We start from the raw sequence: 144,179 nt of genomic DNA, 5'->3' as shown, positions 1-144,179 counted from the left end.
GTTAGAGAAACTCCTTAGAATTGAATGGTTTGATTTGATTGAGTTTCATATCATTGAGTCTATTTTTAAAGCACTATTTATATTATTTTAAAACTGCGTGCTTATTGAGTTGATTCGATTTCATAATTGAGTCCCTTGAGTTGAGTTGCATGATGTTGAGTACTGTTGATTGTATTTGTTTCCAGCTATTTTACATACACATATATTTCATGTACTGATGTCATTCAACCTAAATTATTTTATGATGCAGATACAGGTGTTAGAGATTCTCAATAAGTGCTTCGTTGAATATCACTCCATCCCAGCTTTTGGTGAGACCTCCTTACTTCCGGAGGGATCTTTCCATTTTAGTTTATTTATTTTATTTGAGTATTTCTTTTGAGGTAGCTGTGGGCTTCTCCCGGCACCTTCCTACTATGAGTTTAGAGGCTTCATAGACAGTGATTGAGACAGTAATAGGGTAGAGTTAGTATTTCCAGTTTGCATTTGTTTTGGAAAACTATTCTTATGATATGGAGTTGATTTGATTTGTTTATTTAAAACCATTCATGTATTGAGCTGTTTAATTATTGACCCACTTGAGTATCTTCTTTAAGTTATTTTAAGTCTTTCACTAAGTAATTGAATGAGTGATCAAACCAAGTGGTTCCCCTAGGCTAGCAATGGTTTTTGAGTATTGGCCACACTTAGGGTATCCTCTCGGGGCATGTCAATTATTGGGACTGAGGCCTTGGTTGAGGACTAGCTAGATTTTAGGTTAGTTTTCTACGCTCCAAGAGCAGAATAGTGTTAGTAATGTACACCTGATTATTTGGATGTTGTTGATCGAATGCATTGCATTGACACTCTATTTCACGTGTTTCATGGTACGTTCCCGATTCATGCATTAGGTTTTCACTACTGTTTTTGAAAAAGACTGATATCACTCTTTTACTCTTTAAAACTAAATTTAAGGGGTGGTATTCACTACTTGGTAAACTGAGGTTTGAGATAAATGAGGCATCGATGATGTGTTTTTTTATACTTTGAAACATTAGATGCAAGTGGGATATGCTCAGCTTTTGCTTGATTAGCCAGCACATCATCGGCTTTTTCTACATTGGTTTGGCTCTACGTATTTCCAGTATCAGAATGGAGCAAATCCTAAAGGATTGATTATATAAGTCCTAGATCGGGACAGAACAATGTATATACTTCCTGTATCCACTATGGAACCCTCTGGCCATATGACACCCTGAATAGAAAAAGGGAGTCGCATGGGTCCTACATCACTGCAAGGACAGGTATAGGTATATATACTTGGTTGGTGGCACTTGTTACAAATGAAACTATGGATCTTATTGCATAATTTGCATTCATATGCATCACCTATCACCAGTATATTGATTATTGTTTGTATCTGCCAGTCTTATGAGGAGCCGATTAGGTTATGTTTATTGCTATGTACCTTTCCGGCTTATGGGGGTCCAGTTAGAATATTGTTTGACTATATTCGTGTTTTCTCTTGCGTTGAACTTCTAGTTGGTTATGTGTGTGGCTTAGACTTGCCTTGATATTGGTACTCCCTGATTTGGTAGAGTTGGATTAATTTTTAGGCTATTTTGGTGAATAGTGGTGATTGTCATCGGTTTATCTATGGTTAGCTGGCTTTCATAGTTTGATCTTGTCGTGATTAAGTGGTTGGGCTAGCATTCCCAGGTATGTTCCCTTGTTTTGGTATCTTGCTCATTTATTCTACTCCTTTATCTCTGATTACCTGCATTATTAGTTGCATGTAATGTACTTTCCATTTTTACATATTGTTCATACATGTTTTGTATTTGGAGCCCATTCGGCCTATGCCTATTGAGTACCACTTATTATGTATTTATACTACACTTCTACACCCTGTAGATCATATTGTGAGTTCTCGATGTTCGGAGTTGTCGTTCTCTTTTTGTGGTGGATGGATTAGTCTTTATTTTGTATTCAGAGACTAACATGTATTTTATTAATGCCTTGTATCTCTTATTTTTAATAGTATCACCGACTGATACCTAGTCTTGGAATTGTTGTTTGTATAATTGACTTTATCTATGATGTGCCATAAATTTTACGACACTATTGATGCTCAAAACAAAGAATTATCTCCAGTTCCCAAGAATGTTTAAGTTGATATGATGTATTTTTGTGTAAATGTGCAGGAAAAGTAGGTTAAGGAACTGGGAGAACAAAAGTGAAAAAAAATGAAAGTTGTGGTAGTCCTCGAGACCTTATACAGATCGTAAAATTAGGTACGATCTGTGGACTTGCCTGTGAAAGGTATGCTAAAAAGATTCAAAGAAAGGTTAAGGATGGAATTACAACACCCTATATGGAATGTGTAAACTTATACAGTCCATAGTGTTTCTCGTGAAAGAAAGCGAAGGAAATAGTGAAAGAATGTATATGCCTGTTGAGCGGAAAGGCCAAAGTTAGTTATGAAACCAAGTCAATAACGACCCCTTATACGAGCCATGAACATTTATACGGATTGTGAAGATTGAGCGTGAACAAGTGCCGACTTAAGTTTTCCTTCTTTTTTATAGGATTCGTTTTATGTCTATAAATAACCCATGTTAAGGTTTTTTTAACGCATTCTGAATGTAGACTTGGAGCATTGCTAAGGATATTTTAAGGATTTTGACTTGATTAAAACTATTACTTGCTTTTTGATTCATCATTCTTCCATTACTTCAAGATTGGTTGTATAATTATCGTAAGTATCAGTCACATGAATGTTACAAAAATTCTTGATATTATTCTTGCAATCATGAGCATCTAAACACCACAACTAGGGTAGTAGGAACTATGACTAAGTAATAATGTAGGCCAAGTATAAGTGATTCTAAATTAATGTATTAGTATGCATTGTTGTTGTCTTCGGTTTAATTAATTTTTAACGAGTCTATGCACTATAACTCATTTGTATTCAATACTTTCTTGGGAGAGGGGTAGTGATAAGAAAAGGATAACAAAAACAGAAATTTGAAGTAGCAAACCCTTGTCTAAGGATTGAGCTCGAAAAGGGATAGTCTTCTGAGATCAAAAGTAAGGGTTAGTTGGTAATATATTCTGAAATTGAAAGGTGATGAGTGAAATTTATCTAATAGGAATAGAAGGCGTTTAGGTGTCATTATTTACTAATACATTATGCCTAATGAATTACAACATCATGGGAAACACAGTCCTAGCTACTTCCATATATCATTCAAAACTCTATGCTTGTTTTGCTTTGCTACTACAAACAATGTTAGGAATTACTGAATTAAACCAAAAGCCCAGTTTACTTTATGCATTTCTATTTTTGGAAATATTAACTACAACTGAACATAAGTGCTAGTAGACATATTTCCTCCGCATTCCCTATGGAATTAGAATGAGAGCCTTGAAGTAACTGGTAAAGTTGCTTCCATGTGCCAGGAGGTCACGAGGTCAAGCCTTGAAAACAGCCTCTAGCAGAAATAAAAGGTAAGGTTGCGTACAATAGACCTTTGTGGTCAGGCCCTTCCCCGGACCCCGTGCATAGCAGGAGCTTTTGTGCACCGGGCTGCCCTTTTATTCCTTATGGAATCAACCTCAACTTTGGTTGATTTTTATATTTGATAGCGATAGATTTATACTTCTTAATTGAGGTGTAAGTTTGAGCGTATCAATATCTTTTATTTGGTTATCCTATTCTTTATTTTCTATGTATTCCTCTTCCGCATGATAACCCATTATTTCTGGCTTCAGGCTATGGGTTAGGCTAATCTACTAGTGGGTTTATTAGGTGTTATCATGACCTGATATTTCGGATCATAACAAGTTGGTATCAACGCTTTAGGATAGCCGATATCGTTGGTATAAAAGAAAATGCCAAGTAGAGTCTTGTGGATTGGTGTGGAGACGCATTTATCCTATCTTCAGGAGGCTATAAGACATTCTTAAGAAATTTAATTCTTGAACCTTTATCATGTGCATTCACTTTGATTAACCTCTAAAGTTGCTTCTTTGAAATCCACTATCTCTTAGATGGATAGAAGAGGTATTCGATGGATGTGAATAGAGCATCATCATATTCTACCTGAGTTTCAGTGCTTGGTCAGGATAGAGAACTTCAGTTGGTCACATACCTTGAGATCATATGTTCTTCAGTAGCAGATAGATATTCTTGGGACATCCAAGGCTCCAATAGGGTAGTTTTCCATCTTACCTCCTCGATATTTGGTGTTAGAAGGACCAAGTAACTTCAAGGGTACAACATAGGAATGTGTGGTTCTTGGTATAGTGAGTGTTTCTCAAACCAAAGTTGGGTTGATTGGTCCCCAGCAAGGCTCTTCATCCATTTTTGAGTATGTAATAGGATTTCTCGAGTGAGCCGGGCATGCTCCCACATTCCTCCCTATGGACTGATATCTAAGTTAGGGGTTCGCTAAAGAATTGTCTTTTCCACTCCGCTTGGCATCAAAGCACTTGATAACAACTGAGTCTATGTTTCTCAAGTTGTTAGTCATGAGAGAGACATAAACAAGGAGTGAATTGAGGCATACAAAGGTAATGGTAAGAGGCCTCTCCATCAATCCATAAGTGACAACATCCCACCCTGATGTAGGCATCATCTTAATAAATATTATCTTCCTTCTTGGCCTATTAGGACTATGGTGACAGCACCGCAGATTCTAGGAGGTTCTGAGGTAGGTTATGGTGCCTATGATTGATAGGGTTCTAGTTTAGCTTCTCAGGGTCTCCATTCTCTAAATCAAGTCGCGGGGTTCATTCTAGTCCTATCAGATCATTTGCAGTGGGCTGCATTTGGTGATTTGTATTTTGAGTGTGGCAAGTTGGGACACTTTGCTAGAGATTATCATAGGGCCCTGGTGCAATCGGCTAGGGATGGTCCTAGGGTGTTAAAGATGCTTCTTAGCCTAGCAGAGGTAGTTGGTGTAGATCATCACATTCTTCACACCGGACCTTAGGCCAAATGAGTTGCTTTCCTTACGGTGAACTTAGGCACTACTCTAAGGATTGGACTAGGCATGAGTTGATCATCTATATAATTCTGGCAACTATTACACCCAAATCTCTGTACCATTGTGTCATTTTTTTAGATTTTTTAGAAACTTCATCTATGGGATGGGGTCAAAGTAATTTATGGGATATATAATTTTGTTTTTGTCTAAGATGCGGGGTTTAATTATATCATTGTAATTAGCTCGCGATGTTCATCGATGAGAGTTGGTACCCTTGGGTGATTATAGGTTGGTCGACTATGCTTATACGTTACCTACCGACTTGGTTCCCCTTGGATTGGGTGGTTGGCTTAGATTTGCGGTGGAAGGGTAGTTTGTGGGCATATAGTGTCGACTGTAGAGAAGTTTCCTTGGTAGGAAGAGGTCTCTGGAGCTGGGATTAGTGAAACCTAGTCGTTTAGGGGATGATCTTCCTTTGGAGCAGAGTGTTCAGTTTCTGAAGGTTGTGTTGTTTGGATTGCTGGTGTTAGGAGTTGGGATTAGATTTTTGGCCTTGCCCTAGGTTGAGTTCCTCGTTTTGGTTGCTTTTGTTCCTCAATGTTTAGGTAGAGAATGTCAATCTTTTAAGGTTTGTGTTGTGTGGGATTTTATGCGGGATTCAGATGGTGATGGAGATGTTCGGTATAGCTAAGGACCGATTGGACGCACTTGATGACTAGTAGATATTGGACTTGGAGCATAAGACAAGTATTCAATTTGTGAGTTGGGTTGCATCTGCCATTGTCGTGTACCTAATTCAGTGGTTTCGGTGTGGTGTTAGTGTATCTCGAATGAATTTGGTACTTTTGGACAAGTTCGGTTCAGTTGGGAGAGAACTTGAATCCCAAAGAGGAATTGGAGAATATTTTGAGTTTTGAAGTGAAATTGAGGATTTTTTCTTTAATTTCTATTGTCCGATAATGTTTTTCATGGTGTAGTTTTTTTTTTTAAAAATAATATATATATATATATATATTTGTCTTATTCTTGTGTATGATTTCCACGGGATAATTATATTTTTTCAGTTCCTTTTAAAATATTTATTGCTTTTTAGTATATTTTTGTTTATTACCTAAATATATTATATTTAGAAACTATTTACCATCTATAGCAACAGTACTATGTACTAAAAGTGAATTATATATGTAATATATATGTATTATACTTGTTTTGAAAAAAAATTACACTATGTATTAAAAATAAATTACGCATGTAATGTAAATGTATTACACTACGTAAAAATAATTTACATGCAATATAAATATATTATAAGTGTCTAAAATGTATTAGATTTGCTTTGATTAAAAAAAATCGTGATTATGTATTATAAGTCAATTATACCTGCAATATAGATGTAGTAAAATTATATAACTATAAATGATAAATATTTTTTAAATATGATATATTTAGGTAAGTTTCCCATTTTTTCAGTTGTCATTTTTAAAATTTGACAAGACTTTTTTTGTCAGTTTTTAGTTAAAAATAATTGTCAATTTCAACATACTTTAATTACTAGAATGTATTGAATATTTAACGAAATAAATTTAACAAATTTCTATGACCAGAAGTCATCACTTTTAAAAAATATATTTAAAAGACTATTATAAACTTATCAAAATATAATGGACCGATGATTTGTCATTTTTCCTTAGTTAGGTGAGATGAAATATCACAATACAATCAATTAATTTTTCTATAAGAGATTTTTTCTGGCTCAGCCGCCTGAAGATTATTTATGTGAAGAAATTTCAAAGGTTACAAATATGGTAGTGTTGTGATTCAACTTTATCTCCTCTTTCTCCCTATTATAGTAAAAACTACCTTTTGAGATAAGAATCCCTGAAAATATTATTATTTTCTAAGTTTTTAGTCTTTCCTTTCTAATAATGTTGTGGACAATAAGAAAATATCTAGGAAATAATCAATTTTAAAAAATAAATAAATTGTGTTGATATGTTTTGCATTACAATAAAATTGTTATATGATTTTCCATGTGAGAAAATAAAACAAATAAAAATGTCATTCTCCCACGTTAAAGATTGTCATCTCTCCTAACACATGAACTTTAATTTTTCAACTTGAGCTAGCTGCAATTAATGAATTCAAATTCAACATAATTAGTACATCACTCGCTATATAATATCACATGCATAGGGAGATTATGGATGGAAATATAATAAGGGCAAAGTTATCATCGAGTTAAGGTTTTCACTATCAAATCCAAGTTTGCTACATCAGTCTAGAGAGAGCTAGAACCGTCGGAACCGACGTTGAAGAATTTTTTAAGGCATAACGACTCCAAATAGAAATTCTATGAAAATCAATAGCCTAAGCCTAGGATAAGGTCAAGAATAAGCTAAAATTAACAGTAAAACTCAACACAACAAGATAGACATCGCATACAAGGTAAAAACATGCTTAGTTCCCTGAAAATATCCAAAAATAGGCTAAGGCAAGAATGTGATCATTCAAACGGGAAACAATACTAAAAAAACTCCCAAACATAGCTTAACATCATATAAATACTATCACAAGAAAAGTCTAAGGTCGGTAAGTCATATCCTACCTCGAATCCGATCACGCGTGCTCCAAAGTCCACTAAATCAGAGCTTTTCTCTTTCGATCTGCCTTGATCGATGACTCATTATCAAATTAGTGATTACAACGTCAATACAGTCGTTTTGACACCCAAATCACAACAATTGAAAATGGGCTAAAAATGAGCCAAAAATGTCATTGTGGGACCCACATAAGGAATCTCAAAATTGACTCCGCCAAGGGGTACCAACCATCTCAAGAAACTTTGCCCAAAAAAGGGGAATAATCCACGCTTTAAATCGAGCCAAAATAGATCATGCACCAAATTTCAAAAATTCACAATCAAAGAATTGAAACAAACAAAAAAGGAGGTAACTTATAGATTTAAACGCGTCAACAATCTCAATGCAATCCCCAGCAAATTCCAACAATAAACAACAATGGACCACAAAATTAAAGCTCACAAAGCTTCACAATTGAGGAACACAAAATGAAATAAGAGCTGAAAACGAACTTAACATTGCTAGCAATGACTACAAAAGCGGTCCCTTAATTGCTTAAGTTGCCACTACTAAAGCGATGCAATCCCAAGAAAGTGGCTAGTGCCTTTGGTGGTTGACCCTGCCAAAATGGTCCCTTGGCCACATAAGTGACCACATCTAAAGAGGTCCAAGGCAGCTAAGGTGGCTACACTAGCACAGGCACCAACCAAATTTGCTAAGTCATGTCCTCGATAGAATGAGAACTCACCAACTCGTTGAGAAATTAGGGCAACTCTAGTCACATATAAGATAATCGAGAACATCGTTCCTCCCTATATTATGAGACAATATAGGCAAAATATGATTTAGTACGTTTGAATGTACTAAGTATGTGAGGTATGCATGAGCAAGTAAAGAAATGTAAACAACATGCCATAAGATGTATGATGAATCATAATGAACATGAATAGAGCGTAAAAGTATTTGAAAACATATGTAATTCACGGCCAATGCATATCATAAAATTTTATCATAAACTCATAGCTTAACTTTAACTTGTGCGGAATAAAATATTTAACTGACATCTAAGACCATCCGATCTATTACATGAAATCTGATGGAACCCTCATCGAGAAGGGGAGGCTACCTTGCCAGGGCATACTCCGTCATGGTATACAACTCAACTAAAATGTGTTATATGTGGAACCACTAGATAGGACATGAAGGTAATCCTACGTGGGCAACATAGTTTGGGCTTTAGGTTGCTACTAAAATTTTCTTGGGTAACTAACTGTGTTACCAGACCGAACCCCACCTAGAATTTCTCTCGGTGCTTAATCAATATCCCAACGGAAACTCATAAAACATGATCATAACATAATAGGGAAAGATAGTAACTACCTATTAATTCATCTTTAAAACATATTAAGAATAACTCATTAACATAGTGATTCATAAGAATTCATAACTTCGGTGAGAATTGTACTTGTCACTATTTTTAACATGATTGTGTGAAAATTGTACTTATCACATCATAATATCATCTTTGATCTTAACTGTGATCATCATCATAACTTTCATCATTAAATTATAATCTCAACTTTAAATCATTAAAAACTTTACTTGAAGATCATTGAACTCATAATCAACTCATAAAATCATCCTTAACTTTCATAATCATGACTTGAAAGTAGCTTTATGCATGGGCAATCATAATTCATCTCAGAATTATGGACTTCATATGAAAACATGAATATAATGATCATTGATAACATCTAAAAATAGAATTGAATCAACTCAATGCAATTTATCAATACTAGGGTTAATAATTCAATTGAAATTGAAAGTAGCTTTGAGAAAACCTTGGAACTTCATGGATGAAAGGAACCCATATGAATCAATCCCCACATACCTTGAGTGAATTTACTTTGAATTGAAGAAGAACCTTGAAGAATTCTGGAACCCTAGCTTATAGATTGAAGGAAAAACCTTGAGAGACTTTGCCCTTGCCATAGAGAAATTTTAGGAGAATGAATTGAATAGGAGGGGAATTTGAAGAATTGAATATATATATATATATATATCTTTGAATTTGGCCATAAAAGTGTCTAGCTTAATTGAACCAAACTTTGAAAAAGACATAATTATCCCTCATTAAACTTCTAATTTTGGACCTACAAGACCCTTTCTACGGGTTGTAGAAGTATTGACGAGTCATCGAAATGACTCATCCTGCATGCATGAGAAATAGGCTAGAAATCTGCAAATTCTATGACCCATCAACTTGTCTACGAGTCGTATTATGGACTCATCCTGGAGGTCTCAAAATCTACAAATTCTAATGGTCTCTGGAGTTTGATTTCTAGTCATTCCTACGAGGCGTAACATCTTCTAAGGGCCGTCCTATCAAGTCGTAGACTTGACACTGAGGGGATTTTGAAACTTAGCCTCAGGACTCTTCCTATGAGTTGCGTCTGCGGTCTGTCGAGAATATTATTGGCCATAAACATGAGTCATAAGACCTTCCTTTGAGTTTGGTCATAATCAACTACTAGGGTCACTCCACAACTCGTTAGTAGGATTGTCTACGGGTCGTAGAATGACTCTTAAGGCTGAAGCCAGTCAAAATTTTGAGGAATTCTTTTGGATTCCAACTCTACGACTTCCGGGGTATTACAATATCTCTCTTGGTAATATTTATCCTCAAATGAGATTAACTTATCATATAATAGGGAGAACACAGAAAGAGGACTAGCAACCCAATCATAAACATGATGATACCTTAATATGCATGGAACATGAAAACTTTAACTTAACATAAAATCATGACTTTAAAATCAATTTTTTCATGAACAGGCATGCATCTGAATGACTGTTATGACCTGAACCTAGGGCCTAGACGTGACATGGCGAATGAGACACCCGAAGGTACCTCACCCAAGCCTCTTAGCATTCGTTAAGCATTTCATTAGTAATGGCATACAATAACAAGCGGAAAGTAAATAAATAAAAAGGGAATCGAGACTAAGAGGAATATCGTGGAATAATAGACCTTAGCGATTTCAAAACATTTTCCATTCATGACCCAACATACCTCTACTAATAGACTTGGCGGGGGCTAAGACATGTCCCCAGCTCACCCTCAAAATAGTATCAAGAAATGTCTTCATAAAAGTTTTAATGTTTTACAAAACACGAGCTTAGAACATAAAGGAAGTTGTTCCTGAAACAAGGGAACTCACCACAAGTAACCTTCAATCGACCCGAGCTAGCCACATGAAGGAGGTCAGAGAGAGACGTCGGTCCCTACATGGAGATATCATGTAGGCAAAAGTATGCGTTAGTACTTTGAATGTACTAAGTATGTGAGTATGCTACGAAATGAAGAACATAAGAGGAATATGAATAAGCAATGTGCATATTGAATGCATGCATTAGACATCATCATAAAAAACCTTAAAACATTCATTTTGTGGGGAAGTGACCTTAACCGATATTTAAGACCATGAGAGCTATTACATGGAATCCAACATAACCCCCTACGTTGGCACGGGGAGACTACTTGCCGGGTAGAACTCCGTCAACTTTAGCATTCTTTAACTTTAATGTTATTGGCTTATTGTGGATCCACTAGCTTAAATAGCCTACAAGGGCTCCTATGTTGGCGTATAGTTAATGCAACATGAGACTTTACTTAAGGACCCCTTAGGTCGAGTCCCCATCTACATGCTACATTCGATGCTAGGTCAATCCCACAGAATAACATTTGAATACCATAATAACATAAGCATTGTATAACTTTAGACATCAATCATCATCGGTGGAATAGCTCCTTAAAACATTTCATTTGATTCAAATATGTGAGAATTGTCCTTTCACATTGAAACCTTACTTTGACTAAGAAGCCCTTTTTATCAATCAATTATTTTATAAAGACTCCCCTTCGTAAACATTTACTCCATAACATTCATTGGAGTCAAACTTTATTTCGACTTTACTTTATTATAGGAAGCTAGGTGGGTTCATTTCAAAAAGAGACCTTCAAAGATATTTAAAGGATATTTGTATGCGTGAGAATGATATGAATGCATCCAATCAAACATCTTAAAAATAACCCACCATATGCACTTTAAAACTACCTTTCAAACCTTCATATAAGTACCTTGATAAACCATCCATTTCATGTAAAAAAGGATCACCGTAAGTCAACATAGCCAAACAAACTTTAAATATTCAAGAATCTATACATTTGAAATTATAGTATGAAAATTCATAAAATTTCTCATCACTTGAAATTAGGAGTCAATATACATATTTATCAATAGGAGTAAATAACTTAAAATATACCATAATCTATGCATTTAGAACCATTAAGTAAAATACCATAGGATTTCATTATTTAAAATTGGTATACTAAGTTGAGAAAACATTTGGGCTCCATGGGTGGAAGAACCCATGGATGAAAACCCACATACCTTGGGGACAAAAATCTCTATGAGAACTTGAGGAAGAATTGAGACTTGAATGTCTTGAATTGGAAACCCTAACCTTGCCTTGAAGCTCTTGGGAGAGTTTGAGAGGAGCGGAGTTTAGTATATTGAGTCTAATTATGAGAAATGAAAGATTTAGAAGGTTTAGGATCTTTAGAGAAGGTCAATTTAGTCCCCAAAACGACCTCACTTTGGTTTAAAACACAAGAAGAGACTAAAGTGACCTTAAAATATGGAAAACAAGCTAAAAACCCTGCTGGCACGATAGCTGGTGCACCGCACCAGTACCCAAACTACTGAGGCTAGTTTCGGGCGCTATAGTGGCGTCGGGCGCCACTGAAGCGCCAGGCCAAAAAATTCTGCAGTGATAGTTTGTCGTAAAATGGTCATAACCTTTGACTCAAAACTCGGAATGAGGTAAAAATGGTAGAGTTGGAAAGAAGACTCAAAGACCTTTAATTTGATAGGTCATGGTCCACCCAATTCATTATATGCTAGGAGATATGATTGTTTGAAGTTGACCTTATTCCGGACTCGTACAAAAACTTAGCCGATGGAAGTTCTTTGGACTTGGCTTGGTGTTAAAGGTCCCTTATGACCCCTAAACACATATAATATACTTCAAATACTTAGGAATTGATCCCAATTCATATATGAAATTAGTAGTCATCAGCTTCAAGCCTATACGGCTATGAAGAATGGTTCGGGTCTTGACATGGAAATTTTCAAGGCGTTACAATGACATAGGAGGAACTAGATACGTAAGAGTTCAATTAACTTTGAATAAGGAAAACTTACTACTTTAGGCTTCAGAAGAGGGAAAGCGGTACGGGTATTATTTCATCATATCTGCCTCCGCCTCCCTAGTAGCACTTTCTACTTGTTGATTCCTCTATAACACTTTGATGGACGCAACCTCTTTGTTCCTTAACTTCTTAACTTGCATGTCTAAGATTTCCATCGGAACTTCTTTATAGGTCAAATTCTCTTCAACACTTATTTTTTTCAATGGCACTATGGAGTTTGAATCACCCACAAACTTTCTCAACATAGATACGTGAAACACCTGGAGAACCACAGCTAACTCAAGTGGCAAATCTAACTCATAATCCACCTTACCAACATGTCTCAATATCCTATAAGGTCCAACGTACCTAGGTCTCAATTTCTTTTTCTTGCCGAAATGCATTACACCCTTCTTGGGTGAAACCTTCAAATAAACCCAATCATCCACCTCAAATTCAAGGTTTCTTTTCCTAACATCGGAATAGGACTTTTGATGACTTTGGGTCGTCTTCAACCTCTCCCTTATGAGTCTTACCTTCTCCATAGCATATATCACCAAATTGGGACCAATCAATGCCATCTCACCTACTTCAAACCATCCCACCGAGGACCTACATATTTTCCCATATAATGCTTCAAAAGGATCCATTTAGATGCTAGAGTGATAACTATTATTATAGGTAAACTCAATCAATGAAAAATATTCATCCCAACTTCCTTTAAAATTAATAACACACGCCCTCCACATATCTTCTAAAGTGTGGATCGTTCTTTCGGCTTAACCGTCGGTTTGAGGATGGAAAGTGGTACTTAACTTAACCTTCATACCGAGACCCTTTAGAAATGACTTCCAAAATTGTGAAGTGAATTGTGTACCTCAATTCGATATGATGGACAAGGGCACACCATGCAATCTTACCAACTCACGAACATATAACTTAGCATAAACTTTGACACTATAGAAAGTCTTAACCGGTACAAAATGAGCTGACTTAGTCATTCGATCTACAACAACCCAAATGGAATCATGTTGCTTCTTAGTACGAGGAAAACCCGTTACAAAGTCCATGTTCACATCTTCCTACTTCCAAGTAGGAATTTCAATGTCTTGGGCTAGACCTCTCGGCCTTTAATGATCAACTTTAACTTGTTGGCGATTTAGACACTTAGCTACAAACTCCGCTATGCCCTTTTTCATGCTATTCTACCAATACACTTCCCTCAAATTACGATACATCTTGGTAGAACGCCGATGAAATGAATATTAGAAACTATAGGCCTCACTTAATATCAACTCTCTCAACCCATCAACATTAGGTACATACAACCGACCTTGGTAACGTGGCATCCCATCTCCCCCTTAAGAGAAAGTCTCAATGGCTTTTTTGGCAACTGACTTCTGCAACTCAACTAACACCGGATCATGGTCTTGCTTAGCCTTAACATTTACTAAAAGAGATAATTCTGAACCATTATGTACAAGAACACCACCATAATTAGAATCAACCCTAAACGTGCCAATGTATGAAAAACTTTGATCAATTCTTTCATTTCTGTCTCAACATGTGCAACACTACTCATGGACAATCTACTTAGTCCATCACCAACCATATTAGCTTTGCTCAGATGGTACAATACACTCATGTCATTATCCTTCAATAATTCAAGCCATCTCCTTTGCCGAAGGTTAAAATTTTTTTGCTTAAACACATACTGTAAACTCTTATGGTTGGTGAAAATATCCCCATGGACCCCTTAAAGGTAGTGTCTCCAAATTTTCAAGGCAAACACAACCGCTGCTAGTTCAAAATCATGGGTTGGATAATTTTGTTCATGCACCTTAATTTACCTAGAAGCATAGGCTATTATCTTACCATGTTGCATTAAAACACAATCAAGACCAACCCTTAAAGTGTCACAATACACTACAAAAACATCGGACCATTTCGGTAGATTCAAAATATGAGCGGTAGTTAGGTGATCCTTCAACTCATGAAACTCTTGCACTTTGGCCTCCCTCAACTCTAATGGGAAAAAGCGATCAAGAAATATTCCCTTGAACTCATCCTAATTCACGGGATCCGCCTCTCTAGGCCTCTCACTTTTCCATTGATCAAATAAAATTTGAGTAACACCCTTCAATTGATACGTGGACAACTCCTCCCTCTCAATCGGGCTTACCCCCATGATATCCATAATTTTGTGGATCCTTATCAACTTTAGAACCCTAAAACTCTGGAGGATTCATCCTCATGAAATCACGAACTCTGGTCGCCGTCGTACCCACATTTGGGTTCACGAGAGACACCACCTCATGTTTAACTTGATCCTTAACGGCTTGACTAAGGATTTGAAAGGCTGCTCCGAATTCGACATTGGAAAGTTGATCATTCATAGGACCATTCAGAGTTTGTGTCTCCTCTTCAACCACATTCCTTCTAGTGGGGTATCTTCGTGGAGGCATATTCTAAAAATAAAAAAGAACAAGTGTTAGAAGGAAAGACTTAACCACTCTATTGCAATTTTAAGACTTTTCTAATATAGAATTATTCATTATGTTAAATACCCCAAAGCCTTTGCTTTGAGGACAATCGTATTAGCGCCCCTTTTTTTCATTCTAGTTATTGTCATGGTAAGGAATTAAGAAAATTAGAGATCTTCCTAAGATGTTTCGTAGCCTCCTATTCATGGATGTGGCGCACCTCACACCAATGAATAAGAGACTACTTAATGCGGCATGTTAGACTCCCTAGGACTCTTCTAAACCTTATGCCCTGATACCAAATTTTTCACGATACGAACTAGGACCAAGCCGCGATACGGAGATCAGAATGCGAGGGACCCCAACCATAAGTCATCTTAGTATACATCGCATACATAAGGTAAAGAAGCATATTAAAAGTAAGCGGAAGAAATCAACTCAAGGAAAGGGACTAAGGGAAAATAACTTTATCGATGTCCAATCAGACTACATCATAAGCCGTCTAAATGTGCCTCTAATATAGTCTTAGATGGAGATTAGGACAAGCTCCTAGCTCACCCTAACAATAGAAAAAAATCAAGTAAACAATGAGAATAAAAGTAATGTCCTCGATAGAATGAGGACTCACCAACTCCTTGAGAAACTAGGGCAAATCTAGCCACTAATAGGATGATCGAGAACGTCGTCCGTCCCTACATTATGAGATAATGTAGGCAAAATATATGTTAGTACATTTGAATGTACTAAGTATGCGAGGTATGCATGAGCAAGTAAAGGAACGTAAACAATATGACTTAAGATGCATGACCAATCATAATGAACATGAATAGATCTTAAAAGCATTTGAAAACATATGTAATTCACGGTCAATGCATATCACAAAAATTTATCACAAACTCATAGCTTAACTTTAACTTGTGTGGGATAAGACCTTTAACCGACATCTAAGACCATGCGAGCTATAACAAAAAATCTATTGGAACCCTCATTGAGAAGGGGGAGGATACCTTGATAGGGCATACTCCATCATGGTACTCAACTCAACTATGCTATATGTGGATCCACTTGCTAGGTCATGAAGGCAATCCTACGTGGGCAATGTAGTTTGGGACTTTAGGTTGCTACTAGTATTTCCTTGGATATCTAATTGTGTTACCAAATTGAATCTTACATAGAAGTCCTCTCGGTGCTTAGTCAATATCCCAACGAAAACTCATAAGACATGATCATAACATAATAGGGAAGGATAGTAACTGCCTATCAATCTATCTTTAAAACATATTATGAATAACTCATTAACTTAGTGATTCATAAGAATCCATAACTTCAGTGAGAATTGTACTTATAACCATCTTTAATATGATTGTGTGAGAATTGTACTTATCACACCATAATAACATCTTTGATATTAACTCTGATAATCCACATAACTTTCATCATAAAATTATAATCTCAACTTTAAATCATGGAAACTTTACTTGAAGATCATTGAACTCATAACCAACCCATAAAATCATCTTTGACTTTCATAATCATGACTTGAAAGTAGTTTTATGCGTGAAAATTCATATTTCATCTCAAAATCATGCAATTCATATGAAAACACGCATATAATGATCATTGATAACATCTAAAAATAAAATTGAATCCGCCCAATGCAATTCATCAAAACTAGGGTTCATAGTTCAATTGAAATTGAAAGAAACTTTGAGAAAACCTTGGGACTTCATGGGTGAAAGGAACCCATAAATCAATCCCCACATAGCTTAAGTGAATTTACTTAGAATTGAAGAAGAAACTTGAAGAATTCTGGAGCCTTAGCTTGTAGATTGAAGGAGAAACCTTGAGTGACCTTGTCCTTGCCTTAGAGAAATTTTAGGAGAATAAATCGAATAGGAGGAAAATTTGAAGAATTGAATATATATATATAGGCTTTGCACTTGGCCATAAAAGTGTCTAGGTTCATTAAATCGAACTTTGAAAAAGACACAATTACCCCTCATTAAACTCTGGATTTTGGACCTACGGGACCCTTTCTACGGGTCGTAGAAGTATTGACGAGTCATCAAATTGGCTCGTCCTGCAGGCCAAATTAATAGGCTAGAAATCAAGTCTTTGAAGTTTGCAAATGGTTTGTTTCCACGACTCGTCAACTTGTCTATGAGTCGTAATATGGACTCGTCCTGCAGGTCGCAAAAACTTTAAATTCTAAGGGTCTCTGAAGTTTGATTACGAGTCATTTCTACGACTTGTAACATCTTCTATGGGCCATCTTGTCAAGTCGTAGACTTGACCTTGAGGGGCTTTTGAAACTTAGCCTCAGGACTCTTCCTACGAGTTGCATCTATGGGTCATCGAGAACATTACGGGCCGTAAACATGACTCGCAATTCCTTACTTTGAGTTTGGTCATGATCAACTGCTAGGGGTCACTCCACAACTCGTTCTTACGAGTCATTGTATTGTCTACGGGTCGTAGAGTGACTCGTAAGGTTGAAGCCAGTCAAAATTTTGAGGATTTTTTTGGGTTTCCACTCTCCGACTTCTGGGGTCTTACATCCCGAATCAATGAAGATGTATATACTTTCATCAGATGTAGTCTCGACAAAAAGTGGGTCCCAAATCCAAGGCTCTCTTTTAGCCATAAGCCACAAGGTTGCTCGAAATGAGTACGAAAGCCTTGGGATTTAAACCAAGGGTACTTGTAGACCAAAATCAACGTTCAGAGTTAATGGAACCTTTAGAATTTCATTCTAAGGTCATTTACCTAAAGTTTTGACCGAACTCAAGCGTTCAAACTTAGAAAGCTCCAAGACACAGAAACTTGCATAATAACCAAACAAACGACCAAATGACCGAACTGTCAGTTTCATCAAGTTATAAATAACTTGGGTTGCTATAGAAAAACTCTAAACGATGAAAATACATTAATACGAAGAAAATGACCTAGAAGGTCATTACATATATACTAGTTAGAGGTGTATTTGCAATCTTCTAGCATTGTGATATTGGACATATATTTACAGCGTGGATATAACTAATGGTTTTTGGGTCTTTTGTTTTTAAATATTTCCCGAATTATACATTTAGTTTAATGTTTGTTAAATTTTTGTTTATTTTTGTTAATTATTATTAAATGAAAACACTTTGTAAAATATATATATATATCTCGGAACTCACACTTGAAGGTGTAGATTTCTAATTTCGACAATTTCATTGAATATTGATGTCCGATAAAGTTTTTCATGGTGTAATTTTTTTTTTTAATTTAGTTTTTGGTCTAATTCTTGTGTATGATTTTTTTTTCAACTTTCATTTTTAAAATTTGACAAGACTTTCCTCTTGGCTTTTAGTAAAAAAAAAATCGTAGTTTCCGTAAAAAATTAATTACTAAAATTTGTTAAATATTTAACGAAATAATTTTAACAAATTTATATGACCAAAAGTCATATAAATTTTTCATGCTCAGCCGCCTGAACATTATTTATTTACGTGAAGAAATTTCAAAGGTTACAAATATGGTAGTGTTGTGATTCAACTTTATCTCCTCTTTCTCCCTATTATAGTAAAATTCACCTTTTTGAGAAAACAATCCTTCAAAACATTACTGCTTTTTATGTTTTCAATTTGTCCTTTCTAATAATGTTCTGGAAAATAAGAAAATACCTAGGAACATGATGTGTTTAATTATGTTTGTCAATCAATTCTTAAAAATGAAAAATATTGTGTGGTTATGTTTTGCATTAAAATAATAAGTGTTATATGACTCTCCTTGTGAGAAATAAAACAAACATAAAGGTCATTCTCACACGTTCCTAAAAATTCTCATCTCTCCCACACTTGAACTAAAAATGCAATTCTTAGGTACTAGTTTTCTACGTTACTAAAAATTCTTATCTCTCCCACACTTGAACTAAAAATGTAATTCTTAGGTACTAGTTTTCTACGTCACTATTCTTATCTCTCCCACACTTGAACTAAAAATGTAATTCTTAGGTACTATTTTTCTACATTACTAAAAATTCTTATCTCTCCCAAACTTGAACTAAAAATATAATTCTTTTGTACGTTACTTAAAATTATTATCTCTCTCACACTTGAACTGTTAGCGGAAATGTGAAAATATAAAGAACAAAGAAGAACAATAATATTTAACGTGGTTCGGATTAGAATGATCCTACGTCCACCAGAAAACAACTTCCTTTATAGTAACAAAGAAAAGGGAGAAATCTCAAATCTAAGAGAATCGCTTTCTATATTCTCTACTCTTCTAATGTATTTTATAAATGCCTAAGAATATGAGAAGGCAGGTGAGAGGTGTGTTTCAAATGAATCAAGAGCTACGTATTTATAGGAATGAATTCTTATTTTTGACGTCAACCATGACATCACATTCCTATTCTTGATGTCATCCATTATATCACTATGTGTCAAGATGTCAAGGTTTACCTAACTTTCACTAGAATCTTGTCAATTTTAACAAATCTCCACCATGGCAAGATTCTCCATTTTCAACTCTCAATCTCCACCATGGTTTGCGTTCCAAGCATGCGTATGAACAACTCCAGCCAAAACTTCTAATATTACTAGGACACCCCGTTGTAAGAAACAAGAAGAGTCAAACCTTTGTTGAGCACACTTGCTCCACCTAGCAGTTGTTCTCCCAGAGTTGCATCAGTTAATGCATACTCCCGTCATGTCCTTGCAGTGTGCAAACTTGGCAAGAGGGACTATCTTGGTCAACATGTCTGCAGTGTTATCATCTTTGATAACCTTTTCGACCTTGATAGCTCCCTCAATAACATATCGAATGAAATATAATCTGACATCAATATGTTTGGTGCGCTCATAATTTTTTTTATTTTTAATCAAATGAATAGCACTTTGACTATCACATCTTAGAGTTGATTCCAACTGAACCCAACTCAGTTCTGCCACTAAGCCTTTCAACTAGATATCTTTCATTACCTCTTTTGCTTCCATATGTTCTCCCTCTATTGTAGACAAAGCGACAATCAACTGTAAAGTCGATTTCTAACTAACGACACTGCCAATGAGAGTAACGATGTGTCCAGTTGTGGATCTTCTTCTATCAAGATCCCCTATATAGTAAGAATCCACATAATCAAGAACTCAAATACCTTCATATTTTCGAAAGGTTAGGCCAACATAAAAGCTCCTTTGAGATATCTCAATATCCACTTGGCAGCTTCCCAATGCCTTTTTCCTAGATTGGCTATGTACCTACTTACCACACTTACAGATTGAATAATATTTGGATGTGTGCACACCATAGCATAATGATGCTACCAACTGCGCTAGCATAAGGAACTTTTGGCTTATGCTCCACCTCATCCTCATACTGAGGTATTTGTAACTCTGAAAGTTTAAAATGAGAAGCTAACAGTGTACTTATAGTCTTGCTCATCTGTATATTAAATCTCTCGAGAACCTTTCGATGTATTCTTCTGAGATAGATGTACAACACCATCTTCTCTTGAAATCTCCATTCTAAGAATTTTCTTTGTAGCTCCCAAATCCTTCATGTCAAATTCCTTGCTCAACAGTTTCTTCAAAATATTTATCTTTGTGATGTTTTTAGCAACAATAAGCATATCATCAACATACAACAATAGATAAATCATAGAGTTATCAGACATCTTCTTGTGATATACAACACTATCAAATACACTCCTCGAGAATCCATGTATAGTCATGAATGCATCAAACCACTTGTACCATTGTCTAGGTGATTGTTTCAAACCATACAAAGACTTCTTCAATTGGCATACATGATCTTCTTTTCCCTCAGCTAGGAAACCTTCAAGCTGATCCATATAGATTGTCTCTTCCAGATCACCATATAAGAAAATAGTTTTGACATCAAGCTGTTGAAACTCCAAATCGAATTATGCAACCAATGCTAGTGGCACGTGAATTGAGCTATGTTTCACGATTGGAGAGAAAATCTCATTGTAGTCAATTCCCTCCTTTTGATTGAGACCCTTTGCAACCAATCTCGCCTTGAATCTAGTATCTTCAACTTCTGGAATACCTTCTTTCTTTCTGTAGATCCATTTTCATCCAACTATTCTCTTCCCCTTTGGCCTTTTAACTAAGACCCATGTCTCATTTTTATGTCAAAAGACTCCATCTCTTCCATCATGGATAACCATCATTGTGCAGCATCCTTGCAAAAAATTACTTCAACATACAAGAAGGGCTCGAGATCTTTAATATCTTCTTCTGCAGCTACGAATGCATACGCAATCATATTTTCTTTCTCTATAAGAAGTTCCAATTTTCGTATCTGCCTTTTGTCCTTTTCCTTCGCAATTGTGTATGGTTCATTGACAACAAGTTCTTCAAGATCTGCATCTTTTCACTCATCAACTTGAGTCACTTGATCCTTTTCCTTGGTATGTTCCACTGATAGCTCCACCTACTCATTGTTCTTGATTTTTAATAACTCCACAAAGAATTTATGAGGATCAAGTATAGAGGATTCATCAAAAGATAACATCTCTACTAACTATAAATTTAAGTAAAGACAAACACCAAAGTTTGTACCCTTTTACTCCATCTACATACCCTACGAATATGACCTTCTTAGCCCTTGGTTCAAGCTTTTCTTCATTAACATGATTTTAAGCTAGACACCCAAATATTCGCAGGTATGAATAGTTAGAGGGTTCACCTGACCATACCTCATTTGGAGTCTTAAATTTAATCACTAACTAGAGATCGATTGATAATATGAGAAGAAGCGTGAACTGCTTTAGCCCAAAATACTTTGAATATTTTGGCTTGTAAGAGCATACAATGAGCCTTCTCAAGAAGAGTTCTATTCATCCTCTCGGTAACTCCATTCTGTTGTGGTGTGTGCCTCACCATCTTATATCTTGCGATCCCAGGAATCTTGTAAAAATTATTGAACTCTTCACTGCAAAACTCCAAGCCATGTCTGTGTGAAGACACTTGATTTTTGTCTCCATTTGATTCTCAACCAAAATCTTCCATTCTTTAAATACTTCAAAAGCATCACCTTTTACCTTCAATAAATGCACCCAAACCTTTCATGAAAAAATATTAATGAATGTGAGAAGATATCTCTTTCCTTCCTTCGATGGAAGGTTAGTGGTACCCCATAAATCTGAATGGATGTAATCTAAAATCCCTCACGTCTTATGTTTTCCAATGCTGAAGCTAACCTTCTTTTACTTCCCTAGGATGGAATGCTCATAAAATTCAAGTATGCTGATCTTTTCATCATTCAAAAGGTTAAGTTTTCTATCCATCTCTAGTCTTCATGCTCTCATATGGCCCAGTCTCATCTGCAATAATCTTGCCTTGTCATCATCAGATAACTACACTGTAAATGCACTAACAGAGCCAACAATGGTGCTTCTAGATAGTGTGTAGAGGAGATCCTCCTTCTTAGCCTTCAGCATGACTAAAGAACCTTTAGCCACCTTCATTGTACCTCTTTCACCCATGTACTGTAGCCTTATTTATCAAGAGTACCCAGGGAGATCAAATTCTTCTTCAGATCAGAAACATAACGGACTTTTGTAATAGTCCTCACGATTCCATCATGGCATCAAACCCAAATTAAACCAATGCCAACAATTTTATAAGTTGCATTATTGTTTATTACTACAGTTCCTCTCCTTTTCTCATAGCTACTGAACCAATCTCTTCGGAATGTCATATGCAGAGTAACAACCAGAGTCTAACACCCATTTGTTTTCATAAACTCCACTATTGCATGATGTTATTAGTACATATTCATCATCAAAATCTTGTACCTTCTCAACAATGGATACACTCGCTTTCTCTTTAGACTTTGACATAAGAAAATCTCGTTCAAAGTGTCCCTTTCTGTAACATCCCCAACACTCTATATTATTCTTGTTCATATGAGACTTTGATTTATGATTTGATTTTCTTCTTCCTTGTTGGCTAGTATGACCTCTCACAAAGAACCCACTAGTTTCATCATCCATGTTTCCTTCAAAATGCCTCTGTACATCACAAGAGTTAAGTGTTTGTTGAACTTTCTCAAGAGTGATAGGTCCCTTGTTATACATCATTGAATTCTCAATATCACGATATTTTGAAGTCACTGAAAATAGAAAAGCACATGCAAGCATCTCCTCATCCTTCTTAATTCTAGTAGTCTATAAGTCCATTACAAGTTTATTGAACATATCTAGATGGTCTTACAACAAAGTACCTGACTCCATTTTAAATGTGTAAAGATGCTATTATAACAACATCCTTGTTGTAACCAGCCATTCCTGGTAAAGTCCTTCTATTTGGTCATCTTCTCGATACTTGTACTCACTTCACAAAACACGTTAGGTGCAAAGGATAGTTGGATTACACTCAGTGCATCTCCTTTAATCTTTGCCTTGTTAAAAACTGATGTAGTATCGTAGTACTTTTCGTCAATAGCATGGATTAAACCTTCTCTACCAAATAGCACCATCATCTAGATTTTCCAGATATTAAAGTTGTTGCGCCCACTAAATCTATCTATTTCAAACTTCATGGAACTCATTTTTACTTGTTGTTCCTCTTCTACTATTAAAAAAAGGGCAGCCCGGTGCACTAAAGCTCCCGCTATGCGCGGGGTCCGGGGAAGGGCCTGACCACAAGGGTCTATTGTACGCAGCCTTGCCTTGCATTTCTGCCAGAGGCTGTTTCCAAGGCTGTGAAACCAAACTAATTCTTTTCTGATATGGAAATTTAGACCGTGTTGCAATCACAGAGAATATGTCATGCCCCGGGAGGATACCCTAGGCATGCCCGAAACTTAGAGACAATTTCTAGTCTCCAAGCAAACGATTTGTCCTGTTCACACATTCATTCAATCAACATACTATCAACAGAAGACTTAAATCATCAAGATGAACAAATAGATAACTTATAGAATAAGGTCAAAGGCCAACCATATAGCTAATCCAATCAACAAGACTAGTATAAATAAAACTAGCCAATAGATAATATCCAATCAACAAATCAACAATCTAGTCTATGAAGCCTCTAACAACTATCTAATTTGTGGCAATGACAGGTTCATTGCTTCTTCAAATCAAAATATAAAGACTATTATCAAAGAAATAATAAAGCATATGGATCCTTCAGATGCAGGGAAGGACTCAACATTCAGCTAGAAAGCAAACAGATCTTCAATGGTGCGCTTGTTGATAATCTCTAGAACTTGCCTCAGCATCATGAAATGATGCAGTTCCTGTCACGCCCTGGGAGGGTACCCTAGGCGTGGCCGGCACTCGAAATCCATTTCTGGCCTTCAAGCGAACTACCTGGTCTAGTGACACTTTCATTCATTCACATTCTATCAGCGGAAGACTCAATCATTAGAATACTATTCATTAATTAGGGCCAAAGGCCAAGCAAATACCCAATAATTAACTAACTAGAGTAAAACTAATCAAAACGGACAATCCAACACTTCCACACTCTAGTCTATGAAGCCTATATCAACAATCCAGGAGGTGCCAATGACAAGTCCATGGATACCAACAATCAAAATAAAGGAAACAAATAAAGCTATAAAGATAATCTCAGTATTCTCCAAAAACGGAAATGACTCACCAACTAGCTGGAAGTGGGGAGATCTTCAACGGTGCGCCAGTTGATGATCTCTAGTACCTGTCTCTGCATCATGAAATGATATAGGCCAAATGGCGTCAGTACATGGAATGTATGAGTATGTAAAATGGCCGAATGAAACAACATCAGAAAAAATCAAACCAATTCGGAAACTCAACTCAGAAAGAAGAAGAACTTAATCAAGTAACCTAAGTCCAAACAAGAATATGGTTTAGACGGGACCAATCACATACAATTCAACCCAATCCAACTCAGATTACTATCAAGACCTATATAGGAGTTTCTCTTATCCGACAACCATCACTTATGAGCCAGTGACAGTACAACAAATTGATGTTATTGCCGCGTCCATTCATACTTTGCCAGGATATGAACAAATTAACCAATCATGGATCCAATCCAACCAAGTCCTATAATGTCAGGACAATAATTTTGGGGAAACATCCAACTTTAACGGTTCAATCCCCTCCTACATTTGGTGACATAGTTATTGGATTTGAGTTATTACTTACTCTTACCCAATTCGGTGCTCGATACTCCTCCCACGACTCAATGCTCATAAAACTCCATCCAATCAACTCAATCAAATCATATCAACAAGTCTCATTTAGAACCTTGTCAACTCATCAAATCTATCACAATCAAACCTCTCCCAATCATACTATCCGATCAATCCCAATTATATCTTTCAAGAGTAGATTAAATATGCATTTATAACAACATACAAACCTATCCAATCGTGCCTCTATTCATTTAACAAATCTTTTGGAACTCATCACAACTCCATGGTTTTAAATCAACAATGTAAGATAAGCTACATAATTAAGAAAATTAACATTCTTTATCATAAGCAACATAGTTAAGAAATTAACAATATATGTTCGACCTCTCATCTCAATCAACTCATACCAATATGTAGTACATCACTTTCTTGACTACACAACATCAACATAATAGAAATTAAGGTAATAGATGAAAAGGACATATTTGGACCTAACTCTATCAATAAACTTCATTCTTATGAACAATCAATCTCAAAGAAGATGTAGGGCACATGGGTGGAATCAACCCATGCTTTGAGTATCCTTACATACCTTGGTGAAGACTTTAAAGAAATCTTGATGTTGGGTCTTCAATGGAAAGCTTGAATTTTTAAAGTTCTTGAAGGCAATCCTTGTTGGAGATGGAATTTGAAGGAGAAGAGAGGGAATTTATAGGGCTTTTAGAGAGAGGAAGGGGATAAAATAATAGTCCAAAACGTGACCAAATCAGTGTATATATAATTTGGGAAAATGTCCAATTTGCCCTTTCTTTGAAAATCTAGAAAAAAGGGCTAAAACACTCCTGGCGCAATAGTGGCGCATCGCGCCACTGTGGCGCCAAGTCAAATATAGGCTTAATACCTGCACATCTAATAGTGGTGCATCGCGCTAAGGACCAAACTATTGAGGCTTTTTTATGGTGCTATAGTGGCACGTCGCGTCCTTACAGCGCCAAGCCTATATTTTCTGGGTTCTGGAAAATAGGCTCAAAAACCCTGCATATCTCGTAGTGGCATGCCGCGCCAGGGACTAAACTACTGAGACTTATTCCTGGCGCGATAGTGGCGCGTCGCGCCACTGCGGCGCCAAGCCCAGGTTTCCAGCAGTTGCCACCCAGGCTTGAAATTTCTGTAGTACTAGTCTGTCTTAGGATAGTTATAACTTTTGACTCCGAACTCCAAAAATTACAATCTTGGAGGCGTTGGAAAAAAGACTCAAAGACCTTTAATTTAGTAGGTCATGGGCCACCCGGATCATCATATTTCAAAAGGTATGGTCGTTAGAAGTTGACCCCTTATAAGGACTCATTCTAAAACTTAGCCAAGACGAATTCTTTGGACTTAGCTTGGTTCTAGGGATCCTTTGTGACCCCATATCACCTCTAACATCCTTCAATTACTTGGTAACTCATCCTAAGTCATGCATACACTTCACAAAAGTTGGGTTCGATCCTACACGAATATGAAGAAGGGTCTGAATCTTAGTGAAGAATTTTGGGGGGTGTTACAGTTCCAAATAAACAGCAGTATATGAAATGTACGAGTATTTAATATAGAAGAATTAAATGTACATCAAGGTAGAATTAAATAACATTAGAGTTCTCAAATTGGGAAGGTGAAAAACTCAATCAAGATAACCTAAGTCTAAAGAAGAATAAGATTTAGACTAGACTAATCATGTATAATACAATTCAATCCAATTAGAGTACTATCAAGACCTATATAGGAGTTTCTCTTATCCGACAATCATCACTTATGAATTAGGATAGTACAACAAGCCGATGTTGTTACCAGATCCATTAAATACCTTGTTAGGGTAAGGAAAAATCAACCAATCATAGATTCAAAATCAATCGAGTCTTATCGTGTTAGGACAATAAATTAGGAAACATCCAACTTATTGGTTCAATCCTTTCCTACATTTTGTGACGTGATTATTGGGTTTGAGTTATTACTTAATCTTACCCAATTCGGTGCTCGATACTCCTCTCAAGACTCAAAGCTCATAAGACAATCAATCCAAATCAAACCTAATCAATAAGTCTTAAGTGGACTCTTATCAGCTCTATCAAATCATTCCTTTCAACCAATCACTTTCCTAATCATTCCCAATTATTTATCAAGAGAAGTTTGGATAATAAATTATGAAAACATTCAGTTGAGACAATTCACTTAGGTTAAATTATAAAATATAAAGGACTATCAAGTTCATAAACACTATCATCATGCTCCTATCCCAATCGCAGTCATGCATTTAAAAATTCCAGGCGCTAGACTCAATCCTTAAGCATATATGTGCAATATCCATTAATATGGTATTAGGGTTTATGAAACAAGTTGTTCAAATCATTTGTTCAAGAAACTAGTTCATTCTCAAAAATCAGTAAAACATGTTAAATTTAAGAAAGAAATTCTCAAGAAACACAATCATGGGGACTCAATCCATTAAAATCAATCTACCAAAATCATGGGCACATGGATGAACAAAGTTCATATTTTAGTTGAGCCTTACATACATAGACTTGAAGAACAATCGAAAATATTTAATGGCCTCACTTGAAGAAATTCAACCCTAGCCCTCCTTCTCTTCTCCCATTCTTCTTCTCAAAAAGATTTAAGTGTTAATGAGAGCTCTCGACGTAAAGGGTACTATTAAGGGACTTAAAATAGTCCCAAAATATCGATGTTTTAATTTGGGATGGGTGGAAAAATACCAAGATAGCCCTCATTAAAAACCAAGTGTGGCCGTCTATGGGTCGGTTTACGACTCGTAGAAACTTCTATGGATCATAAAAGACCAGTCGTAGAACTAGGCTACCAAAGGTTTAAGGTCTACGACTCAAGTCAATGAGTCATAGAAAGAGCTACAAGTCATAGGACCCATTTGTCATGCAACTTCTCAGAAAACCTAAAAACCAGAGTCTCTAAAGTTTCTATACGGGTCATTTTTATGACTCATAATCAATCCTATGATTAGTTGAATCATAGACAAACTACTTATGCCTAAAAAATTCAAGAACTGGACAACAACTCTATGACTTGTTTCTACGAGTCATCGACATCTTTACGGGTTGCAAGGTCGAGTCGTAGGAATGGTCTTCAGGATTTGAAATTTCTCTAAGTGTTGGAGGGATATACAACATCCCTACGACTCATAGAATTCTCTATGACCCGTAAAGGACACTCGTAGCCCACTAGGTCAGTTCCTTTTCTCAAAATTTTCTAATAGTTTTGAGCTTAATTTAGGCTAGAATAACACGGGGTGTTACAATGTCTCTCTCTTGGGATCATTCGTCCTCAAGTAAAGACCAAGCTAAGGATTTACTCAAGGCAAAAATATAATCAAAACTCAAATTCTCAAACAATCAAACAATCACTACTCTGACTCAAGAATGCATATAAAATACTCAAACTCAGGATGAACATCAACTCAAAGATTAGAGAAAGAACATTACCCTCAATATCATCATTAAGTGGCATGAATAGATGAGGATATCTAGCTTTCATATCCTCTTCAACTTTCTATGTAGCCTCTTCAACAAACTGATTTCGCTATAAAACTATGATGGATACGACCTTTTTAGTCCTCAACTTACGAACCTGACGGTCAAGAATCTAGACTGGAATATCTTCATAAGTCAAACTCTCGTTTACCCTAATGTTCTCAATTGGAACAACAAGAGAAGAATCTCCTAAACACTTCTTAGGCATGGAGATGTGAAACACGGGATGAATAGCTGCTAACTCTGATGGTAATTAAAACTCATAGACCACATTACCAACCCTCTTTACAATTTGATAAGGACCAATATAGCAGGTACTAAGCTTCCCTTTCTTCCCAAATCTCATCACACCCTTCATGGGTGAAGCCTTCAAGTATACCCAATCATGCACTTCAAACTCCAAATCTCTCCTCCTAACATCCGTGTAAGATTTCTGGCGACTCTGAGCAGTCCTCAACATCTCTCAGATGATTTTCACCTTCTCTATGGCCTAGTGAACTAAGTCTAGTACAATCAATTTAGCTTCACTAACTTTGAACCAACTAATTGGTGATCTACATCTCATCCAATGTAGAGCTTCATAAGGAGCCATTTGAATACTCGCATGGAATATATTATTATATGCAAACTCAATAAGAGGTAAATGATCATCCTAATTACATTTGAAGTTCATAACACAGGCTCTCAACATATCCTCCAAGGTCTGAATTGTATGTTCTGCCTGGCCGTCTGTCTGCGTATGAAAAGCAATACTAAGGTTCACTCTTGATAAAAAACTTTCTAGAATGACCAAAATTAAGTAGTAAACTAAGCTCCCCTATCTGAGATAATAGACAAAGGGACCCCATGAAGTCTAAGAATCTCTCGAAGATATAGTTTGGCATAATCCTCTGTAGTGTCCGTAGTCTTAACTGGCAAAAAATAGGCTGATTTGGTTATCCTATCCACAATCACCCAAATAGAGTGATATTATTTGCGGGATCGAGGTAAACCAATTATGAAGTCCATGTTGATTATCTCCCACTTTAATTCTGAAAATTCTATATTCCAAGCTACACTACAAGGCCTTTGGTGATAAACTTTAACTTGTTGGCAGTTCGGTCACTTTGGACACAAACTCTGCTATATTCCTCTTCATTTCACTCTACCAATATACTTCTCTCAAGTCATGGTACATTTTTGTAGAACCTAGATAGATGGATTACTTGGAATTATAGGCTTCTTCCATGATCCTCTCTCAAATAAAATCAACGCTTGGAACACAAAATCTCCCTTGATACCTCAACACTCTATCTCTCCCTTTGGCAAAAGCCATTACCTGCTGCTTGTGAACATTTTCTTTCAGTTGGAGAAGAATGGGATCTTGATCTTGCTTTTATTTCACCTTACAACTAGAGATGATTAAGCCCCATTCCGAATGATAGTACCACCCTCACTCGAGTGAATAAGTTGAACTCCCAAATGTGCAAGCCTATGCACCTATTTAGCCAATTATTTTTTCCTCTTCTACATGGGCAGTTCTCCTCATAGATAACCTGCTAAGAGAATTAGTAACAACATTAGCTTTACCTGGGTGGTAAAGAATTCTCATATCATAACCTTTGATCAACTCAAGCAATCTCTTCTGCCTTAGGTTCATCTCCTTCTGAGTAAATACATATTATAGGCTTTTGTGATCTGTGAACACATCAACATGCACACTATAACGATAGTGATGCCAAATCTTGAGAGCGAATACTACAACTGCTAACTCAAGGTCGTGATTTAGGTAGTTCCTCTTAAGAATCTTAAGTTGTCTGGAAGCATATGCAATAACCTTTCCCTTCTGCATTAACACACAACCCAATCTAACTCTGGACGCACCACAATAGATAACAAAACTATCCGTTCCCTCAGATAGGGATAGCATTGGAGCAATAGTCAACCTTGTTTTTTACTCTTGAAAACTCTTCTCACAAGCCTTTGACCATCAAAACTTAGCCTTCTTTTCAATTAGCTTATTAAATGGTAAAGATATGTATGAGAAACCTTCAACAAATCTACGATAGTAGCTGGCCAAACCCAAGTTCTTATGTCATTTGGAGATGTGGTCCTTGGCTAATATTTAACTGCTTCAATCTTTTACGAATCAACTCGTACAACCTCGCCAGATACAACATGGCCTAGGAATGCCACAGAAGCAAGAGAAAATTCACATTTTGAAAACTTAGCATGTAACTCCCTATCCTTGAGAGTCTGGAGAATAATTCTGAGAGGATTAGCATGCTCCTCCTCACTCCTCATATAGATCAGTATATCATCTATAAATACAATAATAAATATGTCTAAATATTGTTTGAACACTCTGTTCATCAAGTCTATAAATATTGTAGGAGAGTTGGTCAAACCAAAGGACATAACAAGAAACTCAAAGTGACCATATAGAGTTTGGAAGGTGGTCTTTAGGATATCGCATTCCCTCACTTTTAACTGATGATAGCTCGATCTGAGGTCAATCTTTGAGAAACAAGTGGCACCCTAAAGTTGTCAAATAGATCATCTATCTTGGGAAGGGGATACTTCTTCTTTATGGTGACCTTGTTTAGTTGATGATAATCAATGCACATTCGCAATGACCGATCTTTCTTTCACACGAACATTATAAGAGAACCCCAAGGTGAGACACTCATCCTAATGAAGCCCTTATCTAGGAGATCTTTTGGCTGTTCTTTCAACTCAGCAGAAATCATTCTATATGGAGGAATAGAGATCGATTGTGTATCGGGAAGGATATCAATCCAAAAGTCAACCTCTCTATCAGGATCTCCAGATAGATCTTTAGAAAACACTTTAGGAAACTCATTTACAATAGGGACTGACTCAATAGTAGGGTACTTAACACTATCATCCTTGACTCTAACGATGTGATAGATACACCCATTAGAGATCAACTTTTTGGTCCTAAGGTAGGAGATAAATTTACCCTTAGGCACAACAAAACTACCCTTCCATTCTAACATAAGCTTATTCGGGAAACTGAACTTAACGATCCGAGTCCTCCAATCAACAGAGGTATAATAGGAATAAAGCTAGTCCATGCGAAAAATCACATCAAAATCAACCATGTCCAACTCAAATAATGTAGCCATGGTATCCTTGTGATATATTGACACAGTACAATCCCTATAGATCCTCTCAGCTAAGATAAACTCACCAACAGGAGTAGATACACTTAAAGGCTCAAGAAGACACTCAGGAGTTCTATCAAATCTACTAGCCAGATAAAGAGATATAAATGATAACATGGCACCCGAATCCATCAAAATATAACAATTAAGAGTAAAGACTCAAATCATACCTATCACAACGTCTGGCGAGTTCTGTAGATCTTAGAGGCTACCCATGACATATAGACAGTTTGACCCTCTGCCCATACCTGAAGTAGTACCTCTCTGATTACCTCAAGCTGGTGGTACCGTAGTAGGAGACTAGGCTCTGTTGCCCCATGTCGGACACTCTCTGTGAAAATGTCCCACTTGGCCACATTTGTAACATCTATTCCTTACCTCTCTGCACTCTACCAGGTGGAGTTTACCGCTCTTGCCACAAGGTGGCTTTCCCTTCGAATCTTGAGCCACACTAGCTTGGGATTGAGAACTCTGGGCTTTGGAATTCTGGTGACCCTATACCTGCTGATCATACCTATTATGGGGTATAGGTGCACTTGCAGCTGATAGAGCATAGTTGGAAGATCTTTTCTTAAAGAAGGACCTATTTCCCTAACTCTGCCTTTGCTCATTATCATGCCCAACTGATTTTACCTTTTGCTCAAGTGATCTTTCTTGTATTTCCTCTTATCATCCTCTTCTTGCTGAGTATACACCATCAACCTGGAAAATATCCATGTTAGAAATCAGCGATGATGCATTGCACTCCTTTTTCACATATCTTCCCAATCCGATGACAAAATTTCTCATCTTAGATCGCATATCTGTAATCATCTCTGGAGCATATATAGACAGCTGGATAAAATTAAGATTGCACTCCTTCACAATCAGCCCTTCTTGCTTCATATTCACAAACTCTTCCACCTTTTCTTCCCTCAACTCGCGAGAAAAGAAGTGACCTAGGAATGCTCCCTCAAGCTTATCCCAAATAGCAGGCTCTGCATCCTTACCTATACCTTCTTCTCACTAGTTATACCATATGTTTGCCTTATCTTTGAGCTGAAAGGAAACCAACTCAATCCCCTCAACTTCAGTAGCATGTATTACCTTCAGTACCTTCCATATCTCGTCAATAAAATTCTGGTGGTCCTACTCAACGTTAAAATCCGTGAAAACTGGTGGGTTCATTCTAAACAAGTCTCAGATCCTCATCGAAGCTAGTTACTCTTAAGAGATAGAGCTGGGAGCTGATGTACACTGGTTGCCTCTCTGGCCAGTTACTAGCTAAGTGAGCATAGCAGTAGAACCTTTGAATTCAGCTTCCAAAGTAGAAGTTTGTTGAGTAGTAGGCTCTTAGGGTGTCTCGGTAGACCTTGTAGGTTAGCCCCTAGTTCTCACTCCATATGTTTGGGGCATCTTAGTCTGTGAGACCTCAGTATTGGCAGTGTTCCTCTGGATGGTGGTGTGTTTAGGAGGCATTATCTACAAACGTGTAACGCATGAATTAGGAAGGAACTTTTAGAGTTAAACTCTTAAGCACGAGCTCAGAGTATGAAGAAATGAAACAATTTCCTAACGTCCTATAGCCTCCTAATTATAAGTGTGGTGCATGACACACCCATAAGCAAGACTCTACCAGACATGACTTCATAGATACCCTAGCACTCTTGAACTCTGTGCTCTAATACCAAGTTTGTCACGCTCTAAGGGGGGTACCCTAGGCGTGGACGGCACTCAGAAACTATTGCTAGTCCCCAAGCATACCACTTGTCATGTTCACACATTCATTCAATAAATATTCTATCAGCGGAAGATTTAACTCATCAAGATGATCAAATATACAACTTATAGAATAAGGCGAAAGGCCAACAATCGATTTAATTCAATAAACAAGACTAGTATGAATGAAACTAGACAATATCCAATCAACAAATTAGAATCTAGTCTATAAAGCTCTAACAACTATTTAATTTATGCCAATGACAAGTTCATTTCTACCTCAAATCAAAATAAAAGGACTAGTCTCAAAGAAATAATAAAACATATGGATCCTCCAAATGTAGGGGAGGACTCACCAATCAGTTGGAAAGAAAACGGATCTTCAACGGTGTGCTTGTTAATAATCTCTAGAACCTATCTTTGCATCATGAAATGATGTAGGTCCAAATGGACATCAGTACATAAAATGTACGAGTATGTAATATAGCATAATGAAACGTACATCAAGGTAGAATTAAATTAGTCTAGAGATCTCAAATCGGGAAGGTGAACTACTCAATTAAGATGTCCCAAATCTAAAAAAGAATAAGATTTAGATAAGGACGAATCATGTACAATCAAATTCAGTCAGAGTACTATCAAGACCTATATGGGAGTTTCTCTTATCTGACAATCATCACTTATGAGCCAGTGATAGTACAACATACCGACATTGTTGCCACATCCGTTCAATACCTTTCTAGGGTAAGAACGAATCAACTAATCATGGATCAAAAATCAATTAAGTCATATCATGTCAGAAAAATAAATTAGGAAACATCTGACTTAACAGTTCAATCCTCTCCTATGTTTAGTGACGTAGTTATTGGGTTTGAGTTATTACTTACTCTTACCCAATTTGGTGCTCGATACTCCTCCCAAGGCTCAAAGCTCATAAGACATTCAATCCAAATTAAACCAAATCAATAAGTCTGAAATGGACTCTTATCAGTTCATCAGTTGTATCTAATCAATCCTTTCAACCAATCACTTTCTCAATCATTCCCAATCATTTATTTAAGAGAAGTTTGGATAATCGTTTATGACAACATTCAGTTGAGACCATTCACTTAGGTTCAATTATTAAAATATAAATGACTATCAAGTTCATCAACACTATCATCATACTCACATCCCAATCACAGTCATGCATTCACAAACTCAAGGCTGTAGACTCAATTCTTAATCATATACGATCAATATCCATCAATATGATATTAGGGTTTATGAAACAAGTGGTTCAAATAATTTGGTCAAGAAACTAGCTTTTAGAAAAGCATCAATATCTCAAAAATCAGTAAAACATGTTAAATTTAAGAAAGAAATTCTCAAGAAAGACAATCATAGGGACTCAATCCATTCACAATTGTGGGCACATGAAGGAACAAAGTCCATATTTTAGTTCATCCTTACATACCAGGACTTAAAGAACAATCAAAAATTTGATGGCCTCACTTGAAGAACTTGAACCCTAGCCCTCCTTCTCTTCTCCAATTTTTGCTCTAAAAAGAGTTTAAGTGTTAATGAGAGCTCTCGGTGTAAAGGTTACTGTTAAGGGGGTTACAATAGTCCCAAAATGTCAAGATTTTGATTTGAAATGGATGGAAAAAGACCAAGATACCCCCATTAAAAACCGAGTCTGGTCGTCTATGGGTTGGTCTGTGAGGGAAAAGACCAAGATATCGCCCTTTAAAAACCGAGTCTAGTCGTCTATGGGTCGATCTACGACTCATAGAAACTTCTACGGATCATAGAAGACCAGTCATAGAACTGGGCTGGAAAAGGCTTGAGGTCTACGGCTCAAGTTTACGAGTCGTAGAAAGAGTTACGGGTTGTAGGACCCATTCGTCCTGCAACTATTTAGAAAACCTAAAAATTTGAGTCTCTAAAGTTTCTATAAGGGTCATTTTTAAGACTCGTAATCAATCCTACAATTCGTCCTTAGACAAATTACTGAGGCCTAAAACATTCAAGAACTGGATAACTCTACGACTCGTTGACATCCTTACGGGTTGTAAGGTCGAGTCGTAGGAATGGTCTTCAGGAGTTGAAATTTCTCTAAGTGTTGGAGGGACCTACGAGTCATCCCTATGACTTGTAGAACTCTCTACGACTCGTAAAGGACACTCACTGTCCACTGTGTCAGTTTCTTTTCTCAAAATTTTCTCATTGTCTCTAGCTTAGTTTAGGTTAGGATAACACCGGGTGTTACAGCATACTCTGACAGAACCTTGGCTTTGATACCAATTGTTAGTGGAAATGTAAAAATATAAAGAACAATGAAGAACAACAATATTTAACGTGGTTCGGATCAAAATGATCCTACATCTACTAGAGAACAACTGTCTTTATATTAACAAAGGAGAGAGATCTTAAATACATCTAAGAGAATCGCTTTCTCTATTCTCTACTCTTCTAATGTATTTTACAAATGCCTAAGAATATGAGAAGACAAGTGCGAGATGTGTTGAGAGGTGTGTTTAAAATGAATCAAGAGTTCAAATGAATCAAGAGCTATCTATTTATAGAAATGAATTCTTGTTTTTGACGTCATCCATGACATCATATTCTTATTTTTGATGTCATCCATAATATCACTATGTGTCAAGATGTCAAGATTTACCAAACTTTCACCTAACTTTCACCTAGAATCTTGTCAATTTTACCATGAACTAAAAATGCAATTCTTAGGTACTAGTTTTCTACGTTACTAAAAATTCTGATCTCTCCCACACTTGAACTAAAAATGCAATTCTTAGTTACTAGTTTTCTACGTTACTAAAAATTCTTATTTCTCCCACACTTGAACTAAAAATGCAATTCTTAGGTACTAGTTTTCTACGCTACTAAAAATTCTTCTCTCTCCTAAACTTGAATTAAAAATGCAATTCTTAGATACTAGTTTTCTATTTCAATGAGATGTTTACGTAAAACACCACTTAATTACAATGTCCAATAAGAATAGGATCGATCCAAATATTTTTACTCTTGTTATCATATTTATGTGTTTTTATCCCTTTTTAAAAATTGTTTTATGATATTCATGTAATAATTAAAATGGTCATTTGACTATTCTTAATTTGTTGCTTAACTTGTCAATCAAGTGCTAAACAGAGATGCATCCTTGATCATTTATGCACTACAATAAATTTAAGGGAAAACATATAAATTCACCTCTGAACTTGTTTTAAAAATCAGTTACACACTTAAACTATTATGGCGATCTATTACACATATACTACTAAAAAATAAATTCATTTGCCCCTTAAAACTGACGTGCCAAAAAATAAAAATAATTTAAAAGAAAGGCGTGTTTGGTAAAAAAAATAAAGTACAAAAATTTAATTAAAATCTTCTTTCCACCACCACCCTACCCTACCCCACCCCATGCTTCTTTTTCTTCTTCACAAACCACCCGCTTCTTATTCTTCTTCATTTTATTTTTTCATCATCTTCCATACTCGATTCCCACCCACTCCAACCCCACCTCCACTAGAATCCTCTCCCCCCCCTCTCCCCTCCCATAATATCATATTTTAATTTTTATATGATTTTACCATCTCCATTATATCCAATTCTTTCTTCGACTTTATTGGTGGTTGATAAAATTGATGATTGGATTTAAGAAATAAAATATAGTGGTGGATTTGTTGGTGATGAATGGCAAAGAATAGGAAATTGAAGGTGGTGAGGAAAAAAAAATCGATATTGATAATGGTGGTGGTGATATTTGATGGTGGGTTTGTACTTTTTGACAGCGATGATGTGATTAAAGTGATGAGTTTTGTTATGGGCGTTAAGTTTTGTGGTTACTATTTACAATTTTTGTGGGTTTGGTCGTAGGTGGTATTGATTTTTTGATGATGAAATATATGAATTTTGTTGTGATATGGTAGCAATACTAGTAGTTCCATGGTGGTGTTCATTGAAGATGAAGCAATTGATGACATGAGAAATCTTTTTCGAAATCTGACATAAAATCTGATGTGGCAGTGAGATGACAGTGATGTGGCGCGAGTGTAATACACCTCCCATTGTGAGTGTGGTGTTATACGTCTCAGGGGGTAAATAAATTTACTCTTGAGTAGTACATGTGTGTAATAGGTCATCATAATAATTTAAGCGTATAACTGACTTTTCTGGACAAGCTTAAGAGTGAATTTATGTTTTTTCCCTAAATTTAATGAAAAAAGGTTTAAGAATGTATGATTCATGAGATGCGTGATTTCAATATCATCAAGCATAAAAATCAAATAATAGAGGAGAATAGAAAATTTCTATTGAAATGAAATCAACATGCTAAGATGGCATGAAACAAAAACGTACAACAAATTAAGCAACACTCTTTCATATTTGACAAGCAATCAGAAATTTTTCTGAAGATTAAGGGTAACAAAATATCTTGATGGCTATGTATATCATTTTCTCTCAATTGAGCTTATTTGTTGATTCCTTGTTACTCTTTAATCTCACAAAAAAGAAGATGCATATCTTTTTTTTTTTTTTTTTGATAAACAAGATAATATATTCATATTACTTAATATGCATCATTAGAAAGAAGTGGCAGTGTTGCATCTGCTAATAGAATTTGGGGCAGGGGTTATACCAAAGGTACTATGGTACTTATTGCAATTGTCTGGCTTAGTAGTTAGCCTTTTTAAACTAACAAAAGGAATTCTTACTTTGTCTGCTTCTAATTTACTTAAAACAAACAATGATGGAATAGTCTATCATACAAAAGAGTTAACATATTGCATCTGCTAATAGAATTTGGGGCAGGGGTTATACAAAAGGTACTATGGTACTTATTGCAATTGTCTGGCTTAGTAGTTAGCCTTTTTAAACTAACAAAAGGAATTCTTACTTTGTCTGCTTCTAATTTACTTAAAACAAACAATGATGGAATAGTCTATCATACAAAAGAGTTAACATATTGCATCTTAGAGACTTCCTTGACTAGTACGTCTGCCACTTAATTCTCCTATCTAATACTATGCTGGATGGAGGAGTTCCCAAGCTGATGGGGCATTTCCTTGCAATCAGATAAAATATTAGCGAAAACTGATTCATCATGTTTAATAGAATTTATAAGGTCTTTACCATCTACATTTATCTCAAAAGGGGTTGGTCCAAACTTGATTGCAAGCTTTAAACCATGTAGTAAGGCCAACATATCAGATTTTAAAATGTTAGTTTCATATAGATTTCCCATGAAGCCCCATATCCATTGTCTTGTACTATCTCGTATCACACCACCTATACCTCCCTTACCAACACTTTCAGAAGTTGAACCATTACAATTAAGTTTGTATGCATAAGTATCCTGATATATAAGCGAAATTCCAGCGACACCTTGATTAAAGTAGAGTTCTATTACCTCTATAAATTATTTTAAAATGGAATAAATACACTCTAAAAGCTGACGTAGCACAGAGAGTGTGCACACTTGATGCGTGTAAAAATTGGACACATATCCATTTTTAATTAGTAACTTTATAATTAGTTAGTACACATAATTATTGATATTGAAACTTATATATATTTAATTATTTTCATTTCTTTCTATGTAAAATATTTATTTTAATTTCTTCCTCACTTTAAATTTTTTAAATTATTTTTTCTTTCATTAATTTCTTATCTTTTCACTTTTAATTATTTTTAAAAAATTATGTGGATTTATTTTAAAAAATAATTAAAAAATGTCCTTCGATTTTAACATTTTTATTTTTTTATGTTTTATTTGATTTTTTTCACTTATTTTGATATCCATTCAAAATTAAATTATTTTAATTAAGGACATTTGAAATTAAATTTGAAATCAAGTCAAAAGAAAAGACAAAGAAATTAAAATCAATAAAAAATAAAAGACAATGAATGAAGGTAAAAAAAAAATTAAAAAGTTTAAATACAAGGAAATTATATTTTTTTAAATACGTGTATTAACGTAATTTAAATACAATATAGAGAAAATAAGAAGATTTAAAAAGACTGAAAAACTTTTAAATAAATTAAAAAATATATTTGCTGACGTTTACTTGATTGAATGTGCCACGTCAGCATAAAAAGTGCATAGATATACCGAAAAAATGTTTTTTGGGAAGGGAGTGAGAGGTAATAGGACTCTTGTTAAGTTAAGACATTTAGCTGAGATCTCAATCATAGTTTAGGAGGGTAGTTATGTATTATCCTTTTATAAATACCACCTTTGATTTTGGTTTTTTACCCTTGATGTCCTCAGTGCTAAGAATTCCATGGAATAAGTCAAAGGGGTTTTGATGGAGATTTTATTCGTTGCCTTCTATGAAAATTATCATTTCTAACTAGCCAGATGTTTCACATAAAAAACGGAAAAGCATCATGTCAGTGCAGATTCATGTTGACAACAATGTCAAGTTTCATCAAAAAATCTAACCAATCTGAGTCCTGATTGTTGATGAGTTTGCTGATTTTGTATATGACACCCATATCTGTCCATATTTTCTTACATTTGTGCATTCAAGAAAGATACGTATGTCTTATAATAATTTCTGGACATTGCATAGGCTGCTTTTATTAGATATGTCAATAACCATAGAATGTAGATAGAGCTACCTGTTGAAAGTCTATTATGTTTACACAACCATAGAAATGTTTTTAGTTTGTTTGGGCAGTGTAACTCCCATATCCAGTTGAAGTCCTCTTTTGGACTTAAATGATGAGTTTTTTCCTCTCGAATGAAATTATAGACAGATTTTGTTGTTAATATGCCACTGGGGTTTGGAAATCAAGTAACCACATCAGGCTTATTTAGATTGATCGGTATGTAGGTACCCTTAGGGGCAAAGCCACCTTGTGTTCAGAGTGTACATTCAAACCCTTTTTGAAAAAAAATTATATTATTTATGTATGGTTAAAATAATTTTTTATTTAACCTGCCAAAAGAATACTACCGCCTTGTTTCCCAAGACCCAGTATAAACCCTTTTTGCATATATCGCGGCCCTTAACTAAATCTTTCCAAATCCTGGTAGAGTTTTTTTTTTTTTTTTTGCTTGGGTAGGGTAGGTTATGTTTCCCTCTTTAATGTATTTCTTTATTCAAAAAATTATCAGGATGAACCATTTTTAATAAATAATTACTGATTTTAGTGATACTTTTTATTTATTACTATCTATAGCAATACATAACAATATTATGATATATATCATGTATTAAAAGTGAATTATGCATGCAATATAAATGTATTATAAATGTTTTAAAATATATTATACTTGTTCGGTAAAAAATTGACACAATGTATTATAAATGTATTAAAGTGTGTGATAAATATATTATCAATGAATAAAACTTGTATTAAATGAGTTTTATAAATTATTCTCGCTAATATGTATTAAAGTTGTATTAAAACTGTATTATAAATGTATTATAAGTGTTCAGTGAAAAAAATATTATTATTATAAATGGTAAATATTTTCTTAATATAGTATAAGTTTTCCTTATTTATTAGTGTAGAGGCCCAAAGAGATTTTTATTATTTTTAAAAACTCACCTGGCTAGTTTAGCGAGCAGAGGTAAGTTTTTAGTGTTCGTTTGTTGTACTCCAAGGCCTCCCTCATGTCTTTCTTTTATAATAATACTAGGTAAATGATCCGTGCTTTGTGTGGTGATAAACTATCTTAATAATCTTACACATGAGCATTTGATAATGTACGTGTTTTCTAGTGCATATACAATTATATCAGAAATTATCAAGAATATTTTATCCAAAGGTCAATTGAAATATTCTTTTAATAGTAAAATCAGAAAGATTTGAATCTCCATGTTAATATATTTTATTATTAATTCTTGATTTACTTGTGCACTTGATAAAGGTAATTAAAAGTCAAAAGCACATCTCTTAGAGTTTGATGAAATACGTATGAAACAAAAATGACGTGAATTAAATGATGTCTTAGCAAGTCTTTTTATTCAAAATTATACATTGATGACACTAGTTTGATAGACAAAAGACATTTTTCGTTTGTCTATGTTTTGAGCAGTACTGTCAAGTTTTAAATTCTTTAATTCTAATCTAATATTTCAAAAGAGTTATTTATTTCTTATCCTACTTTGAGGGATAATTTGTTGGCTCCATTCCAAAAGTTAGAACCCCAAACTTTTTATTATGATGGAGTAAAATATTTACCATCCCATCATATTCGTCGTTTTTTGCGGATGTCACTAATAAATTGAATACCTGAATAAGATGGAAAGTTGAATAACTAAAGATTCAAGATAGTGTGGAACCACAGTAACTTACGAACACTCAGAAGTCCTTTATGGGACATCCCATAAAACTTGATTCTTCTAACCACAGAGAGCTCTACAAAGATAAAAGTCAAATATTTTAAAAATTGGAGAATTCTAACTAACATGACACCAGTAGTCTAATGATTACACCAGACTCTTAAATAACATTTCCTTAACTTCAACCTAAGGAACAACAACAACAAACGTATTGCTCTGCCAAAGAAGCCAAGAAATGCATGCCCCAATAAATGATTGCAACACAAATTTAATCAGCTTAGATAATCTGAGCAATAATCAATATTACAATTGAGATTGTCTTTTTTCCGTACAATCATGGACAACAGCCAATTTGACTTTAAATTTTCACCCAAATAAGTTTGAGCCTAATGTCTCAAGGCAGCCTCTTAGTTCAATTAAGAGGGCCAATACTCGAAAAGCATCGGAACACTTACTACCTATGCGCTAAGAACAACTTATGGAAGACATGTAATTTCATGAAATGTTGAGTTTGAATTAAGTGGAAGGAGGAAATATCAGATGAATGGCAGTAAGGATAGAGATATATTTGATTGATCGCAAGGAAGTAAAATTGATCTCTCTCTCTATATATATATTGCCTTGTTTTACAAGGAAAATTCATAGTTCACTAAAGTTCAGGAAGCTGATGAGATCCAAGAACATAATGGAATTATTTACATTGAAAAATTGCACCAAGCTTATAAACTTTAGAACACATACTGGAGTTTCAATTCCGTTCAAACACCTTCGTGTTCATCAATTTTGAATCTTTTACTGGAGTTGAAATATAGGATATACCTCCTTCAAATCCTTTCAAAATTGGACATAAAGGAATAAAGATATCATTTTAATTACCTTTCAACTACACCAGATAATGAAAAGTTGATTATCAATATCTAACTCGAGGATGGAAAATCAGTAAAAAAAATTATTTGTTATCTTCTCCTCCCCTTCCCTTCAATAAATCAGATTCATAGGTTTAATGGGATCAATTACACAAGCTCTTTAGCCTTCAGAATATAAGCCTGCTTATTAATAAACAACAAAAATGCCCACTACTTTAAAAAACTGTCAAATGAAGATATACTTTCTTTTTTAAATAAATAAAATTTATTTTAAATGTGACTTTTTCAAATTAAATAACCAACCCATGTAATGCTATTAAAAAAAACTACAACACGGCAAGGTAATTTGGATGAGTTCGTAAGGATCTGGGGAGGCGCTTTTGCAAAACATCAAAGGCAGTACAGAGGAACTTTCAAATAGTGATATCAATTGAAATTTGAATTAGAAGTTGGAAATTAGTGGTGGAAGTTGGTATCATGCTCTCTTTCTCTGTGTTATTTCCATTTGAATTACAACTACCTATAATGAAGTTATTATCAAATATATCTATTGATCACTAATATAAAGATGGTTCAGGAGAGTTTACACTATCTATTTTTCCCTTCCACTATTAAGTCATCGACAACATTCAAAGTCTTAAGCAGACCCTACAAAAGGAGACAATGACTGGCCTGGTGAATACAGAGTAATTGGTCATATTTTTTGTGCAGTCGAAGTAAATTGTCGTTGAATTTACGTGTATCAAAAAATAGTAGTACATAAGAATCTTTGAAGTGCAAACGCTATAATTCTTATTTTTTTTGTACATGAATGTTTAATATTTAGGAATAAATGTACTAATGTGTGTATTTATTACTACGTAGTGGCACGATAAATATATCCATGGTCGAGGTAGAGAAGCGACAATAGGGAAATCAGTAGTTGGAAAGTAAGAGTATGTGAACCTTTACTGATTGTGAATATGATTCTGGGTAAGTCTATTAGGTGCTGTAAAGTTGTTTAAAACATGAGATTTGAGGTTGGTTCAAAATTGAAAAACCAAGCAAGCTAACAACTTAAGTAATGAAGGAGAAGGAAATAATGGTTGACATATAAGCTGAGAAATGAGAGGAACTTTAAGCTTAAAACAATGTTGAGATTTACTATTGTTTTTATATGCCGAAGTTGGTATAAAGGGTAAAATAAGTTTTCAGAAGCTACAATCTTCAATTTTATGGGAAGGCAAAAAGAAGTAACAGGGAGAGCTTGACGTACTTAAAAGGAAGAGTGTCATGTAAAAGTTGTCGTTTTGGGTTGACTTTACATGTCAATTTTAGTATGAAAGAAAACGGGAGATTTCGAAAATGACAACCTTCAGAAGTTCTGGAAAGGAAAATATACTGCATAGGAATTTTGGACAATCTTGAAAATTTATGAAAAGGGGGGAAATGTAATAGGAAGAGTCTATTATATTTTAAAAGGAAGAGTGTCATGTAAAAATTGTTGTCTTGGGTTATTTTTAGATGGCGTATTTGTTATGAAGGAAAACGGGGGATTTCAAAAGTAATAAACTTGAGTAGTTTTGGGAAGGAAAATATATTCCAAAGGGAAGAGCTTATATTTTTAGAAATGACAGAGTTCCATGTAGAAGTAGCAGGTTGTTGCTTGTTTTTTTAAGCACTGGCTGGCGAATTAAACGGAAGACGTAATAAGTCGTAGTAAGGGTAATGGGAGAATTTTCATGGTACAGAAATACAGGTAACTGTGTACAAATTGTAAAGAATCATACCTGGATGGTCTAATGTGAATGTGGTTGGCGTTAAGAAGGTGCTAAACGGAAGTTGCTTGGAAGAAACGAAAGGAGACAACGACTGGTCTGGTGAATACAGAAGAGTTGGGGTCATATTTTCCATGCGGCCGAAGAGAATTGTCGAAGCTGCATGTGCATGTTTCAAAAAATAAGAAAACATCAGAATCTTTGAAGTAAGATGTGAACTTGACCAAAATAGGGTATTCACAATGTTAAGAGCCAGGATTATAGAGTTTCTCTCTTTCTTTGATAAGTAAATTTTAGTAATTTTTTCCAGTTGACATCGTTCCAACTTTCAACTGTTTGTTTAGATTTTGTTGCTCCATGCTTGAGTGAAGCAAATTCAATTTGTTTGTAGAGGCATACCAAGAACACCTTCTCAAGACACATGTTTAATGGCTTAGTTGTTAAAAAAGCGACATTGAAATCTCTAGGGAGGAAAAGCAATTGAACACATAAATCAAAATTGAGTTTCAATCACTATTCATCCGATTTCATGTGGCATGGGTTTAGTCTCGTATTCTTGGATTCACCTCTGCATATGGTGGTGTATTTGGTAAGGAAAATATCCTAGATCTTTAAATAGGAAAAACAAAATTTTCTATTGCAAATTATTTGATTATATTTTGTGGGTTAAGGGAAAGTCGTTGGGACAAAATAGGAAGAAACATTGAGTATATAGATACAGCTCCATACCTGGATGATTCTTGGGGATTTGGAATGGATTTTTGGAACAACTACCAAGACAAGTGAGGAGAACTTCAAAAATCTATAGGAGAAGGTATGAACGAAGGCAGTTAAGGTAAGTTGTGTGTAAAAAACAGCAAAAGATGGGAGCATATGGAGGAGATTGATAAAGCATCATACCTGGATGGTTTGGAGGGATTTGGAATGACATTTGCACAACTTCAAAGCAGTTGAGGAGATCTATTAAAATCAGTCGGAGAAGGTGTTGTATGAAGATGTTGAGAAGATACAAGAAGATCTGGTGAAGAGATTTTTGTCACTACTGTTGAGGTAGAAGCGTGAAGACTGTCACGCCCCGGGAGGGTACCCTAGACGTGACCGGCACTCGAAAGCCATTTCTGGCCTTCAAGCGAACCACCTGGTCCAGTCACACTTTCATTCATTCACATTCTATCAGCGGAAGACTCAAACATAAGGATACTATTCATAATTTAGGGCCAAAGACCAGACAAATATCCAACCAATAACTAACTAGAACAAAACTAGTCAAAACAGGCAATTCAACACTTCCACACTCTAGTCTATGAAGCCTCTATCAACAATCCAAGAGGTGCCAATGACAAGTCCATGGCTACCAAAAATCAAAACAAGAGAAATAAATCAAAACGATAAAGAAAATCTCGGTATCCTCCGGAAACTGGGAGGACTCACCAACTAGCTGGAAGTGAATAGATCTTCAACGGTGCGCCGGTTGATGATCTCGAGTACATGTCTCTGCATCATGAAATGATGCAGGCCAAATGACGTCAGTACATGAAATGTACGAGTATGTAAAATAGCAGAATGAAACAACCATCAAAGAAAAATCAAATCAACTCGGAGTCTCAACTCAGAAGAAAGAACAACTCAATCAAGTGTCCTAAGTCTAAACAAGAATATGGTTTAGACGGGACCAATCACATACAATTCAACTCTATCCGACTCAGAGTACTATCAAGACCTATATGAGAGTTTCTCTTATCCGACAACCATCACTTATGAGCCAGTGATAGTACAACAAGCCGACGTTGTTTCCACGTCTGTTCATACTTGCCAGGGTATGAACGAATCAACCAATTATGGATTCAATCCAACCAAGTCCTATAATGTTAGGACAATAATTTTGGGAAAGCATCCGACTTTAACGGTTTCATCCCCCCCTACGTTTGGCGATGTAGTTATTGGATTTGAGTTATTACTTACTCTTACCCAATTCGGTGCTCGATACTCCTCCCAAGACTCAATGCTCATAAAACTCCATCCAATCAACTCAGTCAAATCATATCGACAAGTCTCATTTACAACCTTGTCAACTCATCAACCCTATCACAATCAAACCTCTCCCAATCATACTATCCGATCAATCCCAATCATATCTTTCAGGAGTAGATTAAATATGCATTTATAACAACATACAAACCTATCCAATCGTTCCTCTATTCATTTAATAAATCTTTTGGGACCCATCACAACTCCAAGGTTTTAAATCAACAATTCGAGATAAGCAATATTTTAAAGAAAATTAACATTCTTTATCATAATCAACATAGTTAAGAAATTAACAATATATGTTCGATATCTCATCTCAATCAACTCATACCAACATGTAGCACATCACTTTCTTGACTCCACAACATCAACATAATAAAAATTAGGTTAATTGATGGAAAGGACCTATTTGGACCTAACTCTATCAATAAACTTCATTTTTATGAACAATCAATCTCAAAGAAGATGTAGGGCACATGGGTGGACTCAACCCACGCTTTGAGTAGCCTTACATACCTTGGTGAAGACTTTGAAGAAACCTTGATGTTAGGTCTTCAATGGAAGACTTGAATTCTTGAAGTTCTTGAAGGCAATCCTTATTGGAAAAGGATTTGAAGGAGAAGAGAGGGAATTTCTAGGGCTTTTAAAAAGAGGAAGGGGCTGAAGTAATGGTCCAAAACGTGACCAAATCAGTGTATATATAATTTGGGAAAATATCCAATTTGCCCTTCCTCAAAAATCTGGAAAAACAGGCTAAAACACTACTGGCGCTATAGTGGCGCGCCGCGCCACTACAGCGCCAAGTCGAATATAGGCTTAAAACCTGCACATCTGATAGTGGCGCATCGCGCCAAGGACCAAACTACTGAGGCTGTTTTATGGCGCTATAGTGGCGCGTCGCGCCCTTACAGCGCCAAGCCTAAATTTTCTGGGTTCTGGAAATAGTCTTAAAAACCCTGCACATCTCGTAGTGGCGCGCTGCGCCAGGGACCAAACTACTGAGGCTTGTTCCTGGTGCGATAGTGGCACGTCGCGCCACTGTGGCGCCAAGCCCAGGTTTCCAGCAGTTGCCACCCAGGCCTGAAATTTCTGCAGTACAAGTCCATCTTAGGATAGTTAGAACTTTTGACTCTGAACTCCAAAAATTACAATTTTGGTGGCGTTGGAAAGAAGACTCGAAGACCTTTAATTTAATAGGCCGTGGGCCACCCAGATCGTCATATTTCAAAAGATATGGTCGTTAGAAGGGGACCCCTTATACAGACTCATTCAAAAACTTAGCCAAGACGAATTCTTTGGACTTAGCTTGGTCTTAGGGATCCTTTGTGACCCCACATCACCTCTAATCTTCAATTACTTGGGAACTCATCCTAACTCACGCATACACTTCACAATAGTCGGGTTCGATCCTACACGTATACGAAGAAGGGTCCGAATCTTAGTGAAAATTTTTGCGGGGTGTTACAAAGACACCATTTGAGTTTGGAACTCCCAATGCAGGTGGGTAGGGTAAATACTGAAAAACATGTAAGTTGAGTTAAAAGGGAATTCCTCACTTTTTGTGGTGCCACGAGGCTGAGGATTCTCTTTTATATATATACTAAGAAACATTCACTATTTGCCAAGTACTTCGATCTCTAGGATTTCATATCAATAGCGTGATTTCCTAGTATCAAGGGTTAATTCGATACCAACATGTGAGTATAAAGTAACGTACTTGGAACTATATCTGGGCCACCTCAGATTTTGAATGCTTGAAGATTTTTGATTTTGGAGAAGGTCTTCTTGAAATTTTCATCTCACATCCTTGGACTTGCAAATAGGAATGCAGTGACTTGAAATCCCTTGTTAATTCCATTGAAAATCATATCCTTTGTCGCCATTGCTGCCCCCATGCTATGCCCTGTTTCTATTAAGGTAATTTCCTCGTTCTTCTGTTGTTCCACCAATCTTTTTAACTTCACCAAGCACCTAAGAACAAAAGCAATTCAAAGATTATTTGCATTTGTTTTAGATTATTATTGGTACTTGATTTGTAGGGATGAAGATATTTAATTTGTTAGTGGATGATGAATTTAATTACCTGATTTCTAGCACTGGCCTTACTGAATGGTGATTGACTGATGGCCATTCTTCACAAGTATAAACGGAATACTGACCTTCATAAACCTTGAGAACATATTCTTCATCAAAAATTTTAGGGACTTAACTTGAATAAAATTAGAATCATTAAACCATTCCATAGTTGGAAGATATGATCATTTAAATAGTCTTATGATTCAAAATGGTCTTTCGCTTCACCCCACTGTAATATGTAAGACCAGCAACCCATGATTCGTGGCACAAGATTAAACCAAATCCGAAAAGAAAATGCTGAAACAACAGTCCTATCTCCTAGTCATAGTAATCAAAACTCATGACCTCCTAAGAATGAAATATACAACTTTGATAATGAAAGCAACAACTTATGTTTAGAAAACAACAAACTAAATTAAGAATTAGATGAATAACTCACTCTAGATTGTTGGTATGATCTCCCACAAACAAAGCAACTGTCCGCCCAGCCAATACACGAAGGTGTAGCATGAAATCAGTGTGTATCCTAAAAGAATCATTGACTGACCCTCAACAAAATAGTTAGAGGCGGATCTAAAATTTAAAGATTACGGATGCCACGATATATTTTGATATAATATATACTTACCACTAGCGATAAAGATTAAATAATAGGAACGATGGAATGGTTGGTTAATTTTTAATTAATTTAATTAAGTTTTTAATTCATAAATTAACAAACAAGTTGGGTTTTAATTCTATTTTCTTTACCTCGAATTAAAATATATTCTTAAATAAAATCGATAGAAAAATCATAAAAGAGCACTCCAATTCGAAATTTGCATAAAGAGTAGATGAATTACTGTGTATCTTTTGTTTAACTATATTATTTTACCACCAAAGGATGTGGTGCAATGGATGGGGCTGCTCCTCTCCTAATCAGATGTTTTAGATTTGAGCCCGAGTACGGAACAATATATCCTTGGTAAGGAGCGCTTCTGTAATGACCCAACCTCACTAATTATGATGGAACCTACTATAACCTCCCAGTAGGTAAGTCAATCCATATCCCGAAACTATGAGTAATGGGATTAAGGATAGAAACTAAACAATACCAAAATAATAGGTACCCAATAGGCATCATAGGCCGACTGAGCTTGAAAAGTAAAAAGTAATAGGAAAAGATAGAATCTAAGATAAATAACGGATTGAGATAGAACATAAGGAGATGGACACGAGTGTAAGGAACTAAGTAAAGCTAACTACAACTAACTGGACCCATAGGCCCAAAAGATACACTTGCCCGCAAGTGTTAAAACAATTCGAGCGGACCCTCATAAGCCCGATGGGTACACAAAATTGCTAAAACTACTAAGAATGAGAAATTGTGAGTCTAGAGCCAGAAAAGTGTAGCCCGGACCTTGAACCGCGGTTAGCTTCCAAGTAACCAATAGCATCCAATAGCAACGGCCCATCTAAGAAGTCCATCGCCCAGATATCGAACCGTAGATGAGTCTCAAAGGGGCAAGGCAGTAATAATCTACAAATAGTCAATATGAACAACCCAACTAAGAAGTCCAGCGCCTAGACCTCAAACCGTAGATGAGTCTCAAATGGGCAAAAGTCTGTGATCAGATAAGCCATCTCAGTAAAGGATGAGCATACAACATGACCAGATATTGAATCTATAACGATAACGACTACCAAAAGGTATCATATCATACCGTCATTGTGAAATTACAATGGAGCTACTTTTGCTCTCAGATAATCCATTCAATACCTCAAAGCTTGATCCATACCCGATCCTGAATCACCGAACGAGTCCCGAAGATCAAATTGCCCATGGATGAACCATAAAAATAGGAAGAGAGGATAGAAGGTTGTCAAGGTGAGGCAACATCTAATATAAGGCTTAAACTACCAAACTCAAGTCTGCTATTCTAGTCTATAGGGAGCTAAGCTGTAACACCCCTCAAAATTTTTCCCTAAGATTCGGACCTTTCTTGTATACGTGTGGGGTCTAACTCAATTATTGTGAAGTATATGCTTGAGTTAAGATGAGTCCCTGAGTAATTGAAGAAGTGTTGGAGGTGATGTGGGGTCACAAAGGACCCCTAGGACCAAGCTAAGACCAAAAGGTTCGTCGTGGCTAAAGTTTTTGGATGAGTTCGTTTAAGGGGTTGGCTTCTAACGACCCTCTCTTTTGAAAGATGACAATCTGGGTGGCCCACGACCTATTAAATTAAAGGTCATCGAGTCTTTTTTCCAACGCCACCAAGAATATAATTTTTGGAGTTCGGAGTCAAAAGATATGACGACCCTAAGACGAACTAGCACGACAGGAATTTCAGGCCTGGGGTGCAACTGCTGGGAATCTGGGCTTGGCGCCGCAGTGGCGCGATGCGCCACTATCGCGCCAGGAACAAGCCTTAGTAGTTTGGCCCCTGGCATGGTGCGCCACTACGAGGTGTGTAGGGTTTTCAAGCCAATTTCGAGAACACAGAAAATATGGCCTTGGCGCTGTAAGGACGCGACGCGCCACTATCGCGCCAAGAATATGCCTCAGTAGTTTGGTCTTTGGCGTGGCGCGCCACTAACCGATGTGCAGGTTTTTAGGCGTAATCGACCTGGCGCTGCAAGGGCGCGATGCGCCACTATCGCGCCAGGAGCATTTTAGCCTATTTTTCAGAACTTTTAAGAAGGGGCAATTTGGGAATTATCCCAAATTATATATGTCTCATCCTTGACCAATTTGGGAATATATTTTCAGCCCCTTCTCTCTCTCTAAAAGCCCTAGGAGTCTCTCTCTCTCTCTTCTTCTTCTCCATTTCTAAGAAAGAGTTGTTCCAAGAGCTTCAAGAGTCAAGTTGCCATTGAAGACCCAATAGCAAGGTTTTTTCAAGGATCTATTCTAAGGTAATACAAATCAAGACCTAACCCTACTATCACATACAGGAGTTTCCAAACTACGGGTCACTACTAACTCTGTCTAACAAGTCTGTTACCTTTGGCTTTCACACCAACACCTTGACCTAGAATGATTAACATCTTACTTGGAAGAGGTAAACATTAAGTGAACTAAGACGTACCTCATAACCAAACTGGCCTGCTATGGCGGGACTTATCTCGCTCTAGCAGCCTTACCACAGCTGGATTTCTCCCGCCAGAGTGGCGTCGTCGGAGACAATAGCTCTAACTTCTCCCCCAATCCCTTTTTTCATGTATACCAATAGGACACCATCAATATCTGACTCTAAGTCACTAATCTTATTAAACCATACATCAACTGATCTCCACTTGTTTACAAGGACTCACACCTACGATATGGATGCATCTAGCAACTATAACTTAATTTGAACATGCATATATACAGAAGCACATTACCAATTTACCATTTTAAGAGCAATATACAGTTTTACCGTGTAAATCTCAATTACAACTATTAACATGGTAACACTCGGACCTTCGGTCTTTTCATATCAATTATTACACAAAATGGGCATGCTCAATTAATCATTAAGACAGTTTCTCTATCATCAAAAATATAGTCAAGATCAATTTACAGATAATAGCCACACAATGGTTCTCTCATAAAACTCATACAAAACCTATTAGTGTGGTGACATGACACCTGATCCAATATTTTGTAAGTATCGGAATGTGACACCCTATCCAATATATATATGTCGGAACTTGACACCCAATCCAATATCCCAATCATAATGCACAATCAGAGTCCACAACGAATAGTTCACATACTTACACAATCAAGTAATCAGGCTCATTGCATGTAATTGATCACAAATAGTGATTTCCTTAGTTTTAGTTCATCTTATTGCATGAATGCACATTACTCAACCATTTCACATGGAACTGTCACCATGAACACACACACACACATATATATCCTATATTTATGTAAGTCTAACCAAAATATGGGTTGAGTCCACCCATGTTCCCTACATCTTCTTTTTATTTATTGTCCATAAGAATGAAGTTTATTGGTAGAGGTATGTCCAAATAGGTCCTTTTTCATCTATTATCCTAATTCCCTTTACGATGATGTTGTGAAGTCAAGAAAGTGATATGCTACATGTTGTTATGAGTTGATTAAGATGAGGTGTCGAGCATATATTGTTAATTTCCAAACTATGATGATTTTGATAACGAAATGTTAATTTTCTTAAATATGTTGTTTATCTTGAATTGTTGATTTGCAACCTTGGAGTTGTGGTGAGTCCAAGGATGTGTTAAATGAATAGAGAAATGATTGGATATGTTTGTATTTTGCTATAACGTACATTTAAATTTACTCTTGAAAGATATGATTGGGAGAGGTTTGATTGTGATAGAGTTGATGAATTGACAAGGTTGTAATGAGACTTGTCGATATGTTTTGATTGAGTTGATCGAATGGAGTTTTATGAGCATTGAGTCATAGGAGGAGTATCGAGCACCGAATTGGGCAGGAGTATAGTTCATGCTCGAACCCAATAACTACGTCGCCAAACGTAGGAGGGGATTGAACCGTTAAAGTCGGATGCTTCCCCAAATTTATTGTCCTGACATTATAGGACTTGGTTAGATTGGATCCATGATTGGTTGATTCGTTCATACCCTTGCAAAGTATGAACGGATGCGGCAACAATGTCGGTTTGTTGTACTTTTACTGGCTCATAAGTGATGGTTGTTGGATAAAAGAAACTCCCAAATAGGTCTTGATAGTACTCTGAGTCGTATTGAGTTGATTTGTATATGATTTGGTCCTGTCTAAACTATATTTTTGCTTAGACTTAGGATACTTGATTGAGTTGTTATTTCTCTTGAGTTGAGATTCCGAGTTGATTTGGTTCCTTCTGATGTTATTTTATTCGGCCATTTTACATACTCGTACATTCCATGTACTAACACCATTTGGCCTGCATCATTTCATGATACAGCGACAGGTACTAGAGATCATCAATCGGTGCTCTGTTGAAGATCTACATACACTCCCAGCCAGTCGGTGAGTCCTCCTAGTTTCTGAAGGGTGTTGAGCTTTCTTGTATAGTTTTGTCGTCGTTTCTTTTAATTTGATTGTTGGTAGCCATGGGCTTATCATTGGCACCTCCTAGATTTTGATAGAGGCTTCATAGACTAGAGTGTGGGGAGGTTGGACTGTTATTTTGAGGAGTCTTATTATATTTGTTTTGTTGACTTGATAGTGTTTGGCCTTCGCCCCCATAATGTGAATGGTATGTTTATGATTGAACCCTCCTTTGAGTGAATGTGATTGAATGGTAGTGCGACTGAATCAAGTAGTTCGCTTGAAGGTCAAAAATGGCTTTCGAGTGCTGGTCACGTCTAGGGTACCCTCTCGGGGCGTGAAAAACATGGTATTAGAGCACAGAGTTCAAGTGTCCTAGGGAGTGTATGAAGCCGTGTCTAGTAGAGTCTTTCTTATGGGTGTGTTGTGCACTACACCTATAATCAGGAGGCTATAAGACATTAGGAATTGTTTCACTTCTTTCATACTCTGAATTCTTGCGATAGAGTTAAACTCTATAAAACTCCTTTCTAATTCGTGCATTTGTACGTTACAAATAATGCCTCCTAAACGTACGGGTAGCCAGAGGAATGTTGATAACAGAGAGATGCCCCAGTCAGAGGTACACCCATCGAGGGCTAAAGGTCGACCCGCAAGATATGCGGAGGCACCCCAAGTGCCTGCTACTCCGCCTGCACCCACTTCAGAGGCAGACTTTCGATAGGTAATTGCTATGCTCACTCAATTAGTGGCTGCCAGGAATGGTAAGTAGAGTTCGCCGACTCTTAGCTCTAGTTCCCAAGAACCGTCTGCTGCCACTAGAATTAGAGACTTTCTGAGAATGAATCCGCCGGCATTAATGGTTTCTAAGGTTGATGAAGACCCCCAAAATTTTATTGATGAGATATGGAAAATTCTGAAAGCTATGCATGCTACGGAAATTGAGGGGGTTGAGTTGGTGTCTTATCAATTCAAGGATATGGCAAACATTTGGTATAACCAATGGGAACAAGGTAGAGGTGAGGATGCCGAACCTGCTATGTGGGACGAATTTGAGGGAGCCTTCCTTGACCACTTCTTTCCCCGAGAATTAAGGGAAGCGAAAGTGGAGGAATTTGTGAATCTGAAATAGGAGGGTATGACAGTTAAGGAGTATGGCCTGAAGTTCATCCAGCTGTCCAGGTATGCTCCAGAAATGATCCCAGATATGAGGTCAAAGATGAGAAAGTTCGTCTCCGGATTAGGGAGGCATGTGAAGAAGGAATGCAAAGCAGCATTATTGATCTCAGATATGGATATTTCCAGATTAATGGTGTATGCTCAACAGGTGGAGGATGAGAAGAGAAAAGACCGAGAGGAGCATCTAAGCAAGAAGGTAAAATCAACGGGCTATGAGAATGAACAGAGGCAAAACAAGGGCAACAGGTCCTTCTTCCATAAGAGGCCTTCCAACTATGCCTCATCCACCGCCAGTGCACCTATGCCGCAGAACAGGTATGACCGGCAAGGACAGAGTCGCCAGGGTTCTTAATCCCAAGCTAGCGTGGGTCAAGGTTCGCAAGGGAAGCCACCATACATCAAGTGTGGTAAGCTCTACTTGGGAGAGTGCAGGGCGGGAAGGGTTCGTTGTTATTAATGCGGCCAAATAGACCATTTTCAGAAGGAGTATCCAGTATCGGGGAACAAAGCCCACTATTCTACCACCGCACCACCAGCTAGAGGTAATCAGAGGGGCGCTGCTTCAAGTACGAGCGGAGGTACAAACCAACTATATGCCATGGGTAGTCATCAAGATTAGGAGAACTCTCCAAACGTTGTGACTAGTATGATTCAAGTCCTTTCTCTTGATTGTTATGTTTTGATGGATCCGGGTGCCACACTATCTTTTGTGACCCCTTACATGGCTAGTAAATTCAATAAAATTCCTGAACGTCTTTTTGAGCCTTTTAGTATAGCTACTCCTGTCGGTGATTCTGTCTTAGCTAAGAGAGTCTATAGAGATTACACTGTGTCAATTCATCACAGAGATACCTTGGCTGACTTGGTTGAATTGGACATGGTTGATTTTGATGTGATCCTTGGCATGGACTGGCTTTATGTCTGTTATGCCTCTATCGACTATAGGACTCAGATTATCACGTTCAAATTTCCGAATGAGGCTGTTATACAGTGGAAGGGTAGTCCTATTGTGCCTAAGGGTAAGTTTATTTCCTACCTTAGAGCCAGGAAGCTAATCTCAAAAGGGTGTATCTATCACATTGTCCGAGTGAAAAATTACAATGTTGAGTCACCATCCCTTGAGTTGGTTCCGATTGTCAACGAGTTTCCGGATGTCTTTCCTGAAGATCTGCCTGGAGTCCCTCCTGATAGGGAGATCGACTTTGGGATTGATGTTCTTCCTGATACCCAGCCTATCTCAATCCCTCCCTATAGAATTGCTCTGGCTAAGTTGAATGAGTTGAAGGAGAAGTTGAAGGACTTGTTAGATAAGGGATTCATTAGGCCGAGTGTCTCACCATGGGGTGCTCTGGTCCAATTTGTGCGAAAGAAAGATGGGTCCCTTAGAATGTGTATTGACTATAGGCAGTTGAACAAGGTCACCATAAAGAACAAATACCCTCTCCCCAGAATAGATGACTTATTTGATTAACTTCAGGGTGCCACTTGCTTCTCAAAGATAGACCTGAGATCCGGCTACCACCAATTGAAAGTGAGGGAGTGCGATATTCCAAAGACCGCGTTTTGGACCCGTTATGGCCACTTTGAATTTTTGGTCATGTCCTTTGGGTTGACTAATGCCCCCGCAACTTTTATGGATCTCATGAACCAAGTATTTAAACCGTACCTTGATATGTTTGTGATTGTATTCATAGATGATATCTTGGTTTACTCCACGAATGAGGAGGAGCATGCCCATCATCTTAGAGTCGTCTTGCAAACTCTAAATGACCAAGTATTGTATGCAAAGTTCTCCAAGTGTGAATTTTGGCTTGCATCAGTGGCTTTCCTAGGCCACATTGTATCTGGAGATGGTATTCAGGTTGATGCTCAGAAAATTGAGGCAGTGAAGAATTGGACCAAACCCACATCCCCGACAGAGATAAGAAGCTTCTTGGGTTTGGCCGGCTATTATTGAAGGTTTATAGAGGGATTCTCATCCATATCATCACTATTGACTAAGCTGACCCAAAAGAAGGCTAAGTTCCAATGGTCCGATGCTTGTGAAGAGAGTTTCCAGAAATTGAAAACCAAGCTAACCACTGCTCCTGTCCTGACTTTTCCCGATGGAACAGAGGGCTTTGTGATATATTGTGATGCATCTAAAATTAGATTGGGCTGTGTACTAATGTAGAGGGGAAAGGTGATAGCCTATGCTTCAAGACAGCTTAAGGTTCATGAGAGGAACTACCCAAATCATGACCTTGAGCTGGTAGCTGTGTTGTTTGTGCTTAAAATTTGGCGCCACTACTTGTACGGAGTGCATGTTGATGTGTTCACTGATCACAAGAGCTTATAATACGTCTTTAGCCAAAAGGAACTCAACCTGAGGCAAAGGAGATGGCTCAAACTACTCAAAAACTATGATATGAGCATCCTCTACCACCCAGGTAAAGCTAATTTTATTGCTGATGCTCTTAGCAGGTTGTCTATGGGTAACACTACCCATGTAGAGGAGGGAAGGAGGGAATTGGCAAGGGAGGTACATAGATTAGCCCGATTGGGAGTTCGTCTGGAAGAGAACAATGAAGGTGGAGTTACTGTTCAGGATGGGTCTACATCCTCATTTGTGGCAGAGGTAAAGGAGAAACAAGACCAAGACCCCGTCCTTCTCCAATTGAAGGAAATTGTTCACAAACAAGAGGTGATGGTTTTTACCAAAGGGGGAGATGGTGTGTTAAGGTACCAAAATAGGTTGTGTGTATCTGATGTCGGTGATGTTCGAGAGAGAATTATGGCTGAAGCGCATAGTTCTAGATACTCTATTCATCCGGGCTCTACAAAAATATACCATGACTTGAGGGAAATCTATTGGTGGAGTGGGATGAAGAGAGATATTGCGGAGTTCGTTTCCAAGTGCCCGAATTGCCAACAGGTGAAGGTTGAGCACCAAAGGCCATGTGGTTTAGCTCAAAATATAGAAATTCTAGAATGGAAGTGGGAAATGATCAACATGGACTTTATTACAGGTCTGCCGAGGTCCCAAAAACAACATGATTCGATTTGGGTGATTGTGGATAGAATGACGAAATCAACTCACTTCTTGGCAGTTAAGACGACTGACACCGCAGAAGATTATGCAAAATTATATATACAGGAGATCGTCAGATTGCATGGGGTCCCCCTGTCTATCATCTCAGATAGAGGAGCTCAATTCACTTCCTAATTTTTGAAATCCTTTCAGAAGGGACTGGGTTTAAAGGTGAACCTTAGTACGGCCTTTCATCCCCAGACGGATGGCCAAGCGGAGCGCACCATTCAGACGTTGGAGGATATATTGAGAGCTTGTGTGCTTGACTTCAAAGGAAATTGGGACGATCACTTACCTCTTATAGAGTGTGTATATAATAATAGCTATTATGCAAGCATTCAAATGGCTTCTTATGAATCTTTGTATGGGAGGAGGTATAGATCACCCATTAGGGGGTTCGAAGTTGGTGAAGTTGAGTTAATTGGGCCTGATTTTGTTCACCTGGCCATGGAGAAGGTGATAGTCATTCAAGACAGGCTAAAGACAGCCCAAAGCCGCCAAATATCTTACACCGATGTGAGGAGGAGAGACTTAGAGTTTGAGGTGGATAATTGGGTGTACTTGAAAGTGTCACCCATGAAGGGCGTCATGAGGTTTGGAAGGAAAGGGAAGCTCAATCCTCGATATATTGGTCCTTACCAGATTTTAAGGCGGATTGAGAGTGTTGCCTATGAGTTGGAGATACCCTTAGAGCTGGCCTCTATTCATCCGGTATTCCACGTTTTGATGTTGAAGAAGTGCTTAGGTGATCCCTCGGTTGTAATCCCGATTGATAGTATGGGAGTTAAGGATAACTTATCCTATGAAGAGGTTCTGGTCCAAATTCTTGATTGCCAAATCCGCAAATTGAGGAACAAAGAGACCGCCTCAGTTAAAGTCTTATGGAGGAATCAATTTGTTAAGGAAGCCACGTGGGAAGCAGAGGAAGACATGAAATCTAAATATCCACATCTATTCGTGCCTACCGACGAGAATGTTGAAGGTAATGTCCATTTTCTTGACTTAAAATTGTTTGCGCATTATGAGTTTGATTGGTAAATTGTTTGAGAATTTGATTGACTAAATGACTGAATTCTGATTGTGATTTGTACCCCAATTCCATTCTTAGTTACTCGTCATTCGAGGATGAATGATCCCAAGAGGGAGATAATATAACACCCCTCAAAATGTTTCCCTAAGATTCAGACCTTCCTTGTATACGTGTGGGGTCTAACTCAATTATTGTGAAGTATATGCTTGAGTTAAAATGAGTCCCTGAGTAATTGAAGAAGTGTTGGAGGTGATGTGGGGTCACAAAGGACCCCTAGGACCAAGCTAAGTGTAAAAGGTTCATCGTGGCTAAAGTTTTTGGATGAGTTCGTTTAAGGGGTCAGCTTCTAACGACCTTATCTTTTGAAAGATGACAATCTGGGTGGCCCACGACCTATTAAATTAAAGGTCGTCGAGTCTTCTTTCCAACGCCACAAAGAATAAAATTTTTGGAGTTTGGAGTCAAAAGATATGACGACCCTAAGACGAACTAGCACGGCAGGAATTTCAGGCCTAAGGTGCAACTGCTGGAAATCTGGGCTTGGCGCCGCAGTGGCGCGATGCGCCACTATCGCGCCAGGAACAAGCCTCAGTAGTTTGGACCCTGGCGCGGCGTGCCACTACGAGGTGTGTAGGGTTTTCAAGCCAATTTCTAGAACCCAGAAAATATGGCCTTGGCGCTATAAGGGCGCGATGCGCCACTATCGTGCCAAGAATGTGCCTCAGTAGTTTGGTCTTTGGCGCGGCGTGCCACTAACCGATGTGCAGGTTTTTAGGCGTAATCGACCTGGCGCTGCAAGGGCGCGACGCGCCACTATCGCGCCAGGAGCGTTTTAGCCTATTTTTTAGAACTTTTGAGAAGGGGCAATTTGGGAATTGTCCCAAATTATATATGTATCATCCTTGACCAATTTGGGAATATATTTTCATCCCCCTCTCTCTTTCTAAAAGCCCTAGGAGTCTCTCTCTCTCTCTTCTTCTTCTCCATTTCTAACATAGAGTTGTTCCAAGAGCTTCAAGAGTCAAGTTGCCATTGAAGACCCAACAACAAGGTTTCTTCAAGGATCTATTCTAAGGTATGTAAGGCTAACCAAAACATGAGTTGATTCCACCCATGTGCCCTACATCTTCTTTTGATTTATTGTCCATAAGAATGAAGTTTATTGGTAGAGGTATGTCCAAATCGGTCCTTTTTCATCTATTATCCTAATTCCCTTTACGATGATGTTGTGAAGTCAAGAAAGTGATATGCTACATGTTGTTATGAGTTGATTAAGATGAGGTGTCGAGCATATATTGTTAATTTCCAAACTATGTTAATTTTGATAACGAAATGTTAATTTTCTTAAATATGTTGTTTATCTTGAATTGTTGATTTGAAACCTTGGAGTTTTGGTGAGTCCAAGGATGTGTTAAATGAATAGAGAAATGATTGGATATGTTTGTATGTTTCTATAACGTACATTTAAATTTACTCTTGAAAGATATGATTGGGAGAGGTTTGATTGTGATAGAGTTGATGAGTTGACAAGGTTGTAATGAGACTTGTCGATATGTTTTGATTGAGTTGATTGGATGGAGTTTTATGAGAATTGAGTCATGAGAGGAGTATCGAGCACTGAATTGGGTAGTAGTATAGTCCATGCTCGAACCCAATAACTACGTCGACAAACGTAGGAGGGGATTGAACCGTTAAAGTCGGATGCTTCCCCAAATTTATTGTCCTGACATTATAGGACTTGGTTAGATTGGATCCATGATTGGTTGATTCATTCATACCCTAGCAAAGTATGAATGGATGCGGCAACAACGTCGGTTTGTTGTACTTTTACTGGCTCATAAGTGATGGTTGTCGGATAAGAGAATTGCCCAAATAGGTCTTGATAGTACTCTGAGTCGTATTGAGTTGATTTGTATATGATTTGGTCCCGTCTAAACTATATTCTTGCTTAGACTTACGACACTTGATTGAGTTGTTATTTCTCTTGAGTTGAGATTCTGAGTTGATTTGGTTCTTTCTAATGTTATTTTATTTGGCCATTTTACATACTCGTACATTCCATGTACTGACGCCATTTGACCTACATTATTTCATGATGCAGCAACAGGTACTAGAGATCATTAATCGGTGCTCCGTTGAAGATCTACATACACTCCAAGCCAGTTGGTGAGTCCTCCTAGTTTTCGGAGGATGTTGAGGTTTCTTGTATAGTTTTGTCGTCGTTTCCTTTAATTTGATTGTTGGTAGACATGGGCTTGTCATTGGCACCTCCTAGACTTTGATATAGGCTTCATAGACTAGAGTGTGGGGAGGTTGGACTATTATTTTGAGGAGTCTTATTATATTTTTTTTGTTGAGTTGATAGTGTTTGGCCTTCGGCCCCTATAATGTGAATGATGTGTTTATGATTGAACCCTCCTTTGAGTGAATGTGATTGAATGGTAGTGTGACTGAATCAGGTGGTTCGATTAAAGGTCAGAAATGGCTTTCGAGTGCCGGTCACGTCTAGGGTACCCTCTTGGGGCGTGACATAAGCCATCTGAATCAACGTCGGAGTAAAAGCAAGGCCTAACGGGTCCAACTATCGCGAGTCTATGGCCACACTAGTCTAAGCCTACCAAGGCCAACATACTCATAATAAATAGAAAACAATCAAAAGCAAGACTACAAGGCATGGATGATCAACGTAAAACTAAACAAATTCTTGTAAGAACCCAAAATTCCCCGAAATAAGCCTAAGGCATGATTTCTAAACACCTAAGCATGGTTCAATAGCTATCCACCCTTTTTTTCCAATAATTCCACAGGCAATCATAACATAGTTAAGCTCAATCTAGGGAAAGAAAAGTTGTAACCTACCCGTAGGCTGATCACACGTGCTCCAAATCATAGAACTGGAGTTTTTCCTTCCTAACGGCCTTCAAACTCTACCACACTATCAATAGGTACACAATGTTAAAATAGTCGTTTGACATAAAAATTACTAAAATCAATGATAGACCAATTTTGGAGTCAAAAATAGAAATATGGGACCTGCTTCAATAATTTTGAAATTGAATCGTGAACAAATTCTAAACACTACCCCAAATTTGTGTTCTAAAATAAAACACAATTCAGGGTTCGAAAAAGTCCCAAAAGATCCATGCAATAAAATCACCAAAAAGCTAAGGATTTCTAACTATGGCAACATCTTAAAGCGGGGATTTACCTCAAACAACAAACCCCCAATACTTTACGAAGCTTTCCACACATTTTTCTTTCAATTTCCCACATACGAAGCTTTGAATCGCCTAAAATGGACCTCTACAACTCGAAATATCATTCTTTGAAGATGAGGGCTTTGAGATGATTGTGTCTGTTTTTAATTAAAAGACCAGACACAATTTCCCATTGCGATCATGAGGTTAAGGGTCGTCATGAACCGCCCACAAAATGACCATCGTTATCGCAAGGGATAGGTCTTGCGATCGCAAAGACTAATTTGGTCAATTCCAAGTCAAAACTTAATCGTGATCGCGGCTAGAGACCACACGATCGCGATGACCAGGCAAGGTGATCCTTCGCAATTGTGAAGGTTCCATTGCGAACACAGTGAAGAAAGTCACCTGCATCAGCTAGTTTTAGAAATAGATCAAGTTTCCGACGGGGTGTTCGAAGTTCATTCAAAATCCCATGAGCACAAATGAGATATGATACCCCACTAAATTCGACGTTTTAAACTCAATGACATATTTGAAATTCCCATATGAGATCATTTTAACGAAAAGTGGGTTTCAAACTCAAGTGGGTTTCAAACTCAAGTGCCATTTTAGCCAACTTTCACAACAGGTCTTGGAATTAGACCAAATGCCTCGGGAAGCAACAAAAGGGTCATGCTAGACCAAACTCAACATTTTGGAACTAACCGCACTAACAAAATTTTTATCCGAGCCCATTTTCTGAGAATGTTGACCAAAATCAAACTTAGGCCAAATTTAAAAGGCTAAAGCGCCAAATGGCCATAAATTTGCACGGATTGCCTCGATATTCATGTCAACCATGCTACTAGCCTAATCTTGCCATTCCAGAGCTTATGAAACTATCAGAATTCCAGTCTGAGGTTGTTTACCTAAAGTAGTGAACGAAATCAACTTTTCAAGTTATAAAAGCTCTAAAACAGGGAAACGGGTGTAAAATATAAATGAACGACAAGACGAATGTTAGTGCCAGCAACTCATAAATGACTTTGGATTGCTATAGGATTGATCTAAACTACGACATAAATGCATTAACCCAAAAATAACTGGGAGGGTCATTACAGCTTCCCCCCAAATGGGTCCCTACATAGCGGGAATTCAGATTGATAAGGCTCTAATATGGGTACCACACACCAAATATGATATATTTTGTAGCACTCCAAAAATTTCTATGCCAAGACCTGAAGCATTTTTCATATACGTATAGGATCGAACTTGATGACTTCTAGTTGGATATATGAGTTAGGATCAATTCCTAAGTATATGAAGTGTATTGGATGTGTTTAGGCGTCATAAGGGATCTCTAACACCAAGCCGAGTCTAAAGAATTTCTATCGGCTAAGTTTCCGAATGAGTTCGTATAAGGGTCAACTTCAAACGACCATATCTCTTAGTATATAACAAATTGGGTGACCCATAACCTATCAAATTAAATATCTTTGAGTTCTCTTTCCAACTCCACCGAATTTGCCTCATTCCGAGTTCGGAATCAAAAGTTATGACCATTTTACCACAGACTATCACTACATAAATTTTTGGCCTGGCGCTGGAGTGGCACCCGGCGCCACTATAGCGCTCGAAACTATCACGCCAGCAGGTTTTTAGCTCGTTTTCCTTATTTTAAGGTCATTTTAGTCTCTTCTTGTGTTTTAAACCAAAGTGAGGTCGTTTTGGGGACTAAATTGATCCTATGTAAATATCCTAAACCTTCTAACTCTCTCATTTTCTCACAATTAGACTAAAACACTAAACTCCTCTCCTCTCAAACTCTCCCAAGAGCTTCAAGGCAATGTTAGGGTTTCCTATTTAAGACATTTAAGTCTCAATTCTTCCTTAAGTTCTCATAGAGATTTTATGTCCCCAAGGTATGTGGGTTTTCATCCATGGGTCCTTCCACCCATGGAGCCCAAAAGTTTTCTCAATCTAGTATTTCCATTTTAAATGATGAAATCTTATGTTATCTTACATAATAGTTCCAAATGCATAGATTATGGTATATTTAAGTTTATTTACTCCTATTGATATATACGTGTATTGACTCTTAATTTCAAGTGATGAGAAATTTTAGGGATTTTCATACTATGATTTCAAATGTATAGATTCTTGAATATTTGAAGTTTGTTTGTCTATGTTGACCTATGGTGATCCTTATTTACATGAAATGGATGATTTATCAAGGCCCCTCTATGCAGGCTTGAAAGTAGTTTTAGAGTATATTGGTGGGTTGTTTTAAGATGTTTTAAATGATAAATTCTTTCACTCTCATACATGCTAGTATTGATTTGAATGATTTGAATGTTGATTTATTTGAACCCACCTAGTTTCTTATGATAAAGCAAAATTGAAATGAATGTTTGACAATGTCTACAAATGAGTTTAAAGGTGCTCTTTGCAAATAAGTTTTGTGAACAATGAGTCTATAATATTCAAGTAAGTTAATGATAGGGTGAGTTAAGGCCCTAAAGATATTTTTATGGATAAACATATGTGATGAAGGAATGTCTACACTCACATCATATGAGACAAAGTTAAGGAGCTATTCTATGATTTTGTTCTTATGAAGAATGGACAGGTAGTAGATATGATCCCTCCCACACGATGATTGACTTTACGTTTTATGGTTTGTCTATTCTATTGAGAGTTTACCTAACACCGAGTTGGACTAGAGGCAAATACCTATGTCCCAGAACTACGTGCCACCGTAGGTATAAAGGAGATAGAGGCGAATACCCAATCTCTAAAAGGCGAGTACCCAAAATATCAAGGCTTAGTGGTGAGTACCCGAGTCTAAGAACTAGAGGTGAGTACCCGGTTTATACAATTGCTTAGTGGATCCACTTAGGCATGACGGAGTCTACCTTGGCAAGTAGCCTTTCCCTTTCCTCTGATGTATGGGTAAACATTGGGACTCCATGTTATGGCTCACATGGTTTATGTCGGTTAATGGTCGCTCTCACAAAGGTACAAGGTCCCTCTTCCAATGTTTAAGATGTATCATATGATGTCTACTATGTCTATCACAAAATAAAGTATATGGTTTCTTATAATGACTCATGACTACCTCTAAAATATTTAAGTTTCTTTTATGAATCATGATGGTTTCTTTATTTTATTGACTAAGCTTCATAACTCCAAATGGTATTTTGAATGAAAACAAGGTTCTAGTATGGTCCATTATTTCACCTTATTGTATAATGATATATTGCATTGCATACTCACATACTTAGTACATTCAAAGTACTAACGCATACTTTTGCCTACATGATATCACCATGTAGGGACTGATATCTCTCTCCGACCCCCTCTACGTGGCTAGCTCGGGTCGATTGAATGTTACTTGTGGTGAGTTCCCATGTTCCGGGAACAACCTCCTTTATATTCTAAGCTCGTATTTTGTAAAACATTAAAACTTTTATGAAGACATTTCTTGACACTTATTATGAGGGTGATCTAGGGATATGTCTTAGCCCCCGCCAAGTCTATTAGTAAAGGTATGTTTGGACAAAAATGGAAAATGTTTTTAATTCCGCTTATTATTGTTTACCGTTACCAATGAAATGCTTAATGAATGCTAAGAAGCTTGGGTGAGATACCTCCGGGTGTCTCATTTGCCGTGTCACGTCTAGGCCCTAGGCTCGGGTCGTGACATATATATATATATATATATATATATATATATATATATATATATATATATATATATATATATATATATATATATATGAAGGGGAGCCTTGGAGTAACTGGTAAAGTTGTTGCCATATGACCAGGAGGTCACGGGTTCAAGCCTTGGAAATAGCCTCTGGCAGAAATGCAAGGCAAGGCTGCGTACAATAGACCCTTGTTGTCAGGCCCTTCCCCGGACTCCGCGCATAGCGGGAGCTTTAGTGCACCGGGCTGCCCTTTTATATATATATATATGTGTGTGTATTTCAATTATAGAAAAAACAATTCAAAACATTAATGAACATCAAGTCATTTAATTTTTTGAAAGGCAAAATACATAAACATATCATTTAACTTGGTCTCGGATGAAATTTATGCCTCCAACTTTGTGTGTACACAGTTAACCACTTAAACTTATATAAAGTTGAATAGTTAGACACATACATCCTACGTGGCATAATACACGTTGGACGCTATGTAGAATGTGAATTGTCATATTGGATTCCATATAGAACACATTTATCTACTTGTTCAACTATATATAAGTTTAAGTGTCTACTTGTGCACACCCAAAATTGGATGATATAGTTATCAGTTGAGACCAAGTAGAAAGACACTTTCATGTATTATGACTTCTTCAAAATTGATAGGGAACAGTAGATACCCAAATTAGGGAAAATTCGGTTTGAATTAGGAAGGCCATTACTGAGTCATAAAAGTAACCAGGAAAGGTTCATATAAGTTATCAGATCAATAAGGAATTAAATTGTAGAACAACCCGAACATCAGGAATCTAAAGCACGTTATTGTTGAAAAATATCTCATTATTTTCAGACCTTCAAAGGTGCAATAAAGACAATTGAACTCGTTACAATATAAGGAATAGAAAACATATTTGGAACATAGAGAATTGGAAAAACACAAGGAGTAATACATGAACAAAGCGTACCTTTTTATTAAATACCTTGAGAAGTGAACACATGAAGGATTTGAGATACCCTCAAAAGGTATATGTTTAAAAATTCTCAAAAGAGTTGCAGATTGAGAAAATAAAAAAAGTCAACTTGCGTCTCGAATATGATAATAAATTTGAGCATAAGGGACACTGTACCCCACTTTAAACCCATAGATTTAAAAATACGAATGAGATTCAGATAAATTCCTACCATAAAAATTATTTTCATCTTATCAAGACCGTAGAGGTGAAGGCCACAACAGGAAATGAACCTCACTCCCAAAGATACCAAGAAGAAGAGGCAGTTAGGTGGCACCACCAATATCGAATAATTCTGGATCTTACCTCCTACTTCTTTCTCTCCTCATGTCGACATCATAAATCAGTAATAAAATTGATAACAAAGGCAAAGAGAAGGATGAGACAGAAGATGGGGAAAAATCAAAACATGAGCCTAAAGTATGATCATAAGAGAAAAGGAAATCGATATCAAACAAGCAAAATTCTTTTCTTTATTATTAAATTAATAAATAATGAAGAGAATATTATAAAGAAAAAAAATGAAATGTTGCACTCTTTTCCTTGGCCAAAGGTTTTGTTCTAAATGATTTTTTTCAAGCAAGGTTTTTAACGAGTTAACAAGCATATAATATTTTGTCAAAAGCATTCATGATGGCCTCCTGTCCAAAGTGTGTGATGGCCCGAGCCAAAAATCACTTCATGTCTGGGTAGTTTAGGAACTACAAAACAAGCACCCGTTCATACACATTAGCCATCAATCGTCGTCAACTTCGAAAAGAACGCAACAAATCTTTTACTTTTTTGAATATATTTAATTATGTATTTAAAAAGTGGAGGACTATTTATATGGGGAGATATCATCTAGTAAAAGAATGAACTAGACTATAGTGCCTTAGAACTACCTAAGTCCAGATGAAGTTATGTGAAGCTGAGAAATTTTTTGAAACTTATCAGTCTGTTGAAGTGTGAGATTTACAAACCCCTTCTTACGGCCCGTAGATGTGTACATGGGTTTCGTAAAAAACTTCAGAGATGTGGAGATTCTAATATGGAATGTACGAGTTCTCTTTGCGGGTAATAGATGTATCTAAGGATTGTCCTGTTGGCTTGTAGATCAAAGTCTCGAAGCATGATTTAAGGTCTAATTTCTATGGACCCATCTACTAGTCGTAGAACCTTTTATAGGTCGTAAATAGGTATCGTAGGATGAACTTTAGAAGGTTGATTTTAAGCTTGTTTTCCCTGAACCCTTTTACAGGGATTCCGTAAATCAAACTTCATAAACCTCCAACTAAGCCTAAGTTTCACAAGAGGAATCTGTGGTCCATAAACCCAAGTATGTACCATAATGTCTCTCGTGGATGCTGTGGATCAGTCCTTAACTCAGGGATTCTTTTGTCTTTTTTCTCTATTCCTAAACCTAAGCCATGATGTTTTAACTTTTTTTTAGGATAAATTAAATCATAAAAAACTTAGTCCCTCTCCTTTACCCAACTCAGAACTTTCCAAACTCATAAATAGACCGTAAGAAAAGAAAAAGCTAGGGTTTCAAGACTTTCAAGCGAGTTCTTCCTTTAAGATCCGTTCTCTCAGGTATGAAGGCTTCAATGAGAGATTTTTTCACTCTCATGCCTAAAGTATTTTGATTTCAAGAGTTTTACAAAATTGCTAGAAGCAAAGTTAGGGCATTTTATGAATTTATGATCTTCCCTCAGTAATTCATGTTTTTCATTATTTCACTTTAGTTTTAAAACCTTATTGCACTGATTTAACATAATTTTTATGATTATTCAAATCTTTATGACTACTGAGCATGAAAACAAGCATGATATGGATTTCAACCTCACTACAAGTTACTTTAGATATGAGTTTTTGAGCTTAGTCTTATATATGATCCCAAGCGATGAATATTCTTTATAATTATGAGCATTAATATGTATGTATGTATTTTAAAAGGACTATTTAGTACTGAGAGGATGAGAGTTTAGAAAGATCAAGTCATATAACTGCATGCTGTCATATGATTTAAGTATACCGCTTTATCAGACAACTCATTTAGCCCTTTAAGGCTTAATTAGTGGATCCACATAGATATATAGCTTCTATAATCTGTCAAGGTATAGGGCATCCCTTATACCTATGATTATAAATTGGACATCATGAGCTCACATGGTGTGTTCGGTTATAAGAAACTCTCCAAATTTTATGCACTTTTTATGATATGCTCTTCGCTTATTATGGTCATTTAGTATGCTTTCTTATGCATATGTTTAAGCAAGATTACTGAAACATACTCATCCCTATATATGCTTTGAAATAAGATTTTAAATGATACTCATGAATGAACTCCAACTATTTTCTTTTCAGTTCTTTCACTATGTATATGATCTTGAAAATATTATTTCACTGTCCTTGTATATGCCATTTTATATGATTATGCTAGTGTCCCTTACCTACTCAGTACATTCCACGTACTAATGCATACTTTTCTTTGTGGTGCATCTCTTTATAATGTAGATTATGACACCCATTCTCAAACTCATGGCTAGTAAGGTTGCAACACTTTTAATCGGCATTTGATGAGTCCTATCATTTGGGGACTCCATGGATTAAGTTATTACATTTTTATATGTTTTCTTTCGACTTTTGAGGTAGATAGGGGCTATGTCCCAGTAGACATATTTCTTCATTCAAATTAGTAGAGGCCTTATTCAGACATTAGTACTATAGTCTCATGGATCTCTTGACTTTTATTTTGCACTCTTATGATTATGCATATGTTTCACCTTTCACTTAGTTCTCTTATGATGTGCTTATATACTATGCGAAGGGTTATCTTGGGCTCACTCGTGATTCAAGGTACCTTGTCTCAATTGGGATGTAGACTCAGATCGTGACAAGCTTGGTATTAGAGTACTAGGTTCAAGTGTTCAAGAATATATTAAATGCCACATTAAGTAGAATCTTTTGTAGGGGTGTGAAGCATGCCAAACTTATAAGGAGGAGGCTACAGGGTGTTTAGCAAATAATTCCCTTCTTTGTTAATCTTGTCCATGCGATAGACTTTAACTCTATTTATCTTCTTTAATTCGTGCTTATGCGTATTTTAGATCATGCCTCTAAGAAGAGCTGTCAGTTATCTAATACAAATTAGAAATAAAGGATATCTCACTAGGCAGAATGAAAACCCTCAAGAACCACAAGTTCATGTAGGACCAAGGGGTCCAAATGTATCTGTTATGCAGCCACTGCAGGCCAAAGTTACTAACATAGAGTTTCTCAATTCCATTCAAATATTAACTTAGGCTATGACAACTCAGGTTGACCATCAGGGAGTAGGCTCTACAGGATGTTAGGATGTTTGTAACACCCCAAATTGTTTTTCTCAGAGACTCGAATATTTCTTTATGTGTGTGTAGACTCGAACCTTATGACTTGTAATTTTATATATGAGTTAGAATTAATTCCTAAGTATTTGAAGTGTGTTAGATGTGTTTAGAGGTCATAAGGGATCTCTAACACCAAGTCGAGTCCAAAGAATTCCAATCGATTAAGTTTTCAGATGAGTTAGTATAAGGGTCAACTTCAAATGACCATATCTCTTTGAATATAACAAACTGGGTGGCCCACGACCTACCAAATTAAAGGTATTTGAGTCTTCTTTCCAACTCCACTAAGATTGCAATTTTTTGAGTTCGGAGTCAAAGGTTATGACCATTTTTCTACATACTAGTACTGCAGGAATTTCAGACATAGACTCTAATTGCAGAAAATTTAGGCTTGTGCTCCAGTGGCGCCCAGCGCCACTATAGCACCAGAAAACAGCCTCAGTAGTTTGGCCCTTGGCGTGATGCGCCACTATTAGGTGTGTAGGGTTTTAAGCCTATTTTGGCTTGGCGCTGCAGTGGTGCGGCGCGCCACTATAGCGCCAGCAGGATTTTTGCCCAATTTGCCCTTCCCCGGACCCTGCGCATAGCGGGAGCTTAAGTGCACTGGGCTGCCCCTTTTTTTTCCATATTTTGAAGAGGGGCAACTTGGACATTTTCCCTAAACATATATACCCTACCTTGGAACATTTTGGGATCATTTTTCAGTTTCCTCACCTCCCAAAAACCCTAATCTTCATCCCCTATTCTCTTCCAAACATCTCCAACAAGAAATCCTCTCAAAAACTCAAGGATTCAAGATCTTCAAGTCATGTCTTTGGTTTTTGGTGGAATGTCCTTCATTTTCAGGTATGTAAGGCTAATCTAAAATATGGATTGGGTTCTTCCATATGCCCATAGATTTGATAGATGAAGATGGTGAAAGACTTGAACCTTCTATGAAGGTTTTCTTGAAATTTTCCTAAACTCTAGAATATTTTTATATACTAGTAATTGATTGATGATTTCATAACTTGAATTATTAAATAGTTATCTTTCATATTATTGACTATAAATCGATCTTTGTATATAAATTAATATGTATTGATGGTGTTCTTGAGTTGAGTTTTGTTGAGAGTATGAATTCATGTATTCATTCACATGAACCCAAGATGAGATTTCTTTTTTCATAATTGTCTTGAGGTTGAGATTGATGGTTTTGTGTGTATGTATTGGTTGGAATGAAAAGAATGAATTGGGGTAGTTATGAATGTGAAAGGCATAAAAAAGGAACAAAACCTTGGTAGAGCTAGAATGTCCTTTTGTCTCTATAAATTGAACATAGAATTAAATAAGGATTTTGGAGTAGATGTTTGACGATGATATGATGATGATATTTGATTATGATGTGAATGATGATGTTTTGAGATGAAATAGATTAGAGTCTAATGTGACTACATGATGCGTAATTTGCATAATTTGATTTGATTGGAGTCATATGAGTATAAATGATTGTTTGAGAAGGAGTTTTAAATAAATGATTTGTGAACATTTTGCATTAACTATTTAAATGAGTACTTTGAGTTTAAAAAATGATTATTTTCATCTTTGATTTAAAAGAGTCTAAGCATGAGTTGAGTTTGAGAAGTCTTTTAATTATTTTTGAACATTAGTATTTTGAGTATAAACGAGTTGAGCATTTTTACATAAAAATATCTATTTTAAGTTTGAGTTGAGGAGTTGAAATTTTGCTTTAAAGACATCTAATATTTTCTGCATTCATTGAGTTGAAATGGTATCAAATATTTAAAGGAAAGAGTTTGATGATTGAGATGAGTTGATTTGAAAGAAGGTCCAATGAGGCCAGATTTGATTGAGTTTTAAAAGAGTCCAATAAGACTAAATGAGTATTTTGAGTATTTCACTCACTTGATAGATATAAGCATATTAAGTCTTGGGAGGAGTATTGAGCACTGAATTAGGTAAGAGTATAGTCCATACTCAAACCAATAAACTACATCGCCAAACATAGGAGAGGATTGGACCATTAAAGTCGGATATTTCCTAAATTACTGTCCTGAAATGATAGAACTTGATTGATTGATGGATCCATAATTGGATGATTCTTTCATACCTTGGTAAGGTATGAACGGATGTGGTAATAACGTCAGCTTGTACTATCACTCGCTCATATGGTGATAGTTGTCAGTTAGATAAACTCCCAATTAAATGGATTGTGCTTGATATGATTGGTTTGATTTTGATTGTAGATGATTGGGTTGAATTGTAAAAATATTGCATAATTTAATGTGCATATCTATTGAATTGAGTCCTTTGACTTTATGGTGGAATTGATTGCATATGATTAGATTGGATTGAATCGGAATATATGTGATTGAATTAGATTGGATGATATATGATGGGATTGTGTATGATTGGATCGGATTTGGTGATATGTGATGGATTTGATTAAATGTTATGTGATTGGATAGTGTATGATTGGATTGGATTAGATGATATGTGATTGAGTTGAATAGAATGATATGTGATTGGATTGAATAGAATGGTATGAGATTGGATTGTATGGTATATGATTGGTCTTTGTCTAAAAATGTATTCTTACTTTAGACTTATGACACTTTGATTGAGTCTCTCTTATCTTTCTGATTTGAGATATTTGAACCAATGTTATTCTTCCTTGAGGTATGTTTTATTCTGCCATATTACATACTCGTACATTTCATGTACTAACATCTATTTGGACCTGCATCGTTTCATGATGCAGAGACAGGTTTAATAGATTGTCAATAGGAGCATCATTGAGGATCTATACATATTCAGCGTATTGGTGAGTCCTTCCCTACATTTGGAGGACACCACTTATGTTATTCTTGCGTCGAGTTAGCCCTTTTCATTTTGATTTGAGTTAGCCATGAACATGTCATTGGCACCAATTGGATAGTAGTGATAGAGGCTTCATAGACTAGATAGTGATGGGTTGATTGAGTATTTTCTTTCCTTGAATTATTCTTGTCAAACTATTTTTAATGACAAATATTGGAGTTTGATTTGTTGGTCCATGGCCTTTCTTTCTTGAGTTAGATCGTTGATTTGGATTGCCCACTAAATTATTTTTTTATTTTAAACTTTCCACTGATTGATTGATATCGAATAGATGTGTGATTGGACCAAGTGGTTCGCTTGGGGACCAACAATGGTCTTCGAGTGTCGGTCACGTCTAGGGTACCCTCCCAAGGCATGACAAACATGGTATCAGAGCCCAGAGTTCAAAATCCTAGGGAGTCTATGAAGCCGTGTCTAGTAGAGTCTTGCTTATGGGTGTGTTGTGTACCACACTTATAATTAGGAGGCTATAGGATATTAAGAATTATTTTCCTTCTTTCATATTCTGAGTTTGTACGATAGAGTTTAACCCTATGAATGTTCCCTTCAAATTCATGCGTTGCTCAAATCCATTCGACTACCCCTCATACTCAAGGTGGTTGGAACAGTAAATTTGAGATTCTTATTGATGAGTTAAGATAAAGTCTTGAGGAAGTGAAAAGGTTGCACAAGGCTTGAGAGGAGCCGATTGACGTGCTTAAATCCATTGATTCAAAAGAATGCACTCAAATTCAAATGAATCATGCTTTTGATCTAGATCAAGATGTATCCCATAATCTCATCTCTAGATCTTGATTCGAATGTTATCTCCGAGAGGGAAGTTATATCTCTAGATGATAAGTCTCACCATCCAATGGAATGTGATTTGAGGCATGGTGAGCTATGGTTGGTAGAATGATTGTAGAGTTAGAAAGAGGGAGTTAGAGGAGTAGAACTCAAATAGTAAGAATGGTGGTTGATTGAGGCCTATAACTAGAGTGAAGTATCTATGAGGTGAGTAATAAGGTGTAATGAATGATTGTGATAGTGCTAGTTTTAAGATTTTATTTAATAGGCTTGACATGACGTATGCAAGAGATTAAGATATTAACTTATGAGGAGTGTGTGTTATGAATGGAGGGGGTATGTGACTCTCAGGTGTAAATAGTGAATTGAGGCTAAGTCATTGGTAAGAAGAGGCTTAAGAGGTGTATATGAGATAGTATGGATTTGAATGAGGCTTCAATTTTATGAATTGCTTTGGGTGTCGAGTTAGTATCCTTTAGTTGTTGCCTTTGAGCTAAGGGGGAGATGATAGGTTAATGAACCAAAGTAAGTCTTCAACTTTCGATTGTGATGGGTTGACCAGGATGATAGTAGACTGAGTTGAGTAAGAGTAGATAGGGAAGAGTGAGTGTTTCTTAATTGTGATAATTGTGTTGTACTTGTCTAGTTGAGGATAGATATGTGTAAGAGGAGCGAGATGAGATCTTATGATGTTTAATAGATAGGTAAGAGTATGTTAGTATGTCTCTGGGTAAGATCTCATACAATAATGGAGGTAGAAGTGTTAAGGTAAGCCCGGAAATTCTTAGGTGTGGTTGAGGTGGTTAGAGTGATAGGCTTGAGTGTGTGGTAGTAACTATGAGAGTGATGGTAGAAGGTTATTAATGACTTTTGGGGGAATGATTGGATGTATGTGAAGGGTGTTATGAGGCTTGGAAAGAAAGGGAAGCTTGGGCACCGATATATTGGCCTTATGAAATTGTGAAGGGGATTGGGAATGTCACTCATGAATTGGAGTTTGGCGGTTGATGATCTAGATGTTTGAATGATTCGATTGATAAGGTTTCGATGTTCTATTCATTCCTAATAATGAGAATGTTGAAGGTAATGTTCCTACTTTCGACTTGAAGTGGTTTGCCTATTCTTAAGTTGGAATAGTTGATTGTCTAGATTAGGTTATGCATGTTGGTGCTGCATAGTGTATTTGAACTGGCTTATATCAACTTAAAGGTATTACAAGAATGTGGTTTGATTATTGGTATATCGATCGGTCCAGCACGGATTGAAATACGACCAGGAGAAAAATACTAGGGGAGAAAATGCACCACTCTTAAGTTGGGACGTGTTCAAAGATGCCTTCATGGCACGTTTCTTTCCTCAGATTTAAGGGAGGAAAAGGTAAGAGAGTTCCTTAACCTGAAGCAAGATACTATGAATGTGCAAGAGTATAGTCTTTTAGGGACTCTTCCACTTATCGATCAATGAAGGTAATACATCTATGTTGATTAGGGATATAGACATAGCTAGGCTAATGATCCATGTTCAACAAGTTGAGGAGGATAAATTGAAGGATAAAGAAGAGTTTCAGAATAAGAGACCCAAGACATAAAAGCATGAGTTTGTACAATAGAGAATTAAAAGACGAGATTAATTATCATATCACCAGAGGTCATTTGGATGGGTTCCATCTTCAGCTAGTGCACTATCACCCAGGTCTAGGAATGATAAAAAAGAAAGGGACTATGTCTCTTAGTCTCAAGGCAGTGTTACCAAGGGGTACACACCTTACCCTAGTTGTAACAAGTGTGACAAGAATCATCCTAGTAAGTGTCTCTATGGTAAGAATTGTCTTTACAGGTTCGGCCAAACATGTCACAGACTGAAGGATTTCCCCTTAGAAAGACATGAAAATAGAGGTAAATGGGATCAGTCTACTACATCTTCACCTCTAGTAGGTCGGAACTATAAAAAGGCACCACCTCCGGAGAAATGGCAGTCAGAACTAATTTTATCCTTTATAAAAATACCATTGTTGATCTAGTAGAGTTATATATGATAGACTTCGATGTTATTCTAGGAATGGACTGGTTACATTCGTGTTGTAAGATCCCATAAGTTGGAAAGTCGTAAAATAGAGTTGGAAGGGAAATTTCAGAAAAATATTCTGGTGCAAGGCTTTCCATGAGCCCTTGTACGGTCCGTACAACGTTGTGTGACCCGTGGAAATCCATCGTGGAAAGGGTAGTAGAAGAGGGAAAACTGGGGTCAAGAACCACGAAAGGTCATATAGCTTGTGACGGAGTCCACGGACCATAGACCATTTTATTAAGACAACCTTTGAAGACCCTGGGTAAGGGCCCTCTCTACGATAGGGTCTATGACCCGTAGAACCTTGAATGGGCCATAGGAATGCTTGTAATAAGACAACCCTCAGAACCTTTCATCCTTCAAGTTCAAGAGCCTTTTCACGACCCCTAAAGAAGATGACAACCCATAAAGGTACCCGTGTACGTCGACCCTCAGAAGTCAGTTTATGCTCTTTTACATGGACCCTTGTATGGTCCGTGGTGCTTTTGATAACCCATTAGTTCCTAGTCTATTAACTACCCAAAACCTCGTAAGTCCCTCACTCCCTCTTATACACTTAACACAAAAATTATCTATCTAGAATTCCTCTTCCAAGTCCATCTTCTTCTCCAAGTTAAAGGTTCCAAGGATTCTCAAGATCAAGTATCCTAATTACATGTGCATTTAGGGATTTGATTAACCAAGATATGTGAGAATTCATCTATGGATCATATTCCATCCACGCAGTCCTAAATATTTCTTTCTTTTTCCATCAATTTCAATTCAAGGGTTCTAGGGTTTTGATCAATTTGCATTGGCTCAATTCAATTATGTATTTATTTAACTTCAATGATGTATTATGTATGATTTGATTTCAGTTACATGTTTTCAAAAAGTTTTACAATAATCCATGCATTATACTATGAATTTCAAGTTTTAAACTATGAATATATGATCAAAGATTTGTGAATAATCTATGAAAGTTATGAACTGTGTTTTCAAGTATGTTTAAAGAAAGTAAACATGAATTGTGAAATATTTTCTCACAATATGAAAGAAAGTATGATTTGGATGCTTAGAAAGGTAAGTGTCCACATGTTGTGTTATGATCGTGGTTCTCAAGGAGCTATTCTTATTATATTATTTTATGAAAGTGGATAAATATTTAATTGCCTTTCCTAGTGACTATGTCTTCACGTATTTCATTGGAATTAACTTAGCACCGAGAGAACTTTGTGATGGGGATCTATGAGGCAACCCTAGTATCAACCCTTGGATCCAAAACTACATGCCACCATAGGTGTCTTTATGGATTAGCTAGTGTATCTACATATAGCTCATGTTCATGTTTATACAGATTCTACCTTGGCAAGTAGTCTCTCTCTTGGTGTGGGAGTTATATCAGATTTCATATTATAGCTCACATGGTCTTAAATATCAGTAAGGTTACTATCTAATATATGTATATGCTATGTACGATAAGCTCTTATGATCGTTGTTGATGCATTGACCGTATTAAATATTTTCAAGTGTTTTCAAGCTTTATTTCATGCTTTCAGGATATTTATCATGCATCACATGTTCATATTGATTATGTTCAATTATTCTTATTCATGCATGTTTCTCACATACTTAGTACATTTCATGTGCTAACACATACTTTTGTCTACATTGTATCATAATGTAGGGTCCGATGATCACTCAACGTACCCTTGTTGTGGCTAGATTTGGAGTTTACTATTTCCCTTGTTGGTGTATCCTCATATTTTGAGGACACAACACTCAAGATTTTTATTATGTTTCTATGACTTTACATTCCCTATATTTTGGTGAGATAGGAACTTGTCGTAAGCCCCATCTATAGTAGTAGAGGCATGTTAGATTTCTTATGTCTATTTTGTTCCATTTATTCAGAGATTTAGTATGATTTCTCTTTTATCAAGATATTCATGTTGATATTTTTATTCCGCATTCATGGTTTACCTTATTTTCTTACTTAACTTGTATATGCTCATGCGTGATATGCTAAGAGGATTGGTTGGGATCCCTCGGGGTTTTAATCATCGTGTCACATCTAGGGCCTAGCTTGGATCATAACAAATTTGGTATCAGAGCATAAGGTTTTAAAGTGTCCTAGGGAGTCTAACATTCTGTGTCTAGTAGATTCTTCTTCATGGGTGTGAAGCGCACCACATCTATGAATAAGAGGCTATAAGGCATTTAGAAAACTTCACTTCTTTCATCATTCATATGTCTTGTGATATAGTTGATCTCTAAGGTTTTTCCCACTAATTCTCTTTCTTTACGAATCACAAAATCATGCCTCCAAGAAGAGCTCCCATGAGAAGGAATATGAATGTGGAGCAACAAATTCCACAAGTCCCCAATGAACCTTTGTCCGAACAAGTGTCGCATGCTGAGTTTAAGGAGGCATTCCAAATGCTTTCCCAAGTCATGGCAGCATAAGCTAAAAAGAGATTATGGCTCCCATGAACCTAAATATAGGTATGAGGGCTAGCTGAGTTTGTGATTTCACTCACATGAAACCTCCTGAGTTTTATGATTTTAAGGTGGATGAGGATCCATAAGAGTTTATTGAGGGTATTTTCATGATTGTCGACATTATGCTAATTGGTCCAGTGGAGAAGGCATCTTGGTGTCTTAAACTCAAGGGAGTTCCTTTGATTTGGTTTGAACAATGGAAGGGTGAAAATAGTGGAGATGACAGTCCCATTGATTGGGAGGAATTCAAGGTTTTTCCTTGACTGTTTCTTTTCTTTGGAGTTGAGGAAGCCAAGGTCCATAAGTACATTAATTTGAGTCAAGAGAATATGAGTGTGAGGGAGTATGCCCTCAAGTTTACCCAATTGTCGAAATATGCTCCATTCATGGTTCTCAATCCTATAGCTCCTATGAGCAAGTTTATCTCTAGTGTGTTGGACTTAGTGGTCAAAGAATGTAGAACCGCCATATTGATCTAGGAAATGGATATCTAAAGGCTTATGATACATGCCGAGCAGAGTATGAAAGAGAAGTTGAAAGAGAGATGTAAGGAGGACTCAGATTGACTGTTGTGAGTTTTCTCATGGTAAGTCAGGTAATGTTAGCCGTTCACAATTTTGAAAAAAGTTCTCCCCCTGAATTCATCAAACACTCCAGATTCAAAGTTCAAGAAAGATAAGACGTCTAACTGTGTAATGACCCTAAAGGTTATTTTTGGATTTATTTTCATAAAATGATCATTTTACCTCTCTATAGTTGCCCCGATTTATTTTTGATTAGTATCGAGTGTTGTTTTTGAGAAAATTCTATGAAAAAGTCAGCTTTTGGAAATTTTGAGTTTTTATATGCTTTAAGTGTTCCGAAGTGGTATTTGAGGACAACCGGAGCTACGAGTCTTGGAACAGAATTCTATCAATTCTAGAAGCTCCAAAATGGGAAAATTAGTCTAGGAGAATTTACAGTATCAGAATTGGAGTTGTAACAAAGATTTGAGGGCTAGAGTTGGAAATTTGATTAATTTTAGGCCAAGATTTGACTTTAGTCAACTTTCACAGTTTTGATTCTCAGAATGAAATTCCGAGCACTCTATTGGATTCATAGGATGGGTTTAGACAAAGTATTGGATGAATTTTTGGAGGTCTTGAGCGTGATTCAAGTTTTTGAGGCTTAAAGTTAGTTTAGTTGAGACCTTTTGAGTTTCGAGTCAAAGAGACCTGAATTAAAATTCTGATATTTCCATTAAGTCCAGAACATCAAATTTAGTAGTTGTGCATATATGGGTTATGTGTACGAGATTACGAACAAATCCTGAGGGTCAATTCAGAAACTTTTGAGTTTTGATTGTTGCTGTTTGTGGTGCCTGAAGGATTCCTCTCGGTGTTCGCAGCCTTGGCCGCATTTACGGAGGCCATGGAATTCTTTCTCTGCATTTGCGGAGGCAAGGCCACATTTGTTGAAAGACCATTTTCCTTTCTCCGCCTTCATTGAGCTCCTTCTGCATTTGCGGAGTATCTTTTGGGTTAGCCTCCGCGTTTGCGGGGAGAAAAATTTCCCTGAATAGTAACTTTCTTCTAAATTCGGGAATTAGTTTTATTTCGCCATTTTTAGGGATTTTAGAGCTGGGGAAGATGATTTTGAAAGATATTTTTCAAGGTTTTCGAGTGGGTAAACTTCTATGATCCTAACTTTCGATTACCCATTAATTATTTACTAATTTTATCTTGAATTTGGGGATTTCAATTGGGGGTAAACTTTGGATTTACAAGAAATAAATATTTTAATGTCTTGATGATTCTAAGTTGGTTTTGAGTCCAAATTCAATTATGTTTTCACTAATAGATTCCAAATACTCCAAGAATCGTTTTCATGTAAAAAAATTTGGATTTTCTATTCATTTTTGGAATTGGGTATTTCAGGTTGTTCAGGTCAGATTTGGTCTGTTTTTCAAAATATTAATTTGGGTATCGATTCATTAGAAATGTGTGCACATTAAAATTGCATATTTGAATAGATTATCTTGATTCATAAGGTCGGCGAAAGGGTAAAGATTAAATTTTGGAGTAGTTCAGGGCTGAAAATCGTGGTAAATAAATTTATAAACCTTATTTTAAACTTGTAGGATCATGTATTCGTGTTTTACGTGTTTAGAAGTAATGAAAAGTGATTTTGAGGATTATTTGATGTTTAATAGACTTGGTAATGAATAAAGGGGTAATAGATAGTAAATGAGATGATTTAGCATGTTTTGTTCGATATGTGTGATACTTTGCTTATTGTGAATACTTGAATATGTTGTTCTGATATAAGTTTTGACTTGTTGATATTATCATTCCATCATTGTATTTTACATGGACATTGCCTATTTGCATATGGTTCTGATACTTTGAGATGGAATTTGATTCGAGGATTATGGCGAAGGAAAATAGTTTCGAGGAGAGATGATATATGTCGAAGAAAAATAGTTCCAGCAATGCCAAAGGAAAATAGTTTTGGAAAGAGATGATTTATGCTGAAGGAAAATGTGTAGCCCCAAGAGGTTCCGCCCTGTTAGTCAATATATGTGTATAATTAGGATAGACATGCATCACTATACGTGATATTGCATTGCATTGCATCATACATCTTTTGCCATTTGTGGATTGTGTTTTCTCCTAATATTCCCGTGATTCATACGATTAATTGGTGTGACTTGACTAAGACTTGAGATGTACTGTTGTTGATATATATATACTTGTGTTGTTAGAATGGGTTGATTTCTGTGCAGGTTGTAGTCTGAGGGGTTCAGTTGGTATGAAATGATTACTTGCATTCTATTGGCTTTTCTTAGTCTTAGTTGTTTACTTCCTGGGTACCGCATTGTTAGTACTCACTCCTTGCTAACTATACTTGTGTAGGTTTAGAGCCCGGACATTGACTCATTTTTCTTTCCATCAAAGGCTTTCAGAGGGGATTTGAGAGGTAGTTGTTGATGTCGGTGATCCTTCTTGTTCCTCTTTACTTTTACTTTATTCTATTCGAGAGACAGAGTTTTGAGACATGTATTTATTTCAGTATCTTTATATTTAGAGGCTTGTACATATTAAAACTAGTCCACGGGAGATTTTGTAGTTGACTAAGACTTCTGATTTTATCTTCAAATTACTTATTTTTGAACTGTTTCCACTTTTATTTCTGCAATTATTGGGTTAGGATGACTTGTTCGGTGGGAAAGGATAAGTGTCATCATGCCTAGATTTTGGATCGTGACAAATGGTATTAGAGACCCAGTTTCACAGGGCTTACTTGTACAATCCAAGTCTATGTAGAGTCTTGGGGTTTGGTACAGAGACGTCTGTACTTATATTCGAGAGGCTATGAAGACTGTTAGGAAATATATTCACTTCTTGATTCTCTATCATGCATCCTTAATCCGATCTAATTCTTATCGCTTTACTCCATCCTTTTTCTTATAGTATGACTCGTGCTTAGTCTTGTGTGTATGTAGTTGAGATGTCATTACTTGGTTTTCATGTTAGATATGGTATTCAGGAGGAAGAAATATACTTATGGAAATGATGTATGGTCAGACTTGGAATGCTCTGCAATCTAAAAGAAATGAGTGAGGTTGTGGTTTAATTATATATTTTGAGGATATGGTATTGGATGGTGAAAATGATTGAGAGACTTCGTTAACATCTCATCCCATCTGGTTAGTTATTCAGCAATGGAAAATTATACTTGTGTGGCTTATTCGATATTTGAAGTGGTTTGACAGTGAATAATGGTATAACTAAGGGAATGACTATGTTTTGAGCACTGTGACTTTGGGTACTACAGTTTGTGAATTGTTTCATAAGAGAATGTGTTGCATAGTTTATGATGATGATGAAGTTACAACAATCGAGACTAGAATTTCTACGAAAAGGTGCATATCATTTTCAGCTGGAGACTGAAATATTTTAGTAATGTATGACGGTTCCATAATGGGTAAAAAGGTGTAGACCATTTGGGAATAATCTTTCCTATGTATATGATATGTTCTAGTGGTGGATCTATGGTGGGGTATCAATGCGTTTGGATGGTGATATGTATTTCAAGGGTCTAATTGGGGATTGGTGAGTTCTTTATGAGCTAAAATGAGTGGATTGACATTGAAAGAATAAGCTTATAGGTAAAGGAAGTTCCATCAAGTATACTTGTGAAAAGGTAAGTGAGTGTACCAACAAAGAAAACATACAGGAATTGGTTAATTCATGAGATTAGACAGTATAACAAGTTTGAGGTATCATGTACACGATAAGGTTAACTCTATGAAGATGGCAAAGGTGGTAGAGTATGGTAATAGTAGTTCGGGATAGACTCAGATTAGGATGCAACTATGTAGTGATGACTTTTGGTTAATTGAATCAAGTATGATAATGTCGACTTGCGAGTATCTAAGGTTGTGGTTGCTACCACTTGATGAGTAGTGTAGTTATATGAAAAGTTGTATGATGTGTCAGGGGCTAGTCAATTAGAATTGAAAAGGGTTTCAACTTATGATGGGAGAATTAGTGTGATGTAGTTTGTCCTTTAAAATAAGGCAAGGGCAAGCATACTTTATTGATTGCAGAGTTCAAGTATTTAACTTCAGGGGTGTTGGAAAGTTGGGTTCAGAAACATGTGCCTTCGTTTGTCTTATTTTGGTTATGGAAATATTATTTGGTGTTCATTAGTTGGGTTGAGCATGCTTTGAGAGTGGAGTCTATATACATTCGCCTCTTGCATTGTGGGAAGTTATATAGTGGTCTCGAGTTTGACAGCAGACATGATTTGGGTTCCAAATGAGAGACAGGGTAAGATCGACATATAAGTGTCTAATGATAATCTAAGGTATGTGATTGCATAAAATCTTCAAGGTATGGTCCAATGTTGATTGATAAAGGGATTAATTTATATGATTTGAATTGAAATTCAAGTTTTGCATCGTAAGTCTATAGTCACAGTGGTTTTTTTGTCAAGGTATGAATTGGCAAGGTAAGGAAGGATTGCTTGTGATGATTGTTAAGAATTTGGAAGAACTTGTGCATGGTTCAAGTTGTGGAGTATATTACTTTCAGTTGTAAAAGAGTTCAATGAATTCTTCATGTGGGAAGTTTGATTTAAGGTAATAGGTAATATGATGTGGATGTTTGGCCAAGAAATAACGATGATAAATGTGTTATAGAAAGGAACACGAGTCTGGTGTATCAAAGTGTTCAAGCATTTGGTATTGGGTTATGAGTATGAGTGTCACGCCTCGGGAGGGTACCCTAGATGTAAACGGCACTCAGAAACCATTTCTGGCTCCCAAGCGAACCACATAGCCTGATCACACATCCGTTCATTCATTCAATCAGCGGAAGATTTAAAAATAAAGAAATAATTTGGCGAGCAATCCAAATCAACGATCTAACTCAAGAAAGAAAGGTCATGAGCCAACAAATCAAACTCCGATCTTTGTCATTTAAAATAGTTCGACAAAAATAATTCAAAAACGGAAAATACTCAATCGACCCATCACTATCTAGTCTATGAAGCCTCTATCACTACTATCTATTTGGTGCCAATGACATGTTCATGGCTACCTCAAACCAAAATAAAAAGGGCTAACTCGATGCAAGAATGATATAAGCGGTGTCCTCCGAATGTAGGGAAGGACTCACCAATATGCTGAGTGTGTATAGATCCTCGATGATGCTCCTATTAACGATCCCCTAAACCTGTCTCTGTATCATGAAATGATGCATGTCCAAATGAACGTCAGTACATGGAATTTACGAGTATGTAATATGGCAGAATGAAACACACCTCAAGGGAGAGTAACTTTGGTTCAAATATCTCAACTAAGAAAGATAAGAATGATTCAATCAAAGTGTCATAAGTCCAAGGTAAGAATACAATTTTTTTTTTGACAAAGACCAATCCTATACCATACAATCCAATCCAATCATGTACAATATAATTCAATTAAATCATTCATAATTCGATCCCATCCAATCATGTATAATCCGATTTAATCTAATCATATCGTATATCCAATCCAATAATATACCATTCCATCGTACACTGTCCAATCACATATCATATAATTTAATCCATCGCACATCACCTAATCCGGTCATATAGAATCAACTCAACAATCAACTCAATAATCAACTCAACAATCAACTCAAAGGACTCAACTCAATAAATATGCAAATTAAATTATGCAATGTTTTACAATCCAACTCAATGATCAACCAATCTCAATCGAACCAATCATATCATGCACAAACCACTCAATTTGGGAGTTTCTCTAACCGACAACAATCCCACCACCTATATATAGGTGATGCACAACGAGTCACGCCGTTGCTCCGTCCATTCATACTTGCCAAGGTATGAACAGCTCAAACCAATAATGGATCTATCAATCAATCAAGTGCTATCATTTCAGGACAATAAAATAGGGAAACATCCGACACGGTACAATCCCTTCCTACGTTGGCTGTGTAGTTTATGGTATTCGAGTATGGACTATACTCTTACCCAATTCGGTGCTCAATACTACTCCCAAGACTCAATACACGCATAGCTATTTAGTGAGTAAAATATTTAAAATACTCATTTAGCCTCATCAGACTCTTTCAAATCAACTCATTTAGTCTCATTGGACTCTCTTCAAAACTCAATCAAATCTGGATTCAAATCAACATCTATAAATCTATATAGAAAGATACATTTGAAATCAATAATACAAAAGATAACTATTTAGTAACTCAAGTCATTAAAACATCAGTCAACTAATAGTCCTTACAAACATCCTATAGTTTAGGAAAACTTTCAAGAAAACCTTCTTAGGAGGTTCGACTCTTTCACAACTCCTATCCAACACATCTATGGGCACATGGAAGAAATAAATCCATATTTTAGTTTAGCCTTACATACCTTGTGAAGACTTTGAAGATACCTAGTTGTTGGGTCTTCAATGGGAGACTTGAATCCTTGAAACTCTTGAACCCTTCTTGTTGGAACTGGAGAGGAAGAAGAAGAGAGAGAGAGAGAGAAGCTCCTAGGGCTTTTAGAGAGAGAGTGGGGGCTGAAAAATGGTCTCAAAACGTTCAAGGATAGGATATATATAATTAGGGAAAAGTCCAAGTTGCCCCTCTTCAAAAATCTAAAAAAAATGGGCAAAATTCTTGCTGGCGCTATAGTGGCGCGTCGCGCTACTGCAGCGCCAAGCCAAAATAGGCTTAAAACCCTTCACAACTTTTAGTGGCGCGTCGTGCCAAGACCCAAACTACTGAGGTTATTTTATGGCGCTATAGTGGCGTGGGGCGCCACTGGAGCGCCAAGCCTAAATTTCGCCCAGGCTTGAAATTCCTGCAGTACTAGTTTGTAGTAAAATGGCCATAAGTTTTGACTCCGAACTCCAAAAATTGCAATCTTGGTGGCGTTGGAAAGAAGACTCAAATACCCTTAATTTGGTAGGTAGTGGTCCACCCATTTCATTATATTCTAGGATATATGGTCGTTTGAAGTTGACTCTTATACTAACTCATCCGAAAACTTAATCGATTGGAGTTCTTTGGACTCGACTTGGTGTTAGAGATCCCTTATGACCCCTAAACACATCTAACACACTTCAAATACTTATGAATTAATCCTCACTCATGTGTAGAATTATAAGTCCTCCGGTCCGAGTCTACCCACACATGAAGAAATGTTCGAGTCTTTGCAAAAAAAATTCCGGGGTGTCACATTATCTCCCCCTTGGGATCATTCATCCTCGAATAATGAGTAAACCAATGATGGACTCGAGGCACCAATAAAAATCGAAACTCGATCGAATTAACCAATCGAGCAATTTAGACAATTGGCTATTCAGACTCAAGAATAGACAAATCATTTCAACTCAGGAATAGGGACATCGCCTTCATCATTCTCATCATTTGGCACGAATAGAACATCGAAACTCCATCAACAGAATCATTCAAACATCTACATATTCAACCGTCGAATTCCAATTCACGAGCGACATTTCCAATCCTCTTCACTATTTCATGAGGTCAATATATCAGTGCCCAAGCTCCCCGTTCTTTCCAAGCCTCATAACACCCTTCACGTACCTCCAATCACTCCCCCAAAAGTCAACAATATCCTAGTCCCATCACTCTCGTAGTAACTACCACACACTTAAGCCTATCACTCTAACCACTTCAACCACATCTAAGAATTGTCATGCTTACTTTAACGCTTCTACTTTCATTATTGTATGACCTCTTACCCGGAGACACACTAGCTACTCTTATCTATCTATTGCATATCACAAGGTCTCGTCTCGCCCATTTTCCACACCTCTATCCTCAACTAGACAAGTATAACACAACTATCATAATCAAGAAACACTCACTCTTCCCCATATACTCTCACTCAATTCCGCCTACTAGCATTTTGGCCAACTCACCACTATCGAAAGCATCAAAACTTACTTTGGTTCATTACCCTATCATCTCATCTCCCCCTTATCTCAAAGGCAACAACTAATGGATACTAACTAGACACCCAAAGCAACTCATAAAATTAGAGCCTCATTCAAATCTATACTTCCTCATATACACCTCTTAAGCCTCTTCTTACCATATGACTTAGACTCAATTCACTATTTACATCCGAGGGTCACATACCCATTCATTCGTAACACCCACTCCTCACAAGTTAATATCTTAATCTCTTACACCTATCATATTAAGTCTACTAAATCAAATCCTAATACTAGCAATATCACCATCATTATGGACTCACTCAATCACAGCAAGCTCATCCATGAGCATCACAAAAGATGTGGTACCCAGACCAAACAATTCACAACTATCATAGGAAAGTATTCAAAACATACCAGGGATATCATCTGGCGAGCTCTCCTAATCTTGGTGATTACCCATGGCATACAATTGATTTGTAGCCCCGCTCATACCAGAAGTAGCACTCCTCTGATTCCCTTGAATTGGTAGTACTGGGGTAGAAGATTGGGATTTGCTAGCCCACATTGGACATTCTCTATGAAAGTGACCCCATTGACCACACTTATAGCATCCACTGGTGCCCTGGCGACACTTCCCCAAATAGAGTTTTCCACAAGTACCGTATGGCGGTTTTCCTTTAGGACCTCGGGCCACACCTCTTTTCAATGGAGGATTTTGGACCTTAAAGTTCTGATTACCACGTGGCCTTAGGTTATACCGGTTACTAGACATAGGCTTCCTCACTGATGGTGGTGCACAACTCGAGGACCTCTGGAGAAAGAAGGACTGGTTTTTATTCCCTTGCTTCTGTTGACGATGTGTACATCTTACTGCTTCAGTCTTTTTGCTCCTAGGTTTCTCCTTGTCCTCCTCTCCCAATTGAGCGCGTACCTTAGAATGAGTAACATGCTCGGGCTCCTCTGCCCGGAACTTGGTCTCTATTCCAGATTGTGAGGGAATGCTTGGAGAGGAAATCTCAGTATTGATGGCCTCTCTCGGGCACACTGGGCATTCTGAAGGCATGGTCTAATAACACCACATAAACACACGAGTTACAAGTGATTATACGGAGTTAAACTCTAAAGCACAAAATAGAATACCAAAAGAAGGTCAACACTTCCTAATGTCATATAGCCTCCCCATTATGGATGTGGTGCGCTTCACACCAATAACAAGGACTCTACTAGACACGGCTTCATAGACTCCCTAGGACTCTTGAACTCTGTGCTCTGATACCATGTTTGTCAAACCCCAGGAGATTACCCTAGACGTAACCGACACTCAGAAACCATTTCTGGCTCCCAAGCGAACCACATAGCCTGATCACACATCCGTTCATTCATTCAATCAGCGGAAGATTTAAAAATAAAGAAATAATTTGGTGAGCAATCCAAATCAACGATCTAACTCATGAAAGAAAGGTCATGACCCAACAAATCAAACTCCGATCTTTGTCATTTAAAATAGTTCGACAAAAATAATTCAAGAACGGAAAATACTCAATCGACCCATCACTATCTAGTCTATGAATCCTCTATCACTACTATCTATTTGGTGCCAATGACATGTTTATGTCTACCTCAAACCAAAATAAAAAGGGCTAACTCGATGCAAGAATGATATAAGTGGTGTCCTCCGAATGTAGGGAAGGACTCACTAATACGCTGAGTGTGTATAGATCTTCGATGATGCTCCTATTAACGATCCCCTAAACCTGTCTCTGCATCATGAAATGATGCAGGTCCAAATGGACGTCAGTACATGGAATGTACGAGTATGTAATATGGCAGAATGAAACACACCTCAAGGGAGAGTAACGTTGGTTCAAATATCTCAACTAAGAAAGATAAGAAAGACTCAATCAAAGTGTCATAAGTCCAAGGTAAGAATACAATTTTTTTTTGACAAAGACCAATCCTATACCATACAATCCAATCCAAATCATGTACAATATAATTCAATTAAATCATTCATAATTCGATCCCATCCAATCATGTATAATCCGATTTAATCTAATCATATCGTATATCCAATCCAATAATATACCATTCCATCGTACACTGTCCAATCACATATCATATAATTTAATCCATCGCACATCACCTAATCCGGTCATATAGAATCAACTCAACAATCAACTCAATAATCAACTCAACAATCAACTCAAAGGACTCAACTCAATAAATATGCAAATTAAATTATGCAATGTTTTACAATCCAACTCAATCATCAACCAATCTCAATCGAACCAATCATATCATGCACAAACCACTCAATTTGGGAGTTTCTCTAACCGACAACAATCCCACCACCTATATATAGGTGATGCACAATGGGTCACGCCGTTGTTCCATCCATTCATACTTGCCAAGGTATGAACAACTCAAACCAATCATGGATCCGTCAATCAATCAAGTCCTATCATTTCAGGACAATAAAATAGGGAAACATCCGACACGGTACAATCCCTTCCTACATTGGCGGCGTAGTTTATGGGATTCGAGTATGGACTATACTCTTACCCAATTCAGTGCTCAATACTCCTCCCAAGACTCAATACACGCATAGCTATTTAGTGAGTAAAATATTTAAAATACTCATTTAGCCTCATCAGACTCTTTCAAATCAACTCATTTAGTCTCATTGGACTCTCTTCAAAACTTAATCAAATCTGGCCTCATTGGACCCTCTTTCAAATCGACTCATCTCCAATCATCAAACTCTTCTCTTTAAAAATCTATATAAATCTCAAAATTTTCATTTTTAAGGAAAATAATGCTCAACTCATTTATACTCCAAATACTCATGTTCAAAAATATTTACAATGACTTCTCAAACTCAAATCATGCTTAAACTCTTTTTAAATCGTAGATGAAAATAATAATCCTTTAAAACTCAAAATAGTGTATAAATAATTTATGCAAAAATGTTCAAAAAAAACATTTATTTAAAACTCTTTCTCAAAAGATTATTTATATTCAAAATGTTCGTAAGACTCCAATCAAATCAAATTATGCACATCACATACCACAAAATCACATTAGACTCCAATCCACTTCATCACACAACATCGTCAAATACCATTATTCACATCGTCATCAAACATCATCATCATCACATCATCATCAAACATTATCATCACATAATTATCAAATATCATCATCACATCAATCGTCAAACATCTACTCCAAAATTCTTATTTTAGTCCTATGTTCAATTTATGGAAGCAAAAGGACATTCTTAACTATCCAATTCATTCTTTTCATTCCAATCAATACATATATACACAAAACCATCAACCTAACCTCAAGACAAATTATGACCAAAGAAATCTCATCTTGGGTTCATGTGAATGAAACATGAATCCATACTCTCAACAAAACTCAACTCAAGAATATCGTCAACATCTATAAATCTATATACAAAGATACATTTGAAATCAATAATACAAAAGATAACTATTTAGTAACTCAAATCATTAAAACATCAATCAACTAATAGTCCTTAAAAACATCCTATAGTTTAGGAAAACTTTCAAGAAAACATTCTTAGGAGGTTCGACTCTTTCACAACTCCTACCCAACACATCTATGGGCACATGGAAGAAATAAATCCATATTTTAGTTTAGCCTTACATACCTTGTGAAGACTTTGAAGATACCTAGTTGTTGGGTCTTCAATGGGAGACTTGAATCCTTGAAACTCTTGAACCCTTCTTGTTGGAACTGGAGAGGAAGAAGAAGAGAGAGAGAGAGAAGCTCCTAGGGCTTTTAGAGAGAGAGTGGGGGCTGAAAAATGGTCTCAAAACGTTCAAGGATAGGGTATATATAATTAGGGAAAAGTCCAAGTTGCCCCTCTTCAAAAATCTGAAAAAATTTGGCAAACATCTTGTTGGCGCTATAGTGGCGCGTCGCGCCACTACAGTGCCAAGACAAAATAGGCTTAAAACCCTGCACAACTTTTAGTGGCACGTCGCGCCAAGACCCAAACTACTGAGGCTATTTTTTGGCGCTATAGTGCCATGGGGCGCCACTGGAGCGCCAAGCATAAATTTCGCCCAGGCTTGAAATTCCTGCAGTACTAGTCTGTAGTAAAATAGCCATAACTGTTGACTCCGAACTCCAAAAATTGCAATCTTGGTGGAGTTGGAAAGAAGACTCAAAGTCCCTTAATTTGGTAGGTCGTGGTCCACCTAGTTCATTATATTCTAGGAGATATGGTCGTTTGAAGTTGAACCTTATACTAACTCGTCCGAAAACTTAATCGATTGGAGTTTTTTGGACTCGACTTGGTGTTAGAGATCCCTTATGACCCCTAAACACATCTAAAACAATTCAAATACTTAGGAATTAATCCTAACTCATGTGTATAATTACAAGTCCTCCGGTCCGAGTCTACCCACACATGAAGAAATATTCGAGTCTTTGCGAAAAAAATTCCGGGGTGTCACAATGAGTTAAGAGTTTGAATGTCCTGGAAATATTGCATGGGGGATACAAGCTAAGAAATTTTAAGGAATAAGACCTAAAGTGTAGACCTCTTAGTTCAAAGTTAAAGGTTGCATGACTTTTCGACTTTGAGTTCAGACATGACAATGCAAGGTGGGCTGGTTCAGCATGGACGTTTGATGGGTTATGAACGACTTTTTAAAGGTTTGGTTTGGTTTTAGTTTGGGTGACAGATATTAAGGTATAAAAGATTTTGTGTTTTATATGGGGTTGATTGCTCACATTATGGTATGCGACTTATGAGTGCACTACAAGATGATATATAGTTCTACATAGTTATTAAGGATTTCTAGTGGGATTAATATGACTCGATTGATTTGACTACACAGGCTACTGCGGTGCGTTTCATGGGTCATGTGTTCATGGTGTATATAATTATAGGGATGATCAAGGGTTCCTCTAATCTTAGGCATGAAATACATGATGGTTGAATAGTAGTTGAAATTGAGTAAGTGTAAGATTATGTGGAATTGTTATTAGTCATGAGTCAATAGTTTTATCTTGATGGAAAAGTACTATGAGATTCAAAATTTGGAGTTTTAGCAATTGGTTGAGATTTGTACCTATCATAGGATGCTTAAATGGGAAGAGAAAGGTCTATAATTTGAAATTTAGAGGCAACAATATTTTGCTAAGAGGAGTTGGATAGTAGCAATCGTCTGAGAGTAAAGTAATGGCCAATGTGATCATGATGTTATGGTAGAGTTGAGAGTGTTGGCTTCAGTAGAGTACTGTAAGGAGTATGTCGGAGTTGATAAATCGAGTATGCCTATGATTTTATTAGACTAGGCTGGTTGATAGTGAAGTAAGACGGACTAGAATTTGCATTATGGACACTATGGAAGGAATATCTAGTGTTATTCGATTTCGATTCTGTACATTTTTACGTGACCATCTACTTTGTGTCATACATTATTTAGAGTATGATTCCATGTCTATGCCCATATGTGTTTTCACTTCCATGGATGGATTCCTAGTAGTGGATTGAATATACCGATCCATGCCCTCTTGGTAGGGTAAGATGCTTGTGAAGGCTTGATCAATTCAGATATGGCAGAATTGGTGTTGTATTGGGGTAGTTAAAGGTTTTTTGAAATTCTACCAGTGTCACCTTGATTATGAGAACTTATAGAAGAGAGATTATACATATATTTGCATTGGCTGATAGTTTTAATGTATACCTCGTCATCGAGCTCATGTTTTATCTATGTATAGATGAATGTAAGGGGTCATTGGTCCTAGTACTACCACTTTGAGGGGTTGTTTAAAATCAGAGCTACTGATCTGGCAGGTTTGGTAGTGTTGTTTGAGGTTCTATGTGCTTGGAGATATCTCTCGCTAGATGGCTTGACCCTTTCATTCTTTGGGTCAGATAAATTTAATTTCCTAGTAATGAGTAACCGATGTCTATGAATCAAATTTGTATAAGTTAAGCTTGTGGGAAGAATTAGTTGTGAGAATAGAATTATGCAAAAATCTATAACGGTTTATATGATATGAGTGGTCGGTTGTTGATTCAGGCCCACCCCTGATTTTAGGGGGTATTATTTCAGAAGTTTTCTCGTGGTTGTGTAATGAAGGATTTTTCCTAATGGTTATGTTGTGATTTTGAGGAGTTTGTTTCAGATTTGGTTCATGAGTTAGTCCGTGACGTGTAATTACACCTGAGTTGTAGATCCATCAAAGTTTGATTTGAAAGTTCAGTTTGGTAGTGATTTCTAATGATATGATTTAAGGATAGGTTCACTTGTGGGACGCAAATACCGAACTTGGAGGTTATGCCTCAGACTATTGGTAGCATTGAGTATCCTTCTTTCTTTTACTTTATGTTTGAGGACGAACATGATTTTTAGTGGTGGATGATGTAATGACCCTGAAGGTCATTTTTGGATTTTGTTTCCGTAAATGGACCATTTTATTCCTCCTTGTAGTTGTCCCAAGTCATTTCTGATTAGTATAGAGTATTGGTTTTGAGAAAAGTCTATGAAAAAGTTGAGTTTTGGAAAGTCTGAGTTTTTATAGGCTTTAAGTGTTCAAAAATGGTATTTGGGGATAATTAGGATTAATATGATTCTGTTGATTCGACTACATAGGCTGCTGTGGTGTGTTCCATGGGTAATGTGTTCATAGTATATAGAATTATCGGGGTGATTAAGGGTTCCTCTAAGCTTAGGCATCAATAGTATTTGGAGACAATTGGAGCTACGAATCTCAAAAAGCAATTCCAATGATTCTAGTAGCTCTGAAATGGGGAAATTAGTCTGGAAGAGTTTACGGACATTTGATGAAAATTTGAGGGCTTGAGTTGGAAATTTGATGAATTTTAGGTAAAGGTTTGACTTTGGTCAACTCTTGAAGTTTTGATGCTCGGAATGGAATTTCGAGCACTCCGTTGGATTCAGGAGATGGTTTTTAGTCTAGAAGAAGTGTTGGATAAATTTTTGGAGTCCCGAGCGTGATTTGAGTTTTTAAGGCTTAAAGTTAGTTTAGTTGCGACTTTTTGAGTTTTGGATTAAGGAGACCATGAATTCAAATTTCGATGGTTCCATTAAGTCGAGAATGTCAAATTTAGTAGGTGTTCAGATATGCGTTGTGTGTATGAGATTTGGAACAAATATCGAGGGTCGATTCGGGAAATTTTGAGTTTTAATGGCTGCTGTTTCTAGTGTCTAAAGGATTCTTCTCCGCGTTCACAGATCCTTGGCTGTGTTCGTGGAGGACATGGAATTCCTTCTATGTGTTCACGGAGGCAAGGCCACGTTTGCGGAAGGACCACTGTCCCTTCTCCGCATTCATGGAGCTCTTGTCGCATTCACAGAGTGTCTTTAGGTTAGCCTCCACGTTCGTAGAGTTAGATGTCTGCGTTCGCGTTGAGGTAAATTTCCTTGAACAGTAACTATCTTCTAAATTCGGGAATTAGGTTTATTTCACCATGTTTAGGGATTTTAGAGCTCGGGCAGACTATTTTGAAAGAGATTTTCTAGGTTTTCGAGTGTGTAATGTTCTATGATCCTAACTTTCAATTACCCATTAATTATTTACGAATTTTAGCTTAAATTTGGGGTTTTCAATTGGGGAAAACTTGGGGTTTTCAATAACCAAATAGTTTAATGTTTCGATGATTGTAAGTTGGTTTTGAGTCCAAATTAAATTTCATTTTCACTAATAGATTTCTACCATGGATCATTTTCATGTAAAATGTTTTGGATTTTCTATTAGTTTTCGGAATCGGGTATTTTGGATTGTTCGGGTTGGATTTGAATTGATTTTTAAAATGTTAATTTGGGTATCATTAGAATCGTGTTCGCATTTAGGATTGCTTATTTGAATAGATTATCTTGATTCGGAACATCGGCGAAAGTGTAAAGCTAAGATTCTAATGTAGTTCAGGGTTGAAAATAGAGCAAGTGGATTTTTAAACCTTTTTTAAGCTTGTAGGATCATGTATTCGTGTTTTACTTGTTTGGAAGTAATAGTAAGTGATTTTGGGGATTATTTGATGTTTAATCAGACTTGATAATAAATAAAGGGCAGCCCGGTGCACTTAAGCTCCCGCTATGCGCAGGGTCCGGGGAAGGGCCCAACCACAAGGGTCTGTTATGTTGTGTTCGATATGAGTGATACTTGGCTTATTATGAATACTTGAATGTGTTGTTGTGATATGAGTTGTGAATTATTGATATTATCATTCTATCATTTTATTTTACATGGACATTGCCTATTTACATTGATTATTATACTTTGAGATGGAATTTGATTCGAGGATTATGCTGAAAGGAAATGGTTCCGACGAAAGATGATTTATGCCAAACGAAAATGGTTTTGTCAATGTCGAAGGAAAATGGTTCCGATAAGAGATAATTTATGTCAAAGGAAAATGATTCCAGCGGATACATGGGCATTGTGTTGCCCCCCTAGGTTCCGCCCTGCTAGTCAGCAGATGTGTATCATTAACATAGACATGCATCACTATATATGACATTGCTTTGCATCATACATCTTTTGTCATTTTTGGATTATTTTTACCCCTGATATTCCCATGATTCATACTATTTATTAGTGTGACTTGACTGAGACTTAAGCTTTAATATTGTTGATATATATGTAGTTGTGATGTTAGACTAGGCTGATTTCTGTGTAGGTTGTAGTCTGAGGGTTTCAATTGGTATATAGGAGTACTTGCATTCTATTTGCTTAGCTTAGTCTTAATTTTTTATTTGCTGGATACCGCATTGTTCGTACTCACTCCTTGCTAACTATACTTGTGTAGGTTTAGAGCCCAGATAGTGACTCAGTTTTTTTCCATCCAAGGCTTTTAGAGGGGATTTGAGAGGTAGCTGTTGATGCCGGCAATCCTTCTTTTTCCTCTCTACTTTTACTTTGTTCTATTCGAAAGACAGAGTTTTGAGACTTGAATTTATTTTAGTATCTTTGTATTTAAAGGCTTGTACATGTGACAACCATTCCGTAAAGGATTTTATAGTTGATTAAGACTTCCGCTTTTATTTTCAAATTACTTATTTTTGAACTGTTTCCGCTTTTATTTCTGCAATTGTTGGGTTAGGCTGACTTGTCCTGTGGGAAAGGATAAATGCCATCATGCCCATATTTTGGTCCTTGACAAACCTAAATGCCATCATGCCTATATTTCGGGCCTTGACAAACCCTAAGCCTCAAGAAGGAGCTCCAAATGGTCAAACTATCCCCTCATACAAGATGTGTGGCAAGAAACATCTAGGAGAATGTTTGGTAGGATTAGGTGCTTGCTTTGGATGTGGCAAGATGGGTAACTAAGTGAAGAATTTTCCTTTGAGTGTTATTAGAGGTGGAGGTGGTCGATCCCAGACTCAGACTCAAACTAGTACATGTCAACCAACTTATCATGGTACTACTTCAGGTGGCGGTCAGTGCCAAAATAGGTTTTTTGCTTTACAGACTCGTCAGGAATTGGAGGATTTGCCCAATATTGTGACTCGTGTGTTAAAAGTGTTTGAGTTTGATGTTAATGCATTGTTAGATGAGGGTCCTACTCTATCTTTTGCTACTCCTTATATTGCTATGAAATTTGATGTTAGATTTGAGATCTTGTTAAAGACTATTTCTGTATATACTTTGTTGGTGACTAAGATTTGGCTAAAAAAGTCTATAGAAGTTGTCCGATCTCAAATTTTCATAAAATCACCTCAACTGATCTTATAGAGCTTGATATGACCGATTTTGATGTTATTCTTGGTATGTATTGGCTTCATTCATGTTATGCTTCCATATATTGTAGAACCCATGTTGTTAAGTTTCAGTTTTCGAATAATCCACTCCTAGTAGGAAAACGTAGTAATTCTGCATTTAAAGGTCAATTCATCTCATCCCTTATAGCTCAGAAAATGATTTCTAAAGGTTGCATATATCATCTTGTATAGGTTAGGGATACAAATTCCAAAGCTCCTACTCTTGATTCAGTTTTAGTTGTTAATGAATTTCAAGAAGTATTTCCCGATGATATCTTAGATATCCTTCTAGAAAGGAGATATACTTTTGTATTGATTTTCTTCCCGATACTCAACCTATGTTTATTCCTCCTTACTGTGTGGCCTCAGTGAAACTTAAGGAGTTAAAGGATCAGTTGATAGACTTGTTAGATAAGTGTTTTATTATACCGAGTATCTCTCCATGAGGTGATCTGGTTCTCTATGTAAGAAAGAAGGAGGGTTCTCCCCATACGTGTATTGACTATCAAAAATTGAATAAGGTAACGATTAAGAATAATTATTCCATTCCATGGATCGATGACTTGTTCGATCAACTTCAAGGTACAAGAGACTTTTCAAAGATTGATCTTTGATTGGGTTATCATCAACTTAGAGTAAGAGAATGTTACATTCCGAAGCTGGCCTTTAGAAATCGGTATGATCACTTTGAATTTTTAGTTATTTCTGTTGGACTAACGAATGCTCCTGTAGTTTTTATGGATTTGATGAATAGGCTTCAAGAAGTGCTTGGCTATGTTCATTGATGACATATTGATCTACTTTCAAAGTAAGGATGAGCATGCCAATCATTTGAGGATTACCTGCACATTCTCAAGGACCTTAATTATATGCTAAGTTTAGCAAGTATGATTTTTGGTTGAGGTAGGTTCCGATGAAGGTATTATGGTGGATCTACAGAAAACTGATGCGGTTAAGAATTGACCTAGAACTTTGTCTCCTTTTGACATTTAAATTTTTTTGGGCTTAGCCGGTTATATATACGTTTTGTGGAAGGACTCTCCTCCATTGCATTGCCTTTGACTACTTTGACTAAAAAGAAGGTGAAATTCTAATGGTCTGAGGCATGTGAAAGAAACTTCCAAGAGTTGAAAGATAGACTTACTTCCGCCTTGGTGTTGACTTTACCGAAAGGGTCCGATTGGTTGTTATGTATTGTGATGCTTCAAGGGTTGTACTTGGTTGTGTTTTGATGCAAAATGACAAGGTCATAGTCTATTCTTCTAGGAAACTTAAGGTGTATGAAAAGAACTATCTGACTCATGACTTGGAGTTAGTGGTGGCTGTGTTTGCTTAAAAGGGATGGAGACACTATCATTATTGTGTCTATGTTATGTATTCACTAACTATGAGAGTTTGCAATATGTTTTCAACTAAAAGGATTTGAACCTTCGACAAAGAAAATGGCTTGAATTATTGAAGGATTATGATGTGAGTGTGTTGTACCATCCGGATAAAGCGAATATGGTTGTTGATGTTCTTAGTAGGTTCTCCATGAATAGTGTTGCTCACATTGAGGAAGAAAAGAAGGAGTTAGTTTGTGATGTACATGGACTAGCTCATTTGGGTGTTCTCTTGGTTGATTCAGAAGATGTTGGTATTGTTGTCCAAAATGGTTCCGAATCATCTCTTGCCGTGAATGTTAAGGAAAAATAAGATAATGATCTTATATTAGTTCAGTTGAAGAAAGAGGTTGCTGAAAAAGACATTGAGGATTTCTCCCATGGAGGAGAGGGTGTGGTTAGATATCAAGGTTGATTGCGTGTTCTCGATGTTGATGGCTTTAGGGAACTGATACTGTTTGAAGCTCATTGTTTGTGATAATCTATACATTTGGTTTCCACAAAGATGTATCGATATTTGAGCGAAGTATATTAATGGAATGGCATGAAGAAAGATATTGCAGAGTTTGTGGCCAAATGTCCAACTATCAACAAGTGAAGGTTGAGCATCACAAATCGAGAGGTTTAACTCAAGACATTGAGATTGCTATTTGGAAGTTGGAAGACTTGAATATGGATTTTATTACTAGTTTTCCTCGTACTCATAGGCAACATGTATCTATTTGGGTTATTGTTGATCGAATGACTAAATCAGCGCATTTTCTTCCCATTAAGACTTCCAATTCAGCCAAGGATTATGCTAGACTTTACATTTGTGAGTTGGTTAAGCTTCATGGTGTTCTATTATCTATCATTTCAGACCGAGGTACTCAATTCACATCTCAATTTTAGAGGTCATTCCAAAAGGGTCTTGGTACTCAAATTAAGTTGAGCACATCTTTTCACCCTCAGACTGATGGTCAAGTCGAGTGTACCATTCATACCTTGAAAGACATGTTGAAAGCTTGTGTCATTAACTTCAAGGGTATTGGGATGATCACTTGCCATTGATCTAGTTTGCATACAACAATAACTATTATTTAAGTATTTAAATGGCTCCATTTGAGGCCTTACATGGTAGGAGATGTAGGTCTTCTATTGGTTTGTTTTTAAGTGGGTGAAATTTCCTTGAAATGACCATAGTTGGTGCATGCGGCTATGGAGAAGGTTAGTGATACGAACCAAGCTAGACCGTAGGTGTGACATGGCATGTTAGACTCCCTAGGACGCTTTAAATCTGGCTCTGATACCAACTTTATGATAATCCAAGCTAGACCCTAAGTGTGACATGACGATTAGAACCCCGAAGGTAAGACATATATGCAGAAATAAAGTCTCCACATGGAAAATCTTAATAAAAAAATAAGTCTCAAACTCGAATGAAAAGACAATATAGACTTCATGACATCCAACATGCCCCTACTAACTAGATGAGAGCATAAGACAATCTCCTAGCTCACCCAATATAAATGATAAAAAATTTATAAAGTCAGAAGGAAAGTAAAAGAGTCAAGCCCTCAAAACATTAAGACTCACCACAAGTGAAAGTAACATGGCTCAACTTTAGTCACAAATAGGAGGTGCGCGATGATCGTCTGTCCCTACATTATGATATAATATAGGCAAAAATATGCATTATGGAATATATTAAGTATGTGATAAGTATGTACGAACAATGGATATAGGACATAATCAATATGAATCATGACATGCATGACCAATATCTTAAAACATGAGTAAAACCTTGAAAACCTTAAAACATCTTAATCATATGGTCAATGAATCAAAATATCATCATGAGAACACTATACCTTTTCATATACCTTGATGTGGGAGTGGAAATTTTAACCAATATATAAGATCATTCGAGTTATAACATGGAATCTAATGTACTTCCACATAGAGAATGGGGAGGCTACTTTGCCAAGGTAGACTCTGTGATGGTACTTTATCTAACTTTGTGATATATGCGGATCCACTAGCTACACCATATTTCCCCTTTAAGCCTATGTGAGTAACGTAGTTAGGGACTAAAGGTATCTACTTGGATTCCCTTGAGTAGCTATAATGGCTACCGGACCAAACCCACCTTAAAGGTCTCTCGGTGCCTAGTTGTTATCCAAACTAAACTTTATGAAAATATAGTCATTAACATTATTAGAAAAGACAATAAAATATATCAAACCTCATTATAAAAAGAATCATAGGAATAGCCCATTAGTATGATTGATTCATAAAACTCCATGAGTTGGTGAGAATGTCCTTTCACCTCTTTTATATGATTGTGTGAGAAATGTATTATCACACCATACATTATTGATTAAATCATCATTGAAACATCATTCATAATATTTCATGAGTCATTCATAAACCTTGGTAATCATTTATAAAGTTTTCATTGAAATCACTTGAAATTCATAATCACAGTTTATTGAAAACATACTTGAAACTAGCATGTAGTATGGGTCATTAAAATTCATCTTGAAATCATCAAATATGATGTGAATTATGCATAATTAGAATAATATGTATGAAATATATCATACTTAAGAAGACCCAATGCAAATTCATGAAATTAGGACTTTTAGAAGAAGAATTCACAAGAGAATTGGAAGAGAAACTTGGGAATCCATGGTTGAAAGGACCCAAGGATGAATTTCCACATACCTTAGTTCTTAGAAGCCCTAATTTTCATCTTGATTGGATATTTGACTTGATTTCTCTTGGAATTAGCTTGAGGAAGAAGAAGACTCTTGATAGAAGACCTTAGAGAGAAGATTTTAGGTTTTGAGTGTTTGGTGAGAATGAGAGTGTTAGGAGGGCTTATGGTAGTTAATAGGTTTGTATAAAACTCTAAACACATTTTACATTCATTATGAGATCATAGGGAAAAGACCAAAATACTCCTGAACTTAACTGAAACTTCACCTGCACAAAATACCCACCATGTTTCATGAAGTTCACTACGACTCGTGCTGGTTGTCGTGGTGAGGAACTTGAACTTGGGTGAGTTGGGTTAGCAGGGGTTCCTTCACAAAAACCACAATGCTCTATGGTGGCAACTATGGGTCGTTTACATAGAATATGGTGGGGAATTGTCAGGACCCTTAAAGGGGTCTGACCACGAGAACACACCACGACTTATGGTGCTTCCCACAGTTCGTGAACCCTCTTGTGGTCTTCCATCCCTAATTCTCATCTTCCAGATTTGGACCAAATGAGCTCTCTATGGCCTGTGGTCCTCTTCACGTCCCATGAAAGGCTCTATGAAGTCCATCTGGTGCTAAAAAAGCTGAGATTTTCTAGGAAACTTCTTTTGAACTCCATTTTCCAAATTTTCAACTTCTGGGATCTTACAGTTAGACTCATTAAAGAAAGAGTAAAGATGACCCAAAATCGACAAAAGTCCTATTCGTATGTGAGGACAAGGGAACTTGGGTTTGAGGTTAATGATTGGGTTTATCAAAAATATCACCCATAAATGGTGTGATGAATTTTTTAAAAAAGAGAAAGCTTAGCTCCGGATATGTAGGCCCATATAAGTTTCAGAGATGTTTTGGTGAGGTGGCATATAAGATGGATTTGCCATTGGAGTTGGCATTGATACATCTATTATTTCATGTTTGAAGAAATTTATTGGTGATCCTAGTTCAATTGTGCCTTTGGATATCATTGACATGAAGGAGAGCAGCTTATCCTATAAGAAGATTCCGGTGGAAATTCTAGACTGGTAAGTTCAAAAGTTGAGTAACAAGGAAGTGGCATCCGTTAAAGTGTTTTGGAGGAACCATGAAGCCAAAATTTATACATGGGAGGCCGAGGCCGATATGGTAACACGATATCCCCATCTCTTACCTTCCCTCCCAACTTGAGGTAATAAGTTACTCCATGATCACTCATTTGAATTCATGCATTTTGGCCATTCTAATGTGTTCCTATGCATGCATGTTCATGAAATGAGTTTTTAAGTCATGTTTTATCTTGGGGTTGATTACTCCTTAGTTTTATGTATTTTGATATATTTTGCATTCATTCTAGGCTATTATTATTCTTTCCTATTCTATTCATGCTCGCTTAAATCGTATTTTAATATGAATATTTCTAAGAGGGAGATATTGTAAGACTCTAGAAGTTGAAAAGTCATAAAATGGAGCTGCAAGGTAAATTTTAGAAGAAACAAAAATTATTGTGCAAGGATTTCCATAAGCCCTTGTACAATCCGTACAGGTTTGTACAGTCCCTGGAAATCTATCGTGGAAATGGTAGTAGAAGGGGGAAAATTGGGGTCAAGAACCATAAACAGTCATATGGCTTGTGAAGGATTCCATGGACCGTAGACCATTCTATTAAGTCGACCTTTGAAGACCTTGGTTAAGGGTCCCTCGATGATAGGTTCTATGACCTATTAAACCTTGAATGGGCCCCTTTCTAAAGGTTCTGGGTTTACGTTCTATGGGCCTCTTCATGGTTCGTGGAGACCATTACAGGTTGTGAACCTCACTCGTGGTGGTCTCCAACATAGGGGTCCTAGGGGTGAAGTTCACGGATTACTTCATGGTCCGCAGTGAGCATCATGGGTCATAGAGCCCTCTGTGATCCCTTCCCCTCTCTTCCCCCTTCTCCAAGGCATTTTCCACAGATCCTCTCCATATGTCGTGAAGAGCAATACACCTCGTGAAGGGTCTCGTGGTCAGCATTTGAAGCAAAATTGCAAATTATTTCGAGTTAGTTCCGATTAGGGACTTCAGGGGTGTTACAATAATTCCCCCTTGGTATCATTCATCCAATGATGGACAAGCTAGAAACTCACTCAATCCACGAATTCAAAACAAGAACTCAGATACTCAAACTCTCAAACAATCATCACTCGATTTCAAGAATACACGTCATATACTCAAACTAAGAGTGAACATCATCATAGAGACTGGCAAAAGGAACCTTACCTTCAACGTCATCATTAGAAGACACGAATAGATGAGGTATCTAACCTTCATATCCTTTTCAGCTTCCTATGTAGCTTCCTCCATGAACTGGTTCCGCCATAGAACTTTGATGGATTCTACCTCTTTAGTTCTCAATTTACGAACCTAATGATCAAGAATTCTTAGTGGAACCTCGTCATAAATCAAACTCTTTTTCACCCTAATGCTCTCAGTAGGTACAACGAGTGAAGGATCTCCCAAACACTTTTGAAGAATAGAGAGATGGAATACTAGGTGGACAACATCTAACTCTGGTGGTAGCTCCAACTCATAAGCTATATTACCCACTCTCTTCATAATATGATAAGGACCAATGTAACATAGAATCAACTTCCCTTTCTTGCCAAACCTCATAACTTCTTTCATGGGGGAAACTTTCAAATACACCAAATCATTTACCTCAAATTTCATTTCTTTTCTCATAACAACAATATAAGATTTTTGTCAACTTTGAGTTGTCTTCAAACTTTGTTGAATGATCTTGACCTTCTCCATAGCTTGATGAACCATGTTTGTCTCAATCAACTCAACTTCACCAACCTCAAACCAACTGATAGACGATATCTTCTCCTATACAGAGCTTCATAAAGAGCCATCTGAATACTTGAATGAAAGCTATTGTTGTATACAAAATCAATAAGAGATAAGTGGTCATCCCAATTACCTTTAAATTCAATGATACAAGATCTCAACATATCCTCCAAAGTCTAAAGCGTGGGATTTTCCTGGCCATTTGTCTGCGGATGGAAAGTAGTGCTAAGGTTCACTCTTGAACCCAAAACTTTCTGGAATGACTTCAAAAACTGATAAGTGAACTGAGTCCCTTATTTGAGATGATAGACAAAGAAACCCCATGCATTTTGACAATTTCCCAAAGATTCAATTTGGTATAGTCCTCTGTGGTGTTAGTAGTCTTAGCCGGTATGAAATGGGCTGATTTGGTCATTATTTCCACAATTACCCAAATGGAATCATGTTGTCTGTGAGACCGCGACAAACTTGTAATGAAGCTCATATTGATTATCTCCAACTTCCATTCTGGAATTTCAATATTCTGAGCTATGACACAAGGCCTTTGATGCTCAAATTTGACTTATTGACAATTTAGAAACTTTCACACAAACTCTGCTATGTCCATTTGCATTCCACTCCACTAATATAATTCTCTCAAATCTTGGTACATCCTTGTAGAATATGGATGGATGGATTACCTAGATATACGGTCCTCTACCATGACCCTCTATCGAATGACATCAACACTTCAAATGTAGAATCTCCCTTGATACCTTGACATTTCATCTCCCCCTTTAGCAAAACCCATTACCTTCTTCTTGCAAACACCATCCTTCAACTGGAGGAGATTGAGATCTTGGTTTTGATTTTCCTTTACCTTAGCAACTAAAGATGATTCAGCCTCATTTTGAACAATAGCACAACCCTCACTAAAGTTAATAAAATATACTCCCAAACGTGAAAGTCTATGCATCTCTTTATCTAACTCTCTCTTTCCCTCTTCTACATGGGCAGTGCTTCTCATACATAATCTGCTAAAAACATTAGGAACAACATTAACTTTACCTGGATGGTAGAGGATACTCATATCATAGCCCTTGAGAAGATCAAGCCATCTCCTCTGCCTCAGGTTCAACTCTTTCTGAGTAAACACGTACTGCAAGCTCTTGTGATCAGTGAACACGTCAACATGCACTCCATACAAATAGTGATGCTAAATTTTAAGAGCAAATACCATAGCTGCTAGCTCAAGGTCATGAGTTAGGTAGTTTATCTCATGAATATTAAGCTGTATGGAAGCATATGTAATAACGTTACCCTTCTACATCAACACACAACCTAATCCATCTCTGGATGCATCAAAATAGTTAACGAAATCATTTGTTCCCTCGGGTAGGGACAAAACTGGAGTAGTAGTCAACTTGGTTTTCAACTCTTGAAAAATTTTCTCACAAGCATCAAACCTTTGAAATTTAGCCTTCTTCTGAGTTAGCTTAGTCAATGGAGATGATATTGATGAAAATTCCTCAACAAACCTGCAGTGGTAGCCAGACAAACCCAAGAACCTACTTATGTCAGTCGGGGATGTGGGCCTTGGATATTTCTTCACCGCCTCAATCTTCTGTGAGTCAAATCGAATAACATAACTAGAAACAATATGGCCTAAAAATGCCAAAAATGTAAGCCAAAATTCACACTTTGAAAACTTAGCATACAACTCCCTATCTTTGAGAGTCTGAAGAATAATTTTGAGATTATTGGCATGTTTCTCCTCAATTTTGGAGTAGACCGTATGCCATAAAAATAATCACAAACATGTCCAATTACTATTTGAACACTCGATTCATCAAGTCCATAAATGTTGCAAGAGCATTAGTTAAACCAAAGGACATAACAAGAAACTCGAAATGACCATACTAAGTTCAAAAAGCTTTCTTTAAAATGTCACACTCCCTCACTTTCAAATGAGGATAGCCTGATCTAAGGTCTATCTTTGAGAAACAAGTAGCACCTTGAAGCTTCTCAAACAGATCATCTATACTGGGGAGAGGGTACTTGTTCTTAATAGTGACCTTGTTCAACTAATGATAGTCAATACACATACTAAGGGAACCATCTTTCGTTCACATGAAGAAGACATGAGCGCCCCAAGGTGAGATACTTGACCTAATGAATCCCTTATCTAAGAGATAAATCAATTGCTCTTTCAACTTAGCGGGAGTCATTCTATATGGAAGAATAAAGATAGGTTGCTTATAAAGAAGAACATCATTCCCAAAGTCGATCTCCCTTTTGGGAGGGACTCCGGGCAGATCATTAGGGAAGACCTTTGAAAACTCATTGATTACAGGAATTGACTCAAGAGATAAAGTCTCCACACTATCATCTCTAACTCGCACAATATACTAGACACAACCCTTAGAGATTAACTTCCTTCCCCTAAGGTATAAAATGAATTTACCCTTAAGCATTGCAGGACTACCCTTCTACTCTATGAAAGGTTCATTTAGAAATTAAAACTTAGCAACTCGAGTTCTACAATCAACTGAGGCCTAACAGGCATAAATCCAGTCCATGTCAAGAATAACATCAAAATCAACCATGTTTAACTCAACTAAGTTAACCATGGTTTCTCAATGATAGATGGACACAACACAATACCTATAGATCCTCTCAGCTAGAATAGACTCACCAACACGAGTAGAAACACTAAAAGGCTCAAGAAGATGCTTGAAAAGGATCTCAAACTTATTTTCCACATAAGGGGTCACAAAAGACAAAGTGGCACCCAGATCAAGCAAAGCATAAATATTAAAGTAAAGACTCGAAGCATACTAGTGATAATGTCTGGTGAGTTCTACTGATCATGGTGACTAGCTATAGCATAGAGATAGTTTGAACTTCCGCCTGCACCTATAGTAGTATCCCTCAGATTACCTCAGTCTCGTGGTACCGCAGAAAAAGATTGAGCTTTGTCGCCCAACATCAGGCAATATTTCTTGAAATGATCCTCATTACCATAGTTATTACAACCCCTAGTTCCCTTTCTACACTCTCTCAAATAAAGTCTGCCACACTTGCCGTATGGCGGCTTCTCCTTCGTATCTTGAGCCACACTTCCTTAGGATTGGAACCCTAAGCTCTAAAATTTTTGTGACTCTGGGTTTTCTGATCATACTTGTGGTTAGGGGCATGTGTACTTGTTGTCGATGGAGCATAGCTAGATGACTTATTTTGAAAGGACTTTTTGATATTGCCTATTCTCTGCTCATTCTCATGCCTAGCTGATTAGGCTTTCTTGCTCAAGTGTTCTTCTCTGTCTTTCCTCTTATCCTCCTCAAATCGTCGAGCAAAGACTATGAGCCTACAAATATCCATGTCAGAAATTTTTAATAATGCCTTACACTCTTTCTTCACATGTCTACCCAAGCTAGAGACAAATTTCCTTATCTTCGATCTCATATCAAGGATCATCTCCGGAGCATATTTGGACAGCTGGATGAACTTCAAACCGTACTCCTTTATTGTCAGCCCCTCTTGTTTCAGATTCATGAACTCTTCTACCATTACTTCTCTTAAATCGTCATGGATGAAGTGACCAAGGAAAGCACCCTCGAACTCATCCCAAATTGCAGGTTCAATATCTTCACCTCTATCTTCATTCCACTGGTTGTACCACACATTCGACACATTCTTAAGTTGCTAGGAAACTAACTCAACTCCCTTAATCTCAATAGCATGCATGGCTTTCAGGATCTTCCATATCTCATCATTGAAATTTTGGTGGTCCTCCTCAAACTTAGTCCCTGTGAAGACCAGCGAATTCATTCTCAGAAAATCTATAATCCTTATGGCATTAGACAACTCTTGAGAACTAGAGTTGGGAGATGGTGAACTCTGGCTACCATTTCATACAATAACCAACTAAGTGAGCATAGCAATTGTTCCTCAAAAATCCTCTTTTGAAGTTGGAATTTGCTGAATAGAAGGCATTAGGGGTACCTCATTAGACCTTGCAGGTTGACCCCTAGTTCTCACCCTTGACTGTGAAGGCATGTCAGTCTGCGGGACCTTAGTGGTAGTGGTGTTCCTCTGGCTCATGGTACATTTAAGAGGCATTATCTGCAAATGCATAAATGTACAAGTTAGAAAGGAACCTTTTAGAGTTAAAATCCTTAGCACAAACTCAAAATATGAAGAAGTGAAAAAAAATTTGTAATCCACTATAGCCTCCTAATTATGGTGGACAAGACACCCATTAGCAAGACTCTACTAGACACGACTTCATAGATACCCTAGGACTCTTGAACTCTATGCTTTGATACCAGGTTTGTCATGCCCTGAGAGGTTACCCTAGGCATGGCCGGCATTCGGAGACCATTGATGGCCCCCAAACAAACCACTTGATCCATTCACTCATTCAAACTAATCAGCAGAAGACTCGACTCAATAGATAATTAACTCAAGTGGGCATTTAGAAATCTCATCATCAATTAATACATAATAAATTAAAATACCCAAAGTGTAATGTAACTCAACTTCATGAACTCAATAAGAAAATTATGGTTTTAAAAAAAGCAGAGTCTAAAAGAATACATCCATCTCAACTTTGAATCTATCCATGAAGCCTCTAACTTATTACTAGGAAGGTACCAAGGCAAGTCCAAGGCTACCTCAACTGACAATCAAAAGAATAACGAATGAAGGAAATAAAAAAATGAAGTCCTCCGAATACAAGGAGATCTCACGAAAAGCTGAACAGAATTTAATTTTCAACGATGTGCCTATTGAGGACCTCTATCACCTACATCTGCAACATAAAATGATACAGGCTAAATAGCGTTAGTACATGGAATGTATAAGTATGTAAAATAGCTAGAAAGGAACACTATGAACAATGTTCAATCTCATGCAACTCAACTCAAGGGACTTACTTTGAAATGACACAACTCAATAAAGCATGCAATATATACAAAAGGATTCTTTAAAAGATATGAATAAGTAAATGTAACTCAGTATATAGAAATATAATACTTTACTTCTTGGAGAGTTTATCTAATCGACAACCATCACTTATGAGCTAATATGATACAACACTTAAGAACTGTCATTGCCACAGCCGTCCAATACCTTGCCTGGGTAAAGAATCTCAACTCAAGGGATCCAAAATCAACCAAAGTCCATCATTTTGCTACTTGAGAGGCATGGCCTCTATCCTACGCTGGCTACGTAGTTTATGGTGTTCAAGTTGTTATTTACTCTTACCAAAATCGGTGCTCAACACTACTCCCAAAATTCAATATGCTCATATACTCAATTAATCATTATAATCAAATCAACTCATTTACTCTCATCGGAATCTCATCAAACTTTAACTCATTTAGACTCAATACTCATGCTCTTTCAAACCTCAATTTGATATGCATAGAGTCAGTTTAAAAATAAAAATTTCATTAAATGTATAAAAAGTCATTCTCCTCATCTCAAAATAAATGCATATTATGTAACAATCTTCAACTCAATTGGGGTTCATGGAAATAAAAGAATAAACATATATATATATATATATATATATATATATAAAGAATTTGGTAAGAAATTATATAAATAACTCAAGAACTCGATCAAATGAGATTAGAACTAAATATTAATCTCCATCTCAATCCTAATGAAAAGAATATGCTAGGCACGCAGACGAACTTGGTTCAGCGTTGTGGTTACATACCTAAAAATCGAGGGGACGATCAAAACTCGATGGAATGGCTTGAAGACCTTTAACCCTAGCTTTCTTTCTTCTCTCCAATCGCTTCTCTCAAACGTTCTAAGTGAGAAAGAGAGGAAAATACCTATTGGGTGAGTTAAGGGGCTGATATTTTGTTCCTAAACATGCAGGGTTTAGTTGGAAAAAAGTGGGAAAAAAAGTGGGAAAAAATTGAGATGCCCTTCATTAAAACTCGGCGGGCACCATTCACGGAAGGCCACCATAGCTCGTTAGGCTCACCACGGTCTATGGTTTTGTTTGTTGTCCTGGAATTAAGTTAGGTCAGGAGGGTTTGACCTTCACGGAGTCCACCATGGTTTATGGTGGACACTATGGGCTGTGAAGGCTCTCGTGAAGTCAAAACCTCCCTAAAGGTTTTGGGTTTATATTCCATGGGCCCCTTCACAGTCTATGGAGACCATAAAGGTCGTAAACCTCACTCGTGGTAGTCTCCAACTTAGGGGTCCTAGGGGTGAAGTTCATTGATGGCTTTACGGTCCGTGGTGAGCACCATGGGCCATAGAGCCCTCCGTGATCCCTTCCCCTCTTTTCTCCTGCTCCAAGGCATTTTTCACGAACCGTCTCCACGAGCCGTAAAGCGAAATACATTTGGTGAAGGGTCTCGTGGTTAGATTATGAAGCAAATTTGTAGATCATTTTGAGTTAGTTCCGGCTAGGGACCTCAGAGGTGTTACAATTTTCTCAGAGTTACTCCTGATAGAGAGATAGACTTTAGGATAGATATTCTTCCTTATATACAACATATCTCCATTCCTGTGTATAATAACTCCATTCAAGCTAAAAAACTGAAAGAATAGTTAAAAGACCTTTTAGATAAGGTATTCATTAGACTTAGTATTTTCCAATGGGGTGCCCCAATCCTTCTTGTGTGTAAGAAAGATGGCTCTCTCCGTATGTGTATTAACCACTATCAGTTTAACTAGGTCACCATTAATAATAAGTATCCCCTTCATAGGATAGATTACTTGTTCGGCCAACTCCAGATAGCCATCTGTCTCTAAAATTGATCTTAGATCTAGGTACCATCAATTGAAGTTTAGAGAGTGTGATATCACGAAGACTGCATTCTGTACTATATATGGTCACTATGAGTTTCTTATTTTGTCATTTGGGCTAACCAATACTCTTGCAACTTTTATGAACCTCATGAACAGGGTGTTCATGCATTACCTTGACATGTTGTTTCCAATAAAGGCATTCGAGTTGATGATCAGAAGATTGAGGTAGTGAGGAACTGTAACACCCTGGAATTTTTTTTCGCAAAAACTCAAACATTTATTTACATGTGTGTAGACTCGAACTGAAGGACTTGTAGTTTTATATATGCGATAGGATTAATTCCTCAGTATTTGAAGTGTTTAGATGTGTTTAGGGGTCATAAGGGATCTCTAACACCAAGTCGAGTCCAAAGAACTCCAATCGATTAAGTTTTCAGACGAGTTAGTATAAGGGTCAACTTCAAACGACCATATCTCCTAGAATATAATGAATTGGGTGGACCACGATCTACCAAATTAAATGTCGTTGAGTCTTCTTTCCAACTCCACTAAGATTACAATTTTTGGAGTTCAGAGTCAAACTTTATGGACATTGTACTACAGACTAGTACTGCAGGAATTTCAAGCCTGGGCAAAATTCAGGCTTGGCGCTCCAGTGGCGTCCCACGCCACTATAGCACCAGAAAACAGCCTCAGTAGTTTGGGGCTTGGCGCAATGCGCCACTATTAGATGTGCAGGGTTTTAAGCCTATTTTGGCTTGGCGCTGCAGTGGCGCGACGCGCCACTATAGCGCCAGCAAGGTTTTTGCCCAATTTTTCAGATTTTTGAAGAGGGGCAACTTGGACTTTTTCCAAATTATATATACACCATCCTTGAGCATTTTTGACCATTATTTTCAGCTTCTCATTCTCTCTAAAAATCCCTAGAAATTTTCCCTCTCTTCTTCCTCTCCTTCTTCAAATCCTCCTCTAACAAAGGGTGCCTTCAAGAGTTCCAAGAATTCAAGCCTTCCATTGAAGACCTAACATCAAGGTTCTTCAAAGTTTTCAAACAAGGTATGTAAGGCTAACCTAAAATATGGATTTAGTTCTTCCATATGCCCATAGATGTGCTGGATAGGAGTTGTGAAAGAGTTGAACCTTCTAAGAAGGTTTTCTTGAAAGTTTTCCTAAACTATAGAATGTTTTTAAGTACTATTAGTTGATTGATGTTTTTAATGACTTGAGTTACTAAATAGTTATCTTTTATATTATTGATTTCAAATATATCTTTGTATATAGATTTATAGATGTTGACGATATTCTTGAGTTGAGTTTTGTTGAGAGTATGGATTCATGTTTCATTCATATGAACCCAAGATGAGATTTCTTTGGTCATAATTTGTCTTGCGTTGAGATAGATGGTTTTGTGTATATGTGTATTGATTGGAATGAAAAGAATGAATTGGATAGTTAAGAATGTCCTTTTGCTTCTATAAATTGAACATAGGACTAAAATAAGGATTTTGGAGTAGATGTTTGATGATTGATGTGATGATGATATTTGATAATGATGTGATGATGATGTTTGATGACGATGTGAATAATGGTATTTGATGATGTCGTGTGATGAAGTGGATTGGAGTCTAATGTGATTTGTGGTATGTGATGTGCATAATTTGAGTTGATTGGAGTCTTACGAATATTTTGAAAATAAATAATCTTTTGAGAAAGAGTTTTAAATAAATGATTTGTGAACATTTTTGCATAAATTATTTACACACTATTTTGAGTTTTAAAGGATGATTATTTTCATCTACGATTTAAAAAGAGTTTAAGAATGATTTGAGTTTGAGAAGTCTTTTAAATATTTTTGAACATGAGTATTTGGAGTATAAATGAGTTGAGCATTATTTTCCTTAAAAATGTAAATTTTGAGATTTATATAGATTTTTAAAGAGAAGAGTTTGATGATTGGAGATGAGTCGATTTGAAAGAGGGTCCAATAAGGCCAGATTTGATTGAGTTTTGAAGAGAGTCCAATGAGACTAAATGAGTTGATTTGAAAGAGTCCGATGAGGCTAAATGAGTATTTTAAATATTTTACTCACTTAATAGCTATGCGTGTATTGAGTTTTGGGAGGAGTATTGAGCACCGAATTGGGTAAGAGTATAGTCCATACTCAAATCCCATAAACTATGCCGCCAACGTAGGAGGGGATTGTACCGTGTCGGATGTTTCCCTATTTTATTATCCTGAAATGATAGGACTTGATTGATTGACGGATCCATGATTGGTTTGAGCCGTTCATACCTTGGCAAGTATGAACGGATGGAGCAACGACGTGACTCATTGTGCATCACCTATATATAGGTGGTGGGATTGTTGTCGGTTAGAGAAACTCCCAAATTGAGTGGTTTGTGCATGATATGATTGGTTCGATTGAGATTGGTTGATGATTGAGTTGGATTGTAAAACATTGCATAATTTAATTTGCATATTTATTGAGTTGATTGTTGAGTTGATTATTGAGTTGATAGTTGAGTTGATTCTATAAGACCGGATTAGGTGATGTGTGATGGATTGGATTATATGATATGTGATTGGATAGTGTATGATGGAAAGGTATATTATTGGATTAGATATACGATATGATTAGATTGAATCGGATTATACATGGTTGGATGGGATCGAATTGTGAATAATTTAATTGAATTGTATTGTACATGATTGGATTGGATTGTATGGTATAGGATTGGTATTGTCAAAAAAATATTGTCTTCTTACCTTAGACTTATGACACTTTGATTGAGTCTTTCTTATCTTTCTGAGTTGAGATATTTGAACCAACGTTACTCTCCCTTGAAGTGTGTTTCATTCTGCCATATTACATACTCGTACATTCCATGTACTGACGTCCATTTGGACCTGCATCATTTTATGATGCAGAGATAGGTTTAGGAGATCGTTAATAGAAGCATCATCGAGGATCTATACACACTCAGCGTATTGGTGAGTCCTTCCCTACATTCGGAGGACACCGCTTATAACATTTCTGCATCGAGTTAGCCCTTTTTATTTTGGTTTGAGGTAGCCATGAATATGTCATTGGCACCAAATAGATAGTAGTGATAGAGGCTTTATAGACTAGATATTGATGGGTCGATTAAGTATTTTCTGTTCTTGAATTATTTTTGTTGAACTATTTTAATGACAAAGATCGGAGTTTGATTTGTTGGCTCATGGCCTTTCTTTCTTGAGTTAGATCGTTGATTTGGATTGCCCGCCAAATTATTTCTTTATTTTTAAATCTTTCGCTGATTGAATGAATGAATGGATGTGTGATCAGTCTATGTGGTTCGCTTGGGAGCCAGAAATGGGTTTTGAGTGCTGGTTACGTCCAGGGTACCCTCCTAGGGTGTGACAAACATGGTATCAGAGCACATAGTTCAAGAGTCCTAGGGAGTGTATGAAGCCGTGTCTAGTAGAGTCCTTGTTATTGGTGTGAAGTGCGCCACATCCATAATAGGGAGGCTATATGACATTAGGAAGTGCTGATCTTCTTTTGGTATTCCATTTTGTGCTTTAGAGTTTAACTCCGTATAATCACTTCTAACTCGTGTGTTTACGGGGTGTTATCAGACCATGCCTTCAGAATGCCCTGTGAGCCCGAGAGAGGCCGTCAACACTGAGATTTCCTCTCCAAGCATTCCCTCACAATATGGAATAGAGACCAAGTTCCAAGTAGAGGAGCCCGAGCACGTTACTCATCCCAAGGTACTCGCCCAATGGATAGAGGAGGATAAGGAGAAATCCAGGAGCAAAAAGGCTGAAGCGGTAGGATGTAGACATCGTCAATAGAAGCAAAGGAATAAAAACCAGTCCTTTTTTCTCAAGAGGTCCTCAAGTTATGCACCACCATCAGTGAGGATGCCTATGTCTAGTAACCGGTATAACCTAAGGCCACGTGGCAATCAGAACTTTAAGGTCCAAAATCCTCAATTGAAAAGAGGTGTGGCCCAAGGTCCTAAAGGGAAACCGCCATGCGGTACTTGTGGAAAACTTCATCTGGGGAAGTGTCGCCAGGGCACCAGTGGATGCTATAAGTGTGGTCAATGGGGTCACTTTCATAGAGAATGTCCAATGTGGGCCAGAAAATCCCAATCTTCTACCCCAGTACTACCAACTCAAGAAAATCAGAGGAGTGCTACTTCTAGTATGAGCGGGGCTACAAATCAATTGTATGCCATGGGTAATCACCAAGATTAGGAGATCTCGCCAGATGATGTCCCCGGTATGTTTCGAATACTTTTCTATGATAGTTGTGAATTGTTTGGTCTGGGTACCACATATTTTATGATGCTCATAGATAAGCTTGTTGTGATTGAGTGAGTCGATAATAATTGTGATATTGCTAGTATTAAGACTTGATTTAGTAGACTTGATATGATAGGTGTGAGAGATTAAGGTATTAACTTGTGAGAAGTGGGTGTTACGAATGAATGGGTATGTGACCCTCGGATGTAAATAGTGGATTGAGTCTAAGTCATATGGTAAGAAGAGGCTTAAGAGGTGTATATGAAACAGTATAGATTTGAATGAGGTTCTAAATTTGTGAGTCGCTTTGAGTGACTAGTTAGTTTCCTTTAGTTGATGCCTTTAAGCTAAGAGGGAGATGATAGGGTAATGAGCCAAAGTAAGTCTTGAGCTTTCGATAGTGATGAGTTGGCCAAGATGATAGTGGACGGAGTTGAGAGAGAGTAGATGAGGGAGAGTGAGTGCTTCCCGATTGTGATAGTTGTGTTGTACTTGTCTAGTTGAGGATAAATGTGTGGAGGAGGAGTGAGATAAGACCTTGTGATGAGCAATAGATAGGTAAGAGTATGTTAGGGTGTCTCCGGGAAAGAGCTCATACGATGATGAGGGTATAAGTGTTAAAGTAGGCTCAAGAACTCTTAGATATGAGTGAGGTAGTTAGAGTGATAAGCTTGAGTGTATGGTTGTCACTGTGAGAGTGATGGTAGTAGAATAATGATTGTATCTGGGGGAAATATTGGAGGTACGTGAAGGGTGTTATGAGGCTTGGAAAGGAGGGGAAGTTTGGACACCGATATATTGACCACATGAAATGGTGAAGAGGATTGGAAATATCGCTCGTGAATTGGAATTCGACGGTTGATGACGTAGATGTTTGAATGATTCGGTTGATGGATTTCGATGTCCTATTCATTCCAAATGATGAGAATGATAAAGGTGATGTCCTTATTCCTAAGTTGAAATGATTTGTCTCTTCTTGAGTTTGAATAGCCAATTGTCTAGATTTCTTGATTTGGTTGACTGGTTGAATTGAATGATTCTCTATTGTTATTCATTCCTCAAGTCCAGCTTTTCTTGATCTTCATTCGAGGACGAATGATCCCAAGGGGGAGATAATCTAACACTCTGGAAATATTTCGCAAAAACTCAAACATTTCTTTACATGTGTGTAGACTCGAACCGAAGGACTTGTAGTTTTATATATGAGATAGGATTAATTCATAAGTATTCTAAGTGTTTAGATGTGTTTAGGGGTGATAAGGGATCTCTAACACCAAGTCGAGTCCAAAGAACTCCAATCGATTAAGTTTTCGGACGAGTTAGTATAAGGGTCAACTTCAAATGACCCTATCTCCTAGAATACAATGAACTGGGTGGACCACGACCTACCAAATTTAAGGTCTTTGAGTCTTCTTTCCAACGCCACAAAGATTACAATTTTTGGAGTACGGAGTCAAATGTTATGGCCATTTTACTACAGACTAGTACTACAGGAATTTCAGGCCTGGGCGAAATTCAGGCTTGGCGCTCCAGTGGCGCCCCATGCCACTTTAACGCCAGAAAACAGCCTCAGTAGTTTAGGGCTTGGCGTGACGCACCACTATTAGATGTGCTGGATTTTAAGCCTATTTTGGCTTGGCGCTGCAGTGGCGCGACGCGCCACTATAGCGCCAGCAAGGTTTTTGCCCAATTTTTCAGTTTTTTGAAGAGGGGCAACTTGGACTTTTTCCAAATTATATATACACCATCCTTGAGCATTTTTGACCATTATTTTCAGCTTCTCTCTCTCTCTACAAAGCCCTAGAAATTTTCCCTCTCTTCTTCCTCTCCTTCTTCAAATCCTCCTCCAACAAAGGGTGCCTTCAAGAGTTCCAAGAATTCAAGCCTTCCATTGAAGACCTAACATCAAGGTTCTTCAAAGTCTTCAAACAAGGTATGTAAGGCTAACCTAAAATATGGATTTAGTTCTTCCATATGCCCATAGATGTGCTGGATAGGAGTTGTGAAAGAGTTGAATCTTCTAAGAAGGTTTTCTTGAAAGTTTTCCTAAACTATAGAATGTTTTTAAGTACTATTAGTTGATTGATGTTTTTAATGACTTGAGTTACTAAATAGTTATCTGTTATATTATTGATTTCAAATATATCTTTATATATAGATTTATAGATGTTGACGATATTCTTGAGTTGAGTTTTGTTGAGAGTATGGATTCATGTTTCATTCACATGAACCCAAGATGAGATTTCTTTGGTCATAATTTGTCTTGCGTTGAGATAGATGGTTTTGTGTATATGTGTATTGATTGGAATGAAAAGAATGAATTGGATAGTTAAGAATGTCCTTTTGCTTCTATAAATTGAACATAGGACTAAAATAAAGATTTTGGAGTAGATGTTTGATGATTGATGTGATGATGATATTTGATAATGATGTGATGATGATGTTTGATGATGATGTGAATAATGGTATTTGATGATGTCGTGTGATGAAGTGGATTGGAGTCTAATGTGATTTGTGGTATGTGATGTGCATAATTTGAGTTGATTGGAGTCTTACGACTATTTTGAAAATAAATAATCTTTTGAGAAAGAATTTTAAATAAATGTTTTGTGAACATTTTTGCATAAATTATTTACACACTATTTTGAGTTTTAAAGGATGATTATTTTCACCTATGATTTAAAAAGAGTTTAAGCATGATTTGAGTTTGAGAAGTCTTTTAAATATTTTTGAACATGAGCATTTGGAGTATAAATGAGTTGAGCATAATTTTCCTTAAAAATGTAAATTTTGAGATTTATATAGATTTTTAAAGAGAAGAGTTTGATGGTTGGAGATGAGTCAATTTGAAAGAGGGTCCAATGAGGCCCGATTTGATTGAGTTTTGAAGAGAGTCCAATGAGACTAAATGAGTTGATTTGAAAGAGTCCGATGAGGCTAAATGAGTATTTTAAATATTTTACTCACTTAATAGCTATGCGTGTATTGAGTCTTGGGAGGAGTAGTGAGCACCGAATTGGGTAAGAGTATAGTCCATACTCGAATCCCATAAACTACGCCGCCAACGTAGGAGGGGATTGTACCGTGTCAGATGTTTCCCTATTTTATTATCCTGAAATGATAGGACTTGATTGATTGACGGATCCATGATTGGTTTGAGCCGTTCATACCTTGGCAAGTATGAACGGACGGAGCAACGGCGTGACTCATTGTGCATCACCTATATATAGGTGGTGGGATTGTTGTCAGTTAGAGAAACTCCCAAATTGAGTGGTTTGTGCATGATATGATTGGTTCGATTGAGATTGGTTGATGATTGAGTTGGATTGTAAAACATTGCATAATTTAATTTGCATATTTATTGAGTTGATTGTTGAGTTGATTATTGAGTTGATTGTTAAGTTGATTCTATAAGAACGGATTAGGTGATGTGCGATGGATTGGATTATATGATATGTGATTGGATAGTGTACGATGGAAGGGTATATTATTGGATTGGATATACGATATGATTAGATTGAATCGGATTATACATGATTGGATGGGATCGAATTGTGAATGATTTAATTGAATTGTATTGTACATGATTGGATTGGATTGTATGGTATAGGATTGGTCTTTGTCAAAAAGAAATTGTATTCTTACCTTAGACTTATGACACTTTGATTGAGTCTTTCTTATCTTTCTGAGTTGAGATATTTGAACCAACGTTACTCTCCCTTGAGGTATGTTTCATTCTTCCATATTACATACTCGTATATTCTATGTACTGACGTCCATTTGGACCTGCATCATTTCATGATGCAGAGACAGGTTTAGGAGATCGTTAATAGAAGCATCATCGAGGATCTATACACACTCAGCGTATTGGTGAGTCCTTCCCTACATTCGGAGGACACCGCTTATAACATTTCTGCATCGAGTTAGCCCTTTTCATTTTGGTTTGAGGTAGCCATGAATATGTCATTGGCACCAAATAGATATTAGTGATAGAGGCTTTATAGACTAGATAGTGATGGCTCGATTAAGTATTTTCTGTTCTTGAATTATTTTTGTCGAACTATTTTAATGACAAAGATCGGAGTTTGATTTGTTGGCTCGTGGCCTTTCTTTCTTGAGTTAGATCGTTGATTTGGATTGCCCGCCAAATTATTTCTTTATTTTTAAATCTTTCGCTGATTGAATGAATGAACGGATGTGTGATCAGTCTATGTGGTTCGCTTGGAAGCCAGAAATGGTTTCTGAGTGCCGGTTACGTCTAGGGTACCCTCCCGGGGCGTGACAAGAATTGTCCTAGGCCCACCAGCCTTACTGACATTATGGAGTTTTTTGGATTTAGCCGGTTATTATAAAAGGTTTGTTAATGGGTTTTAATCTGTTTCAGTGGTCGGAGAGTTGTGAGAAAAGATTTTTGAACCTAAAGGCTCGATTGATTTCTTATTGTTCTCATATTTATATTGCAAAAAGTATTCTATATTCTTCTTCTTTAAAGTTCATTTACGATTGGAATAAAAAAGAAAAAAATAGTTATGAAATAACCTGCATTTTTCTATCAACTAGGGGTGGGTATTCGGTCAGTTTGGTTCAATTTTTTGGTGTTCAGTTTAGTAAAAACAAAATCAAAACCGAATTGAAAATAATTCGGTTCAGTTTGATTTTTTAAAATTCGGTTTGTTTTATTTTGGTTCATTTTTTTGGTTTGCACTTATCATATTAGAAAATTCTGAGATTAGCAGATTATGAAAGAATAGAAGAAAAAAACACAAAAAAACAATGATGAAATGAAAAAATATTTTAAGCTATGCAACTAAAACTAGTTGAATTTAAACTAAGCAACAAAACTGCAAAAGTCTATTTAGTATGAAGTATTTAGAATCTTGTTGGTTTATGAAAGAAAATAAGATATCTTTAAGAAAATAAAATATGATAAAAATAATAATTAATTGATGATATAATTGGTCTTGGCTTAGGTGGAAAAGCCCATTTAATTCTGGTCTTATCTATGTGGGCTTGTGTTGGACATAAAGGAATTGATATGAGAAAAATGAAAAAATTACAAATTAGAGAAATTTGTTTTTTTAGTTCCGGATTTTTTTTATTAAAAATCGAATCGAATTATCGAAATTTTAAAATTTAAAACAGAAACCGATCGATTAAACCGAAAAGTCCAAATCAAAATTTTAAAAAATTTGGTTCGGTCGATTTTTTCAATTTAAAACAAATTATGCCCAGCCCTACTATCAGCCCATCTTTAGACGCTTAAATATTGATGACATTTTATTTTATTAATTTAAAGTAAATTCAGAATGGGTTGTTTTTATTTATGTTAAGTTGGGTACTTAGCAATTTTAGTTACTATTAGAACTTTTATATGTTTTATGCATTCCAAATTTGGTGGAATTTATTGTACTTAAATACCTCCTGAAGACATGTTATAGGATCATATATTGAGAGAATTCAAGGTGTTTTCTATTGAGTAGAGTTGCTGAATATATACACGCAGTTTTTTACAATAAACTACAAAAAGAATAGAGAGATAATATAGCTAATTATTGTAAAATGTGAGCAATATATTACAAGAAATATAGATCAAAGATATAGATAGTGAATGTAGAGATCATTTTATTCAAATATCTTCAAGTGTTTCTTACAATGGTGAATGACAATCTTATTTATATGTTGAGAAATTACCTCAAATTAAAGTCGACATGTTAAACGCCCAAATTATTAGATACATTCTTATCCAGAATTATTCATAGAACCTAGGAAATATGTATATATAAATGAATGAGGTAATTCATGTATTAAATAAATAGATAATCCACTAATACAATGAATTTATAACACTCCCCTTTGTATGTGCATAGATAATGTAACTCATTAAAACCTTACTAGGGAAATATCCAATGGAAAAAAATCTAGTTAATAAAAAAGAGTACACATATGTAATAATACGCTTTTGTGCTGCGTCATTAAAAATCTTACCAGAAAAATCCAATTGGGACAAAATAATGGTTAAGAGAAAGATTACAATGCATATTTCTCTCCTCCCAATAAAAACTTTACTTGATATCTCGGAGACAACACATTTTAATTTTATATCTCAACTTCTCAAATATTAATATTGGCAATGCCTTGAATAATAAGTCTGCAAGATCATCACTTGAACGGATATGTTGAACTTCTATCTCATCATTTTATTGAAGATCATGTGTGAAAAATAATTTTGGTTAAATGTATTTTTTTTGATATCCTTTGATGTATCCTCCTTCAATTGAGTTGTACGATGTATTATCTTCGTACGTACATAATGATTGGAATATTTCTTTTCTAAGAAAAACCATGCATTTCATGAATATGATGGGTCATTGATCTCAATCAAACTCACTGAGACTTGCTTAATGAATGTTTGTTATTTCTACACTTCAAATGCCCCCATGTTAAATGCTCAAATTAATAGATACATTCTTATTTAAATAATTCATAAAACCTAAGAATTATGTATACATAAATATACGTAGTTCATGTATTATGTAAATGAACAATCCACTAATACAATAAATTTATAACACTAACAACACAACCATATATCCTAAAATGTAGTTAACAAAAACTTATCTATCCTAAGTTCCTAACTAATAGAGATCACTATTCTAACTTATAGTGGGTGAACTTTATCTCCAACAGGACATTCTATAAATAGAAGTCTTAGAGTACATGTAGGAGACTAATACTAAATTAGGAAAAAGATAAAAATTGGCGATGCATTCTTTATATAATTTGAGAGATAAAGACAAAGATGGCATCATAAGTTTGAAGGACAAATAAGATCATTTTTATGTGATTGTTTCAATCCATATAGGGATTCTTGAAGCTTGGTTGAACAAGTTTCTTTTGAACTTTTATATGCTTTAGATACGTTAAAAGCGTCAAGAATTTTGATATAATCTTCATCAATATCTGGCTAGACATGAAAATTATTCATTTTACATATTCAAGTAGTATATCTACTACCAGATTAAAAGATTGCTCATTGCATCCACCACAAGAGAATATATCTCCACACAATAATGTCAAGACTTTTGTGATAAAACTTTATGCCCCTAAGCATATTTAGTACTTGATATCTTGCGGTTATACTTTGACACAATAATTATTAATTTGTACACCACGAACATTATCCTTTAAATATGGACTGTAAGTTCAAAATATTACTTTTTCAAGTGAAATAAAATATACTTGAAATGCACATTTATTTGACCAAACATTATCTATCCACACCATTTGATAGATTTAAAATCAAGATCATCATTTCTATTTAATTGAGTGTTACATAGTATTAAAGATATTATCAATGGATATTTGATATCAGTTCCAATACGGCATAAATAATCGAGATTTTATCACTTTCAGGTACCTAAATAATTTTCAATGGTTTTATGAAGTGTTATGTTGGTATTTTTTTATATCATTGCCTCATTATCATGACCATCTTGATAATTTGCTTCTTTCATTCTTCTAGGAGTTTTACATTTGAAACCCATTGGTCTATCATGTTCTGGTATGCCATAGACTTTGTCCTTCAAAAACTACTTATTGAAGCTTTTACAACTGAATTATAATGTAAGGTCAACAAATGTTACTGACAATTGACTTTGTATGTTTTCCAATTAATTAGAATTATCTCTTCATGAACTTCAAGTTCCACATTTTATTTTGAATGAGGATCTAGTTAATTTATTTCGTACATAATTTTCAGTTGATAATCATCTCTCCTCCTAATGTTAGAAAACTTAACATTTACCCTTAACTTTATTTGGGGACCATCTTTGTGTGTGTTGGAGCAAATAGGATATGTAAAAAATTTCTATTGTAAAATATGAGCAATATACTACAAGAAATATAGACCAATAATAGAGAGAGAAGAATGTAGAGATCATCTTATTCCAATATCTTCAAGTATATCTCAAAATAGTGAATGGCAACTCTATTTATAGGTTGAGAAATCATTTTAAAAATCATCATGTTAAATGCCCAAATTAATAGATACATTCTTGTCTAAAATGATTAATAGAACCTAAGAAATATCTATACATAGATGTAAATAGTTCATTTATTAAGTAAATGGACAATCCACTAATACAATAAATTTATATCACTAACAACACTTAACCATATATCCTAAATTGTAGCTACCAAAACTTCCATATATCCTAAATTGTAGCTAACAAAACTTATTTATCATAAGTTCCTAACTAATAGAGATCACTATAGACATTCTATAAATAGAAGGCTTGAGTTCATGTAGGTATCATAAGTTTGTAGGAGGAAAAAAGATTTTATATTGGAAAGGAATAGAAGAAAAATATTCAATAGATTATGACGAAAAACATTTTTTTCCAAAGGATTAAACATCAGCGATATGAACATCATAACTTACGATCCTATTCAAATTTGAATTAACAGAGTGAGAGAACTTGTGATTTATTCTTTTAAATTCAGTCCTTTCTACATGGTTGAGATGGTTGAAAAAATTGTTATGCTATTCTTGAGATAATTTGTGATTTATTGTTTTACTAGGCTGAATTCGAATATTTTACTTACCTTGATTATATTATTTATTGATGTACAAGTCAAATCAGACCGACAAATCAAGTCATATCAAACAAAAAATTGGACTTGTACGTAGTTTGATATATATATATAATTATCTTTAAAATATATTAAGCTATGAAGTTCTAGAACCATACGTAGACCGCTATAAATAGGGGATGGTCTTGTACACTTATATTCAACCAAAATTAAAAGCAATTTAAAAGTCTTCTTCTATAACAAAGTTCTCTGCTACTAACATTGATAAATATCACATAAAACAAACTCTAGAAAAAAAGATAATTCTACATATATAGTGTTCAAGACATGACACTAATCTTGTCCTAGTGAAAGTCATATAACGTGCTCTCACTTTATTCTAAAATTACAACTTATATCAAACACACAACACCTGATATTATACCTTATTCTTTTTACATCGTCTACGATTACAAGGCTCATCATATATACAGTATATAGTACAGAAGTATCATAGTTCATTAGTTGTGACCTTCATTATTCTTGTGTTCATCATGTCTAACACTTTCACCTTTGCCAGTGGCATAATGGTCACAATTGCTCTGGCAACCAACTCCACAGTAAGCCTTAGTCGTGCCACAGTACCCATGTTGGCTGCAGCAATACCTGTTGGGACAGACATGCCATCCAGCTTGTCTTCCACATTGTTGTGCACTTGTTGTGGTTAGCAACAAGGCCAAAATCATCAAAATAACCACTTGATATTTCATTGTTTTTCCTTTTCTCTTTGTGCTTCTTTATTTCTTATAAGAATATATCATGCATAGTTGTATATATAGTGAGGGATGTACTAAAGATGACAAAGTGGATACTTCATGAATAGCTATCTAGCTATATGACTTCATACTAATGAACAAAATTTCAAATGTCAAGGTTTTCCATCATCTTGTGTCAGCATGGAACCATTTTGTCTAGTATTTTCAAGAAAAATATAGTTTCTTATTATTCTCATCTATATCTAGTAGCTACAATTCAATTCAGTAAAATAAAAGGGTAAATTGGGAAAATAGCAAAAGAGATTCCATATTCTTCTTCATTTACGGATACAAAACAAAGTCAAAAGACTTTCTTGATATATTGAGAAATTTACTCTTTTTGCACATCATATTAATATGATATGGTTGTTATTTTCTTGATCTCGTCTTGCTTGCTGGGAGAGAGGAAGCTTCCGGACCATCTTTTCCAGCCAGATAGCGAGCTATCACTCAGCACCAGGAGCTTTCAAGGGAGGGGGCCAGGATCTCTAGTTCTGTTCTGGAATCAATCACTGGAAATGAGAGAGATGTGAGTGTCAATCATTCTGTCAGCATGCTCAAAGAGTGCATTTCCGATAGTTTTGGTAGACGGCGATGGAATTGTTAGAGCCGATGTTCCTTTTAGAAGGGCAGAATCGAAGTATAGTGTTGAACAAGTAGGTGTAACTGTTGAGTTCTACGGCGGTGAACGAGAATTCGAATAAAACACGTCAACTTTAAGGGACCGGGGAGGGGGTGTTTAGGTATTCTGCCAAAAATAAATGATACATCACTTTATGATAAATCTAAAAGAATACACGAACACCTTTCCAATCCACCTGAACCTCCATAACTATAACCTGCACAGAAAATCAGCCCAACCAAACAATTCGTGCTAAACAGTTCAAATATTACTCAAATCATAGCTCAGTACCAGAAGTCACAGCGTATAAATAATCACAGGTCAAATACAAATATCAAGTTTGTCACACAGAAATACAAGAATGTATATGCACACTAAATGATCATACATGTTTGTAATTGCCGGAAAAGACCTCGGCATTATAATCTTGTCAAAAATGACATCGACATCACAATCTTGTCGAAAATGAACTCAGCATAATAATATCTCCCCAAAAATAATCTCGGCCTCACAATCTTTCACCGGGAATGACCTCGGTATCATAATATCTGCCGAAAATGACCTTGGCATCATAATATCTCGCCGGAAATAACCTCGGTAGCATAATCATGTGCATCTCATCACAGTGTTTTAGAACAAATGCAATCCGCATGCTCACACAAGTATTGAAGAATATATCAAGTCAAACAATCCATAATTATAATCAGACTATCAAACTATTTTATCAAATACATAAAGATATCTAAACCACGATATGTAATACTCAAATCTCTACAATAACACATATAATATTTTATTAACCCTATCGATTAATTTAGATTAGTTAATATCATAATTCAATCAATAACCTCATCGCGTTACTCCCCAATACACACAACAAGAAAAATTTGGGGGTCTAAAATATTCACGGAGTTTTAGGAGTACACTTGCCTTAGCCAAATCGCGGTCAATCAATCAACGTGAGACTTTCCCTTGTGAATAGACTCCAACTCATCACAATCTAGCCAAATTCTTATTCACAATCAAGATACGAAGCTAACGATACCACAATCATAAAATTTGGGTAAAAGGGTCAAAATGGCTCAAAATTCGATTTCAAGAAAGGGGTCTAAATTCAAGAATTTTAGGATGAAAATGTTCCTCAAAGCATTTGAAATTCATTGGCAAAAACCCTTTAAAAAGGTATTTTAAGTCAAACTTTAATAACCATTCTAAGAAACCTGAAGTTCTTGAAGATATTCACAAATTTTGACAACCAAAACCTCAATTTTTATGCTAAAAGCAAATTTGATAATGGAGAAATGAAGTTTTAGGGTTAAAAACACTTACCCAATCTATTACCCACAAAACGTCTCTTCAATATCACCTCCAAAGGGTTTTCCAAACTCCAAATGTGAGAAATGATGTCGGTTTAGCGACCCAGGGTCGCTTTCACGACCAAATGATGCTTTTGCGGCCCTCGGATAAAATCTGGCCATTACTTTAGCCGAGGTCGCTTTCACGACGAACCTCTATCTTTCGCAAGGCCTTCAACTATCCCAAATCACAGTAATTCCATAACTTAAAAAATACTCCGATTGGACCCTCAGAATTCGATCGGAACACCATAAAAACAAACCATATATGCCACCTATTTAAATTTGATGTTTCAGACTCAACTGTAGAGTTAAAATTTGAATTCGAGGTCTCCTTGATCAGATATTTGATAAGTCGCAACCAAGCTAACTTTAAGCTTCAAAAAGACCAAAACACCCTCAGAGCTTTCGAAAAATATCCAGGAACTATCCCTAGGTCAAAAATCACTCTCCGAATCCATTGGAATAGTTGAAATTTAATTCCGAGCATCCGATCTCCGAATGTTGACCATAGTCAAATCTATAGCCAAAAACTCAAAGATTTCCAACTCAACACCTCAAATTCACATATAATCCCAAATCTGATTCAATTAACTCTCCTAGACTAATTTCAAACTTCTGGAGATGATGAAATCGATGGAATTCCATTCAGCGACCCGAAACTCCAAATGACCTCAAATACCATTTTTGAGCCATTCAAACCTCTAAAACTTAAAATTTACCAAAAATCTCAACTTTTCAAGAAAAACCACAAAATCGACTTCGGATATCAATTAAATGTTACTCGAGAAAACTGTCAAGAGGGGTAAAACAATTATTTCACAAAAATTACTAAAAATAACTTTCAGGATCATTACATCATCCACCACTAAAAATAATGTTCGTTCTCAAACATAAAAATAAAAAAAAGAAGAACACTTGATGCTACCAAGAGTCCAAGCCATAACCTCCAAGTTCGGTATTTGTTTTCCCTTGAACCCATCCTTAAACCATATCATCAAACTTTGGCAGATCTATAAGTCAGGGATAATTCTGAGGTCACGGACTAACCCATGGACTAAACCTAAACCAAAATCCTCTAAACCATAGCATAATTATTAGGACAAAGCTTTCATCACATGACCACGAGAGGATTCTGAACCAATACTCACAAAAATTAGGGTGAGCCTGAATCAGCCACCACCCACTCATAACACATGAACCATCACAGACTCTAGCAAAATCCTTTCTCACAGCCAAATCTTCCGACAAGCTTAAGTTATATAAACTCGATTCGTAGACATCGGGTACTCATCAAGGGGATTCAAATCTATCCAACCCAATGGATGAAATGGTCAAGCAACCATCTAGCGAGAGATACCACCAAGCACACATAACCTCAAATAACATTATCAAATTACCATTCAGTAGTTGTAAACAACCCCTCAAAGAGATAGTACTAGGCCCAACGACCCCTCACATTCAATTATACATAGCTTGAACATGAACTTAATTACAAGATGTACTGTAACACCCCTCAAAATTTCTTCTTAAAATTCGGACCTTCCTTGTACACATATAGGGTCAATCGTATTTATTTCGAAGTATGTGCTTGAGTTAAGATAAGTCCCTAAGAAATTGAAGAGTGTTAGAGGTGATGAGGGGTCACAGAGGACCCCTAGGACCGAGTTAAGTCCAAAAAGATTCATCGTGGCTAAGTTAGGATGCGTTCGTGTATGGGGTCGACTTCTAATCAACCTATCTTTTTAAAGACGACAATATGGTGGCCCACGAACCATCAAATTAAAGGTTGTTGAGTCTTCTTTCCAACGCCACCAAGAATGTAATTTTTGGAGTTCGGAGTCAAAAGATATGACGATCCTAAGATGAACTAGCACAGTATGGATTTTCAGGCCTGGGTTGCAGTTGCTGGAAAACTAGGCTTGGCGCCGCAGTGGCGCGATGCGCCACTATCGCGCCAGGAACACGCCTTAGTAGTTTGGCCCCTGGCGCGGTGCACTACTACGAGGTGTGCAGGGTTTTCAAGCCAATTTCCAGAACCCAAAAAATATTGGCCTTGGCGCTGTAAGGGCGCAAAGCGCAACTATTGCGCCAAGAATGTGCCTCAGTAGTTTGGTCCTTGGTGCGGCGCGCCACTAACCGATGTGTAGGTTTTAGGCATAATCGGCCTGGCGCTGCAATGGCGTGACGCGCCACTATCGCGCCAGGAGCATTTTAGCCTATTTTTAGAACTTTTGAGAAGGGGCAATTTGGGAATTCTCCCAAATTATATATGTATCATCCTTGACCAATTTGGGAACATATTTTCAGCCCCCACTCTCTCTCTATAAAAGCCCTAGAAATCTCTTTCTCTCTTCTTCTTCTTCTTCTTCTTCTTCTCTATTTCCAACAAGAATTGTTCCAAGAGCTTCAAGATTCGAGTTCTCCATTGAAGACCCAACCACAAGGTTTTCTCCGAGTCTTCACTAAGGTTTGTAAGGCTATCCAAAACATAGGTTGAGTCGACCCATGTGCTCTACTCTTGCTTTGAGGTTAGATGTCCATAAAAATGGAGTTTCTTGGTATGGTTTGTGTTTGAGTGAGTTTTGTCTCCTATTAATTTGATCCTATTTGTGTTGATGTTGTAGAGCTAAGAAGTTCCTAAAATCTTCATGTTACTATGAGTTGATGGAGGTGATTTGTTAATATGTTTTATTGATCTCTTTAACCATGTGATTATATTGTATAAGTTATTTTCCTTAAATGTGTTATTCTACTTGAATTGTTGGGCTAAAGCCATAGAGTTGTGATGAGTCTTGAGGAAATGTCATAAATACTTATTAAATTAAGCTTGATTGAGTTGATTGGAGGATAGAATTAATGAGAGGACAAGGTCCTAAGTGAGACTTGCCCTTATGAATTGATTGAGTTGAAATGAGAATAGAGTTGATGAGTTAGCAAAGTCCTAAATAAAACTAGCCATGAGGGATTGTTTGAGATGATTGGATGGAGTCTTATGAGCATAGAGTCATGGGAGGAGTATCGAGCATCGAGGCGGGCGAGAGTATAGTGCGTGCTCGAACCCCAGAAACTACGCCGCCAACGTAGGTAGGGATGGAATTGTTAAAGTTGGATGCTTCCCATGGGATCGAACCGTTAAAGTCAGATGTTTCCCATTTATTTGTCCTGAAATGATAGGACTTGACTAATCGATAGAATCCATGATTAGGGAGGTGTTCATGCCCTTGCAAGGTATGGACGGACGTGGCAACGACGTCTGATTGTTGTACTATCACTGGCTCATAAGTGATGGTTGTTGGATAAGAGAAACTCCCATTTAGGTCTTGATAATACTCCGAGTCAGTTGAGTTGAGTGGCATGAGATTTGGTCCGGTCTAAATCACTTCTTGTTAGACTTAGGGCACTTGAGTGAGTTGTTATGTATATATATATGAGTTGAGATCCTGAGTTGATATTAATGCTTTCTTGATGTTTGTTTCCTCCGGCCATTTTACATACTCATACATTCCACGTACACTCCCAGCTAGTTGGTGAGTCCTCCTAGTTTACGGAGGATGTTGAGCTTCCTTGTATAGTTTTGTTGTTGTTGTTTCCTTTATCTTGATTGTTGGTAGCCATGAGCTTGTCATTGGCACCTTTTAGACTTTGATAGAGGCTTCATAGACTAGAGCATGGGAAGGTTGGACTGCTATTTTTGAGAAGTCCTATTATACTTATTTTGTTGAGTTGAGAAATGTTTGGCCTTCGGCCTCATATCGTGAATAGTATGTTACGATTGAACCCTCCGTTAAGTGAATATGATTGAATGATAGTGCGATTGAATTAGGTGGTTCGCTCGAAGGTCAGAATGGCTTTTGAGTGTCGGTCACGTCTAGGGTACCCACCCGGGACGTGACAAACATGGTATCAGAGCACAAAGTTCAAGAGTCCTAGGGAGTCTATGAAGCCGTGTCTAGTAGAGTCTTGCTTATAGGTGTGTTGTGTACCACACCTATAATCAGGAGGCTATAAGACATTAGGAATTGTTTCACTTCTTTCATACTCTGAATTCGTGCGATAGAGTTAAACTCTATAAACTTCCTTTCTAATTCGTGCATTTATACATTACAGATAATGCCTCCAAAACGTACGGCTAGCCAGAGAAATGTTGATAACGCCGAGATTCCTTAATCAGAGATTCGCCCATTGAGGGCTAGAGGCCGACCAGCGAGGTATGCGGAGGCTCCCCAAGTGCCTGCTACTTCACCTGCACCCATTTCAGAGGCAACATTTCGAGGGGCAATTGCAGTTCTCACTCAATTAGTGGCTGCCCGAAATGGTAATCAGAGTTCGCCGACTCTTAGCTCCAGTTCCCAAGAGCCGTCTGCTGCCACTAGAATTAGAGACTTCGTGAGAATGAATCTGCCGGCATTCACGGGTTCTAAGGTTGATGAAGACCCCCAAAACTTTATTGATGAGATGTGGAAAATTCTGAAAGCTATGCATGCTATGGAAATTGAGGGGGTTGAGTTGGTGGACTATCAACTCAAAGATGTGGCGAACATTTGGTTTAACCAATGAGAATAGGGTAGGGGTGAGGATGCTGAACCTGCTAGGTGGGATGAATTTGAGAGAGCCTTTCTTGACCACTTTTTTCCCTGAGAATTGAGGGAAGAAAAGGTGGAGGAGTTTGTGAATCTAAAACATGAAAGCATGACAGTTAAGGAGTATGGCCTGAAGTTCATCCAGCTGTCCAGGTATGCTTCAGAAATAATCCCAGATATGAGGTCAAAAAAGAGGAAGTTCATCTCCGGGTTAGGGAGGCATGTAAAGAAAGAATGCAAAGCAGCATTGTTGATCTCGGACATGGCTATTTCCAGATTAATGGTGTATGCTCAATAGGTGGAGGATGAGAAGAGAAAAGACAGAGAAGAGCATATGAGCAAGAAGGCAAGATCAGCAATCCATGAGGATGAGCAGAGGCAAAACAAGGGCAATAGGTCCTTCTTCCAGAAGAGGCCTTCCAACTATGCCTCATCTACAACAAGTGCACCTATGCCATAAAATAGGTATGATCGGCAGGGATAGAGTCGCCAGAGTTTCAGACCCCAAGCCTCTCAATCCCAGACTAGTGTGAGTCAAGGTTTGAGAGGGAAGCCACCATGTGGTAAGTGCGGTAGGCTCTACTTAGGGGAGTGCAGAGCGGGAAGGATTGGTTTTTATAAATGCAGCCAAATGAACCATTTTCAAAGGGAGTGTCCAACAGAGGGAAACGGGGCCCAACATTCTACCACTGCACCATCGGCTAGAGGCAATTAGAGGGGCACTACTTCAGGCACCAGCAGAGGTACAAACCATTTATATGCCATGGGTAGTCGCCAAGATCAAGAGAACTCTCCAAATGTCGTGATGGGTATGATTCGAGTCTCTTCTTTTGACTGCTATATTTTGATGGATCCGGGTGCAACACTATCTTTTGTGACTCCTTACGTGGCTAGTAAATTCAATAAAATTCCAAAACATCTTTTTGAGCCATTCAGTGTAGCTACTCCTGTCGGTGATTCTGTCTTAGCTGAGATAGTCTATAGAGATTGCACTGTGTTAATTCATCACAGGGATACCTTGGCTGACTTGGTTGAGTTGGACATGGTTGATTTCGATGTGATCCTTGGCATGGACTGGCTTTATATCTATTATGCCTCTATTGATTGTAGGACTCAGATTGTTAAGTTCAAATCCCGAATGAGGCTGTCATAGAGTGGAAGGGTAGTCCTATTGTACCTAAGAGTAAGTTTATTTCCTGCCTTAGGGCCAGGTAGCTAATCTCAAAGGGGTGCATTTATCACCTGGTTCGAGTGAAAGATAACAGTATTGAGTCTCCATCCCTTGAGTCGGTTCTGATTGTCAACGAGTTTCCAGATGTCTTTCCTGAAGATCTACTTGGAGTCTCTTTTGATAGGGAGATCGACTTTGGGATTGATGTTCTTCCTGATACTCAGCCTATCTCAATCCCTCCCTATAGAATGGCTCCGGCTGAGTTGAAGGAGTTGAAGGAGCAGTTGAAAGACTTGTTGGATAAGGGATTCATTAGGCCGAGTGTCTCACCATGGGGTGCCCCCGTCCTATTTGTGCGGAAGAAAGATGGGTCCCTTAGAATGTGTATTGACTACAGGTAGCTGAACAAGGTCAACATAAAGAACAAATACCCTCTCCCCAAAATAGATAATTTATTTGATCAACTTCAAGATGCCATGTGTTTCTCAATGATAGACTTGAGATCTGGCTACCATCAGTTGAAGGTAAGGGAATGTGATATCTCGAAGACCACTTTTTGGACTCGTTATGGCCACTCTGAATTTTTGATCATATCCTTTGGGTTGACAAATGCCCCCGCAGCTTTCATGGATCTCATGAACCGGGTGTTTAAACCATATCTTGATATGTTTGTGATTGTATTCATAGATGATATTCTGGTCTACTCTAAGAATGAAGATGAGCACGCCTATCATCTTAGAGTCGTTTTACAAACTTTGACGGACCAGGTATTATATGCAAAGTTCTCCAAATGTGAATTTTGGCTTGCATCAGTGGCCTTCCTAGGCCATATTGTATCTGGAGATGGTATTCAGGTTGACGCTCAGAAGATTGAAGTGGTGAAGAATTGGCCCAGACCCACATCCTCGACAGAGATAAGAAGCTTTTTGGGTTTGGCCGGCTATTATCGAAGGTTTGTAGAGGGATTCTCATCCATATCATCACCATTGACGAAGCTGACCCAAAACAAGGCTAAGTTGCAATGGTTCGATGCTTCTGAGGAGAGTTTCAGGAAATTAAAGACCAAGCTAACCACTGCTCCTGTCCTGACCTTGCCCGATGGAACAGAGGGCTTTATGGTCTACTATGATGCATCCAGAATTGGTTTGGGTTGTGTGTTGATGCAAAAGGGGAAGGTGATAGCCTATGCTTCAAGACAACTTAAGGTTCATAAGAGGAATTACCCAACTCATGACCTTGAACTGGCAGCTGTGGTGTTTGCACTTAAACTTTGGCGCCACTACTTGTATAGAGTGCATATTGATGTATTCACCGATCACAAGAGCTTACAATACGTCTTCAGCCAGAAGGAACTCAACCTGAGGCAAAGGAGAGGGCTCAAGCTACTCAAGGACTACGACATGAGCATCCTCTACCATCCAGGTAAAGCTAATGTTGTTGCTGATGCTCTTAGCAGGTTGTCTATGGGTAGCACTGCCCATGTAGAGGAGGGAAGGAGGGAATTGGCAAAGGAGGTACATAGATTAGCCCGATTGGGAGTTTGTCTGGAAGAGAACAATGAAGGCGGAGTTACTGATCAGGGTGGGTCTACATCCTCACTTATGGTAGAGTTAAAGTATAAACAAGACCGAGATCCCGTCCTTCTCAAATTGAAGGGAGTTATTCACAAACAAGAGGTAATAGTCTTTACCAAAGGGGGAGATGTTGTGTTGAGGTACCAAAATAGATTGTGTGTACCTTATATTGATGATGTTCAATAAAGGATTATGGCCGAAGCGCATAGTTCTAGATACTCTATTTATCCAGGCTCTACGAAAATGTACCATGACTTGAGGGAAATCTATTGGTGGAGTGGGATGAAGAGAGATATTGCGGAATTCATTTCCAAGTGCCCGAATTATCAATAGGTGAAGGTTGAGCATCAAAGGCCATGTGGTTTAGCTCAAAACATAGAAATTCCGGACTAGAAGTGGGATATGATCAACATGGAATTTATTACAGGCTTGCCGAGGTCCTGAAAGCAACACGATTCCATTTGTGTAATTATGGATAGAATAACGAAATCAGCTCACTTCTTGGCAGTCAACACTACTGACACCGCAGAAGATTTTGCGAAGTTATACATTCGAGAGATCGTCAGACTGCATAGGGTTACCTTGTCTATCATCTCAGACAGAGGAGCTCAATTCACTTTCCAATTTTGGAAATCCTTTCAGAAGGGACTGGGTTTGAAGGTGAACTTGAGTACGGCTTTTCACCCCTAGACAGATGGCCAGGCAGAGCGCACCATCCATACATTGGAAGATATGTTGAGGGCATGTGTGCTTGACTTCAAGGGAAATTGGGATGATCACTTAACTCTTATAGAGTTTGCATATAACAATAGCTATCATGCAAGCATTCAAATGGCTCCTTATGAAGCCTTGTATGGGAGGAGGTGTAGATCACCCATTCGGTGGTTTGAAGTTGGTGAAGTTGAGTTGATTAGGCCTGATTTTGTTCACCAAGCCATGGAGAAGGTAAGAGTTATTCAAGATAGGCTAAAAACAGCCCAAAGCCGCCAAAAATCTTACACCGATGTGAGAAGGAGAGACTTAGAGTTTGAGGTGGATGATTGGGTGTATTTGAAAGTATCACCCATGAAGGGTGTCATGAGTTTTGGAAGGAAGGGGAAGATCAGTCCTCGATATATTAATCCTTACCAGATTTCGAGGCGGATTGGGAGTGTTGCCTATGAGTTGGAGTTACCCTCAGAGCTATCCTCTATTCATCCGGTGTTCTACGTTTCGATGTTGAAAAAGTGCTTGGGCGATCCCTCGTTGGTAGTCCCCATTGATAGCATTGGAATTAAGGATAGCTTGTCTTATGAGGAGGTTCCGGTCCAAATTCTTGATCGCCAAATTCACAAACTGAGGAACAAAGAGATCGCCTCAGTCAAATTCCTGTGGAGGAACCAAATTGTTGAGGAAGCCACATGGGAAGCGGAGGAAGCCATGAAATCTAAATATCCACATCTATTCGTGCCTACCGAGGAGAATGTTGAAGGTAATGTCCATTTCCTTGACTTGAATTCATTTGTGCATTTTGAGTTTTGATTGATAATTGTTTGAGAATTTGATTGGTTGAATGACTGAAATTTTGATTGTGATTTGTACCCCGATTCCATTCTTGGTTGCTCGTCATTCGAGGACGAATGATCCCAAGGGGAAGATAATGTAACACCCCTCAAAATTTCTTCTTAAAATTCGGACCTTCCTTGTACAAGTGTAGGGTCAATCATATTTATTTTGAAGTATGTGATTGAATTAAGATGAGTCCCTGAGAAATTGAAGAGTGTTGGAGGTGATGTGGGGTCACAGAGGACCCCTAGGACCGAGTTAAGTCCAAAAAGGTTCGTCGTGGCTAAGTTAGGATGAGTTCGTGTATGTGGTCGACTTCTAATCACCCTATCTTTTTAAAGACGACAATCTGGTGGCCCACGACCCATCAAATTAAAGGTTCTTGAGTCTTCTTTCCAACGCCACCAAGAATGTAATTTTTGGAGTTCGAAGTCAAAAGATATGATGATCCTAAGATGAACTAGCACAGTATGGATTTTCAGGCCTGGGTTGCAGTTGCTGGAAAACTGGGGTTGGCGCCGCAGTGGTACGATGCGCCACTATCGCGCCAGGAACACGCCTTAGTAGTTTGGCCCCTGGCGCGGCGCACCACTACGAGGTGTACAGGGTTTTCAAGCCAATTTCCAGAATCCAAAAAATATTGGCATTGGCGCTGTAAGGGCGCAAAGCGCCACTATCGCGCCAAGAATGTGCCTCAGTAGTTTGGTCCTTAGCGTGGCGCGCCACTAACTGATGTGCAGGTTTTAGGTATAATCGGCCTGGCGCTGCAATGGCGTGACGCGCCACTATCGCGCCAGGAGCATTTTAGCCTATTTTTAGAACTTTTGAGAAGGGGCAATTTGGGAATTCTCCCAAATTATATATGTATCATCCTTGACCAATTTGGGAACATATTTTCAGCCCCCACTCTCTCTCTAGAAAATCCCTAGAAATCTCTTTCTCTCTTTTTCTTCTTCTTCTTCTTCTTCTCTATTTCCAACAAGAATTGTTCTAAGAGCTTCAAGATTCGAGTTCTCCATTGAAGACCCAACAACAAGGTTTTCTCTGAGTCTTCATTAAGGTATGTAAGGCTATCCAAAATATGGGTTGAGTCCACCCATGTGCCCTACTCTTGCTTTGAGGTTAGATATCTATAAAAATGGAGTTTCTTGGTATGGTTTGTGTTTGAGTGAGTTTTGTCTCCTATTCATTTGATCCTATTTGTGTTGATGTTGTAGATCTAAGAAGTTCCTAAAATCTTCATGTTAGTATGAGTTAATGGAGGTGATTTGTTAATATATTTTGTTGATCTCTTTAACCATGTGATTATGTTGTATAAGTTATTTTCCTTAAATGTGTTATTCTACTTGAATTGTTGGGCTAAAGCCATAGAGTTTTGATGAGTCTTGAGGAAATGTCATAAATGCTTATTAAATTAGGCTTGATTGAGTTGATTGGAGGATAGAATTGATGAGTGGATAAGGTCCTAAGTGAGACTTGCCCTTATGAATTGATTGAGTTGAAATGAGAATAGAGTTGATGAGTTGGCAAAGTCCTAAATGAAACTAGCCGTGAGGGCTTGTTTGAGATGATTCGATGGAGTCTTATGAGTATAGAGTCATGGGAGGAGTATTGAGCACCGAGGTGGGCGAGAGTATAGTCCGTGCTCGAACCCCAGAAACTACGCCGCCAACGTAGGTAGGGATGGAACCGTTAAAGTCGGATGCTTCCCATGGGATCGAACCGTTAAAGTCGGATATTTCCCATTTATTTGTCCTAAAATGATAGGACTTGACTAATTGATGGAATCCATGATTAGGGAGGCGTTCATGCCCTGAAAGGTATGGACGAACGTGGCAACGATGTTTGATTGTTGTACTATCATTGGCTCATAAGTGATGGTTGTCGGATAAGAGAAACTCCCATTTAGGTCTTGATAGTACTCCGAGTTAGTTGAGTTGAGTGGCATGAGATTTGGTCCGGTCTAAATCACTTCTTGTTAGACTTAGGGTACTTGAGTGAGTTGTTATGTATATATATATGAGTTGAGATCCTGAGTTGATATTGATGCTTTCTTGATGTTTGTTTCCACTGTCCATTTTACATACTCGTACATTTTATGTATTGATGCCATTTGGCCTGCATCATTTTATGATGCAGCGACAGGTACTAGAGATCATCAACCGGTGCTCCGTTGAAGATCCACATACACTCCTAGCTAGTTGGTGAGTCCTCCTAGTTTCCGAAGGATGTTGAGCTTCCTTGTATAGTTTTGTTGTTGTTGTTTCCTTTATCTTGATTGTTGGTAGCCATGGGCTTGTCATTGGCACCTTCTAGACTTTGATAAAGGCTTCATAGACTAGAGCGTGGGAAGGTTGAACTGCTATTTTTGAGAAGTCCTATTATACTTGTTTTGTTGAGTTAAGAAATGTTTGGCCTTCGGCCCCATGTCATTGAATAGTATGTTATGATTGACCCCTCCGTTGAGTGAATGTGATTGAATGATAGTGCGACTGAATAAGGTGGTTCGCTCAAAGGTCAGAAATAGCTTTCGAGTGCCGGCCACGTCTAGGGTACCCTCCTGGGGCGTGACATGTACAATAAGACTGCCAGCCAGTGCAAATAGATATGGTATCTCTTCTATAAGTTTTCATAAGAAAGGTGACACTTGTAAAAACTTCGAAACCCTTCAACCGCCCCAAGGCAACACTAAATCCGCCATATCTGAATTTACCAAACCTACAAAGAGGGCTTACATCCAATCCACCACTAGGAATCCATCCACGGAAGTGAAAACACACATGGGCACAAAAATGATATCATGCTCCAAAGCCATGTCTGAAACAAAGTAGGTGGTCACATAAGAATGTACAGAACCGAAGTTCAATAACACAAGATATTCCTTGTATTGTGTCAATAATACACATTTTCATCTGTACGACTTCACAATCAACTTCCTTATACCCTTTCAGTGATCCACTGAAGACAACACTCTCAATACTACTAGAATGTCATAGTCACACCGGCCAATTACTTTACCTTCAGACCGTCACTAGTATCTAGGTATTCTTAGCAACATATTGTTTGTCACGACCCAATTCCTTAGGTCATGATGACATCTACTATAACCCTCTAGTAGGTAAGCCAACCCGTCAACCCAGAACTTTAAGTAATAGTTTTGAGGGCAGAAACTAAATAAGAGTATCGAATTATAAAAGTAAATAGAATGAATAAGCGGAAGTAAACCAAAACATATTTTAAACAACTAAAGATCCCTCCCATAACCTGGAAGTCACAAGTACAAAGCTTCTACAAAACAAAAGATGAGTACAAGTCCTGAAAGTGGACTAAAAATATATATAACAACTGATTAGTCTTAAAAGGAAAAAGACGGGTCATTCATACTGAAGGAGACAGGAATGATTCAAAAATGCCAAGTACTCACCCTAGTCTCCGAAATTGACTGCAATAGGCTCGATTTATCCACGGCGATAGTTGGTGCTCGGTCCTACATCACGAAAGTGGATGCAGAGTTTAGTATGAGTACCAAGACAACAGGTACCTAGTAGGCATCATAGGACGACTAAACAAAAAAGGTAAAAACAATATGAAAAAAAAGAATAGCCTAAATATGAGTCAACATAAGCATCAAAAGGGGAAAGAGTACTACCTATGAGAACTACAGCTAACTATACCCAACTGAGCCCCCATAAGCCCAACCGGGACACTTGTGCGCAAGTTAAATAAAAACTCGGACGAACCCTCATAAGCCCGTCGAGTACACAGAATAGCTACAACTACCAAGGCTAGGAACCAAGAATCTGCGATGTTAGGAGCCAAAGTACTATATCATTTCCAAACCCAGAATCTCTAAGAGTCAATCGATCTAGTGGTGACTTAGGGGCCGAGGCTGGGACTGGGACTCAGATGCTCACCCGAATGTTCAAAGTGGCCAAGGCCGTAACTGGATACCCGGATGCTTGCCATAATACATAAGTGCAGTCGAGGCCGGGACTGGGTACCCGGATGCTCACCGTAATACATCAGTATGATCGAGGCCGAGACTGGATACTCGGATGCTCACCGTAATACATCGGTATGATCGAGGCCGAGACTGGATACTCGGATGCTCATCATACTAGCAAGTCGGTAGAGGCCGAGGCTGAGTATCTGGATGCTCCCCAATAATTCAGAATGGAGGCTAGGACTTGATACCCGAATGCTCACATATAATTTATCCAATGATGCCAAACATTCTACTTCCCAACTTAGAATACAATAGTACCAAAAATCTTTTCCCAAATGAGTCAACCGATATGCCACCAAAACTGGAACTGGAGCTAAAGTCAACGATCACGAAATCTAGTGTTGTCGACGCATCACGAAAGTCACGATTTTACCAATTTATGAATGAGAATATTTTTAAGAGCAAGGATAACTTCTAACTAAGGCTATGCTACCAGGCACTAGCCGGTTACACCATTCTACAAGGATCTAAGTCCACCGGAGTGATGCCAGGACATCTAAAACAAGTTTACATCCTATACTAAGGCCAACATACTCCACAGTGTCAACAACATGCTCATTCAACTCTCCTTATAATACTAACAAGTAACGACAAGATACACATGCTTTTAAATATCCGAAAAACCCAATAACAAGCCTAAAACATGATTTCTAACACTTAAAATATACAATCATACTACCCAACCCAAATTCCAACTATTTCAACATGCTTTCACACATTCCAGCTCAATCTAAAGAAAGGTAAAACCATAGCCTACCTGTAGGCTAAACACGCGGGCTCCAAATCACTGTGCTGGAGCTTTTTCCTTCCGAACTACCTCAGAATGTTTCCAAGCTGTCAAAAATAGAACCATGATGTCAATATGGTCGTTTAGACACTAGTTTCATAATTTTTGGAGACAGACCAATTTTGAAGTCTAAAATGGAAAATGTAGGATTTGAGCCTCAAAACAGGTTCTAAACGTCACTCCAAGCTCACAAATCAGATTTATAATACAATTTGAGGTGGGAAATTATGCCAGGCGATCAAACAATCAATTCCCATATTTTCAAACTAAGAAAACAAATAAAGAAGCCTCTTTATATGTTGATATCTCAAAGACGAATATCTTTCAATCAAATAACATTATACCATGACGTTCTTTGTGAAAAACCCCACAATTTAGCCTCAAGAATCACTCAAAACGGAGTTATATTGACCAAGATACACTCTTCAAAAATTTCACAAAATTTCATTCCGAAAATGACTAAATCAGTAACTAAAAATGCATTTTTAACTCAAATGAATCTTCTCCTTGCATTTATGAGATTACCAAGAGATTCCTCACGAAATGCTCTTGAATTTAGACCCTTGAATCACCAAAATCGGGTTTATATAAGTCAAGAAACAATTACTCAAAGTTCTTCAAAAACTCAATCCGAAAATGGACACAACTGCAATTAAAATCACGATGTTTACCTGAATTGAATATTACAAATCAGTTTTCAATCTCTCCAATGCGTTCTCCACGAAAAATCTCACAAGTTTGCCTTTTGAATCACTCAATTTGCTTTTGAATCACTCAATTTGGAGCCCTAATGCTCAAGTTATGGGGTTTTAAAGTTGGAGGAAATATCTCCAAAACAAGGGCTGCTGCTGCTGTCTTTTTGCAGATTTTGAAAAATTCCAAAATCTCCGACGGGGTCCTCGGGATTCGTTCGAAATCCGATAAAAATAAACCCGATATGCTACCCCACTAAATTCGACGTTCCGGACTCAATGACAAATTCAGAATTCCCATACGAGATCATTTTAATAAAAAGTGGGTTCCACATCCATGAGCCATTTTAAGCAATATTCCACAATGGGCCTCGATATTAGTCCGGAAGCCTTGAAAAGCGAACGAAGGGTCGTTATAGATCAAAATCAACATTCCCAAACTAACCGCATTATCAAAATTTTCATTCAAGCGCGTTTTCCAAGAATGTTGACCAAAGTCAACCATAGGCTAACTTTCAAAGTCAAAAGCGCCAAATAGCCCCAAACTCGTATCGATTGCCTCGATAGTCATTCCGACAGCGCTACTAGCCTAATTTGGTCATTCCAGAGCTGATGGAACCATCAGAATTTGAATTCGAGATCTCGTTGACCCCAAACTTGAAAAGTCGCAACTAAACCAACTTAGGCCTTCAAAATACCAAAACGGACTCGGGACCTCTAAAAATTCAACCAATACTTTTTCTAGACCAAAATAAATCTCTCGAACCCAACAGAGTTGTCGGAATTCCATTCTGGGCATCGGAACTCCAAAAATTGACCAAAGTCAAACCTTGGCTTAAAATTCCTCAATTTCTCAACTCAAGGCCTCAAAACTTCGTTACAACTCCAAAACTGATTCCGTAAAGTCTCCTAAGTCAATTTCGATGTTTCGGAGCTGCTGGAATCAACGAAATTCCGTTCTGAGATCTGTAGCTTCGATTGACCCCAAATACCACTTTTTTAATACTTAAAGCTTATGAAACTCAAAATTTCCGAGGACTTAACTTTACACGGAATTTTCTAAAAATCAACACCCGATACCAATCAGAAATGAATTAGGCCAACTAAAGGGATGGGTAAAATGGTCATTTTACAAAATTTCCAAAAATGACCTTCTGGGTCATTACATTGTTGTCTCCCAATTTCGAACTTGTTTCGTTCTTCTTCCATTTAAGCATTCCACGATAGGTACGGATCCACCCAATTGCTAATAATCCATTTTTTTAATTCATAGTACTTTCCATCGAGATAAAACTATTGAATCACTAACAATATCAATTCCACACAATCCTTCACTTACTCAGTTTCAACTACAATTCAACCTATCATATAACTCATTCCAAAACTTAGAGAAATTCTTGGTCACCCAATAATTTTGTATAAAATGGGCACAGAACCTCTATTTACTACCAATTATCTATGTAACACATTACCATGGTCTGTGTAGTCCCATCAATAGAGTTATCAACCCAACTTAAAATTCCTCTATAAGTCACCTATCATAATTTGAATCATCCGACAAAAATCAAAAATATAGAACGCCTCATACATTACAGTTTATCATCAACATCAATATCAAGTGTTCAGAAATTAGCTGATGACCTGCCATGAATCTGTGCTAAACCAATCAACCTTGCATTTTCATATCTAAACTCAAAGGAAAAAATTCATACCATCCTCAACCTTGAACTAATGATCTACACATGATATCTTATTTCTGTACATCTCTTAACTTATACCCATTGCTCAAGACTCTTGTTTCATTTCATAACTCATTTATCATTATTATTCATTGGCCAAACACCCATGGTATAATACCTCTTACCATAAATCAAACTTCTCAAATGAAACTTCATCGAATCCTTTTACAATAAAAATTAATAAATTCTATAACTAAATCCATGCACAAGTCCTTATTAACACAATCAATCATTTCTTACCTTGTCGATTCACACCTTGACAAAACCAACTACCATAAATGTAGACTTACAATGCAACACATGAATTCAATTCAAACCAGGTAAACTAATCTCATTTATCTATCGACCTTAGTTCGTTCCTCAAAGATTTTAAAAACTCACATACCTTAGCTTATCATCAAGCACCTATCCATCAATCTTATCATGTCTCTCATTAGGAATCCAAACCATGCCAATCATCAAATTCGAAATCACTATACAACTAACCACAACACTAGAGCCGAAAGTCCATAGGCTCCACTTTTGAAGCATGATCAACTCAACTGGTGAACACCGGATACTATTTCATAACCAGAACAAGACAGACGAAGACACATATTTCTGAATTTTAACTCATCAACTCTAGGAAGATAAATAATTATCCTTTACAATAAGAAAATAAATATCTTTGCTTTCGCATCCTTCCAAGGGTCAAATTACATCCCATTAACTTTTTATAAGTTGAAATCCCTTCGATTCTACTCAAGCATTTTTCAACAAAGCATAGACTCTCCATGCAACTTTGCTACCTGTCAAGTAGTACCAAACCGTAACCTTAGATACCCGCAAGTCATCTTTACCATACTGTGTCTCTTTAATCTGAAGCCCTTATCATATAGATGCATTTTAATCATGGAACGCCCCAAACTATTATTACTATGTTCAATACTCATGCCATCATATCGAAGTAAACCCTATCATCCACAAGATACCTTAACCAAATCCAAAGGACCAACAATTAAGAATAAGTATCCCCTTCATAGGATAGATGAATTTTTTAGCCAACTCCAGAGAGCCATCTGTGTCTCTAAAATTGATCTTAGATCTAGGTACCATCACTTGAAGTTTAGAGAGTGTGATATCACAAAGACTGCATTCCGAACTATATATGATCACTATGAGTTTCTTGTTTTGTCATTTGGGCTAACCAATACTCCTGCAACTTTTATGGACCTCATGAACAGGATGTTCATGCATTACCTTGACATGTTGTTTCCAGTGAAGATATCTGAGTTGATGATCAGAAGATTGAGGTAGTGAGAAACTGTCCTAAGCCCACCAGCCTTACTGACATTAGGAGTTTTTTGGGTCTAGCCGGTTATTATAAAAGGTTTGTTAATGGGTCTTCATCTATTTCATTGGTCGGAGAGTTGTGAGAAAAGATTTTTGAACCTAAAGGCTCTATTGATTTCTTATTGTTCTCATATTTATGTCACAAAAAGTATTCAATATTCTGCTTCTTTAAAGTTCATTTACGGTTGGAATAAAAAAGAAAAAAAATAGTTATGAAATAACCTGCATTTTTTTATCAACTAGGGGTGGGTATTCGGTCGGTTCAGTTTGCTTTTTTGATGTTCAGTTTAGTAAAAACAAAACCGAAACTGAATTGAAAATAATTCGATTCAGTTTGGTTTTTTAAAATTCAGTTTGTTTTATTTTGGTTCATCTTTTCGGTTTGCACTTATCATATTAGAAAATTTTGAGATAAGCAGTTTATGAAAGAATAGAAGAAAAAAACACAAAAAAACAATGATGAAATGAAAAAATATTTTAAGCTATGCAACTAAAACTAGATGAATCTAAACTAAGCAACAAAACTGCA

Source organism: Solanum dulcamara, chromosome 6 (assembly GCF_947179165.1).
Source record: "Solanum dulcamara chromosome 6, daSolDulc1.2, whole genome shotgun sequence".
Lineage (NCBI taxonomy): Eukaryota > Viridiplantae > Streptophyta > Magnoliopsida > Solanales > Solanaceae > Solanum > Solanum dulcamara.
This window is presented reverse-complemented; position numbering follows the sequence as displayed.